Raw genomic sequence first — 131,770 nt, 5'->3', positions numbered from 1 at the left:
ACAAAACGATTATTCCATACCTTTGACATCCTTATACTTAAAATGTACCAAATGGGGAAAATAGTAGAAATAGTTCATAGGAGAGCCCCGTGAGATTTGAAATCCTTGTCTCACAGAAGACTTTGATGCTTCAACATCTGTTCTACCCAAGTTGCCATGAAAAGGAAATTTCAACTAATTTTAGGTTTATGAATTAAAAAAATCTAAGTGTTGATACCAGATTTCTTACTGGTATTTGCCACAGAAACAAAATATTCTGACACCCCCAAAACCCAATGTTTCTTTTGTTTTGCTAAACTCACCCCAGAAATTTTGTTTTGAGGCTGTTTTATTCTGATGATGCATTTTTTGTGGTGATTGTGGTTCTGAACAGTTGCCTCCGCCTACTGCGGTCCAGGCATCCTGCACTGACTGCATCTCCCCTCATGCAGCATTTCAACTAAAACACTATTGTATTGAGAGATGCACAAGAAGATTTTTGGGGAGCCTGAAGTACCGTTTCCACTATGCAGGGTGCAATAGGAAAGCAGTTTATACACCCACATATTTTGTTACAATATGACTTTTGGGTCCATTCAACAAAACACTTTCAATCAAGCAGTTTGAAAACCAAGTTATTTCCTTTAAATTTTCTGGATGGAAAACTGTTTCTTTTCCTACAGGCCAGTTTCAGTTCTCTGGAGACCATCATATCAGTCAGAAAAATGTTCTAATACAAAATCCAAAACAGGTCCAGTTAATATCTTCAGAAGGATAGTATAACACACAAGCAAAACCATCTTTATTCTGGAAACAGAACAACTTTTTAGTGTGTCAGTTCTCAGACAGAGGAAATTAGACACAAACAGACTCCAAAGTAGCTGCAAAACCCATCCTTCGTTTGGAACCAGGGTCAAGGTCCCACATTTTCAGTATGTTGGTGATTCTGGGGACTTTCTCCTTTCCCAGGCTGCAAGTGTTCTTCAAGTGATGAGGTCTTTAGTTTGAAACTTTTTAGCCACTGATTTGCTGTTTGGCTCTGGGAAAATTACATAACCTCTTTAACAACTTTTAAAGGCTAAGCCCAGAAAACTTCTTACCTACCTCCTAGGTGTATTGTGAGAAAAAAATAATTTAATACTTTAAGAACACTTTGAAAATATTCCCAATGATGACTCTATGCAAGACATCTACAATGGCAGATAATACCTTTTATTTACCTTTTATTTATACGTGGAACAACTGGCAAGTTTTTGGACAAACAAGCTTTGAACTCTACCAATTAGTCTAACAAAAAAGTTTTTACCTCTCCCGTGAACCTTGCCTGACTTACAGCCTTTGCTGCTGTAGCTGTGGCGGCAGCACTGTGTGACAGTTGCTGGCAATGTGAGACTGTGAGCACCCGACAGGGAATGCAGGAAACACGTCTGTCCTCTCTGCCCTGGGTAAGCAACAGCTGATGTTGAAATATAGGAACCCAGCATACCACACCCTGGATAAACTCATTCTCGGCCACACAATAAAGAACGTAATTTCTGTGCAGTTATGTATCTCCAGCTATGGTTTTCAGCCTTTTTCAGTATCTTTCTTGCCTTCCTATTTACTCAGCTTAAACCTTGCAAGTGTTCACTTTTGTAAGTTAAACCTGTTAGACGTCTTTGTGGACTGCACAGTTGGAATATCAGGCCTAAAGGAACAAAATTACTTTAAATATAGCCATTTATTTTCGGACTGATTAATTCCATTTCATAAAAATATTTACAAATATCCACAGATTCTACTGTTGAGTTAAATTCAGGAGGTTTGTCTTTGGAGCTCCTAATGCCTAGTGAAGGCCACTTTCATTGGCACATTCGAGGCACATTGCTCTTCCTGTGACACGAACCTGTTGCAACAGCTGCCTTATGCCGGCTTTGCGTCATCCCAAAGACAAAGTGAGCAGGTAGGCACTAGCAGATCTGTCCCACCACGCACAAAGGAAGAGCAGATACAACACTGAAGGCAGAGGAGACGCTGTCCACCTATTTGCTGTCAGACTGACTTACCTTAAAACTGTTCATTTGGTGGCCCAAATGATTGGGCTGCTCAGCTGTACCAGCAACAGAAACATATTTGCCTAAGGCACGTACACATCCCGCTCTGATAAGACCTGGGTGCTACAAGAGGATCCAGGAGCAGCCAGCGACTGCTCCCATCTCCTTTTCTGTGCCTCCAGCACAGCTAAGCCCAGTCAGTCACCAAGCTTTACGTAACTAAGGAAGTTGGGTACCTAATTTCTGTTAGACTATGGACAATTAATTCTCCTGTGGCTCTTCTGGAAAGAAAATCAGATCTAAACAAAGGATAAGTATAGGCATTTAATTATTGTATGTTTTAAAAGTGATTTAGTTGATTATACCTCATAATGAGAGAAGGATGATGATATACTGGCATTTCAGCCTGGCCATGAGATCATTGGGGAATGACATGAACAACAGACCTCATCTTGCTTTCCCCACAGTAAATCAGAACTTAATTGCAGTGAGGTCTTTTTAACACGTTAGAATAAAATTTGTGTGCAAAGTCAAACTTTTCCTAGTTGTTTAGGAAGTGAGGCTAATAACTGCCATACACAACAACATTTTGCTCGGCTGCTGAAATATATCTGAGTGAAATTGTTCAACAGAATAGCAAAAAAAAAAAAAAAAGTAAAATAAGGTTGTTTTGACTTCAAGACAAAAAACAGACAATCCTAAACCTTTTCCCTTTGAAACTACTTTTACCTTTCATTTTAAGTTATATGCTGACACCAAATCTTGCTAAATTTTGTTTTAAACACTAACATTAAGTCCCTCCCTGCCCTTCTCTCAAACCAAACCAAACCAATTTCATAAAGCACACCTGCAAGTCTTAGGTTGGTCCTAGCAGCTGGTTCCACAGGAAGAAGTCCTGGAGGGCTGTGGCCGTGGCAAAAGCTGGTAGTTTCTTCCAACGAGACAACAAAAAATGAACTGATCCGCGCCAGCTCAGTTTGAAACCATTCCTATTGCAATGCCACCAGTGAGATAGTTCCGCTATTTGTCTGCTTGCCTTCCTGTTGTCAAGTATAGTTGAAATGTGACAGAGAAGTAGCAAAACTCAAAGACTTTTCACTCTTTATGGCATCCTTGAACACGGGCAGGTGGAGAGACCCAGCGAGTGTGTATCACTGCAGGGAGGGCAGGTCCCCAGGCTCAGTGTGACCCACGGGGGTGACCAGGGAGTGGGCGCAGCCCGTCCACCCCTTGCTGCAGTACCGGCGCTTCCTTCCTCTCCCAGCTCTCATAGCAAGCCCGGACACGGTGGCTGCGCTGCTGCCAGCCCTACACCCGCAATCCTGGGATGGTTTGCTGACTGTTTTCCAGCCGTGCTGGTGAAATAATGGCAGCACTCCCATACATATTTACATACACCATTTGAAATTACCTGGTTTGTATTTCTCCTTATGCGCCGTGTGCTCCTCCGTGTGGTCGTTGGAAAGCTCTGAAGGGAAGAAAATGAGCTCATCAGAAGCCAGAAGAGCTCATGTTTGTAGTTTCATTAAAGTTAAGGCAAACAAATCTTCCTCTGCACGTAAAATGGGGGGTTGCCACAAGGATTTTATACGAGAAAAAAACTAAACTTAAAAGATGTGGAAGTCCAGTCAGGAAGACATAGGGTTGTAGGGAAGTCCTGTGCCTCACCCCCACAGCGCCACAACCCCTCATACAGCGTTGTGATGTCTTGGAGCGTAATCAACAACCCAGCCGTGTACCAAGAGCCTGGACACAACCCCGGAACACCCTCGGTCTCAGTCACAAGAAGCTCCTGAACCCCTCCCCGGCACTCACCTGTAGTGCTGTGCGAAGGGTTGGGATCCCGGGGCAGGGCGGGCAGGCGTCAGGGCCGGCGCTGGGGCCTCACGTGGCCTGCCCTGACTCACAGCGAGAGCGGCGGCAGCTCCCCGTCACCCTCCGGCCGCCGGCAGTTGCACTCCAGGCATGGCGGGAGGAGCTGTGTGTTTTCCATGTCCCCGAGCTCTGGGGAAAATGGCCAAGGCCCAACCCCTCCGGCATGGGGGAGAGGAGCTGGGCGGCCTCCCGGCCTGTCTCAGGCACCGATGGGCCTCAGCGGCCCTGACCAGCTGGGACCCCGCACGCCTGCCCGCGGCTGCTCCAGCGCAGCCCCTGCTCGGGGTGGAGGCCCGGGCCCACTTGTTGGGCCTGTCTGGGAGATGAGGGGGAGTCCAGGGGCGCAGGGATCCCTCTCTGAGGGGGAAGGCCCTGGGCTCCCGTAAAGCCGAGTGGGGATGCCATGATGGCAGTTTGGCGGCCCAGGCACGCTGCCCTCCTGGCCAGAGCGTCCCCAGGCCCAGGGAGGCAGGGGATGCCCGCGCAGGGAGCAAGGAGACGGGTGGTTTTTGTACCACGCTCTCATCGGGAACGGGACATTGCCAGCACGGGGGTCAGGTCCAGCCTTCTGGGCTGGGGGCCCAGGAAGGGGCCCCCCCATCGTCCCTGAGGCAGGTGCGTTGCCCACCTCCCTGTGCCCCAGGGCTGCAGCGTCCTGGGATGGAGCAGCTGGGCAGCTGACAGGGAAGGGAAGGGAAGGGAAGGGGAGGGGAGGGGAGGGGAGGGGAGGGGAGGGGAGGGGAGGGGAGGGGAGGGGAGGGAAGGGAAGGGAAGGGAAACCTCCCATCACGCCTGTCTCCAGCATCCAGAGAGGGTGCTGAAAACACAAAGCCAAAGCCTCCTCTGGGTTACGGATGTGCTCACCAAGACAGGACAGACAGAGCCATGTTCAAAACCTTCTTCTGCTGTTTGCTCTGCACATGAAGTCGCTGAGGGCTCCTGGGTAGGTAAGAGGGACAGGTTCCCCTCTGGGGAAAAGGACTTTACACCACCCTGACCAGGTGATAAGATTGAAAAGAGCACTATCTGCTGCCTGCAGGTGTTTGGGGTAGGGATGGGGTGGAGCAGCCGGTACTGATTGCCAGGGGCCAGCCGGGTTGTGAGGGACAGTGCTGCCATTTACTCCCAGGTAGTCCACGCTGCTTGGGCCAGACCTCAGCCCCCCGGCCATGCTCAAGTCTAAGCTTATCTGCTTAGTATCAGATAGGAATCCAAATGCTTAAGTCGGTTTTGGCAAAGAAAATATCTCTTAAGCAAACCTCCCCAGCCTAGCATTCGTTTTCACTGTGACCAGGGCTCTCTCAGGTCTCATCGTGCACCCTGTGGTAGATTTCCACCCGAACCTTTGCCAGGTACTAAAGTTCTCTGGATTTCATAGCTGGAAGTTAGATTTTTATCAAATTAGGTGTGCTTTTCCAGCAAGGCATATAATAAGTGAGTGGGTGCAAATCCTCCATTTTGTTACACAGTTAAGTGTCCTTCCCGGTGCATTGTCTGCTTGCTCTTAAAAAGCAACGGAGAGCAGCCCAGGCTGGATCCAGCCTCCGTCTCTGATTAGCCTGAGGGAATGGTGGTAAACGGGGTGGGGGGTGTCTCTTTTCCCCTTTTGCAGCAATCTGTTTTGCTATTAGTAACTCTATTAATGGCCTCTTGAGTGCTGATAATAGGAAATATCAGAGATCAGGATGGACAGTCCTGAAAAACAAAGGTCTTTCAGACCCTTGAGTTGTCCACAGGCAATTTCCCGCATGCTAGCGACCACTTTCCTGTGCTCACTGCCTGGCTGGGCAGCACCCCTGTGGTCTGGCTCTCTTGCGCTGTGTAGGCCAAGAGTTACCCGCTCTCGGCCACTCAGAGTACCAATTTACTTTGATTGTTATTATAAGGAAACCATTTGTATATCTTCCCCAGGGTTTAATGCTCAGAAAACAGAGCATTAAACCCTGAGGAAGATATACAAATGGTTTCCTTATAATCCTCACTGCTTCTCTTAGAATAACCTGAAACAAAACGTTCCTCTTTGCTGTCCGGCACCTGCAGTGCGCCCATCGGTGCTCTCCTCCGAGCCCGTCTCATCCACCTCTGATGCATACAACTTCTTCAGCACATTAAACTGAAGCCACCCCAGAACTTTCTTCTGTTTGGGGGAGCTGCCCCTTCACTAGCAGGTGATGGTTTCTGACCCAGTCAGCCTTCGGCAGAAGGCGACAGGAGAGTGGGGAAGAAGGGGGGGACCTCTCCTGTGCACGACAGCAGAAAAAGGAAGCCCAGCCCAGAGGCTCAGCACCTCACATACACCAGCTGCACTGAAACAGGCATTTTCACCTTGGTGTTTCTCACTACAGCTGCCCCTGGGTAGATAATTAACTAATTAAGCCTTTCTTAGGCCAGTCTCTTACCTTTGGCCCCTAGCATTCTCACCTAAGGAAGCACCCCAGCTCCCGTGGCCTCCTGAGCTCCTCCTACGCCTGCCCAGAGGTAACCCAACCTTTCAGTTGCTGGAGTAAAATACAGTTCTGGGGTTGGCTTCATTTCAGTAGGGTTTGTGTTACGTCCTGGTGTAAGAGTTCCTTTTTCTCAGCAAGCATTGCCTCTAAGCATGATGTTTGGTCACTTGAAAGTGTGTGTCGAGCAATTCCTGGGATCATAGGAGACTACTAGGGACATTCCAATAGCACAGTGTGTCTATCGATTATACAAGGTGTGGTCATGTTAAGTCACTTGTCAAATTAAGCTAATGGTTTCACCTTGGTGCAGTTGGTGCCCAAGGAGGGGGTGTGCAGAGGAGGTTGTGTACCCTCCCTCCGCTCTCCTCTTTTCTTCGTGTACTGATGCTTCTGGAGAGACTGGGACACAGACAGAGAAAGTAATTTATACTTCCTGTAGTAGGTGTGCATTGATTTTTTTCTTTTCCGGTTGCTAAGGGTTTTTTGTTTGGTTGTTTGGGGTTGTTTGAGGGTCTTTTTTAAGCAGGCTGTTTCACTAGTTTTCCGCAAGTGCCTATTCAAGTGCCTCGTCTTCTAACTGACATATTTAATTACATGTAAAGTTCAACACTTCTTAAAGCAGCTAATACTCTGCATCTACTTCTGCTGGGAGAATATTATCTAATTAATTAGCATGCTTTATCATGTATTACATGTGTTTATTTTGACCTTATTTGGGAACTGTCCTCTGAGTTAGGAGAATGTGATTTACTCTTTGTATGCTGGGAAAATTGCTTCCAGGAGGAGTTTAGAGTCACGAGACACATGCTGAGCAGCCCTTATACTTGATGGTATTTGGGTACAGTGTGTGAGCGCAATTAGTCACACAGGCAGGTTGCATGAGAAATGTAGAAATACTTCTAAGTGAGTGCAGGAGGGGCCCAGTGATGGTACATATGCAGAGTAGTAATTACTCATTTAGTCATCACATTTCTGACAGATTAAAACACTGCTATGACACCTCTTGCCCTACCCTGACCTTTATCCAAAGAGTTGGTTGAATTAGTCCCTTCTGTGCATTTACTTAATTGTTACTTTTTTTCTTTAAATAAAGTCTGCTTAAACAATTGTGAGACTGCGCAGTACGAGTAACTGAGGGAGGATTATGCTTTGATGTCAGCTGCATTTCGCAGCCTATAGCTAGTTTACAGATACCTTTCTGTTTTTAAACTCTGAACACCTTTGAGAGAAGAGCAAAGCAACAAGTAATAAGTACAACCCATTCCTCTAACCCTTCAGACTGTCACTGAACTAATAACACCCTTCTATGCTGGGAGATCATGAGAAAGCAACCGTTTGCCTTTTTGGCTGAGCTGAGACGAATTCTGAGTTTAGCCATTTTCCAGAATCGTGTGGGAGAGTGGATCACATTGTACCTTACTGAGACCTTTTGGAGATTTTTTTTTTTCCCCTCATTCTTGTACCCTTCTGTGGAATTACTTGCCACAATAACTAATTCATTATATTAATATTTCAAACTAACACAGTAAAATTTTTGCTAAACCCTGTTAAATTTAAGAACTAGGCCTATTTTTATTTATTTTTTATCGATAAACAGGAGTTTCTTGTTCTATACAGATCTTTTAGCATCTCTCCTAAACCCCATCAAGAACCAAGCAGGACACTATGCTCACCTCTATGCCTGTTTTTTCTTATTGTTCCTTCAACTTTTACTGCTAGTCAAAATTATATTTTCTTCAAATTTATTAGAAGCTTTCTAATATGATGTGTTGTAGAAAGTGGATCAAGGTGCTATAGTTATATTCTTATAGTAAAAAGCCTCCGGTTTCTAATCACTACTAAGACAGTGGTGATTGATAGAGGCTGAAGATGCACAAGATTAAATCAGTGCTTGTTGCAGACCCTGTGGACAGACTCCAGAGAAATGTTCTTCTTTGTTTCTCCTTATTACCAATGGTAACATTGCTAACAGTGGGCTACTGTGCAGATTCTTGAGTCCCACAACTTTTCACTTTTTTGGCTGGGTGTTAAGCAGCTGTCCTGTGCCTTCACTGGCAAGCTGAGTGCATATAGACCTTGAAATAAATGAGCACCAGATTATGCTACAGCTGGTCTGGAACGGTGTGGAGCAGCTGTTGAGCCACCAGCAGCTTTGTTACGCCACAGTGCGCATTGTTTAGGTGTGTCACAGACATACGGACGTGACTCTTAATATTTTGTGCTGCTCAGAAGATGGCTGTGGCTGCTCTTGCAAATGAAGCTCCCAGTTTGGCAAAGGCCAAATGCTCCAAGTTTCTGCAACTCCCCAGCAGGTATTCCTTTCTTCCCCTCTACAAGTGATCACCATTTCAATATCCACCCTCTTGTGGGGTCAGAAGTTAGGGGAAAAAGCCACCAGCCCATCAGCACTGCTGAACTCCCTGAAGGTCCTTCTGTGTGTGCTGAAGCATTTGTGCAGAAAGGCTGCCATCGCGTGGCCTCGTCCCTGGCCATGGGGACAGGCTGCAGGAGGCCCTTCCCAGCAACCTTGCTCCCACCCTGCCCTCCATATCTCTCTCCAGGGGTGTTTTTTACTTTTACTCAGCTCTGCTGATGCTCAGCTCAGCAGGGCTTTGCAGGCACAGGGTGTCCCAGCCCACCGCGGGGGCTGTGGCTGCAGCCTGCCGGAGCAAGCCCTTCCCAGCCATGATGGGCTCTTTTGCTTCTGTGCTATAAAATGAGAAGCTCTGTTTTTTTCTGGCTTTCTGGACACAGCAGGAATAAAGCAGAACTGAAGGCCAGTTCAGACTACTGACCTGCAAAACAAAAATGTCATTTCACAGCTCAGACTTGTGGAAACGTACTGAGTTTCTTAGCACAGAAACACAGCAGCTTAAATGGAAGTCTCTCAAAGGCTGGTGACGGGAAGGCAGCAGCACTAACCTGAATGTCACAGCACCTCCAGATGCCCAGCCCTCCAGGTCACAAACCCCGGCTGACTAAGGCAGTTACCATTAGATTTGAGTTTCTGCTTCTCTTATACTGAAGGCTTTGTCTGAAATGCAAACCCAGTCTGATTTAGAAAGGAGGGAAAGTGGACCTGGGTCTGGCACTTGCCGTATGAGCTATTTCTTTCCCTGACCAGTCTCTAAAAGAAAAATGTCCTGTGTTTTTGGAGCTTGGGATTTGGTTGGGGTTTTGGATCAGGAGACATGGTAGTATTTGTGTGCGATCATACAGGAAAGGAGTAACTGCTGTAGCAAAGCAGATTCATGGACTGTTTAATCTCTGTTTAATTCCCTGACAGTGGACTGATGAAATGCTGTTCAAAGGCATGCATAGCACTCAAAGACAGTCAGTGTGTAATCCTCATTCCTGCAGAGAATGTCCCGGGCACTGAGACACAGTGAGCCATACCTTAAGAGTTTCCCCTGGCTGAGGGATGGGTGGTACCAATGTAGGTTGGGTAGAGGAGGAGAACTGAGCTCTTCCAATCCAGTTCCTACAGTCATCACTAAATACAGAGCTGGTACTGATGCAGCACTTCTGAGTTGGCTGTGAAATGTCTGGCATGCGCTGGCTCGAATATTTAAAAAAAATCTTTTCATATTTATAGTAGTAGCTTTTGTAGCTGAGCTTTAGCAAACAAAAGATGGGAGCTAAAAAAACCTGAACCGGGCTCTAGTGCACTACCGGGCAGCAAGGCACCAGCCAGCTGCCTTGCCATGCATCGGATGAGCCTGGATCTTGAGGCTTGCCATGGACAAGCCACCGGTTTTTGTAACACTCTCCTTCTACTTTCAAGTGGGGAAACACTTCAGAGGTCTGACTTGGCAGCTGTAGTCTTGGGGACATCCCATAAGTAGAGAAGTGCAGTTCCACATGCCTAATGGAGCAATGGAGGCTGTTGGGGTGTTTGCACCTTGAAAAGAGCTTGCACTGTGTGCATGCATTTATTTCCTTTCATTTGCATTTCCTTTTTAATTGCTAGAGAAACAGAAGCCAGGAGATGATTATACAGTGCCCAGGATTCATGTAATTTGACATTGGACACCTACAAGGCAGATGATAGATATACCTACATTCAGCACGGTTGTTTCATCCCTCCTTTGTGCTCACTGAGGCCCTCCTAGGGTGCAAACCTTATGATTGTTTTATGTATCTGTCTTAGGGGGAGACCACTGCCTCACAGTAAAAGCCTACCAATATTTGTGCAGGCACGCCAGCTAAGTAGCTCAAGTGTCTAAAGCCTGGTCACCTGAATGCTATCAATGAGTCTGTGACAAATGGGGGGGAAAGACTCCAGTCTGGCTGTTCTCTCAACAGCTGGATTGCACCAAACCAAAGGTTGGTCTGGCCGAGGGTGCCCTGCCTGTGGGTGAAGGCCAGGGTGGCAGGGAAGAGCAAGGCAAGCATGGGATAAAATTCCCCTGTGTGCTGTCCCCTGCCCCTGCAATCTACAGCACCTAATTTGTGAGAGGGGAGGGCCCGGTGACCTCTTAGCTGGCTCCTGGCAGCTCTCCAAACACTCTTCCCAGGCCATGTGCAACCCTCCTTGAGGAACATATGGCCCCTTGGGGCTTTCTTACCAGGAGAGCTCTCATGCACACAGAGGAAGCCCTCGCTAAAGCACTGGGGGGAAAAAACCATCATCCACGCTTCTCGGGGAGAAGCGTTAAAATGCTCTCCCCCTCAACACTTTTCCACCTTGTTGGCAATAGTAACTGCGATCTAAGCCAAAGCCTCAGAACAAAGAACAGGCCCAGCCTCCCTTTACTCTAAAAAGGGGTTGTGCTTCCTGTTGTACCCCCCCAAAACTGCCTTATCTGTACTAACGAACAGCCTCGGTTGTAAGTGTGTGTTTTGCTTCGCTGTCCTGTGAACAGCAGCCACAACCTCAGCAGCACAGCTGAACTCTTAGAAAGCTTCAGCCAGCCTTTCACCACGCTGTTCCAGCAGTAGGGCGGCCACCACTTTGTTACTCCCCAGGCAGTGAAAGCCTCGTTCAAGGAGCGTCTTAACAGGAGGCTCAGCACCCAGATGTGGAGATACTTGGCAGCACCCCCAGTTGGTGATGGCCCATCAGTTGGGGCCTATTGGGGCCCCTTAATTAGTGAGGACCTTTGTTTTGCCTCCAGTACATTTGCTTGTCAGGCTTGTGTCTCTGCAGATGCCCAGGGGACTGGCCAGGTGGGGCTCCGGCCACTGCCTCCTGCACTGTGCGTTGGTCAGGTTGGTGTCGCTGTGTCGCTGGCCGTGGCCATGGCCTCCCCCCGCCCCTTGGGGCCCCGCCACTGGTCGGAGGAGCCCCATGCCTGGCTCCTGCCTGCCAACACCATGGGCAGCCATGGCTGTGCCTGGGCGTGGAGCTCAGCCAGTGCTGGTGCCTTGTGGGGTTTGCTGTTGGTACCACCTGGACACTTGTGTGACAGCTCTGTCCCTCTTTTTATTTGGAGAGAAACAGCCGATCCCCGAAGCAGCACACCCCCAAGCCCTACCCTGGCGGGGCTGCTTTTAGCTCCTGCTGGAGGGCTGGACGAGTGGGCTCATGGGGCAGGGGGGCTGATTCGGTTGGGGCTGGAGGGCATGGGGCTAGTTTCGGAGCTGCAGGGTGGCCAGGGATGGACGGAGAGGGTGCAGGGGCTGTTGGGAGGGTGGGTGTGCCAGTTTTCCAGGCAGGAGCTGTGGCTGCTGGTGTTGGGTCCAGCTCTCAGGGGTGCCAGGGCGGCTGGTCCAGCTGTCCGGGCATGAGGGGCATTTCCAGCTGGGCTCCAGAAGCTGCAGAGAGGCACCTGTGGAGAGAGGAGGTTGCTGAGGCCCTCAGCTGCAAATGGGACACAGGGACTCTCCTCCCCAGCAAGGCCCAGAGCTGGCAGGGCTCACCACCATGGGCGGAGCTGCTGGCAGACCATGGCCAAGGTGGACACCTGCACCTCATGGCACCACCAAGCAGGGGCATTCCTCGGGGCAGGTTCACGGGTCAGGAATGGGGGCTAGCATACGTCTCGCTTTCTAGGGCAATCTCATCCCCTGCTCTTTCCCTTCCTGACCTTGCTTTGCCTATGCCTGTCGCTCCTGGGGGCTGCTCTTGTCCAGGCACAGTCAGTTTGAGCTAGCACTGGCTCCAGTCAGAGCGGGCTCCCGAGAAGGTGGCCCAGGAATTAAGACGACAATTAAAGCATCTCACAGCAGCAGAAACCTCAGCAGAGTTTTTTGGCTAACCACTAACTCGCCACTCCACAGCAGCCTGGCTAGAAATGCTTTGTGGCTATGAGCAGCCACCTAAGGAGGCAGTGGTGGGGAAAAATTAATGACTCACTGGTTTCTCTTCCTGTGCCAACAGATCACGACACAGCACAACAGTATTGCAAGCAGCAGGGAAACCACGGCTGCTGCTGTGACTATGATACAGCGCCTTCGCACATCTTGGGGGCAGAAAACACTCACCGACTGCATCTGGAAGAGCAATTCAGGACGTTAGTCCATCCTGTGCACCACCGGTAAGCTTGCAGCACCTTTGATACGGCCAAGACGTTCTGTTTCCCCCCACTACTGGTGCCTTGAGGCACGCTCCTGCCCTTTGAGATAGGTTGTCCCACTGAACAAAACTCAGAAGGCCCGAAGGAGAGCATGGGGGGAAAGCAGGCGCTTGACCAGTCGCTCCTTCGAGGGACATGGACAAAAACCACCCCTGCAGCAGGCAGTGCCAGCCCCAACCCTCCCTTCCCCCAGGCCAGCTCCCACACCCTGAGGGGACGGAGTCAGGCCTTCTCAAGAGGCACTTGAGCCTTGCTCTCCCCTTCTGCCTTTTCTCCAGTATGGGCACCACTTGCAGCCACTCCCAGGTTTCGGGACATGTCTCCCACTTAGAGACCCCAGCAAGACTGCTCAGTACCCAAGTCCATTCGAAAAAATTCATATATGCTGCTGTGGTGGTCTTCTCCGGGCTTTGACAGCACTGCCAAAAAGCAGAGATGACAAGTAAAGCCTCAGCACTACTCGGGCACGGAGGATGCCGGAGGACGGGGAGGTTCTCTCTAAGACCCTGCCTGATCTGGGAGTCAGGGCATCGCTCTGGACCTCAGCTCACGGGAGGGATCCAAGGCTAGGACACACTCCCATCCAGGGCTGAGCCCACAGCCCTGCCCTATTTTCCGGGCACTATCACAGGGGCAGCAAGGAACTCGCAGTCCCCCAGAACAAGAGGAATCCACAGCCAAGGGATTTTGGGGCCAGTGAGAAGCAAGCAGCCCAACCACCTGAGACCAAAGGAGCTCTCCCTTGTTGCAGCTGCCTTCGTGCAATGTGTCCAGCTGATGCTCCGTCTTGATACAGCCCCTTTCCTCAGCATTTTTGAGTACACAGACATCACAAAGGATGCCAATATTCAATCCTCACCTTTTGTGGAGGACTCTTGTGGAGCTAGGACAGCCAAAGCAGGTACTGCCGTCACAGTTTTGTCAGGGGAAATGGTGAGGGTTAGTAGAGACACCAGCAGCAGAGATGGGGAGAATGGGCTCCAAGAGGTTATGTAAATCCACTTCTCACACTCATTTCTCTCACATGCAAGCAGTATTTTACTGCAAGAGAGCCCTCCTGCAGCTCCTTTCCCTTGCATTAAAAGCAGTGTTTAACCCAGCCTCAGCTCCAATGGCATTTCTGCCCTCCTCTGCCACAAGGGCCAGAGGCAGAAACCACAATGCAGATCTAGCTTTTTAAGTCAGGCTAAATATCAGATACAGTCTCCCCTGGAGATTTCCTGGGGGTGCTCTTTCTGTACCTACAGAGGTACAGGCACATGGGTCGCCTGTGAACACAAGTCAGTCAAGGTGAGCTGTCGGCAGGACTCCGAGTTTGATCTATCCAGTGTTTCCCCAGGATACTATTCTCAAACTTTTGTTCCAGGATGCATCCCATGAGAATCCTCCTCGCCCCAAGGCGGCGGCTCTGTCAACTACTGGCTTCACATTTCTGTGATATGAAGTGAGAATGCACAAGGATGTGTCAGACTGCAGGGTGAGAGAGGGACAGTGAGGGGAAAGGCAAGCTGACAGTGCATATGTCTGCCCTAAAGCTTTTTTAAAAGATGTGTAGATGTGGTACCCAGGGACATGGTTTAATGGTGGACTCTGCAGCATTTGGTTTATAGCTGGACTTGATGATCTTAAAGGTCTTTTCCAACCTAAATGATTCTACGTGCACTAGGACCAAGTCCCAGCTCTTGATGCTTTGCAGAGTTCAGAGCAATGCTGCTAGCAGCTTTTTGGAAATTGGACACAAAAATCTCAGTGGATCTGGAGACCTTCCATACCCCCATGACTTTCCCAGCGCCCTGACCTGGCGTAATCAGCAGGCCATCACAGGCAGGCAGGGCCAATCTTCTCTTTGAGAGACAACTACTCGAGATGACTTCCACTGCTGCCAGTGCCTTGGCACCAAAATGCAAACAGACACCGTCTTCTGGGATCTTTAAAGAAAAGCCCAGCTTTGGAAAGCTATTAGGGGCAATGCACAGCTCTCCCTCAACAACTCAGCTGTGTCCTAACACATTGCTCTCTTGAGATCACCTCAAGTCACTGAACTATTATCAGGTTCAATCACCTGCAACATAGAGGGGATGAAGGTACATTTGACTTTTTATAAAGCTGTTCCCTAAAATCAAGGCTCTGCTAGCAGCAGGTACCTAGAGAGCCCAAAGGTTATTTCTAGAAGCTAGATTTATTTGAGAAGTCTGGTCCAATCCATTCATCTTAAAATATGTGCTTTGGATCAGACACTACAACCTTTAAGGGGTATGCAAAGCTTGAATTCAAGCTCTATCTCCCTCTTCTGCTGACATCAGAAAAATGGCGATGCCTGCCTGAGATCAAAATTCAGTACTACTGCTCATTCCCAAACCTTGGAACTGTTAAATGAGGACCGCAGGATTGCTCCGATCACCCCATGAGGTCTGGCTGCCTGTCCAGCAGGCAGCAAGCACTAAAAGCCCACTGTTTACCATTCGAGAGGGCAAACCTTTCCCAAGCTACAGCTGTGGCTCAGGCTCTAATAAAACTGCTCCATTCTGGCACCTTCGTAAGAGGCTTCAGAACAGCTTGCTCTTCAGTTCAGGCTCTGGGAAAAGGTCTTAGACCGCCAAAAGGTCTCAGCTACCAATAATCAGAGCTGCAAGGGTGCCTGAGCACCCACCTCTCTCAGGACAGGAAGAAAGCAGGCTTTGAGGACACAGAGTACATTGTCATCTCCTGCATCGTTAAATGTGCAGTGGGGAGAACAGCACCACTAACATGGCACGTCAATCAATCTCCTGATTTAGAATACACGAATCCACTCCAGAAAAGTTTAATGTGGGTTCCTGGGGCATCATATTCTGAGAAAGACACAGTACAAGAAAAAAAGGCAAGCAGAATTCCCCAGTCTTTAAAACAATCAGCTATATCAAAGCTCCATCACATGGAGCGATGTGATGGAGCACATCAGCACAAGGCTGCACACCACAGGAGCTGCTGGAAGAAGCAGTATCAGCCCGAGGACCAGGAGGCTTTTCCGCCTCCCAGAGACGGCCTGGAATAAGCAGCACCCAAACCAGAAAGCCTGGTGTTGCAGAGCCCTAGGGAACTACTGAGACTCCCTAAAAGGGAAAGAAAAAGGGCAGAACTCCATTCCGCACTGAGCTGCCCAGCATCCCTGCTGGGAGATGAACCAGACAGGCTGATCCCACAGTGCTCAAGCCCTGTGAGAGTACATGTCCTGGGAGGAGCGGTACCCTCCAGAAGACAGATCCCTACACTGAAACTGCTTTGGCCACACTGCTGTGTGGCAATACCTACTCCCCTGAGAAACCCTGGGGTCAGAGAAAAAAGGGAGAATCATTACAACAGCCTGTCAGGAGACCAGGAAGGGATCCGAGAGAGACATAGCACACTACTAGCTGGGAACAGGAACAAGCAATGGATCTCAAAGAGGTCAGCCTGGTACAGTCCCCATCCCAGGGATGTCTGTGGTACCCTCTGTCTCCCATTCAGTCTTTGGGTGAAGAATCCTAGGCTAATTTAGACAGGGATCTCTGGTGGTCTCTAGCTCACCCCACCCACCCACCCACATTCAAAGTAGGGCTAACTTCAAAGTCAGATCAAACTGCTCAGGGCCTTCTCCAGACAAATATCGAGTTATCTCCAAGGAGAGAGATCTCAGGACTCCACTCCAGCAGACCCAGAATAAGCAGTGCATGGGCCACATGCATACTTCTGATGTATTTGGGCCACCAGGCAACTGCCTCTGAGGAAAGAGACAGGTGCCTTCCCTCTACCTACCAATCCTGTATGACAGCACCATCTCTCATCACTTGACGTTGCCCCCGAGCAAAAGTGCAATGATCCATGGCTGCTCCCTTCCACTGTAAGCTCTGCAGGGTTGGTACGAAGCACTTATTTCCCCTGGGACTACGCACGAGCAGCAGCCAAGCCTCCCAGATGTGCAGCCCAACCTGACAGTAAAGCGTAACCGGCTAGGTGAGCTGAGGGAAACGCTGGAGGAGCACTTACTTATTCAAACAATGGAAAACACAGAACTTCCTATGGAGAAGAAAACCGAGCTTGGAGGAAGACTTACGTTGAGGAGCAACCAGCTGACATCGGACCTCCCAGTCTCAAAAATGTGAAGAACATTAAGTTACCCAGGTGCCCAGTAAACACTGCAGACATCACATAGCTTCCAGTGGGAGAATAATATACCGAGACAATTAAAGTGTGATGGGAAGCAAGAAGACCTTTACTGACACCAGCTCCACAGACTCCCCAACAAATGCTAAATATGAGCAGTGAGCGTGCAGCTCTACATACCCACCAAAAAACTAAGATAACTAGAAGAGTGGTGGGAAGGGAAGAGAGATTTCTTCCTCCTTGCCACTTGCCTCCCTAGAGGAAGAGAAGCACCTCTTCCTAGCTGCCAGCAAAGAGCCCTCTCCTGTGGCATGTGCAGCAGGCCAGGTGAGCCTGCTGTCCCCACCTAGCCCTGCCAGTGTGCACACATACGGTTGAGACACCCTCCAAACCATCGGGATCACCAGATTTTCCACTGTGACCCCAGCAGGAGCACAAAGCACCTCAAAGGCTGGTCAGGTACCTCCCAGAGCTGACAGCTGCCAGGTCTGCGGCCCCTGGAGCGTGTCCCCTCCCGTCACAGCCCCCATGTGTGGGGAGGAAGGTGGGCCTGAGCCCCGTGGGTTAGGCGGACGGAAAGGCAGGCTCTGAACGTCCAAGACGGTGGCGGGGATCCGGGCATCCCGTGGCCCGGCCCCAGGCAGGCAGGCAGAGAGCAGGCAGGGCAGGAGCACAGCGGTTTATTGGCAACACAAGCAGAGGCGGCGGTGGCGGCAGGCCCCGAGCAGGGTGCGGGGCGGCGGTGCTCCGGCGGGGTGGGGGGGCCCGGGGCCGCCCCAGGCCTACGTCAGCGTCTCGCCCTTGGTGACCTGCCGGGAAGAGGAAACGCCTCAGCCATGGCCGGCCCCGGCCCCGGCCCCGGCCCCGGGCCGAGCCCCCCCGCCCTCGCCCCGCTGCTCACCCGGGCCTCGATGTACTCGATCCTGCGCTCGAGCGCCGTCAGCTTCTCGTTCAGGGTGGCCAGCCGGGACCGGCACGACATGTCTGCGGGGAAGCGGCAGTGAGAGACCGCGGGCGCCCGCCCCGGCCCGCCACCACCCCCCCGCCGCCGCCGCGGCTCCCTCACCGAAGGAGTTGAGGAAGTCCGCGATCTTCTTGATGGAGCTGGTGATCACCTCGATGTACTCGCGGTTGGCCCAGTCCTGATGGATCTCCCGCTGCACCGGGTCCTCCTGCACCGACATGGCCGCCCCCGCCGCCCTGGCGCGCACCGCGCCTGCGCGGAGCTGCGCAGCGTCTCTCCCCCCACCGCGCCTGCGCGTCGCCGGGCGGGGCCGCCCCCAGTGCCGCCTCAGGCCCCACCCGCCGCCGCCGCCGCCGCCACCCGGTGTCTCAGGGTCCCGTGCGAGAGGGGCCCGGCCCGGCCGCGCCCTCCTCGTCGCTGGCGTCCGCGCCGCTCCCGCTCGGCTCCTGCGGGGGACGACGCCGTCAGAGCCGAAGCTGCCCCCTCCGCCCCGCCCCGCCCCGCTCCACCCGCCCTCTTCGCGCGGTAAGAGTTTCACCCAGAGCGCCCGGAGCAGCGGCGCCGGCGAAGAAGTACCTCAGCAGGGCTTTCTGCGGAGCCCTCCTCCTCCGAGCCCTCCTCCTCCGAGCCCCTCTCTTCAGAGGCTTGAGACAAAATTTCTTCTCCCTAAATTGAACGCAAAAGACCTGTACTGAGTGTATGCGAAGCAGCCAAAGCGTGCGAGGAGGGAATGGAAGAAAGCAGCGTTCTGTTACTGTCTTAAATAAAAAGCTTTTAAAGTAAAAAGTAAAAAGCAGGTTTTGTTTCAACTGGCCTGCTTCTACAGTGAAAGATGAAGACGACGACCAGAATTGGCTTCTGTTAAAGCCACACACAAGAGAGTGTGTGAAGAGGTGTTCGAGGAACCTCTACCTCTTCCCTTCCTACACCTCTTCACGTGTAGTTCCTGCCACTGAGCAGTGGAAGGATCTCCCGTACCCATTCACCACAAACAATAAAAAACGACCGCTTCAGCGTGAGAGCCTCGCTGCCAGGAAGCCCCCAGAGATGCAGGCCCTTAATCTCGAAATAAAACACTGCTGCTGCTGCTGCACTAGACATGACTATAATACGGTCACGTTGAACTTGGCCTTCTAGCTCTACCCACACACAAGGGCAGAGTTACAATTGTCTGGGCAAGATGAGCATTATCATTTCCCAGGTTTTAATCGCCCCAGGCAGGACAGTGATTCTCACCTGAAGATCCCGATTTTTAAGGATGCCCACCCAGAACGCCTCCTGGCAGTGGTTGAAGGCTAGCATTGCCTTCACTCGGTATACAAATTGTTCCAGGGACTTCTTCAGCAAAGGCACGTGGTTGGTCAGTCCAATGTCTTGGCGAATCTAAATATGAAAAGGTAAAATGTGACTACAATTGAGTCTTGCCTAAGTATTCTGGCTATTTAAAAAACCATTGGTTATACAGGTGGGAGGGATGGGACACGACCCCCACAAAGCTCGCCCAAATTATGTCATTTCTGGGCCAAATTCTTTTATATCATTTGTTAAAAAATGAAACTCAGATAAGCATTTTGTCTAAGGCAGCAAAATGATCCTTTGCAACAATCCAAAACAGCCATATCCACTCTGGATAAAAATAGAAGGAGCCTCAGTTTTTCTCATGAACCTTAGAGAGAAGCTCCTCTACGCAAGTCAGATGAATTTTGCTGATGCGTGGGAAATTATTTTGAGAATGTGCTTTTCATTTGCTCCATCATCTCAGCAACAGACTGCTGTCACTTGCTCTGTTCTCCAAGAGCAACGCACAGCTCCTCGCACAGATCTCGCACTGCTGCCATCTTGCTCATTGGCAGCCACAGCTTGCTTGCACACGAGTGTCTGGAAGCTGCATTGCTGCTGGTGGTGTGTGCAATTGATGTTTGGGTAAGTCTGACTCACCTACAAGTTATTGTTGGTGAAATAGCAGAGCTAACTATGGAGGTCAGCAATGGACAGTCACACTGTTCCAGTCCAAAGCAAAAAGCAATGCTACAAGTGGCCAGACTGCAAAACTACCTACCTAGGAAGGGAGATAGCTACTTGCTGATAGCCACAAGCTACAAACTAGTGCTGCAGGGAGTTTCATGTTAGGAAATTGCTGAATTCCCAAGCACAGAGAAGAAAGAATGAGAAAGGTGTTGAATAAGCCACTGCAATGGCAATTTTTTCTTGCTCAGTGTCTGATGCAATTCCTTTACACTAGCTACATGGAAATGCGTATGCACTGTGAACTCCAAAGCCAACTGTCCAGACCAAAGGAGCACTGGCTTTTGGAGAACTAGGACAGGAGGGAACAGATGGAGTTGCTGTAAGCAAAAACCACCTGAGGAAGGGCAGCTACGCCAGGTACTTTGCGAGATTTAGCTCCGGGTGAGCATCTCTTCCTGCTATGCTTGGATCTGCAGTACAGAATAGAGTCACTGACAGACTACTTCCCAACAGCCACAATTATTTTGTGCTTAAGTATTTTCCTCTTTCATGAGAATATTTTGTAACCTTCTTGCATTAAGATGCTCTCATTAGCTATACTCTGAAATCAGATCAGCTCCATTTCTTGGAAGAGTTCAACATGCCTGGGAAGAGGGACACTGCTTTGCTTCATGTTCTGCCAACAGGGGATGGGTAACTGAGTACCAACTGCAATCTGCTCTCTAGCCTGTGTAACAGGCAGGACCTAGCAATCATCAGCACTAATCAGAAGCAAATCAGGGAAAACCTCACTAATGACACAATCAACAATCACAGTGCTCCCTAGGTCTTGGAACCTGCCCAGCTGTCTGCAGGCAGTTTGGAGACTGAACAAACTACCATGGCATGCATTTGCAAAAATCTGTCTCCAGAAACTGTCCTTATGTCCAGCATTAGATATGTAAACAGAAGAGAGGCTTGGTGTGGAAAAGTAAATGACAAATACTTAGGAGGTTATAGCTGAAGCTGATTGCTGCTGTCTGCTGTGTGTGATGCTCTCTAAAAGACACTCATATTGAAGGAGAGTAGCAAATCTTAGGTAACACTGCATGGTACATCAGTGAGCATCTACTAGTTTTGTATGAAAGTGAAATCAAGACTGGTTTAACAAATGGTATCAACTCCTCTTCAAACAGGTATGGAGCATTCATTGCATACATTTATTTGCCTAGATTCAGCTGCTACCTTCTCATTCTTGCAAAAATGATTTGGCACAGAGACCTAATCAGATTGCAACAGATAGAAGAGCAGTGGTAAAACACAGGTGTTTACTAATTGCAGTTATGTGCTAACAGGGGCCATGGGACACAGCACTTGAAGACGCTAGTCAAGTGCAAAGACAAAAAAGACATCGCAAGCTGCAACGATGTTATCCTGTTTACAAGGTGAATTGTGACTTTAAAGCGGGCACGAGGATTTCACTTTCAAACATGAGAAGAACTTTTTAGCATCTCCAGGGTTTGTGCTAACTTCCAATTCTCCCCTATGCTGATAGCTGCAATGGGATGTTCTGATGTCCAGCTAGACTTTTATTCTCCTGATGCCAGCTCTGGACTAAATTGGTAGCAAAGCTAGCTTGGGGAGCCATGCCAATAGCTGGCTTTCTCCCTTCAACTACTTTGGCAAAGCTCCCTTCTCGGATGTGTTCTTGAACCTCTTAGGAGTCTAACAGGAACAAAGCAGCACACATGAAGTTCTTTCTAACTGACTTTCCCCATGTGATTCTCTCTTGTGACAAGCACTGGCTCTCCACACTGCAAGCACAGTGCTAATCCTCTCTTTTCCTTCCTGTCCCAAGTCTCCTACAGAGAGACTGGCAGACTGGTTGCGTGTTACCAGCTTCCTCCCTTACCTTTGCCTTCTTCCCTAGTATCAACATAACAATGCCAAAAAGGCACCTCAAGAGGATTTTGAGTAAGGTTTTCCCCTTGTCTGCCTCCTGCTGCTGATTCTTCTGACTCGCAAGGCTGCTGATCTTTGCCAAAGCTTCTCTCCCATATTATCCATCTGGCATCTATACTTTATGAAAGGTCTCTAAGGTCTTAGCTTGTGTCCTCAGAAACACCCTCTTACAGATGCCAACAACCGAAGATGTCAAGAACCTCTGTCCTAAAAAAGAGTACATTAACCTGATCTGACATCTAAGTCAGCCACTTCCAGATCAAATACTTCAACTTTTGGGCCATTAATCAAGGCTATTTCTCCTCCTCTCGGAGTTTTTGCTTGTACAGACACTGCTGGAAGCCTGCAAGAAGAACCTGCCCATGTCCTGGAAAAGCAGTGGAAGGAAAATAAATCATTCTTAGGACAGGAGTTTGTGCTGCATTTAGAACTTATCTTACTTTGGAATGGCCACACATGTGATGAAGTTGTCTGGTACTCAGCTGCAAGGTTTTCAGCAAACTCTGCACATCATCCTGCAATAAATAAGTAGATGAGCAAATCATTCTCAAAGGATTTTAAGGATTTTTTCCGTAAAGGAAACAAGAATAATGAAACAGTATTAGCCCTAGCAATCCTTTCAAAGGGTTATGGGATAGGGATATGACGCAGGTATACAGAAAACATCAGATAAATGTGATGAAGCCACAGGAGACTTGCACTGTGCATATAAGTCAAGTAACTGGTAATAAAAGTACGACCACATGGCATAAGGCCAAGCACTTGGAACTGAAACTTATTTTGAATCAATGCCTATCAGCGAAAGTGGGGCAATTAAAATCAAGACAACCTTGTCACATCTTGCCTTGAGTACAATCTTCTGAAATAGGGGAACCAGAGGAAAAGTGTAAAACATACTGCTAGATTGTGGTATTTGAAATGCATCCAACACAAACTCTGGATAGCGATCCTCTCTATTGAGCAAATTACATGGCATTTTCTATTGTCCAGTGGCAATGACTAGATATCTGTTTGATAACCTCATTCCCTCAAACATCCATGAGAACAGATCTGACATTTGCAATAGAAAGGAATTATCTATTAGAGAGACAAGTTGTGAAGACTAAGCTAAAGAATGAGTCTCACTGACAAAGCTGGATTGCCTTGCAACAAAGCAGGGGGAATAAGTGAACTGTTCTTGTTTGTCAGGTAGTGCGGCAAGGTTGGCCTGTCCATCTGCACTCATGCATGTTGTCCTGCTCAAAGCTCCAAGAATTATTGCAAAGACACCAATGTCACTGTCCATCTGGACCGCAAGCCCTCACCAATCTGACTGCTCACGTGAGCTTCCTACTCTGTGAGTGACACCTTTGTGGTAATAACTTTTGAAGGAGGTGGAGGTTGAAAGGGCTTCCTTTGAAGGCCTAACAGTGAAGCCATCCAACCAGGAGTGTGATGGCAAGTTGGGAAACAGTGATCTGTTTGCTGAGAGAGCACTGGACGGGCAAGTAAACAGGGTAGAGCACAGCTGGAGACATTAGACATGCTTGTCATGAAGTGTCATAAGTGTCATGCCAACATGCGACCAGAGACAAGAATCTCCTTCTAGCAAGTGTCAGTCATGCTTCACAACTGGTTCCAGACAGGTCTGTCTCCAAAAGGCTTACCCTGTGCTTTTTAAAGCTGTAGTCCAGGAGAGGCATGGCAAGCTTCAGAAACGCTTCTACAAAGAGACGGCCGTACTATAAAAGAATGATAAATATATCAGAAGGCAAATATAAATTCCTTTTCAAGGAACCATCACAAAGTCAGATAAGATAATGATACATTCTTTCAAGCTACCCTGGAGACTGTTCTCGCTTAGTAAAAGACTATATTCATATTAAGGCTGTACTGGAATATACAGGATCAGTAAAAGGTCCCGCTTTAATCACTGCAAAGAGAGGCTAGAAGGACACAGTCTCATCATTGTACACAACCCTGGTTTTATTCACTAGCAAATTGGAAATAAAACTGAACTAAACACAAAATGTTAGAATCACTATACATATATATGAGTCCTAGACAGAAAAGGGAGAGTTGCAGAGGGACACATGATTTTTCTGGGCTCCAAGGGAGACCTGTCTGCTGTGATGTGTCCTCTTTATTTGGAGTACCATGGGGAAAGGAGAGAGGGGAAAGGGTCTCAAGTCAGTAATGCAAATTTCAGTAAGTTCATTGTGATCAAGCCATATGATGAGGATTGGTGGAAGACAGTTAAAGGTATAAGAAACAGTATCTGCTTCTTCCAGAGAATTCAATAACCACTCTACTCCACTGGAGGCAATGATTCAAGAAAGCTGGTACTTAAACTGCTCTCTTCAGTTATTTTAAATTCTTGCTTACCTTCAGGCAGATGCTGAGAACAGGCCTACTGTCAAATACCTATTTGGGCGAGAGGAAAAAAAACAGATCCAGATCAGTCCACAAGTCTAAAGGAAACAATGTAAGCACAGCAGCCAATTAAAAATAGCCCTTCATTCCATACCCTTCATTAAAGTGTGAGACCTGTTCTAAGGCAACATCCATTCTCAAGTTTCAACAGGGAACACCACATAAGCACATGAAATGTAGTGGCTGTCAGGCAGAAGTACGTGGCAGGATCTGTTTGGTGATCTAAGGTGCACCTTTTTCAGATGGCACAAAATTATCTCAGCAAGTCTGAAGTTCTTAATAGTTTGGGACCCAGGAGACCCAAGTCTAGCTGATGGGCAAATAACCACATAACAGACAAAGCAAAACTGAGATGTGCAAAATAATGTATTTTGCAGGAAATTAAGTTATTACATTAATGGTGCCAGCTGGCAAAGACATTAGGTGTCACTGCTCAGGTCACACACAGCTGTGGACAAACAGCAGACAAAGAAATGGAACAGATGGTCTCAGCAATCTTGAAGGCTTTCTTCTGGTACACATTTGCATATATATTTTTGCCAGTGACCAATTCTATAACTAATTAGTGAACATTTTAACTGGTGTAGCACACAGATGTGAGAGAGAGCTGTGAAGATACCCTGGTGCTGCTACGGATAACAAAACAGAACCAGCTGGTCCAGCTCTACCCTTTATGGTCTCAAAAAGCATCTGGAGCACAGGTGGGGCTCCAGTGAATACTGCTGCGTAGAAGAATCCAGCTCAAGTCACCAGAGCTCATAAGCTGAACTTGAAAAAACTGGACTTGCCAATCATCACTTCAGATATTATAGAAACAAACAGTAACGATCAAACTAAGCAAGGAGAAAAGTGCAGCCATACCTATCGCCTTCTGCCCAAAACATCATCACACTCGGTGACACTGCACGTACCAACTCCAAAACTGATGGAAGGGAATATTTCATCCTGTGGGGCTGGCCTCTAGAGTTCATCACCACAGGATGACATGAATTGCCAGCAGGATTCAAAGGAAGATCATATGTTACCATAAGAGCAAGTGAAGCTGAGAGCTATCAGATAAGCACTGAGTGCAGGTTACAGACAGGAATCCAAGCTTCCTCTTCAGAGTAGTCAGCTGAAAGCAGGCTAATACATCAGGAGAATGTTTCCTTCTGTCAGATATTATTCCAGATCTACCTGAAGGGTTTCTCCCATCTGCCTCTTCCACAGCTGGCAGTGGACTGTCAGACACAACACACTGTACTAGGGAATTGGGGTGTTCACTCAGTCCTTTTTCTGCACTGTCTTTGTGCAGACTTATTATTTGTGTGAGAACTATGTTAGTAAGATGTGCAGGCTGTAAGAATTAAGTAATACTGGAGTGAAAGCTAAATAGAAACCTTTGCACACAGATTATAACTGGCTTTATTTACCACCTCCAGGTTGTTCCACTAGTCAGCCATACTTCACATTTTTGCCTTGTGCTCATGAACCTGGGTACACTGGGGTTTGCTGGGAATCTGAAGGTAAGGCCAGAAAAACAACCAGAACCTCACCTTGACCAAGTTAATGAGGATATGGAAATTCCGCACAGTAATGTTCCAACGCAGCAGCTTCTCCAGTTGCACCTAACAGGATGCAAGGGGACAATAAGCCAAGATGGTGTAATTCCTCTCACCTTGCTGGACGCTCTCTCAGCATTTGCTGTACCCTAAGCATTGTTGTTGAAGACAGGAACAAAGCTTCACCACAGGCAGATTTATCACAGCAAAACCACTTAATGGGAATTCCAGCCTGATCAGTGCCGCCATGGCTTAAAATGCTAAGAGTTAACACACTTCCTTGCTCTTAGAGCAGCTCTTGGTTGCAAAATAGTTTTGTGCTCCCACACAGGTGTGCAGACCAACTGTGCAGCTTAGTATTTTGACAATTACTACCTGTTTTCTGGTTATAGCTTCTGCTGGATTTACTGGATTTTTGACATGGTACGAACCAGAAGAAAAAAAAAAAAAGGATGCTACTTATATGTTACCCTGTATATCAGTTTTGGCTGATGAATGAAGCTGTCTGATTGCATTTCCTAGACAAAGTTCAGAATTAGATTCCTTTCCAATTTATACATCTTTATTGTACTGTACAGTTTAACTTACATCTTCCCCTCAAAGAGTCCAGTGCATTTCTTTTCCTACCTCACTTGAGTCTGATGGTTTCCCAGCTGGGATGCTTTTCACTGAGCTCTCTAGCTGAGCCATCATTACTCTGAAGTAAACCGGGAATGTCTGCCTGTGGAGAAAGTGAGAGCAAAGCTAAAAGCCAGCTCTGAGCATCTAGACAGGACTCTTGTCCCCAGAACAACATGGAAAACTTGAAGGTTACCCTGCTGGGCATCCTTCTCAATAGGAAATCACAGGAGATTGACCCTAGGACTCATAAGCATGTCTAGTCCAGCCTCATTGCCCAAACAGATAGACAATCCTGGGAAGTCACTACCACTTCCCCAGTATGAACCACACGTAGACAAACACCCACTTCTTTGTAGCTCTGAGGGATGCACAGCAAAAGGTTTGCGGCTGTCAGCACAAGATGATTTTGGTAGTTCTAAAGTGGAGGAACTTTGGCCATCCCTGCGTAAGCCATGCTTCCAAATTCCTATGGTAGGAGCAGGAACACCCCGAGTGTGCTTTTGCACACTGCATACCAGCCCAGGATTGCCTACAGTCACCCAGGCCTCTCAGGCTGACTTTTAGAGTGCTTTATACCACCACAGTAGCACAGAAGGAGGCAACATACCTGATGACAGACAGCAGTTCATTCTCCAATTAAAATGGCTCACAAATAATAAACTCAACTTTGTATTAATGCACAAGGCTATTCCACCTTGACATAAAGCTAACCACGTACTAACCTGTTGCGTACTGCCAAAAGAATGTTTAAAAATGCCCAGAGTACTCCATAGCAGTACTAACACGAAACCATAATAGACCACAAAATAAGAAAATTAAATATTAAAAAGCAGAAATTGCCATTGTGCATCTCATGAAATTCAAAGACTTTATTGATATAATTACCTGCTTAGCGTAGGATAAGTAGAAGAACATCCATCTTTGGCAGAGTTGATCAGTTCAGGGACACCAACACTGGAGATTTCTTCTATAGCTTTCAAGATGTTATCTGTGTGCTCCAGGTAGACACTAAATCCAAAATCAGCTTAGTTCATCAGTAAATATGTGGAATAACAGAGCAAGTTCTTGAACACTGCCCTACCTGCAACATGTGGCCTAAAATCATCAAGCTCATTCTTATGCCAAAGGCAATCAGATACAGGAAATCCAAAGCAATACTTAGAACTGTCACAGTAATGTCATTAGAAGCTACCATGATCTGAAACAAACCTGGACTTAAGATTTCCTCATTCTTGTATTTCAGAAGAACAGGCTGGGAAGAAGAGTAGATGGAGTTGCCCTTTATGTGAGAGAATGGCTGGAATGCATGGAGCTCTGCCTGAGGATGGGTGATGAACCAACTGAGAGCTTATGGTAAGGATGAAAGAGCCAACCAATATGGGTGACATTGTAGGGGGTGTCTACTATAGGCCACCTTGACCAGGAACAACAAGTCAATGAAGCCTTCTACAGACAGCTAGAAGTAGCCTCAATGTTTGCACGCTCTGTTCCTCATGGGGACTAACCACCATGACACCTGCTGGAAGGAAAACACAGCAGGGCATAAGCAATCCAGGAGGTTCCTGGAGGGCATGGATGACAACTTCCTGACACAAGTGACGGAGGAGCTGGTGGGGAGAGGTGCTCTGCTGCACCTCACACTTACAGACAAGGAAGGGGGGGTCTTTGGGGATGGGAAGGTCGAAGGCAGCCTCAGCGGCAGTGACTATGAGATGGTGGACTTCAGGATCCTGAGAAGAGGGAGCAGGACAAACAGCAAGATCATAACCCTGGACTTAAGGAGGGCAGACTTTGGCCTCTTCATGGATCTTCTTGCTAAGGGGCAGGGGCCTAGAGGGAAGAAGGGTCCAAGAAAGCTGTTTGATATTCAAGGATCACTTCCTCCAAGCTCAAGAACAGTCCATCCCAAAGAGCCAGAAAGTCAAACAAAAATGCCAGGAGGGGTGCATGGATGAACAAGGAGCTCCTGGCAAAACTCAAACACAAAAAGGGAGTATACAGAAGGTGGCAGCAGAGACAGGTAACCTAGGAGAAATATAGAGACCCTGTTCAGGCATGCAGAGATGTGGTTAGGAAAGCCAAAGCCCACCTGGAGTTGAATCTGTTGAATGTGGCAAGGGGTGTCAAGGGCAATAAGAAGGGCTTCTTTAAGTGCATAAGTAGCAAATGGAAGACTAGGGAAAATATGGGTCCACTGCTGAATGGGGCAGGGGCCTGGTGACACAGGACATGGAAAAGGCTGAGGTACATATGAAGGGACTGAATGCCTTCATCACTTCAGTCTTTACTAGCAAAACTGGCCTCCAGAAATCCCATGCCTCAGGGCAGGGTTAAGTCTGGAGCAAGGAAGACTTTGTGGAAGAGAATCAGGTTAAGAAATAGCTAAGCAAACTGGACGTACGTAAGTCCACAGGACCTGAGTGCTGAGGGAGGTGGCTGATGTCATTGTGAGGCTACTCTCAATCATCTTTGAATGATCATGGTGATTGGGAGAGGTGCCTGAGGGCTGAAGGAAAGCAAATGTCACTCCTATCTTCAAGGAGGGCAGGAGGAAGGCCCCAGAGAACTACAGGCCAGTCAGCCACACCTTGATCCCTGGGAAGGTGGTGGAACAACTATCCTGGAAATCATTTCCAGGCATATGAAGGACAAGAAGGTGATTTGGAGTAGTCAAGTGTGGATTCACCAAGGGGAAGTCATGTCTGACCAGCCTGGTAACCTTTGGTGAAATGACTGGCTTGTAGATGAGGGGAGAGTAGTGGATATTGTCTACCTTGACTTGTAAGGCTTTCAACACTGTCTCCTGTAAGATCCTCACAGAGTAGCTGTTGAAGTATGGGCTGGATGAGCAGACAGTGAGACAGACTGAAAACTGGCTGAACAGCCAAGCTCAGAGGGTTGTACCCAGCATGGTCCCAGGCAGCCTGCTCTAGGTCACCCTGCTGGAGCAGGGGGGTTGGAACAAGGAGAACTCCAGAGGTCCCTTCTAACCTCAACCATCCTGTGATTCTGTGATTGTATTTCACCTTATACTCAGTCCTGCTCTCCTTGACTTTAGTGAGAGCCGATTTGCTTTCAATTCAGTGAAAACAAAACCAGATACTTTGGTCCAGATCCACACTTAGATGTGTATGTATGCACACATACATATATAGATGTGTCGATGTATAGACAAGCTATAGTCTAGCAAACATGAGGTCCAAACATGCTTCTATGGCCAATGGCTAACAGAATTCTTCCTATCACTCACTGCCTTTCAATGCTGTAGAAACAGTGCTTTAGGCCAAACTATGTAAGTATGAGGGTTATGATTGAGAGGGGTCATCCCTCTGCAGCAACAGTAGTTATTAGAAAAAGAGTGTCTCTGCATGCTTGAGACAATGGCTTGAGCCTTACCAGAGCAGAGTATGCAGTGCACTGTTGAACTGGCTGCCCTTCTCTCGGTCTCCACTGGGCTTCACCCATGACTGGCAGAGGAACTGCTTTGCTAGCGAAGCTGTAAAAGGTAAGGGATAACTTACTGAAGGAAGAATCCAAGACAATTTCCTTCTTCCCTATAAAGGTAGTGTGTCCAAATGGCTTTTTGAAAGATCGTAATATCACTACCCACAATATGCCTGAACTTTGGTAAGTCAGAATGCATTTCCCTTAAAAAGCAGTAAGGCCACAAGGACATATATCATGATAACAAAATATATGCACATCCAGTGTGCTCCTGGTCTAGAATACCTGTTCACATCAGAACAGTGATCCATCTCTGGCCATTTCTCCCTGACAAACTTATGTTAAGTCTTATTTGTTTGGTAGCTCCTACAGTGTGCCAACTGCTTGTTTTTAATTAGGCAATACACAACCCTTAGGGCATCCGTTTCTAGAAGTGGAATTCCAGTAACAAGTGACTTGACTTTTTGGCCACAGCACTATAATAATAAATGTGAACAAGCAAGTTTAAGGTTTACAGATTTCTTAAATCAAAACTGCTAACAAACCTGCTTGTCTCTTGCAGAAATGTTTTAAACCAGGAAATTATTAGTTAAAATTGGTTGTTCCCTGCCATACTCAGTGGGCAGTTCTCTGGATGTGGGACTGTTTAAAATAGTAAAATAATCTCAAAGTAGGGAACTTACAATTGTGAGTGGTTATGGGGATCTGAGAAGGACAAATTCTAGAGGTGTCTTAGTATGACAAGGTATGGCCGAGAACAGTGACCGTCTGGAGCCTTTATTTCAGCATGTGACAAAGTGGAGACCGACTAGTTTTCTTGTACATTCCCTGCAAGCATGTCTATGCCTTATCTGCTTGAATGCTGTTCCTCTTACAGAACAGGTCTTAATCCATGAGAAGAGCTCTCTTAATTGAAAACGTTTGTTGCATGGGGTTAAGAACATATAGGTTTTCTTCTCTCTACCCTGAAGTAACAGCTGTATTTGCAGTTCATTTCCACAATTTTTGGAAATGAGCTGTCACAGACATCTGTACTTATACCAGGGAGCTAAGTCGGATTAAGTCTACGATCATCTCCATAATCAGTGATTAAACTGGTACCAAAATTGAACGGCAGGCTTGTTCTTAGAACTCTTAAAAGCTGTGAGGCGCTGATTTTTAAAAACACCAGCTAAGAGAGCTGGAGTCTGCCTTCCTGCATGTGACTGAGGCACAGCAAAACAAATACCAAAGAGGTTCCAATATATTTACTGCTGTTCCTTTTGTTAACGGCTAGCAATGTTCACCCAGTGAGATTACTAGGATACAAAAGGGAAATCTCTCCCTCAAAAGATGCACTCCAGAGACAGAACCCAAGATTTACAGGTAAAGGACAGCATGAAAACTAATCTGAGATTAGAGGTTCTTCACACATTACCCATTTTCTCTTTCTTCCAGCCAACCATTGGTTTCTCAGCAACGGCAATCAGGAGCTGAGTGAGGATGAATGCACAGTGGAAGCTGGGAACGCTCTGCTGGAAATTCAGTAGGTAGTGAAAACTCTCACTGGGGACGACAGGAAAGGGAAAAGGTGAAAACAGTGTAGATAGGGTAATCTCCCAGAAACACATAAATAAAAAGGAAGTATTAGATCATCTCAGATCCAAGGTGTCCCTAGCCCAGTATTTTGTCTCTGGCAGTGCCTTTCTGAAGAAGGGGTAGTCAATCACTAGTAGATAAAAATTCAGTCACTGAGAAACTTCTCTCAAGCCCCTGTCACTCTAAGTCTAGCAACATCTTTATATACTGCTTTTGCCATAGTGTTCCTGTAGGCTTTTTAACTATCCAGAACATACTCAGTTCCTTCTGTGAATCCTACTCATCTCCTCGTCTCAAATAGCATACAAACGAATGAGATCCATAGATTAATGCATATTTTATAATCCAGTAGCTCCTTTTCATTAGGTTTGACTGCACTGTCATTCAATTAAATACAAAGCTCTGTTTGAAGCTAGTGTGGTCTCTATGAGAGCTCCCAAACACACATTTACCCACAATGCCCACACAAAACAGGGAAAACTGCTTGAAATTCATCACTTCCGAAATACTAATTTTACCTTATCAGCTCCTCAAGAAGAAGAAGCTCTGTTTCTCCTGGCTTTAGCCTGTCTGCAAGCACCTGGAGAGCTGACCTTAGCAAGTCAGTATTTTCATGCTGAGAAAAACCATTCCTGAAGGGGGGAAAGGGGGAAGGAAAAAATCCAGTTCATAATCAGACTAGAATGAAGAGAGGTATCAGATGTGAAAGCATATCTGGGCATATTTTTGCAACACAAAAAATAAAGAAGCTGGATACACAAGAAGAGCCCTGCAATATGAAAGTTATAAGGGGACACAAAAACCTGGAAACTGAATGGGAATGGAAAGCCTCATGCACACACAATATTAACTTTTCAGTTAGATTGCAGACCTGGCTTGGTGGGGACAGGCCATTTCACATAAGTGGAGATCTATATATACTAAAACAATGCTATGCAGACCTGAAAAAAACAGGATGTGTAATGACAGTTGCTGTGCAAGTGCAGTGATAGTGGCTGGTTACCTCTTGAACAACAGGTAGGAGCCTAACAGGGAAGAAAACTGTAGAGATCTTCATTAATTCTTTGAACTACCAGTGTCTGTGAAATCATTCAGTGAGGATATGCATTCTGGAAATGCTCAAATGCATCCACATTCTAGATCTACAGACTGAACCCATGGACTCGATAACGATAATGCTGAAGCGCACCTTTAACACACAAGTTAATTAACAATCGGTAATATAAGAGGGTTTGACTAAATATATGTAAAAGGACTTGTAATTTCGTTGTTGGACTTAAGTGGCTGGACAGCTCACCCCAATATATGGCTGCCTGACCTACAGCAAAACAATTAATGTTACTCTCTATTCAAACTGAACAGCAAAACTGATCTTGAGCTCCATGTGGTTACAAAGTGGACCAGGTTCTCTGGTTTACAAGATAGGTAGTCTCGGGAACAACCAAAATTCAAACTGGCTGATGAGAAAAATGACAAATCCGGGAATAGTCAGGAGTGGATCAGGGTCCCTGAGGCTCCAGTAGTGGCCAACAGGAGAGGCAGACCTCAGACACTTTTTACAGTTACTACTGTTTTTGAAGTACAACAAAGGTAAGACACTTTTCACTCACAGATCTAAATTATTAGGGTTCAGAAAAAAATTCTATGATGCTATCCTGGATTATATTAGCAGGTGCAGAGGTCAAATCCAGGCTGCACAAGCATTGTTGAGTTTGGCATTTATGAATCTAGTTCGAGTGCATCAGCAGCACAGGCTTTTCATCAATGAAGTACACATTCATCCTTTCCCACTGGCAAAAGAAATTCTTTCATTGCTCAGGATTCAGGCAGTGACAATTTGGCAAAGAATGAGGGGACTTACTGGGTAAGAAATTCCAAGATCCCTAGACAGAATGGGAGTTGCACAACTAGGTGTGCCAGTATGCCACTTAGGCTGGCCTTGATCCAAAACCACATTGAATTCTACCCAGTTCAGTGCTTCATCACCTACAGTTTTAGTTCAGCTCAGGATCAGGCAATGAAGCTTGACATAACTATAAAGTGCTTAAAAGTCTCCAACCACTGCAGTGTGTTGTTCTGCATGGCTGATGGGCCATTTGCTGGGTACAAATACTTTAAAGAAAAGAAACAAGAAGAGGAAGCAATAAATGGACTTTGCTCATTTACGTGACTATATACTTTTTTGTTTAAACTCACCAAGCAAATAGGGAGCGAAAAGTTAGTAACAGCTGTTGGTAACAAGAGGACATCAGCTGGTGCTCCTGGATGTTCACTCCTGGTTCATCTTCCACACCCCGATTTTGTGTAACAACTGCCTTTAATACAGAACAAATAATTCATTAAACAGTATTCCAAGGAAAGATAATAGCACAAGAATCCATTTCTATAAATTCCATATTTAAAAAATATGAAGAACACAAAGCGACTCTCTTCCCCCCCCCGCCCCAAACAAAACTAAAAATACCTTTAGAGGTGACAAAACTTGCAGGTTTTTTGAGTCAAAATTGCTGCCCACTGACCTGGAAGTAGTTGTGCATGTTCTCCATGTGATTACACAGTGGCTTCAGTAGCTTGACTACACACATAGCAACTTCCTTGGGGGATCTCTGACACAGATGCGAAAAGCCAATATCCTTGTAGCCTCTTTCCTGCAGCAAACCCGAAAGATTAAAGTCACTTTATCAGCCTTACTTGAGAATAACCACATCAAGCGCTACCTCTTAGACTGCTTCTGAGCAGTGCAATTCCTGATGTCATACCCTCTGTCAGAAAGGGTCACAGAGTAAGAAAGTTGACTTCTGCTGAACAACCAGCACCAACTCAGACAAGTGGGTAACACTCAATGAAAAGAATAAAACTGATGTGACACATAGCCCTTTTATAGAATCATAGAATCATTTAGGTTGGAAAAAACCTTTAAGATCATAGAGTCCAACATTTTTCTCAAACACTAAAAGAAGGCAGTCTCTGCACATGGGAATTAAGATAGGTAGAAAGACAAGGAGAAAGAACACTGAATATGATGGAGTCTATCAGGTTGTAGTAAATTTCTCATAGTTTAATGCAGTGGGCCACACATGTTTACTTTCCTCCTGAAGGCATCAGCCACGAATGTAAGGAGTCACTGCACTCAAGGTGTTCTTCTAAAGACTGCAGAAAAAGCAGAAACACAGATCCGGCAGCTTCTGTTGGATGCGGCAGCTATCTGGCCTGCCTAACCCGAGCTGCTTCTTGAACAGCAGAGCCAGCCTCCCCAAGCACGGCTAGGAAAAGGGTCACTTGAGTTTTGAGGCTACAAGGTTTTCCCTCATTTACACACCCTTTCCTGAGACATGCAGAGAACCAGATGCTGCAAACACTTCAGCGAGGAAGTAGTACAGAAGTCTCTTTTGAGGAGCAAGCGCTGCTCTGACACGCAGCTGGGCATTAGGCTTCCATTTAACTGCTAGGTGAAAATAACTATGAAAAACAGTTCTCTCAGGAAAGGCCTGGAGGCCATGGATGTGCTCTGCCTCAGCACAGGTCTAGACCCATTGGCTGCTGCTGTACTTGCCTTTGGAAACGGCACTCTCCTTGTGGAACTTGGGGTCAGCACATGTTCCAGCTTCCAGCACAGGTCATCCAGAAGGAAGCAAAGTTCAGCTGGCCCCAGCTGCACAACTTCACGAGCCTGCAATTACAAGAACAGTCAATCCCAGGACCCAGACGTAATTGTAGTGCCTTGAAGCTCAGGTTCACCCCCTCCATTTCCAGTTATGATTCCTGGCTTGGTTAACCTCAGCCAGGGACCTGTTTGGTAGATACTGCGGCTTTATGTCTCCCCCACTGCAAGGTATGAGGCATTTGTTCTGGTTATTCAAAGCGTGAAGTAAACCCGGTGCTCTGAACATAGCTGAGGCAATGTCAGTAACACTTCTTAACTACTGAGAGAGAGCTGATTTGTATACATTGACATTGAAAATAAGCTCCTAAGGATAAAAAGAGGATTAAGCCCAAAGAGTCACAAAATTCACCAACTGAGTAGTAGTCAAGAAGTAATTTGAAATAATGCCACATAGCCCAAGAAACTTGTCAAACAGTCTTCAAGCTGGCCTGTGACCTGCATGCACAGAGACAGCTGTCCTTGGAGCAGGCCAGGCTGCGCTCCAGCCTTCCATAGCCTTTTCACATTTTACAAATCTTACTGTAGCCTAACAAAATTAGACTCCAGATGGACTCAGCCTGCCTACAAAGAGGGTAACAGAATTAAGCACTTCTGCTTTCCACTTCCATAGCAATGCAGTTTTATATAAGCACCCAGATGATAAACAGGACTCTGCCCACTGAAGGCACATCCACAACACTAGTCCCACATTTGTGCCGAGCTTCCGATCTGCTGATGCCTTGAGACACTTGCCTTTTTGCAACATGGGCTTTACTTAAATGTCATAGGTTCTTTTTAATAGGCAAGCCACCTCTTAGCATATTTAACATCCTACAGCTTAGCAGTGTTCAATATTAAATACCCTTTCTTTCCATTAGGTCTCTACATGTTATACTGTATCTTTTTTCCTTTTATGTAACATTTATATTACTTTGTTTTTAACATTGCTACACTACATGTCTGCTGTTCTCAGGAAAGTCCTCTTTATCTCAGTGCCTTGAAGTACTTTGATTTCTTTGGGAGCAAATTCTCTCTTGGCACCTAGCTCACAGCCCTGGGCCAACACATCTTAACATCAATCTGCTGTCCATTTTTGGTGGAGCAGAAGGGGCCAAGGCCTCTGACAGTTACACAAAGTCTTATCAGTAGGGTTTTACGCTGTTCCATTCACCTCTGTATGCATCTCTGTGTCCAAGACAGACTTTGTCAGCAGCCCACAGTGGAGTACAGTGAACACGTCGAGGTCTAACTCTCGGAAGTATGGGCGATAGCTCTGCAGCTGTGCCAGAGGATTTCCTGCCTCTCTCTCAGCAGCAGTCTGAAAAGTAAATGGCAGAATTAAGGTTGCAACCTGCAAGACCATAAGACTTTCTAGCTCAAATTAAGCTATTTCTTTCACGCAGATTTCTGTGTTTTTGTGCCAGGTTGAAAAAAAAAACCAAACTAAGAATTCAGGAGAGATAAGCATATAGAATCAGAAGCATTTTCATTTTGGAGTGTACAAGTCACTAAAATTTTCTAGGAAAAAAAATACTTAGGAAACTGGAATAATCTTTGCTATCTCCTTTCTGTGAATCAGTGGCCATTGTGAAACCCATTCTGGATTTGCACCATAAGCACCCATAAGTACCATGAGAGATGAAAGGCAAATAGTTTTATCTTTGATAAATACCAGGATGGTAAACTATGGGATACTCTGTTGCCTCTGTTTGACAATCTGTAAGTTCTTAAGAGATTCACTTCACACAACCCTGTCACGGGAGCCAGTGTATGTTACATGTGGCTCACAACAGGATTTCTGTATTCTGTTGTCCTGCACAGGGCACGGCCTCTAAGGACTAGTCTGGGACCAGTACTCTAGTTAAGTAAGAAAGATTAGATACCTTCCTTCCCAAAACTATTTGACACTTTGCTTATTCCCCGTAACTTAGGTGACTTTGTTATCATATCTGACTCAGTTATCATATCTGTACAATAACAGGGAAGTAGAAGCATTATTTGCCTGGCTGAAATGGATAAAATGGACTCTGAATAACATTTATTAGTAACAGTGGTAGAATGGTGCCTTGTGGGATGCTTATAAGATCCCAGCCCCCAGGATGCTGAGCCCCAAGTTGGGCACACTTCCCAGGCTTCTCTCTTTCAGCCAGCACAGATCTTGCATTCCAGATGTGATGACAATACTGTAAGAGCTTATTCAAAAGAACAAGAAATAAAATCCAATAATTCATCAGTTGATAGGTTTGGGAAATAGTTCTTAGTGTGTGATGAAAATGGGTAATTTTAAAGATGCCTTATCATGAATACATTCATTAAATACCTCAAGGAAAATTTGCAAAATGAGCACCCGTGACTGAAGCAGACTAGAATCAGCGGGAGATACGGTCCTTACGAGAGTTTATATTTTCCAGATTCATCTCACTATTTCTGACCTGATTCTAGGAATGACAGGTTATTGCAGTAATTTGATAGGTGGGACACTGGCTTAAAGTAGAAACCTTCCATAGTCTTAACCAGAGAGTATTTAATAGTAGTATTGATAATCCTGCACATTTGCACTGTCCTGAACCACACTGCCTGCTGGAGAGTGGCTGGCCTCTGCAGCAGACAATTTTCAAAATTCATATGGGAGGCAGATGTCAGAAAGCAGAATTGAACCACTTGACTGCGATTAACTTTCGAAATGAACAACCCCACTGTCAAAGCTTTTGTTTATGCTTCTACGTCATGTTCCCTAGTCTGTCTTTCTTGCCCGTCCCCAGGGGTATACACCTACCTTCTCCAGCTCGGAGAGCTCAGTATCAGGCTGGTTTCCCTCAGAACTGTCATCTGCTTGAGAACGATCTGCAGAGCTGGCTTTGCTGCCATCAGTCTTTTTTTTCTTTCCTTAAAGAGAAAAGCAACTTCAGAAACAAAGGCTACACTGTGCTCAACAGTAGACAGCACTTGCAGCCAGGGAAATGGCAGAGGCTGTACTTAATCAGCCCTAAGAAAGCATGGAGCATGCACAGGTTGTTTGTCAACCGCAGCCAGAATCACAGTCCAAAAGAGAGTTAAATGCATCTGGGGCTCCCCCACGAGCAGCTTCTCTTTTATAAAATAACAGTAAGAAATGAAAGCAAGTCTCACTGTTCTTACTGTAGTTTAAACATTATGAAGTGGTTGCAAGAATGAGTAGGACGTCATCTTAAAAAATGCTTGAAACAAAATTTAATGTTTCTTCCTCAGACACAGTATTGAGAAAGGAAGAGGATCTGGAAAAGGAAGATAAGACACAACTACAGAAAGGACTTGCAGGGATGCCAAGCCAACAGCAGAGTAACTCAGTGAATTCCTTGCAATGGTCTTCACTGCTGACAACAGTAAGGAGATTCTCATACTTGACACACTATGTAGCACAGAGAACAAAGAAACTACATTGATTTCAAGTAATTGCACAGGATGTATTAGACCAAACAGACAGCCAATAAGTCACCAGGGCCAGGTGATTTTCACACAAGGTCCCCAAAGGAAATCAAATGTGACATTTCAGAACTGCTAGCCACAGTGCCAGAGGACTGATAGCTTGCAAACGTAATTCCTCTTAATAAAAAGAGATCTAATGAGAATCCAGAGAATTAAAGACCAGTGAGTCTATCCTCCATCACTGGGAAAATGGCAGAGCTGTCTACAATAAAAAATAAGATCACTGAGCACACAGACATACAGTCTGTTGGGGAAAAGTTCAGCAGGGCTTCTATAAAGGAAAATCTTGCCTCACTAGCCTGCCAGGGTGTTGGTATCATGTGGATAAAAGGGATGCATCAGCCAGAAGAGATTAGATTTCCATGACAAGGTTTTACACCAGAAACTATTAAGGAACTGAACTAGAATAGTGCTTTCTTGGACTGAAAGCTTGTTAGAGGAGAAGCAGCAAAGGGTAGTACTTAATGTGCACTTTTCAGATGGAATCAGCCATTGAGTCCTTCAGGAATCAGCTTTATTCAACTTCATAAGCAACCTGGAGAAGGGAGTGCTCACAGAAATCCCCAACAAATGCAAACTTTGGCATACACTTTCATCTGCCATTTTATAACTGCTGTGCTGATGAGCATCAGAGACTTCTGCTTTTGTGTATCTGTGATCCTTTCTGGGGGGCAGGCCATAGATGAAGTAAAACAGTATCAATAAAGCTGCATCTTTTATTGCATTATCTTTGGAAGAGCAGAGCCAGACAGAAGGTCTTCCATGTCATAATAAATAAACCCTCTGAATCAAACTGGAAAGTGAATTTGGTATGTTTTCTCTCCTAAGGAGCTCCTTGTTCCCTTTCCTCTGAGGAATAGTCTTAGGCTAGAATTTATGACAGTGCTTGTGCTGATCTAAAGGCTCAGGAGCATAGTCCTGCTCCTCCTCCTACTGCTTTCTCCTGTTCCTAGCCATACACACACCTGACACTTGCCTTGCACTGACTCAGGAAGCCTGATCACTGGTTAAGCAGTCAACTTGTTAAAATAGCAAAAAACTAACCTAGCAAAAAGCAAATAGCCAAAATAGCTACCATGTAATAACATGGGAAATCAGGCAGTTGAGAGTGCAGGTGTGAGGGGAGAGTGAAGCCTTCCCCTATTTCTTGGCAGTAAACTATTTAATTTAGCTCTGCTACAATGAGATGCTGCACACCTAAAAGAGAAGCAAGGTTGGTGTCAAAACTGTATGTTCTCAAGGCTGTGACCCACGGTCACAGCACTCACTGATTTTTCTGTAGTCAAGGCAAGCTAAGCTCAGTAATCTCTTGGTCTGGTGGGGGCTTACTAGTCTGAGCACTTCTGCTCCTTCAAAATAAAGTATCTAAAGTGATGGATCCTCCTCTTGTCTGCAGAACATAGTCACCAACTTTCCTTCTGCCTTAATCACTCTTAATGTGACAGGTCCAGTCCCTGCAGCATGGATTTAGCACAGGAGAAAAGGGTTCTCTAATCTGTGGCTTCCTCCAGTTGTTTTCATTTGAATGGAATGTGAATTTTTGTCTAGTTTGGCTCAAAGGCAGACATATTCCCAGGAAACGTTAATCTAAACTAGAAATAGAACTAGAGACAGAAAGAACAAAGCAAATCTACTTCAACTTGAAAAACTGAAAGACAAGTTCTGTTTCTTCTCTGGGGGAGCTAGCAAGCAATAGGAAAGGATGAAGAACGCATTTCCTTGTGCAGTAGAGTCATGACAAGGTTCCTAAGAGATCAGTTAGGTACAACCTAAAGGTCAGGGATTTGCAAGGCAGCTCAAGCCACAGGTTCAGTACCAGACAATTGCACAAACCCAAAGGCAGAACAACTTACTGCTGCAGAAAATAGTGAAAGGTGAAAACAGTCAATGAAAGCCCTGGATTTTCACTGTTAAATGCTAAACATCAGCTTTCCCAAGGAGACAGACTATCCAACACCTGTTTGGAGTAGGATATTTTTACATCCCCACTTCAGCTGCAACAGGAGTGGATCAGGTAAGATGTCAAGCTAGACAGATCTTGCCAGGAATTCTGTGCTTTATGTACACACAAGTGCAATGGCTGCAGTGCAATATGCCAGTTAAACCCCACATCACATCCGTTTGCTTAAATGTTTTTAACTTTCTTTACCATTCCTTTTTCTCACTGGACCAACAGCATTAATGGATGGTAAGGCTTCTAGGGCTTCAGAATCAAAAGTCGCTGGTGGTGGGACATAGCCAGGAGTTGCTGAAAGAGCCAAAATGTAGAAATTGAGTTAGTTCAGCTCCTGACTGACAAAATACAGGCAAGATATGTATCTAGAGGAAGTACCATACATTTCACCGTCCTGGTGAATGTCCCTCTGCTCTTATGCTTAGGTGCATTTAGCTTCAATTAGCCTTATCGTATGTCTGCACTGCACTGGAATTACAGCTCTTTGCATTCCTCCAGCAAGGGAGTATAACAAACAAGTGTTCAGCTGTCCTTGGACATCTGTCCATGTTGGTGAAGCTTAAAGGGCTGTTCTAGCATGTCTGAGCCCTTTCTGTGATGGCCTTGTAGTGCTCTTGCAGCAGCAGAAAGGTGTTGAGGCTGCACTTTATTTCATATGAAGTTGGTCTCTTGGTTTACAAACACAGCCCTTAATGGATAGCTTGTGTAAGGGTATGTGGAAGGTGACAGTGTATTCTTCATTATGTTCACCTTAAAGACCTTTTCAATGTAAAAGGAGATAATAAGTAAAGGGGGAAGCCATAAACAAGAACAGACAGACACAAACCCAGTAGACAAGGGATAATGGAGACAATGCCAAAGACTAAAAGTCTCCAGTTTGTAATTGATGGGCCATTAAGAAACTCCAGGCACGGCTTTGGGAATGGACACCTGGACTTTGTAACTGATAAGATGGGAGGAAAAAGAGGAATTTGAGGATTTGGGATATTCTGATGGGGGGGAAGGGTAGAACTATGCAAATGAATGAAGGACTGTGCAGGGAAGTGGGGCAGGGAGGAACAAAGAGGGGAATGGGCAGAAACAGTGTAAAAGGGATTGGCCATGAGTAAAGCATTGCTGGTCAGTATAACTGATCAGTACACTTGTCTGACTAAACCCTGTGCCTGATCACTGCAGTCTGTCCTATCTTCTTATTAAATACTTTCCTAACTATATTTTGTGTAATCTCGCTATCCTCTATGTGTGTGCATGCGCCACAAGGACTAAACGCCAACTAGCGAGACCTGCGTGAGTAAATACTAGGCCAGCAGCTAGAGTTGGACGACCCTGGGCCTGCGGTGTCAGCAACTGGATTGAGCGAGGGTCTCGGCGTCAGTAGTTAAAAGTGCCATAGTTCTTGGGAGCTGTCTACAGGTCCCATAGACTTTGCGTGTGGAGCCTGTGGCTGTGAGATGAGTGTGTGTGTCTGTCTGCTAGCGAGCAGCAAGCTGGAATAGCTGGTGAGTAGGGGACCCATGGAGCAGATCAGAGGGCCTGGGATCTGCACATGCTATTGGGCCGATGGAGAGGCTGTGCCAATACTTGCGGGATCTGCGAAAGTTCGTGTGCTTGTGACTCTAGAGTGTATCGTGTGTGTGCCTTCACTAGTGAACTTCAGTGTTAACCAGCTGAAGAGCAGGATGGGGACTTGGCTGCCTGTACTTATGTTTTATGCAAGTCTTATACATAGCTGCTGTTGAAGGCAGCACCTTGTCTGTGGCAGTCCATGTAGCTGTGTCCAGTGGCCTGTGGTCTCCACACTGGGCTCCAGTGGCTAGGCAGGAGGAATTCATGGGCCTAGAGCAGCTGGAGACAGCAAATTCTTATAACATCCCTTAAAAGCTTGTTACAACCTGAATACTGGAGAAACACACTGTTTCTTTAGAATAGAGGCTAGTTTACTCCAGTATCCCCCATACTCAGGCAGATTCTGCCAAGTCTGCCTGGGAACAGTCAAAGAAATGTCACCGAGGAGGTGACTGAGAAGGGCAGTTGGGACTCGGACAAATGGAAAACAATACCTGTCCGTGCATGAACTCTTAGGCCACTGTAAAAATGCAGTATGTCTTACCATATGCTTCCTCCATTGATGTTTAAGCCTATCCCTTTCACTTCACAGCTGGCGCAGGCCCAGAATGTACAAATGTTTCATACTCACCTGCCAAGCATTTTCCCAGCACATTCTGCAGCTCTGTGATGTTCTGTAGTCGAGTCAAAACTTTCCCCTTCATCTCAGCATCCTGTTGCTGGCAGAAGGCATTTACAACCTAGAGATACAAACCAAACACACTGACTTAGGGAGATTTGCACCCACTTTTACTACTTTTTCTTTTCTCAGTGACATCCTCAAGTCCTCAATAAGCACACCACACAGCACAAATGGCCTGCGTGACCAGATCCAGACTGCATGAACAAAGCTCTTCAGAAGCCCGTGACAACATGGACATAATCGGTGCAATCTACGAAAAGCAACAGAGCAACACCTACAGATCGAATATTAACTGAAGAGGAATTAGCAAACAGCACATTGTCAGATTCTGTGCTGCTTGTGGCTCTGGAGACCCCTTGGCACTTCCCAGGTCTGCCAAGAAAAAGGCAGTCCTGGGAGAAGAGCAGGAACAGGGAGGACTGGGGATGCGGAATTGCACCAACTCTGACATAGCTGATGTTATCAGAATAAACCCAGCGGGGAACATTTCCACTGATCATCGATGTTAGCAAATACATGGTCCAAATCTGCTTGAAGGCACTGCATTTCACCCTTCTGTAAGCTCACAGAGGTATAGAACAAAGCACACAATCACAACTGAATTTGCAAGGGACCTATGGAAGCCCCTAGTCCAACACCCTGCTCAAAGCAGCGACAACTAAACAGGTTGCTTAGAGCCTTTTCTAGTAGAGCACTGAGCATCTCCAAGAAAGGCGATCCCACAGCTTCTGTGGAAGTGGAACACAACCTTTCCGTTAGGTAACAGAAGACCATAGTAAAGGACCGCAATATGCCCTCCACTCTGGCTTCCCCGCTCCATATTGAACAACCTCTGCTCTCCCAGCCTCCCCTCACATGCCATATGCTCCACCCCCTCATCAGCCTGGTGGCCTACACTGGACTTGCTCTAGAATGACCGTAAGAGCCCCGTAGGAGGACCGTAAGAGCCCCAAACCAGAGGCAGGGCCTCACACATGCCAAGTGGGGAAGGCAACATTCAATGCCCTTGACCAGCTGGTGACTACTCTGCTCTCCATCATGGTGAGACTGACCTTTTCTTTCTGATGCCCCTTCATAGTTTAGACATATATTTGGGGTTTACAGCATCCTCCCTGCAACAGCAAAAATGATTTTCATACACTGAAATGCGCCAGAGTGTACAGACCAAGCTGCATAGCAGGTGGAAAATTCACATCAGCGAGGCAGTCCTTAGACCCTCTGACCAAGAAAGCAGAGTTGCTGCTAGCAGCAGGATAAAGGATAAATGATAATGAAGAGAAGAACATGGAGAAATCACCAGGACCTTGCTAAAGAAGATTTCCAAGAGGCAAGACTCTTCAACAATTGCACCCCTGAAGCCTAGGGTTAGTGTTTGTAAGTACTACTCCTCAGTGACACTCCAGAATCTGCAGACAAGGCTCTACTCACCTCACGAAACCAGTTGAGAGCATAGAACAGGAGTGAGCACAGAAATTCCCGTTCCTGCTTGGATAGAGAGTCCAGCTTCCCTTCAACCTCCAGGTCAGTCAAGTACAGGGGGCAACCTGGGACAAAGCAGGAAGAGAACATGTTGGACTGTGTCTGCTACCCATCCTTTACACGGACAAAGTCTCCTACCAAAGCCTGTATCAATTCCAATGGCTATTTGGAGTAAGCCTCGTCAGCCACTCCATCCCCAGACAAAGCAATTGTCTCCTGTGCCTCCCTTCCACATTGTGGGCAACAGAGCATCTCAGCCTCCTTCACAAACTGCACAATTCTTCCTACAACTGCAGGAAGTCTTTGCAGATCTGGGACAGGAACAAGGCAGCCAGACTCACTGTATAAAAGGTCCATTTCCCATACCTAATAAGGCATCAATCTCCTCCAGGCTTCCACTGTTTTGCTCTCCAGTGTAGAACCTCAGCAATCGGAAACAGGGTGACAGACATATCGGTGACACTACCCTGGGGGGAAAAAAAAAAGAAACAGAGTGGCTCCTATGCTTTATGTACCTCCAGAATGCCCATCACTTTTCCATTATGTCCTGCATCCTTCCCCATGCCACCTTGCCTATGCCTTCTATTTTGCTTCTTGCAAGTCCCAGCAACACAGAGCAGAAATGCACCATATGGTTAAAAAAAAAAATTAAAAATTGGTGATCACCAGATTTCTGGAAAAGCACATAAGGGCAGAAAAACAGCTGTAATGAAGAAAAAGGGGGTCAGACTTATTTCTGGTAGAAATCAAAGTTGAATAATTCAGAAGGAACGCTAAGAAATTGTGCTGTAAGCAGTGGAGAAACCTCCTTGAATATTTTGTAGCATGCCACTGCTCACATTCTGAGTGAGGAAAATTAACAGTTTTTTCCCATAGATGCAGGTGAAGTAGCTATATTTTATTTTAGTATTATTTTTATTTTAAAGTAATCATGTCTTTTTTTAAGCACAACTAAAATCTCAACAAAATCTTATGACAATAAATTACACAGGATATGAAGGTGCCAGTTAAAAAACCCCTTTTATTATTTTTAACTTTGACGCCCTGTTGTTTAATTAGACTTTTTTCTTTCTTACATGCTTCCTGATCCATTCTTTAAAGACAAAGCCCTTATTTCTCAGTCGAATTTCACTTGTGGCTGCATGTTTGTGGTTTTGCTCTGGAGCACAGTCTATGTTGTTCAAGTACAACTGAAGGTGAGAAAAATTGTGTACTGTTGATGCACACTGAGTCCTTAGTGACTTTGTATTTGAGAATCATGGCTCAAAATATGAATTTTGCTACCTCAAAGTCGCCTATCCATCTCAATATGGCATTCAATATCACCATAACACTGGAAGAAAGAGCTACTATTCTCATATGACAGATGGGAAACAAGGCAGATGCAGCATGACTTACCCAAGATTACCTAAACAGCCTGAGCCGGAACAGACTGCCAGTTCTCAACCAGCTTATGCCTCTAGACCTATCTGAATATGTCTAACAGCAAGAGAAGGAAAAGAACACCAGAAACTGGTAAATTTTCTGACCAGCTCATCAGGCACTTTGTCAGGCAGGGCTGATAGCAGTGAAGTGCACCAAATGAAAACAATTCCTTTACCTTTGCAGTCATCCCACAGTTAAATGTCAAAGTACCTTTTACTTTGGTTATTCATTCCATCAGCGACCCTGCCAAGCTCACTCTGCGACACCAATGGTAAGAGGTTAATAGCAATTGCTCCCTGACTTTCATCTTCATCCAGATTATACAAGGACTTCACTGGGAACAAGAACGAACTGCAAGGAAAGACAGACAAGCTGTTGTTGACAAACTCAGTTCTCAGTGACAGAAACATTACAAATACTTAGCTTGTGATTAGCATACCCATCCACTGTGGGGTTGAGATCCACCACAAAGTCACTGGGAAAGTCCTCCACTAAACTCTTCCCAAACTCGTCCTACAAAGAAAGGAAAAAAATCTGCTCAGCAAAGGGGCTCAGCGAAGAAAACTTCAACAGCGGCAGTGGAAAATGCAGAAGATAAGGCCAAGCAAAAGTATCCTAGAACAGTCACAGCAAGGAAAGGTTTCCTGCAAGGAAAGCCAAGGTCTGCCTTTAGAGACAAAGCCAGGAAACATTGCTAAGCATGCACAACCAATTTCTTCCCTGCTCTTTGGACGTGGGCTTGTCTACAAGTTCCGCAGTACTGCAGACAGGCAGAGCAGCAGGCTGGAAGAGGAAAGCAGCTATGGGAAGTTCTCTGTCCTAAGAGACGATCTTCAGAATGAAATGGCTGTAAAGTGCTGGCAAAGTTTTATTTCACACAATGTGTCCCACATACTTCACATGCTTACATTGTGAGAAACAATTAAGGGAGAAGTAAAGTAATAGATATGACAGGGTCTAGACAAACACAATGAAAAGACCCAAAAAAATCCACACAAAAGTTGTGAGAAGAACCGTAGCTTGCTTTTATATTTCAGTCTTGCAAGGAAAAAGGAGAAACCCTCCTTTTGCTTTACCTCCCTGGAGCACTCAGCTGGACCTCAGGAGACTGGCATTTCTAGCCCTAGGCACAGAGCTGTATAGAGTGACTACCAGCACTTCACAGCTCACTGGACACCTTCCCTCATTCTAATATGCACTTCCTCCTCTTTGTAACCAGCAGGTGCAAAGAGCACTTGTGCCACAAAGAGTGATCAATTCCACAGCAGCTTTCAATGCTTTCCTGAGCCCCAAGATGGCTTGCTACCCTCCTGGCAGGCACACCACACACGCAAGAAGAGTACCCAGCAAGAAGAAAAAGCTGTCCAGTGGCCTTCACAAACTTCTTCCTATTACCATAAATACTGTTTACTTATTTATTACCATAAACGACTGTGGCTCTTCCAAGTCCTTAGGCATCAGTTAGTTTTAATAGTCTAACCAGAAGCCAATTTCAATACTAAGTTTAAAGTTCTTTGAGATTCTACTTTTACCCATGAATCTTAAAAGCATGCTCTGAAATGTAATTTAGTTTCCTTTAAAAGGAGTCCCTGTTGTCATGTAAAAGTTCACATTAAGGGAGCTGTTAAAGCACAATGAGGAATCTGCCACAATCAAAAAAGCTGAGAGAGCTGAAAGAGGATTTTGTATCTGATCAACCTCTTACGGGACCTGAAGCATGCCTAGAACAAAAAAAAAGAGTTCTCAGACTGGAGTGAAATCCTCAGATAGACTCTGTCCTGCCAATGCCTGAAAAACATCATGTTTCTGAAGAATTCATTTAAGTGATTAAGTGCAAACTACTCTGCAACATACCAGAAGCTGCAAGTCCAAATTCCCCTTCTGCTTCTCAATCAAACTGGCGAGTTCATCATAGTACAGAGCCAAGACCTCTGGTGTTTGCTCACAGCAGAAGCCCACAAGGTCCAGCAAGGTAGAAAGCTGAAAGAAGAGAGAGCCATCTGCAGAAATGGGTAACGTAAATAGATCCAACTCAAGCTTTCACCTTGGGTCTCTTTTACACTAATTCACTCTGAGGCATATCCAAAGTTTCATCTCTAGGGTAACAGCCCATGGTGACTGGTCTTGCAAAGACCCAGTTTTAAGAAGGAACATGCATCTTTTAAGGTCCTGGCCGAGCTCGAGCATGAAATAACACAAAAGAGTCTGCCCAGGACTACCCTTAAATAGAGTGCCAGCTTAGAAGAAGGTTCTTCAAAACTAATTAAGAAAAAAGGCCAAGGCCAGGCCAACCCTGTACAGCAGAATTGCTTTCTCTAGACGGCCTGAAAGGCACCGCTGCCGAGCTGAGAGGAAAACAAAGGTTGCAAATTGTCCTGTTTCTTTGCTTTGTGTTTGAAATAACATCTGGATAGAAGACTTTCACTAGATGGCTGCAGTACTGCTTGTCCTGGACTAGCCATAGGCAAGACCAGCAGACACCATCTTAATATAGATCTTTGTTTCTCCAAAACCATTTTTAATAGATTCTTGCCTCTGCAGTCAGTATACAAGAATCCCAGGCCCAGTAAAGCTACACACATACTAAGACTATGTTTCCAGTCACATCTCCTTGCTGACCATATCCTCCCTTTCTCCCTCACTGTCCCAGTATGTACCCATTCTTGGCACTCACCTGCCCATCACGCTCACTGTTCAGCTCTGGTCTCTCCAATGAACTACCATCTCCTTCATTTCTGAAAGCAATTGAAAAATCTTGCTTTTGTTGCGCAACACTTAAGAGATGGCAAAACCCATCACACACACAAGGTTCTCTCTCCAGAAACTGGATCACTATGCATGAAAAAGATGCTCTTTGGAACATTATTAGGAAAAGACCTGCTGCTGTTTGGGACCTTCAGTGTCTTCCTCAAGGATATGCTTTTTCTAACCTGTTGAAATCTAAAGCCCTCTAGTCATCCCCATAATGAAGCCCACTGACTCAGTGCCTGGAGCTAAGATGGGCTTTTCTTTTCACATAATAAACAGCAAAAGCATTTTATTAAGAAGTGCAAAATCAATGAGCTACGTATTGCTTCACAACACCAGTCAAGTTCTTATTTTCCAGGTGCTTAATCTTTGTCACAGCTGTTATCAGGAGTTTGCCTGGTTTACGAATGCTGTTCATAAATTCTTTATACAGTACATTGGAAATTGTCATGCCAATGCCCAGCACAGCAGTAACAATCATTCTCCTTGCTTCTCCTTTAGATTTCGCTGTATTCAAACATGAAGCACACTAGGTTATTCATCCTTAGTGTCAGAAGCTGGTCTGCAGTCAGTCCACCACAGTGTTCAAATTTTTTTCCAAGCAATAGGTCCTGCTGGTGCTAGTCAGAATAGGCATTAACAAGAAATGCAGGACGCCTTTGAGATTAGCAGCAGGAGAGCTGTATTGAACAGGTTGTAACACCAAATACCGCAGCCTGCAGAAAAAAAGATTCCTGTATTTGACCAAGATGTGCATGAGCTAGAAGGCAACGCCCTCCTTTCTTTGTCCCACTCCAGGTTTTGTCTGAACTGAAAGCGTGTTTAATTAATCTTTGCCACATTCTCTCTCACCTTTTTAATGCCACGCTGCCTATCATGGTAACAGCACCAATAATCCCCATTTGTTTGTGGTTGGGAACTGTGCTGGAGAGCCATTTCCTGATCACCATGTGCATATCATCCTAAAAAGAAAGACACAGGCCATGTCACCACCCGGTACTCGTGTGCATCACTCACAATTCTATTGGCATCTTCACTTAATGTCATCTCCAAAGGCTGCAGCGGGGTGGTTTACTGGGATTACAGCTTTGCAAAAGGAATGCACATTCTGCTATTTTCTTTATTATGAAAATACTGGTCACAACTCTAGGTAAGGCTGCAAACAGCATTAAAAGTGACTCACTTCGACTTTGCTCTAATCACTACACAGAACATGTAGTTGCTCCAGGTTTCATCTATAATTAATAGAAGAATATATTTTAAAAAATAGCAGATAGTCTTGGAGCGCTTCACACACAAACAGCAGCTGCAGAGCTGCCCTCTGAAACACTGTCAACTTCAAGAGGCTAAGGGATGGAGCAAGTTTTTGGTGAAGGTCCAAAAAGAGCTGTAGGTAACAGCATATGAGACACCTGGGATTAAGACATTCCTCATGCTGCATCCCTTGCCCCCTGGGTGTGGGCAAACATGCCCTCCACAATTGTAAAGGCTTCTCTGCAGCAGCTCCATAAGCTCACAGCAAGTCTCAATGCAGCATGCTCTATTTCAACAGCTGTGTCAAGCAGCTGATCAGCTGCACTTTCCCAAAATGCGCACAGCTTTGAAGACCTCTGGAAGTCTGGACCACTAATGATAGACTAAGAGGTCCCCTAACACTGAGAGCATGAAGCATGCTCAGTCATAGAAGTGTGATGCTTCAGGAAAGTTGGGAGACCAGTCTTCTGGATGAGAAGTCTAATACTCACTGAAGAGATCGAAGGCAAAGCACAGAAGAGCATGTAGGAAATCAGCCACAGGAATCCAAGCTTCACCTGCGCTGCTGGCAGAGGAATGCTAACCGAGAAAGCCATCATCTTGAAAGATGATGATGAAACAGCTGACCAGAGGCTAAAACAGGGTAGCCATCAAGAGGACCAGAATAGTGTCTCTGACAAAGGGATATGTTCTGCCTGATCCCTTAAAATGACAAACTGTAGGTGAAAAAAGACAGAAACCTTAGCTAAGCAGCCAGTCATGGCAAAGGACTGCCAAGTGGGTCCTGACCAAAGCTAAGGGACACTTCAACTTCCTGATATCTAAAAGCAGGTATCAGGAAGTAATTGATTTCAAAGCAGGGATGGAACAATGAATGCACTAAGCAGAAAACCTGCTTATTTTAGCCAGTCCTATTTGCTAACTTAAGCAGTGACCACTGCAGAAGAGCAGCATCCCTGTTAGGAGAAGCAGCGTTCTCAGACTGTGACAGAGCATGTGTGAGAACTCAGAAGCAGATTCATAAAAGCAGCAGAGATCTTATAGGCCACTGAAAAACGTTATGGAATCTAAACAGCCCTGGTTGCATTGATGCTTATTAATTCTTCCTACAGGTCCTGCAAAGGAGGAGGTTGGCCCATACAGAGATCCTCAGGGATTGAGAGCTGCATGAAGGCACAAGCTCTGACCAGAGAGGGGTCTTGAGACAGAGCAGATGAAAGCTTGAGTTATGCTACGAAAACTACCGGTGCCAACAAGATCAATCTGGTAGCAGAGAAAAGGACAGTACATGGTTATGCCGTCTTTTCTTGATCTTCACTAGGCAAGATGCCTCTGGAATGACTTGTGCAGTGCAAGGACAAATGCCTAATCTGTCTGTAGTGATTCTCGTGTCCAAGAGGCATTGGTTTCAGAAGTACAGTTAACAGAAGACAAAGAGGAATTTGGTTCCCAGGATACTGATTTCTTTGACGATCTACCCCTGGAGTCTTTGGTATCACTGAGGACAGAGTCAAACTGCCAACCTTGGATCCCCACAATCACAAATTCTCAGCTCAGAATAAATTCTAGAGCTTACACTATTACCCTTCTTTTTGTAATTTATGACGGTGACAGGCAGAACACTTCTTCCTAACAGCTAGTCCTTCTGGGCTGCAAAGTCACCCTGTGTGTTGCCAAGGCAATTTTCACAAGTCACACATAAGAAAGACTTGGGGCAGGGAAATCACTGAGGAAAGTAGTTCAGAAAGGAGCTAAACCTGCCATACAAGTGGAAGTTTTGCCAGTGAAGAGTTCCATCTTAACATGGTGAGTGGGAAGAAATGACTACAGACATGCTGTTTTACATGCCACAGACCAATCAGGAAGAGAAGAAGAGCAGGTTTTCCTTCATAGTCTCAAGCTAGCATGTACAAACATACCCACAACTAGAAACTATGCATGGACTTAAAGAAAGACAAATAGTCCTAATTTCTAGGAATTGAGTTTTATGAATGGGAAGATTTTAAACTCAGACATCTCCACTGTGAAATAAATGTCTCTGAGATATGTCTTTATCTGATCACTGCCATGCTGAAGGAGTCAGAAATCCAGACAAAGGTATCTAATACCACCACTATTATGCTGCAACTGAGTCATACAAGGTATCCTATGTAAAATGAATACAAATTTAGACAGACCAGGTTTGATAGCTTCTCATATTTAAACTAGAGGCACAAAAAGGTGTGAAATCTACCACTTCACAGCAGAGTCCTCTGTGCTGTGTAGCTTAGTTCTTCTAACATGAGAGTCTTTGTTGCCTCTGGAGTACAAACATTAAGCAGCTGAATCAAGATGAACATCTCAGGGAAGAAGCTGAACTATGCTTTTTGAATGCTTCCAAATGATGGAGAAACAAAGCTTGAGAAAAAGGATGCTGAATTTACACTTTTTCAAGTCTTCAAGGCTCAACTAGACAAAGCCACAGCCAACCTGATATCATGTTGGTGACAGTCCCACTTTGACTGGGAGGTTAGATTAGAGACTGCCGTCAGTCCCCTTCCACCAACATGTCTATCAACTCTACCTTTCTTGGATGTGCAAGAGAAGAGGACCTTTCTGGGAAAGATGTGAGGTATGCAATCACTGTGATGTCCTTGCTATACAGGGTAGGAAAGTCTGGAGCCGCAAGCTGGCTTGCGGCCAGTTGGGGAGAAGAGAATTTTAAGCTGAAGGACATCCTGACATAAATCACTGTTCATAGATGAGACCACTAATTGCACAACAAAACCTCTGGAAGTTAACCTAGCAGAAAGGACCAAGGCACAGCCTGAACTCCTTTCTGTTGTGTCTCTGCTTACCTGAATATAGCTTCCTTCTTGCCTCTGGCTGAATGCTAGTGTGCTGAGAATGTAGAAAAGCTTACGGATCTGGCATGGATTCAGTTTCTGTGTAGAGTCTAAAATGGTCTGTAAGAGAGAAGCCACAAACTAGCTCAGATATATCAAGAATCCCTTTCCCATGTTCCAAATAATACACCAATTGTCAACCACAGGGAAGCCAATTACATTTACCTTTTTTGTACAGGCAGGGAAAAGCTACATTCAAATTAAATAAGCATAAATGCAGAACTATTGCTCTGGCCTCAATTACTGCAGTTAATTTTATCAGAGGCTGAATGGGAAGAACAATCTGGCTGCCATAAGCATTTTGGGAGGGCTCCAATCCCATTAGTGACAGCTATTTATCTTCTATGACAAGTTTGGTCACAGCATTCAAAGTATTTGAGGAAATTAACATTACGGGGTTTTTGCCAATATTTCCATTACGAGCCCTGTAACAGTCAAGTTGTTAACAACTGAGAAGTGGAATTTTCTGTGCTGGCTGGCATTCTCAGGATATTTCTTCTTCCAGTGCTTCAGTGAAAAACAGTCCAACTGTTTCCCAGAGCCACGCTAGCTTTCCTACCACTGACATGACATTTTGCTGGCATTATTTTTCTCCTACTACTGGCCAACTTCAAGCAGGATTGAAACGAGGTGTCATGTTTGACAGGATTAGATAAGCACTTTTGCATCCCTCAAGACAATTACTCAGTTTTAAGATTAAAAAATAACTGTTCGGGGAGATGATTTGTGCTAAGATCTGCATGCTCTCTCTGTGCTGGAGAGGCTCCAGCTCAGTGTCAAATATGCCAGGCATCTGGAGCTCTACAGATCTTTCTACAGGTAACTGGCTAATGTCTCAACCACCTCTGAGATGCATGCCAAACATGGTACACTGCCAGACCTCGAGGTCTGGCCAGAGCATTGATTAATGTGTCACACATACAAGCTTTGGTAATGTATCAAAGAACAGCCCATAGAATCCATAATCTGTAAATGATCTGCCAGCACAAGAACAAGCAAAAAAGGTCAGGAGAAAGGTCGACAGGTCTCAGCAGACTGCTGTGGGCAAGTCCTCCTCATGGCACTTCTGACAACGCATTCAATTATGAGCAGGTGTTTTAGGTTGTCTCTTTCAAGGACTACTTTCAACCCTGAGTCCTTATCACATCCTCCCACTGCCAGGAGGCAAGTGAGTCCTATTTCTTCCTGTTATACCCATCGTACGTGTGACAGATTGCATTGCAAATTCTTATGGAAGATCTTAATGCCTTTTTAGCATATTTTAAGCCAGTAATTTAAATTTAACACTCAACCAGCTAAACAGTAAAAAGTATATAGCTTTCCCCCAGCGTGTACTTGAACTACAGGATCCACCGACACCAACTGGGCATCAAAAAAGTCAGAGGGGTGGGGGGAATACACATACCCATACTCTTCAAGGGCTCTTAAACACAGGATGTCCTTAAGCTACAAATCACCACAGGCTGAGGAGTGTTCAAGAAAAGTATTGCTACATGCTTGCCTTGCTGTTTTTCTCATCCCTCAATCTCCACTTTTACTACTTTTGGAAACAGGCAGCTGGGCAGGCCTGACCCTGCTTGTCACTCTTAGGAGTTAAGAACCCATTTTATTCTCCCCATTGAGTACTTTCTTCTTTTAAATTTTAGAACATAAGTCTTTTCCCCATCCCTGCCAGGAGTTTTGTTTTAGGATTCAAATACTGGTTAAAGCACTGTCAGTCTTTCAATGTGGTAGAACAGCCAGTCCACAAAGGGGGAAGGTTTTTGCCAAGTATTTGGAACAGCTGATGTTAATAAAGAGAGCATTTTCCTACCGTCATAGGTGTCATTCCACGCCTGCAATTTAAGCATTCTCCAGTTACAGGGAAGGGTAACTTTTTTCTTTGTCTATCTCAAATTCCCCTGTCAAAAAAATCATACAGTCCTATCTTACAGCTCACCCCTTCATAGTAGATACCTTTCACTTCTGACCACTGCATTTCTCAAGACAGACAGCTTTACAGGTATGAGTTGTTCCATTACCTCTATTTCTGAAAAGTACTGACCTATTCTGGATCTGGGGCAAATCAGTGTGAGGGTACTGAAATGTAGTATGCTCCCAAAAATATTCATACCTTCACAAAGGTGACACAGCGCATCATAAGGGATGTGTGCAGTGTCACCAAATCAGTGAGCACATCCAGAGAAATGTCCAGTTCTGTCTCATTTCCACTGCAGATGTGAGTCACCAAAGCAGTCACAACCTCCTGAGAAAAAAGCCCCCAGAGAAACCATAGTGAACGTCAACAGAAAAATGTCTGCCCTGTTCTGCTCCTATAGAATATGTTGATCAAGTACAGACAATCATCCTGAAACTCAACCATATTATTCTAAGTCCCTTCTCACTTTGCTCCTTAATTCTTGATATCCACAATATTCTTTCTCCTTTTAGAACTGAATAAGATTCAGGCACAAGATCCCACAATTCCATAAAGGAGCTCTTCACCAAATTTTTACTGGCTGCTTGCTAACACTGCTGCAGGTTCTGCTCTTTGCCACCAACACGTATGATGATAAAAATCTACTCTATTTTCTTAGATGCTCAAAACACTGCACCTTACCCAGGAATACCTTGCCTCTAACTTCCGCAGTTCCAGTGTCTTAATAATCTCTATCACCAGCAGCTCAAAATGGACATTTTTATTTCAAAAATCTTTATATGGCCTTACTTCAGCTGACTTTTGGACAGGGATCTCTCTCCACTCCCATCCACTGTCTGTGGCTTTGGGTCTTTTCTATGTCACTAACTGCTAATACAGCCATCTTCTTCTGAAATTCTTAACATCTCAAAATATTACTAGACTCATTAGCTTGTTGCAGATGACATTATATGCCTACACATCTCAGGTTTTTCCCAGTTGCTTCTTTGTCTATTTGTTAAGTTTGCTGTAATAAGCAATGCAGATACGATGCTGGAAACAGTCTTAATTATAAACACACTGTGCCCAAAAAAGTGCAAATATATTCAAAAGCTTGTGCAGAGCTGTCTTCAATCCGCAAATTTTCTGATATCAGCATGTCTCAGAGCTGAAAGTCTAGTCTGTGACTATTTCAGAGCATGCAGAAGGAGTCCAAGTTGGTCAGAGCTCTGAGGGAAATCTGTGTAAACTTTTTCATCACAGTAAGTTATGCAAGGAAAGGGAAAAAAAGTTTCAATACAATCTATAACAATAGCTTTTTAAATAGAGGATGCTCAAAGTGACTAGGTAAAACAGAACAGGAATATGGATTGATGAACAAATCTCGTCCGTGATCCTGGGGGCCAGTCCTGACTTCCTGGCTAGATCTCAGTCAACTTGTTTGCTTTCTGAATTGCAGCAAACCCAGCACAGTCCCCTCTACTCCAAACCTATTTTTTGTTCTGTCACTTCTGAGGCCTGTTTACCCCCTGCTCCTCCCAGCTGTCTCTCTGCTTGAGTCACTTGCTACCAGAGTCTTGCTGTGACTGTTACCCATCTTCTGCTTGGCCTACTCTACAGCATAGACCTCTCTCCAAAGGCTTCCAACTGTCTCAAATCCTTTCCCCTTAAAGGATCATGACATACATTCTAGAACAAAGTGCAAACACAAATAAAACAGGTGTCATCCATCACACTATACCTGCTGGCAGTAAGAGTCAAAGGCTGCAAAAGCTTGTTTGTACATGCAGCTGCCAAAGGAGACAATGGCTGGGTGTGCAGAGTGCAGAAACGTCTGAGCAAGTGCTAGGATTGAAGGGAAGAAGTCTTTGATAACCTGAAATACAGACATCATGAAAGAGGAGATTATTGCTGCTTGTTTTCAACACGCTTAGTTCTCTAAATAAAGAATGTGCTACAGCTTATTCTGAAAGCTTTGTCTAGTTTAGTAGGTGCTTTCCTGCCTTCTCCGACAGCCCCCTCTCGCACAAACGGGCAACAAGAGCAGATAAGGCACACCGACCTTCTCCACACACAGGATTTACAGACTGGTTAAGAAGCCAACCTGCAAAGCTGCAAAGCTCACAGCAGCATATCCCTTATGGGTGACACCAGGGAACTCACATCACAGCAACGTACCACTAAATAAAAGCCCCAGGACAGACACACTCTTGGACTTACTTTAACAGAAGGACTCCGCTACATCAAAATACTCAGAAAAATCTAAGTTAACCTTTAAAGTTAGCTTAATCACACAGAGCTCCTTTAAACAACAAGCTCTTTTTCGGATGTAAAGTGGCCTAATTTACTTTATCTTAACTTATTCTGGAAGGGAGTTAAACTAAAACTGAATTAAACCCACTTATATTCAGAATAAAAAGTGCCTACTTAAGGCATTATCATAGTTCAATTAATTAATTTTAAATTCGTAACTCGGTGTTTCTTACCTGCCCTCTACCTCCGACAGCAGCACTGTGTCATTTTTCGTTGATCTTTTCAGTTTTCTCATAGTAAATGGTAATTTACCTTACATTACAAACATATGCCCAATATATACACATGTATTTAGACCTAGAAACCATTACACTTGAAAAACGGTGCACGTAACATGTGAACTTCTAAAAATACTGTGGGAGACAACAGCATGTCTGGAACACACAGTAGAGATCTTGGGCTAGACCACATCTCTTAGGCTAAGAGGTTTTGCAGCAAAATAAAGAGCCCATACAATTCTGAGGAAAGCTCATCTCTCAAAAATACCCATGTGACAGTTACAACAGAGGACATGTGCCTTGGGAGATTGATCTGGGACCAAAAATTAAAAAACAGAAGTAAGTGTACATTACAGGAATGGTATAAATAATGCAGCACAGGGTTAAATCATCATCTGACAACATCTTTGAGAGAGGTAGAAGAGTGAGTCCCAAAGCAGAATCAGCACTGACCATTGAATGATTTTGGAAGGCATTCTGCATCAGCTGTTCTGGCATGCAGCCCATTCGAATTTTGCTCCTCAATACTTTCTCAGTTTGCTTCCTGTTCTTGGTGTTTGTAGAATGGATTAGCAGCAAAACTATCAGATCCAGAACCTTTTTGAGGAAATAACCACCAATCATTATGCTGAAAAGATATTAAACAGTCCAGACAACTACACCCTTTGAAATCAAAACTGAGAAGAAAATCAAGACCTCAAAAAGCCCTGACAGCCACAACTACAGAAAAACCTCATCAGTCCAACAGGACAGAATTAAATCAGGATAACTCTGTCCCTTGACATTTGGAAGGGATGAACTAAGAGTTACAAAGAAAATGGAGAGCTGTTATACTAGGAACAAACCAAATACCAAAAGAACCACCCATGCAACGTCACTGGCAGTTTCTGCTTCAACTAGAAAAATCTTTTAATCTACAACCATGAAGAAAGCCCTTGAAAACACCAACAGAAGAGGACACTCCCAGAGACAAGTGCAGAGTCAGAAGTATTACCTTATGGTCAGATACAGACATGCTGTTCTCAATAGCCTAAGAGCAAAAAACCAAGAAAGCTGTTATGTTAGAGAACGATACTATATTCCAAAACCAAATCAAAAAAGGCAGACACCAAAAGAAATACTGCTTACAGATTTGTCTCCTCTACAACAGGACAACTATCAAAGCCAGCAAACTGGATCTTGCCAAGAGCCAAGAATCCAGACAGCGCTCAAAAAAACAGCACAAAAATTCAGCTTGAATGAGGATGTTCTCAAATAACATCAGGCTTGAAAAAGGAACTAAGGTATGAGCAATGAAAGGCTGAGAACAAGACACAGTCTCATCATTTACACTAAAATGTAATTTAAAATTAAATTTAGCCCAATACCAGCCAATATTGAATTCTTGCTAGACATTTTCAAGCACCTTAAGGCTTCACACAGCTCAGTCCCAACATAAAGGTATACAATTTTGCTCTCTTGCAGACAGAAAAAAACTAAGATTATTTTTTCCAAAACGCTCTCATAAACGTGCAGAACCAGGCTTATCCTGCGTTTCAAGATTTGGAGTCTATGCAGTGGAGCCCAGTGACCATCCTGCAAGCACTGTGAAATCGGTAACTGAGGAAGAAAGCAGACTCCTGACAAAGCACTGCTGATTTGGAACACAGAATGAAATCTGCATTAGCAAAGTGAAGGGCTAACATTTGTCTTTTGATATCACATTTGATTACAAGAAAAGCTCAGGCTCAACCTAGGAGTCCAATTAAATAAGGAAACAAGGACTGAAGCATCTTACCTTAATCCAAGCTTCAGAGACATCTTTCTGAAATCTCACAGCCAACTTGATCACATCAAAAAGTAGCTTCACACAGTTTTGGCTGGTGGTTACTTGGCTCATGGAAGAACTGTAAGCGATCAGAAAGGAGGAGACTCAGTCATAGTAAATACTGTAGTAAAAGGACAAGGCAGCCTAGCAGTCACAGCAGTTACTTAAAGCAGCCATTCTCTAGAGGGAATGCTCTGGCAAGGATAGAGAGTTTCAGAAAAGGGTGGAAGCAGAGGCTGCAGAATCAACCAAAGACATACTGGAGGGAACTTAAAACAGATGAACTAGCAGCAACATTATTATAAATGGAGCTGCATACCCCCATGCAGACATGCATGCAGATGGCTTAAAAGGAACTACATGCATGGCAGGGGAAGCCAGCTCCACAAGGATTGACAAATGTGTTATATTAAAACCAAGCAGGAAGGAATAAAGATGTCAGCACCTTTACTTGGGATAAATTAGGCTCATGTATGTAACCATGTGTGCCAGAGAGACCAGATAAAGAAGAGCCGAAGTTCTCTTGTCCCATCTTACTCTTGGAGAATCATGTAAAATCAGCTCAAGTACCTTGCCTGGACTTGGCTTTTAAGCTTCTTCTGGGAACTTAGGATCTGCAGGGGCAGAACACACGATGACAGGTCCAGGTTCTTACGAAGATCAGAAATCACCTGTAAAACACAAATCCTGGCACAAATCACTATGATGTATGAGGAAAGAAAAGGCTGAGGAAAAGAAAACACAATCTCACAGAATAACCTTAAAATTACAGATCAAAACCTCATGTATTTGTAAAGACTTATAAGCATTGAACCAAGCTCAAACTTTTTTTTTAATACTTAGAAAGTGAACCAGCCACACTTCGCTCTTCACTGTCATGCACACACATGCAGAAAGCAGAAGAGGATTTCTTAAGAGTTACTCCATGAAATTCCCACCTATAACTGCTGTATGTTGCTGTGAACTAGTTTTATCCTGTTCAGCAGCAGTGCAAGATATATGACAGCCACAGGAATTCTGGGACATGTGAATTTACCGATTTAACTGCTGTCGAATTGTAGTGGATCAGCACAGACTGGTTGCATGTTATGCACATGCTGTTTTCACAGTGGTCTCCCTGAAAGATTTAGGCAGATCACAATCCACATCTGGCTTAGGCTGAGGCTTTCTCCAAGTATGAAAAAACAGCATGTTCAATAGTTCAGCAAGGCTGGCTTGACAAAGCACGTCTGGTTCATTTTAAAAATATTCTATTTCCTTAAACAAAGCAACTTGAAAAACTGAGGAAGCTTACATCTTAGAATGAAAACAGCCCTCCAACAGGAGAACCACTCTTGTAGGGATGTTTCCAAAACATGATTTAGAACAGAACTCAGTGGCGATAACAAGAAGAGAATTACCAAGTTGCAGTCCCAGGTCTGTTGAATACTGCTGGAATTTAAAACCCTTAGAAGGTCTGTACAGTGCAAAATTCTTAGATAAAATTCAAAGGCTTAAAGTTGCCACCTAACCACAGTTTTTCAGTCTAAGAGTTTAACTCCAGACAATTTGACTGCTTTCAGTTCTTTAAGATGTTTACACCAAAAAAAAAAATATCTAAGAACAAATGAGAAAAATCTGCAATAGCCAGCAGAAAGGAGGAGGTTTCAATTCTCATGCCTGAAAGCAGAACCAAATCCATGTCAAAGGACAGATATAGTTTCTACGTGTGCTTTGATCCTTGACAATATTAAAAAATTTTACTTGAAAACATTAAAGCATACATCTCTGTGTGTGAAGCAACTGCTCTCTGTTAAAACACGCACTGGATTAGACGACTTACTGGTCTTTAGTATAGAGAAAACACTGTACCTCTACTGCGTCTGCTGCCTTGACATTATGGAGGATGAATTTTACTACTACAGGCAAATCCTCCAGTTTTACAGAAGGCACAATGGTCATGGCAGACTGCCGCACCTGAGGAGAAAGCAATACTGGATCAGCTGTAAGACTATGGTTCGCAGAAACATAGTTATGTTAATGGGAATGAATCTTTGGAGGCTTATAGTCCAGCCTTCTGCTTAGAGCAGGAATATTGTCAGTACTAGATCAGGCTGGCCTTGGCTTTGCTAACTGAGTCTTGAAGATACCCAAGGATGGAGGAAACACCCCAAGCCCTGCCACCTCTTTGCTAATTTACGTCAGTGCCGTAGACCCTAACTCATTTTTCCAAATGCCCAGTCTGAACCTCCTAGGCTGTAATTTGTGGCCATTGCCCCTTATCATATCACCTGGCACTGCCAAGAGCTTTGCTCCATCATTTTTTAACTGGCTTTCAAAAAGGAAAAGCGTGGAAGAGATGTAGCCTGTTATGCACCACAGGCCTTTGGGGACTATGTAAAATAGTATCTAATGCACTGAAATGAACCAATTTCATTCTATTCATAAGAAGCCTAACTGCAAGAAGTGCAACAATTCAGCACATCCAGAAGACCCAAGGCACAACATCTTGTCTCCTTTATCATTATTCTGCAGAGAAAAACTATGACCATGCAATGATTCAATCACCATTCTGCCTCTACTTAGAATATAGCAGTCTAGTTTGGTCACTGTACCTCAAAAAAAGAAAGAGTGACGATAAGCAGTTTTAAGATGGGCAGTAAACATTTACTGCAGCAGGACAAAGTGCTTTTACATTTGCTAAGAAAGCTGTGTTTGAAATTTCTGAATGCATACTTAACAGTCAGAAAACTTCCCTCTGCTCTGCACTGAACCCCTCACGCATATTTCCAAAACAGTTTTAGTTTCTCTGACTCCTTTCCAATTTCAGCTATCTCAGGACTTTTTAAGGCCTATAGGAGTCAGATTTGGCAAAATACTTTGAATGACCAAACATTTCTAGCTCTCATATTGCCAAGCAGGGGCTGGGTTCTGCTCAACTGCTCAGTAGAAGCTCTTACCTCAGCCAGAAGGCCTGCATCAAGATCCAGACGAGAAAGGGCATCCAGGATTGGAACTGTTAGCCGTCTGCCCTGTTTTAGTAAGCAGCTGATACACAAGGAAAAGACAACAAATGATCCTCTTTAATAGAACCATGAACGGATCTTTAGTGAATTGTATGATTCCAGTAGTTTTTGTGGTCACTGCAAAAAAATCTCTGAAACTGACCACAAAATACGCCACTGGCTTTATGGAAAACTTGTTCCCTAAATCATCACTCCTCTCTGAACACACTGAATTGTGATTCTGTGGCTGCTGCTTAGAAGCAGATATGAACAATCTATCTTCTTCAAATCTTGTAAAAACAGGGAACATGGACAAAGAGCTGGTACAACATGGACAAAGGGCTGGTAAAACATGGACAAAGGGCTGGTAAAACATGGACAAAGGGCTGGTACAACCCTCAAGCAAGAACTTGAAAATTGGAAGGTCCTGGGATCACCATAAATAGAAAAAAATAGTGAGATTGCTGGATATGATTTAACCACACACATCACTTGAGCCTGATACCTTCTCTAGCCATGCTTCTGTCCCGTGGATGTACCATCAGCAAAGCGTAATTGAGATTGGCACCAAAGCCAGGGATTGAATCTGTCTCATGTGTGACCTCTCCCCTAGTCACAGTATTTGCTCTAATAATTGCAAACATGTAATGAAAGGCACAACGGGCCCAACCAGATATCTGTTTAATTCGGCATCCTTTTACCAGCACTGGTCAATAGGGAACAAGCAGACTAAGAATTGGACAAGCATTTACAAATGCTTCCTATATAAACTGGTCTGGCTTCCAGCAAGCCGTGGTTTGGCACCTTCTTGACTAAGGGACTGCAGCTGTGTTTAACAGCCTCACGGACTTTCCCAAAATTCATCTAATCATTCTTGGCTGCCATCTAAGTTTCTATGAACTTTCTCTAGCAAGAAGTTCTACTTGAATTGCATTAGTTGAAAAACACATCATTTTCAGCTTCCTGGTAATTCTATTTATGCTCCCTAATTCATTACAACAAGCAACAGGTACTTTTCCACATCAGAAACGGGTAGAGACTATTAAGAATATGGAAATAAATATGCCTTGCTGATACTGTTTAGATTCTCAGCTTTGAAAAAAATACAGGTAGAGAAAACAGAAGTCTGAGGAGTTTGATTAGCATAAAAAATTTAATTGTGTGGGGCTTTTTTTATCTAGGAGCTGAGACAGCAAACGGAGAAGGGAAACAAAAAGCTACAATTACTTTTGAGAGGGCAGAAGAACAGGATGCACCACTTGCAGGTGTAGGCTGAAATAACAACCACAGGTGTGAAAAGGTAATTAGCAAGGGCATAAACGTAAGTGATCTGTGTAATGATAAAAATTAGAAACACTGATGTGGATAATTAAATATAGGCTAAGACTGCTGAAAATTATTGTGTAAAATGAATACACTATAAAAAAAGACAGATGTAAGGGCTAGCTTAAGGTAGTGCTCTCTGGGAGGATAGCTATTGGTATTAGTCCCCATGTTCTTTGGGTCAGTAAACATGCTTGAGAAACGTATACAAAATAGCCAAAAAGTTCTGCTTCATGCACACATTTATTGGGTTTTTATTAATAAAAACAGTGTTGACCTTTACTGTAGCAGAATCCAAGCCAAATCAAAAGCTGTCTATAGTGATATCCAAGTGACTGATCACAGACTGATCCAGCAAAAGTAATGAGTACTTAACTGGATTCTACCTGTGCTGTATCCAGGTAGTCAACAGTTTAATAATTTTTTAGATAAAAGCACTTTTAGAGCATTTAGACCTCCCTTTAAGAGCACAACAGCACAAATGAAATGTGCTAAGCCAGTGCTAGCTGTCCCTCAAAGTTACTGTCAACAGAAATCACTGTTGTCCTACTACTTCAGTTAGTTCTGGTGCAACCTGCATTAATTGCTAAGTGCAAGGGAAAAAAAAAAAACCAACACAACAACAAAAAACCCCGAACCCCACAACAGAATCATCTGTACCTGAGCTCTCTGGCAACTTCACTTTGCTGGGAATCCTCCAGGATCTCAGGTAAACTGGTGATAATATCATGCTGGATTGGTACCGGAGAGACACTAACCATCTGCATTAACTTCTTGACGAGATCCTGCAGACAGGAGGAACACTTGTAAAATGCATGAGCCTTACCGTAAGCAAGCAGTTCATTAGCATGGCAACAATATTATGCATGTAAGATCACCCAGTAAGTCATTTGTCTGGACTTACGCCAACTGCCCCTTAACTCATTGTCCTGTTGAAGTCGTGAATCATAGCATAGACTTTTACGGAAGAATGGTATTTTACAGGTAGGCTATAACTATCTTGGTGAGCAACAGAAAGTGGGAAACACAACAGAAGTGTCTCAGTGTTTAGAATGACTTCCTGATTCAGTTAATTCTGGGACTCTAGTACAAAGTAACCCACAGAGACTGACGGACTTAGGGAAAGAAGGAAAAGAACCACCAAAGCAGGAACAGGGAATTCATCCCCAGATGCTTGCAAGTATTCAATATCTCTTGTCAAAATTAAACAAGAGGGGATTGTAACTTCCTGCCAGCAACAGCTTTAAAATGGGGTCACCCAAGTGGATACATACATACAGATATGAATTTATGAAAAAGGAGACTTAGAGAAAGGAAAGAAGAAAAACAGTAAAAGGGGATGTTCAAAAGTCACTGAAGGCAATCATAATAAACCAGAAAGAATTAAATCTCTCATTCAGCATGTGAATATGAAAACAACATCAGTTCTCATTAACACAATAAATGATCTCATCCCACCTGAGAGGCATTCCAAAGTTGACTGAAAAAAACACACATGTGATTGTACCATCAGTACGCACCTGGCTGTCAAGAAGCCTGTCAAGCCATTTAAATTGATTGACAATGAGCCGGGGAAAATTTGTTCCAAAGGTACCCACACTAGAACAGCAGAAAAAGTGAAACACAGGTTAGTCAGACCTACAGACAGACTCAAAAGCTTTGCTGCTGGTCAGCAAGAGCATGAGATGCAATTCAAATTAACCCACCAGCTAAATCATATTATGAAATATCATTAATACCCCGACAGATTTGAACACCGTCTAGGAAGAACCCTACTTCTTACTTGCTATACACACAAAGCAGGGATAGTGCCAGCCTGTTTCAATACACCACCGCCAACATCCTAAGGTATGGCACAAAAATCAAAGTGTACAACATGACCTTACTTCAGATCTCCTGAGCTACTGTAGGAGTGACTACACTAGCTTAGGCTAAGTCTCCTTTGAGCCCAGTATCCCCCTCCCCAGCTGTAGTATTAGATGCTTTTGGATAAGTTTTGGGTAACAGGCATTCACAGAGCAATCTTTTCACAGAGTTTCCACTCAGACTCCAACAATAAGCAGTTTAGCAAAACCTCCAAGGCAGAAGCAGGTACCCAGTCCATCATGCCTGCTATCCAGCAGTACATTTATCCTCCATTAATTTCCCTAAGCCTTATAAAAAAGAAAAAAGCCACAACTGTGTATAATTTCTGACCTCTGCGTTCTGCAGTACTGAATTTGACAGAGTACTTATACATAATCTGAAGAAGTACTTCTGCTTTTTTTGTTTGCTGCCTTCCGTAGTTATAAACAGTAGTTAAACCTTCCTCAATTACCTTTTCTAAATCTTTCTTGCTTTTACAGATATCTGTCATCTCTCTGCCAGTCATCTCCTTTGAAGGCAGGCAGAATTCCATTTTATTTAGAATACGTTTCCCTACTTACACAGAAACTGTTCTACTATATTTTTGTGACAGCCTGACCAGAAGTGCATGCAACATTCAAAATGTGATTGTACCATGCATTTACAGTGACATGATGTTTTCCATTTTGTTCCCAATTCCTTCCCTAATATTCTGTTTGCTGCTTTGACTACTGCTAAGCATGGAACTGATACTAAAAATAAGAAACAAAAAGAAGCACCCATACAAGATGCTTTTTCTCAATGAAAACACCAAGTTTGACATTGTATTTATACAATCAGGATTATTTTTAGTGGGATTTTTTAAGAAAACAAGGTTTATGGAGCTCTACTATCTAAGATACCCTCCCTTTTCTGTAACTTCTGGTCACACTGGTCTGTGAGCACATGTTTATTAATAAATCGGCTGTTGCCACATCGCCGGGATAAACCAAGTTCTCCCTACCCTTTCTACAGTAAATCAATATATCTAATGTCCTCTGTCCAGGCATCCACTGGCAATGTAGATGTCTGATAAGTCTATGCTTTTACGTGAGATTTGGGAGAAATTGGCTGTCAGCACAGGTGTGGTTACAGACTAGCTGTAATGAACATTGTTTCTTGTCCCATAATTAAACAAAACAAAAACCAGTAGGAAGTCCACTGAAAAAACTCTATTGTTCTTCACAATCAGTTTTAGATTAGATTATCCTGGAAATTGTTACCATAAATTGTTACCACACTTAATTTCCTTTTTCATTTATGAACACGCTGAACAACCCAGATCTCCGTGGGACCATCCTCCTTCTACTGCAAAATGGACCACTTTTTTTTTTTTTTTCCCATTTTTAACAGGACACTAATACACAGAAAAAACTTCACTGTTCTTACAGTTTGATAGGAGACAAATGTAACAACATCCATTTTTAAGACTTACTAAAGGGTTCACAGCACAATTAACAGCTTATCACTTTTACAGCCAAGATCCTTTAGAATTCTTGGGTGAAAAAATTCAGCCCTTGTGACTGTATTAAACCCTCCTCTAACAAGATTTCAGTCCGAGACAATTCCTCAGACTCAACCTCTGTACAGCATTTGTATCCTGCTTGATGTTCTGCACTGAAACAAATACTGTATCAGGAACAGCCTCAGCTTCTTTCTATCCCTTGACCTGCACCACTAACTCTGTCACAAGCACCCAGGGCACCAGAAAGAGAGCTTAAGTGTTCAAGTCTTGCCTCTGTTGCGCCTCAAGATCTCTCACTCTGCTATGATGTTCTACATTCAAAAACCAACAGATGCTTTTTCTATTTTCCTTGTTTGAACACAATCTATATTTTAAACAGGAGGTCTGTTTGCATCTAGCAGCCTCCTAAAACTCTGCCAGCCACTTTCATCTTTTTTTAAGTAATGAGACACTCCATAGTCCCTCTGCTGAAATACTTCCAAAGCTTGTGCCAGTAGCTACAAAAAGCATAATGAATCATGAGGCATGTCTGTATTTCAGCTTCTATAAATTAGTCTTCTGCTTTATGCACCCACAAGTTTAAAGTCATGGTACCTCACAGATAATTTTACACATGTATGAAGAAAAAAACATCAGTGTAAACACCCATTCAGGTAAATTTGAAGTAACAGTTAATGTCAAACAGCTGGTGATTGTCCAAAAGAAGAAATTTCATTTCAAGGCAGAGAGAAGACAGTCTATACTCACATGTCAAAAAAGAATTCGGGGATCTTTTCCAACAACAGTGTTATGACTGCAGGCTAGAAGAAAGGCAAAAAGACAGTGTTAGGATGATGATTTACGGCTTGTGCCGTGGCATTGCCACCAAAATTGATCTTTCACAAAAGATGAAATATGCACAGAGAATAAAAGATTCATAAGGACAAATGAGAAATCTGTACAAGAAATCTCTTCCCTAATGCCAGAAAGGAGGCATACAGCCTGCAAAATGAAAACCACAAATGCTGAGAGTGGTATAAACTATCAACATAATCTAACAGAAGCAGAGCATACAATGCCGCTGGGCCAAATGAAGCTGTCTTTCTCAGACCCAGCTGAGTTGCTTTTCACCACATAGGAATCTAAAGCATCAACTTTAAATAAGTATGGAAACAGTGCCCACACGCTTTTCCCATTCCCTTTGCAAGTCTTATTCTTCCCCCCTTTAATCCTGGCCCAAATGCAATTCTAAAAATGTATTTAAGACAAGAACATCTTTTAATTAAAAGAGGATTTAAATCCACAGCTGCTCTAAGGTTCCCCATGCCTTGGTGAGGTATCTGTCACCTTCAGCTCCATTTACATCTTGATGCAACTTGTATACAACTTAACAGAACTTGTTCTTGCCAACCGGTTGCTCAGGGTCTTGCCCATTTTTAAACACCTCCAAGATTCAAATTCCTCCAATAATGGAGTTTCCATCACGTCTCTAGCCTACCTGTTTTAGCACTTAAGGAAAACATTCTCCACAGTGGAGGTGGTTATATCCTACCAGAATTTCCCATGGTTGACCTCAGCCATCATCTCTAATCCTGCCCCTGTTCACATTTGAGAAGAGCCTGGCTCTGTTTTCTCTACACCATGCAACTAGATATTGGAAGAGCACAAGATCTCCCTTAATCTTCTCTTCTTGACTGAACAAACCCAGTTCCCCCATCTCTTCTTGTATTCCATGTGCTTCAGGCCCTGAGCATCTTTGTGTCCCTAAAGAAACAAGAAATTGGACACTATTCCAGATGCAGCTTCATCTACCTCACAACCAGTTCTATTAATACTCTACTTACGCAAGCAAAAGGATCCCTAAATAAATCAACACCACTGTAAAGAGCAAACTAAGGTGCCCATACCTGTAAGATCTTAATTCCAAGAAGCAGTTTAATGAGGCTTTCACAATATGAGTGCACCAGAGTCCTGCAAGATGAAAGATTCCACTACAGTTGTAACAAAAACATGTTAGGAGAACAGGCTGTAACTCTTTCCATTACTGTTTTTTTTTTAAGAAAACCACTTACAAAGACTTAGGGTAACGTATGGTAACAACAGACATACAAAGAAAATATTTAAAACTGCATTTTAGCTCTGAACGAGCTTACTCTCAACACAAATAGCGTGAGCTGGAAATGCAAAAGTCTCTGCGGTTAAGCTGTATCTCCTGGAAAAATTGTCAAAAAACAGTTGACCTTCACCAGCCTTGTCAAATTTTTTTCCCCAGTATTTGGTTCTTGCCATAAAATGCCATGGAGCCCAACACATGCCACGCGCAGGTAGGAAATTCTGTGACTTACCACTTTAAACTTACTGCTATTAAATAGCAACCTATTACACTAGCCACTTTTGCATAAGAAACAAGTCCTGTTGTGCATCAGCTGGAGGTATGGCCTTTCCCTCCACTCTGCTCAATGCTACATGACATTTAAATAGAGATGGGCTCTGACTGAAGGGGAAGACAAAATACACTTTCTCTGACCTCGACCCCTCAGTCCGTATGGGAGTGCATGGCAAGAGACAGTTCTTGAACTGGTTTCTGTCCTTGATATGAGATTCCAAGCCGCTGATAAATTGCTTCACAACCTGCAAAGCAGAGAGAAGTTATCCACTTCCTGAAAAAACACCCTGATCAACTGCTGTCTTTTAGGATGCTCTTTGTGAGCAGATGATGAGAACAGGGAAGAGCTAGCCAGGGAACTGCAGACAGACAGAAATTGTGATGGAAGGAAAGCTGGATAATAAATGAACTCTAGTCTAAACCATTTCCAGAAGGAAACATCAGTTGTTCTACAAAATAACTCTAAAGCAACAGTCTCACATTTCACTTTGATTTAAAAGGGCTTTGCCTTTCTTCCTGTTCAGCTGAGACAGCAACATTCAATGTGACAAGAGCTGCACCCAAAAAAATATTTGCAGGATTCAAATCACTAGCCTCAGGACTTTGACACTGGGCTGTTGACTGGAGAGGAGCACCACATTGTGGCAGTTTTAACGCTGCCAGCTCCCAGCCAACACAAAACCAAACACATCTTCCACTAGAAAGTTAAGCAAATTGTTTTTCTCCCTTAAGAGTCTTTGTCTATTGAATAACATTCCCAATTAATTACTTCGACAGGGCAAGATGGTGGAAGTGCAGCACTTTTGCTTGGAATTATGCAAAAACAAACCTGGAGCATGCACAACAAGGCTGGTTTGACAGAGGCACATGGTGGTCATCTCTGTCTGACCGTTCAGACATAACAGCTGAGAAGAGACAGATACAGCAGAAGGACAATGGGACCAAAAGGCTGGGAGAGCAACATTGAGAGAATTAAGAGAGTCTGGACCACAGAAATCCAAGATAAGCTACCGTGTTGCATACTTTTGTACGGGACTAGCAGGGACAGGCAGCTGCATTTGCATCTTTTGCTACGCAGCCAGCAGTTTTACAGCTGGCTCCTGCCAAAGCACAGTCCGTTACTTACGCCTGGGTAAGTCGGGTGCTTCTCCAGGGCCAGGCAGAGCTTCTTCTGGAAAGCCATTTGATCTACAGCTAAGGAGAAAGTTTAAAAAGAAAATAAAGAACCAGACACATTTTATCGATACGACATCATAACAACAGGTACACTAAGTACAAGCTCTCAGGCCCATCCACTGATACTTCTGCGCTTGCTCTTTTGAGAATTCCCGTTAGCAAAAGCCTGAGTGGTATCACCGCTTGTGCTTTCTCCAGTCTGGGCTGAGAGTAGCTAATAGCATTAAAAGGCTTAATACACAAATTCCTGAAAGCTTGTCTGAGCTGAAAGGCAACATGACATGTTCATTCTCCTGTTTCAGAGCTCCTGCCTCTGTAACTCAATACTGTAATCACAGATGCAGTCTAATCTTACTCCATACACCTCCAATAATCTTTCAGATTGCTTTTGACTTAGCATATATGCACCCAAAAAGCTGTTATAATGAGTTTAGGTGATGCACTGAATTCAGCAGGAACTGTGCAATTCAAGAGGTATATAACAAACAAGAGGTCAGATGAAGGTTTGCTTGAACTTTGGAACAAGCTGTCTCAAGCATTTTAGCTGTGCAAGTAAAACGCATCTTTACTTTGTACCAGTCATCTTTGCAGGTTTTCAGATACAAGCAGAGAGAGCAAGCGTTAAACCCATACCTATTTCATTCTGTCCCTCCCCAGCTTTCAGTATAATTCCTGACGTTCTAAGGAGCTCTTCAAACACTCCCTCATTCTCTACTCCACCATGGGCAGCGGCCTTTTCCTTATCAGAAATCCGCGACTTCTTTGTTTCTGAGAAAACAAGACAAGCTACACCAAATATACTCTGCAATAAAAATAGAAAGGATCCTTCATATAAACAACTAATTCAAAATTTACCTTCTAGTAAGAAGTTAGAGGAACACAGGAATACACTTATGAGACCAGACCAACAAACTGTACTGCTATTTGACAGCAGTCATTAGCCGACTCAGATGCCAATGCACAGATCCTGTAAAGCAGTTACCCCTACAGCATGACACCAGAAGGAAACATTTCTTACTCACCCCTTTTAGTGATCCATAACCAAAGACAGTTAAGATATACCTTCAGTGGCTTACTCCCATGGCAGACATACCCACTGACAGATTATGAGTAACAATAGAGCACATACTTTCCTCTGGCCTGAAAAGCACAAATTTAATATACATCCTCCCACCGGACGTGTCTCTTAGGTATCCACCCATCTGCTAAAGCAAAAAGTAACTCTCTTCCCTCCAGCTACGCAGAGGGATTTATATAGATTTATATAGATTGATTTATAGATATCAGTTTTGATCAAATGTGATTAATCTGTAGGCTCTGAAGGCAGTGAAGCTCAAGATGATAAACACTGATCAAAGGTATGAGAACAGAAGGACTGAGAAAAGATATGGCACTGCTTTTAGCATTGTTGTTTTATTGTGATTTTAAAAAGTGTTTAAAGATCAACAGGGTCATTAACAATTAGCATTATCAAAATTGTCATTTTGGCCTTCTCCCTGCCTGGGAGCCGCTGCCTCTACCAATAGGTCTCCATTCTCCGTAAGATTATACCTGAGCACCTACTCGGCAAGTCTGTCTTGCAGCTCTCTCCAGAAGCATCAGGTTTTGACAATTTCCTTTTTGAAACCATGGTAACAAAACCTTTGTTGTGGCCTATAAAAACGCAGGAAAAAGACAAGTGAGCAAAGGAGACATGACTTTAATTCAGGGTTTTTTTTAAGCAAATCTAGAATGTATTAGTGATTAGTGAAGGGAAACGCTCCAGAGATTGAAATTGCTCAAAGGAAGGCAGATTGCCTGGTTAACCAGTATCACACGTTTTTCTGCTGTACAGGTTGAGATTTTAGAGTTTGTCATATTTAAATAGCATAATACATCACTTTTTCTAAAATTCAATTCCTCATAAAACAAGGCTTAGCTTTGCTTTCAGACAAAGTAAATGGCAAGTTAAACTGAGTAACTAAGAGGTCTCGGATGGTATCCACTGATCTAAACTTGTGATCCTCTCCCCATGCCCAGACAAAGCCACAAAGGATTAGCAACTTAGTATTCATGAGCCCAGCCCCGTTGGCCGACCCCGTCAATTAAAAACAAAAGGTGTGATGAGCCTTTAGCAGCTCTCCCGGGCCCGAGGGGCAGGCTGGCAGGCCAGAGAAGAGTGCTCACTCCCGGGGAGTCCTCTCTTTATTACAGCCATTCCCAAGTGCTTGGGAATTTCTGTGGCAGCCAACTTACCTCACCTGACCCTTTATAGGGCAGTATGGGGTACAAAAAAGTCTCATCACCTTTAGCTCGGTTGTCTCCGTTTCCTCAGCCAGGAGAGCCAGCTGGATCCCGAGACCAGGCCAGCGTTTCAGCAGGCGGTCAAGTTTTATAAGCCGGTTTTACGCTCTTAATAACAAACCGCCAGATTTAGCCCAAACGCGGCTCAGAGACGCCGTCCCAAGGCAGACCGGCCCCGGAAAGCATCGCCAGGGCGGGCTGGCCCGCCTGCGGGGCACGCTCCTCCGCCGAGGGCCCCTCACCTGGGCTGCGAGCAGCACGGCGGCCTCCGCCTTCAGGGCCCCGCCGGAGCCGGGGCGCGGCGGGCGCGCTGACCCAGGGGCGGGCGCGCTGCGGGACCCGCCGCCCCCCGCGCCGGTCCCCGCCGCCCCTCAGGACGCGACGGAGCCGCCGCTGGCGCTCGAGCTTCCCGCCACCGGCGCGCGGTGACGTCCTTCCGGCGGCGGCGGAAGGGCCGGGCCCGGAAGCGGAAGCGAAGCCGGGGCCTGGGGCGGCCCGGGGGCGGCCGGAGCCGGGTCCGGGTCCGGTAGCGGTACCGCCACGATGAGCGAGCCCGAGCTGCTGCTGGACTCCAACATCCGGCTGTGGGTGGTGCTGCCCATTGTCTTCATCACCTTCTTCGTGGGCATGATCCGGCACTACGTCTCCATCCTCCTCCAGAGCGACAAGAGGCTCACGCAGGAGCAGGTGTCCGACAGGTCAGGGCCGCCGCCGGGGCCCCCCTCGGCCCGGGCCCCGCCTCGGCCGCGGAGGACGTGGCGCCGCCGCCTCGCATCTGCCTTTCCCTGGGTTCCCCCGTCCCGGCTCGGCTCGTCCCCGCCCGCCGGCCGGGGAGGGCAGCGGCAGGCCCGCTCCCGCCTGCGGCCGTGCCGCTGACGCGACATGTCTCTTTTCCAGCCAAGTCCTGATTCGGAGCAGAGTCCTTCGGGAAAATGGAAAATACATTCCAAAACAGGTACGGAGCTGCGTGAATGGCTTTAGGCTTTACAAAGAGGAAAACTCGGAAACGAGCACAAAGCGAGAAGTTCTCTTAGTGGAGCGCCATGGTCGGATATCGGACAGCTTCTGCACAAGTGCCCGTGGGGTCAGACAGTCTGTCTGGGTCTCCCCAAGCCCAGGCACTTCTAGAAGTGCGGTCGGTGGCAGATGCTTAGGAAACCTGGACACAAGACCACTGTACGTGTCTTTTCCCTGACATTAATGTTAGCTTCCACTACTTGGTGTTCCAGCGGCATGCTAAAATGAAGTCTGCGTCCAAACCATTGTGTTTAATATCTGCCAGCAAATAGACAGGGATTTAATAAGAGCTTGGGATAGCGAGGGAGTCATACAATGTCAGCTGTAATGTTTGCTGAACTAAAAATCAGTTGCTCGTATTGGCTCAGTTGCTGCCAAATACGTATATTGTAAGGAAGTCAGCTGGGGGGAATGAAAATGTCCGATGTACCAGTATCAGTACTGAACCAGCAAGAACTTTGCACAAAGCACTTAAAAGTGCTTTAATTAATGTGGATTCTTCTTCAGAGAATTCTTAGAATTATTTTAAGAGTTTCAGAAAGACAGAGAGCTGGTACTCTGGGTGCAAGGAAACAGAAAACTGAGGAGCTTTGGAGCACACAGGCAGTGAAGTACCTCTCCGAGAAAGAAGGATGTGTTACGAAAGAGCTTATAAGAAGTCTGCATGTCTGAGCAAGAGATAATGCTTCTGTCCTTTCATTTTTTATGGTGTTGGCATTGGTTCTTTTTGTTTTCAGTCTTTCCTGACCCGGAAATATTTTTTTAATAACCCAGAGGATGGATTTTTTAAGAAAACGAAAAGAAAGGTAGTGCCTCCTTCACCAATGACAGGTATGTTAAGGTACCATAAATATAGCCAGGCAGAAAAACTGTAATTTTCTGCCAAGGTAGGAAGGTGAATCAACTTCACAAAGAGCTCAGTGAATGTGAGGGAGGGGGTGGGACTGTGCAGCTGGGTACTGGGGAGGAGCGGGGGGCAAGATCCCTCCCTTTGGTAGCAACATGTTTTGTCACTTCATTTTGCTTAACTTCAACGCCCAGCTACCTGCAGCGTCTCACGAGATCACAGCCACCTCAGTGTTGCCAGAAATGGGAAGTCCTGCTCTCACTCATGTCCTTTTGTCATTTTTTTGCACCAGCTCCTGCAGGACCTTCTCTAAACTGATTTAACTTATTTATGTGGCCAAAGACCTCAGCAGCAAATTAGCTGGATAGCTCATTGTCCCTTTTCTAGCTAAATCAGCTTGCAGAGGGGTCAAGCAAATTCAGCGATCTGGAGCAAGGGATGGGGTCAAAGACAGACAAAGCAGCTGGGGTCAGACACAGCAGAGAACACAACACCCTTTCGGCAGTCACCACCACTCTGGCTGCTCATCTCATTTTTCAAAGTATTTTACAACAGTGGAAAATTATAGATATGGGATAGATCGTAGGATAAGACTGTTCTCTCTCATACAGTTTCTTAATTAAAATAGCTGACCTTGGTGAAGTAAAATAATGTCGTTTCCCTTTATTGCAATACACTGCTACTTTACAACAAATCTATAATTTGCAGATCCTACCATGTTGACAGATATGATGAAAGGGAATGTAACCAATGTTCTGCCTATGATCCTCATCGGTGGTTGGATCAACATGACGTTTTCGGGATTTGTCACAAGTAAGTGTCTGGAATAACAGCGCATGGGTCTGGCCATGTTTCTGATATTAACCTTGAGGTTCTGGGCTGCGTCAAAGATTTGCCTCTCTACCTGAACGCAGTTGATTGGAAGCAGTGTGAATTTGGCTTGTGGCACTGATTTGCTTGCCCCATACCAAAGGAGGGAAAATTATTTTCAGAGTACCGGTCATGGTCACAAAGAAAATAGCTCATGTATTCAGGAACAATTGTAGTGGCAAAACCAATATTTAAATTTATTAAAACTGCCTAAACTTCAAGTTGATACAGTGGATTTTTCCTCTGAGCCTGTCCAGAGAGTTGGTTACTGCATAATGCAGGGTGTATGCATCAAAAATACTTCCTTAAATGCACAGTTCTGGGTTTTTTTTTCTTACTGTTTTATGTGATAACTGTTTCCTGAACAGAAGACATTCCCCATCACAGTCACTGAAACAATACCTGTGATGGTTTGGCCATGTGATTTCCAGAAAGTCTTTTCATAGTAAAATAAATACAGAACTACAGCTTTTTCAAAAGTGCATGTTAACTTGTTATTGTACACATTGCATTCAGACTACATTAGATTTCATAGAAGAAGCTTTGCCATTTGCTTTGCAAAGACGTAGTGTCACTTTGTGAAACTGGGCTTTTTTTTTTTATTCTGCAGCAAAGGTCCCATTTCCTCTGACGCTGCGTTTTAAACCAATGTTGCAGCAGGGAATTGAACTGCTCACTTTAGATGCATCCTGGTAAGCCTGTGTCCTCAGCAAGCAAGGTCAAATATTCACTTGGAAAATTTTGAATGTGTTAATAACCCTTGAACGGTCTGTGCGTGCTTCTGAAATGAGCTCACAAGCCAGCTTCGAACTGAAATCAACCATGCTTGTTCTGATTTATCAGGGTGAGCTCTGCTTCCTGGTACTTCTTGAATGTGTTTGGACTCAGAAGCATTTATACACTCATCCTGGGCCAAGATAATGGTAAGACACTGTCATTTCTGTGCAAGAGCTGGCTTCACCTTCCATGGGATGACTTCTGAGGGAGGCTGGGGAAGGATTTCTAAATTTCCAGCCAAAAAGCTCTTGAAAGCCTCTCTCACTTCTGTGGTTACTATCCACTGGCCAGGTTTGACATCACCTGTAGCAAGTACCCAAATCTTCTGCACCAGCCATTGGCTAGCTGCTCATACACTTCCATGGAAATTAACCCAGGCTTTCTTTCCCATCAAACTGGTGTGCAGAAGTTTTGCTCTCAGACTTGCTTTTATTTCTAGCAATTATGAGTCTTTAAGGAAAGCTGCAAAGATTTCTCAATGTTAGATGTACAGCAGGACAGATTCCTCTTCTGGGGGTATTGGGAATGTAGAAGACCCTATTTTCCTCAATTTGTCTGCATATTTTATGTAAATTTAGCTAAGATGTAGGGGGTGGGAACAAGACATCTTGTGAGAACTCTTTCTGGCACATTAGTATTGCATTCTGTGTGTTTCTGCAACTTTCTAGTCTACAGCTAGAAAGCAGCCTGGTGGCACTGTGCTCCAAGAAATGCTATTTAAATTACACAAATAAAAATCAACCTCTCATTTCTCTTTTGCAGCTGCAGATCAGTCTAGGGTGATGCAAGAACAAATGACAGGGGCAGCAATGGCCATGCCAGCAGATACTAACAAAGCCTTTAAGGTACAGTATTCCCACCTGCATTCCTGTTTGCTGTGAACTTACAGGATTGTAAGCTATATGTAACTTGGCCTCTCCCTGCGTCAAGTAAGGGAATTGCTCTGGATTCCTGTTCCTAAAATTAGAGCTGACAACTGATGAAGGGTATGGAAGTTGCCCTGGGTCTGGCAGAGCCCTAATACCCTAAAGTAAACCTGATTAGTTAGTCATTCCTGGTACAAGAGCTGAATTCATGTGCCATCTGCTGCTTTTACAGAGGAAGACTTTTTCTTTCCCTTGAGATCTAGTTCCAAAGCAGAAGCTGGCTCCCAAAAAGTTGTGTTAATAGTGCAGCTGAGCACAAGTCCAGCAGGCACATGATGGAACTTGGGTGAGAAAGTAAGCGAGTTAGCTCAAGAAAATCTGTCAGGATTTGACTGTGTCTTGGAAGTTCTCCTAAGCAGTCTACATAGGCACTTGCTTACTAGATCGCCTCCACCTTTCACAACCTTAGTTTATGCATGAAGGGAAAGTCCTGGTTTCTGGGTTTATGCACTATAGTAGAGATTTACCCACACAGAGCCTGCTACCTGGGAAGTCAGGATGGTCTGCTCCTGCAGTTTCTTGTATTCGGTATCCTTCCTGGTTAAAAAAACCCCACATCGCCCCGCCAGAGGCTCAGCCAGGGACGCGGATGGCTGCAGTTTGCAGCTCTGCTGGAACAGTGACTGTTCTGGAGCAACACTTACAGACTAAAAGGAGAAGGGATTTGTGTTCAGAGGTGGTGGAAAATGAGTAGATCATTCTCATATTTAGGATGAAATTCTATTCTTACATCTTATGTCTTGGGCTGCTATGAACACGTGGCTTAATGAATTAATAAACTCTGCAGCTCCAGGGGACTTGTTGGTTGGAGAACAGTCTAGGGAGGCATATCAAGTGTGTGATCAGTTGCAAAACTCTTGGCCTGTAAATGTGTTTTTATCAGATGTCTCTGAAGTAAAGAATTAACTAACCACAAAGCACTTGACCCCCCAGAACAGAATTGGCTGTGTTTCTAGAGAGAGCTGTTTTAGAAATGGACTATTCCAGAAGGTTAGAGGGTTTTCAAAAAGTAGATACTATAAGTTTTCTAATTTTTGTGAGGTACTTATATTGACCAACTATCTAATACCCAATTAACGTAAAACCCTGATTTCAGAGAGTTGACTGGATTGCGAGGTTTTTAATAGAACTTAGGTTTTGTTGCAGTTTTTAAAGTAAGCACTGCTTTGCATAGTTCTTGTCTAACTAATACTGTGTTGCTTTCCTTTCTCTACCTCTGTTTATTATCAATGCAGACGGAATGGGAAGCTTTAGAATTGACTGATCATCAATGGGCCTTAGAAGATGTAGAAGAAGAGCTCATGGCAAAAGACCTCCATTTTGAAGGCATGTTTAAGGAAGAACTTCAGACCTCCATCTTCTGAATTTGAAAATATGCTTTTGTCTCTTCTTGTAAAAGTAATTTGAAAAGAAATCTGTTACTTAAAACTCTATAATGTATTTTAGCAAAGCTGAGAATAAAAGAAAAACACCATGTTCAGAACTGCGGTTACCTAACTTTGATTTGAGCCCTAGGATGGAGCATTTTGTATTTGAGCCAAAGGCTCTCGGTGTGGGTTTCTAGCTGGAGTTCTTTCTCTTCCTGGGAAATGTGCGCTGGAGAAAAGACCTAACATTTCTAGTACTAGTACACAAAGAGCAAGCTGGCTGGAGTTAAGGAACATAAAACTTCATGAGACTGAAAAAGTACAAGTAGTGCCCATGTTTCTGGTTTTATCCTTTTAAACAAATGCATAGCTAGTTATCCTTTGCTTTTGAACAATTAAGACATCATCACCACGTTAGCAATTCAAACCTGAATTAGTGACAAAGTATCAAATGCATCTTCAGAAGCAGTGTGAGGATTCAGTTTCTGAAAGCGGTGGTTGTCCTTCCTCTTTATACTCTTTTTCCTGTTACAGTAATTGGGGTTTGAAGCTTTCTCAGAAGAAAACAAAAGCGAGAGTGAGATACTCGCCACTTGCCCACAGCAAAGCATGGGACAGCTCACCTTCCTCTTGTATCCAAGCCTGCACCATGGCTCCCCAGCGCTGCAAGATCCCATCTACTTTCTTCTGCCCTGGTCAACCTGCTGGTGGACACACCGGTGGTCACAGGGGCAACTTCTGGCCCCCCTCTGCTGCTTTTGTTCCTGGGCAGAGCAGCTCCTTGGAGGTCTTTGGGCAGCGGAGAGCCAGAGATGGCATTTCTTTGCAGAGGTAGCAAACACACAGACTATCCACCCATTAATTTAATCCTTCCCAAGTCCATTTACAAGCACTTCAGACTCCCTACAGAGCCCCTCCCGCCTGCCACACTCACAGCAGGATGTCCACCTAGCAAGGGTGCCTGGCTGTTCCCTATAGACCCTGTTCAGTTATTTACTGTGCCAGGTGAGGAAAATAAATACCTTGTTTTCAGCCTCCTGCCTGACCGTCTTCTTGCACTGTGGAGAACAGGGAGCAACTGTTTCTGGTTTCCCCTTCTGCAGGAGCTCCTCAGATCTCTCTTGCCCCGGGAGAAGAGTCCTAACCTGAGGAAATGCTTCTTAAACAGAAGCTCTTCCATACTCTGTGGCTGTTATTTTTTCTCCCCCTCTTCATTCTGAGCCCTTTTTTTCAGGGTGAAATTGCACACCCTCTTCAAAGCAGGAGCTGAGCCAGGACTGAGGCACAGCCTCTTTTCTGTTCTTAACAAAATCATCTCCCCTCTGAACAGGAGCCTTAGCTCAGAGATATTCTTTTCCGCCTCAGAGACCTTTTTCCTGAATGCTAATAACAGTGCTTCACTGACAACACAACTTGTGTCTCAGGTTATTTTTTCCTTCCCTTTTGCAATGGGGAATTTAATTCCAGTGTTCTTGTATAAGCTGTTCCTGCGAGCCTGCACACTGAGACAGAATACCCAAACACCTCCGCATCCAAAATCTGCCACTTTACTTTCCCATCTTCCCATGATGGGTTTCATGCCGTGCTTTGGAGGCCAGCATTTCATAGCGAAACTCACCACCTGCTGTTCTTTATCAAGGCTCGTCTAACCCTCCCTGAGGCTCCAGCTAAGATCAAGCTCCTCCACTATTACACTGTAATTGCGACATGAAGACTTCAAACCTTCTTACTGGGGCTTCACAGCCCACCTTGATCTGCAAGATTTTGACAAACCCCCAGATTCCCTGCACGCGCACCAATGCTAAATGCACACAACCTGTTGCATTTAACTTCCTCAGTCTTTTCCAGCCTGCTCTCGTGTATGTGTTCAGGTTGCCTTGAGGAGGAAATGGCAGCAACTGCAGGACAACTATTTCAGTGGTATAGCCACAAGCAGCCCTGATACCCCTGAAGAAAATGGACAGAAGGAAGGCCAGGACCCCCCCAAGATCTGCAGAGGAACGATGAGAAAGCTGTAGCTGAGGCTGCTCAGTGCCACAGAAAGGCAAGGATGGGCTTTGCTACCACACCAATTAGCAGCAACCCAGTGCCGCAGCCGAGAAAAGGCAACCCTGGAGTGAGCACGAATACTCAGACCTACAGAGCAGTGCAGGCAAGGGCTGCTTTTCTCCCAGATCCCCACTGGCAGAGCAGGGAGGGTTTGGCTCCGCAGGACTCGCCCTCTCCCAGCTGAAAGAGCTCCTGGAGCACCAGGCATCCCCACAACCAGCAGTTTCAGGTCACATAATGAAAGCTGAAAATACAACAAAACCCAGTTTCAGTGCAAACCACTCTTTAATTTTCCTCTTTGTACAATAGAGCCAGCCACTTACAAAGTGCTAGTCTAAAAAACAGGTCTGGTATTACAGCACACACACACCAGCCAAAGCCCATCAGCTCAGAGGCAGAGAAAGTAAGAGCTGGGCCACTTTTTCTGCAGTACAACAGAGTCTGTTCGGCATCTGAGCATCAGAGATTTAGCCCCACTGATGTGTTTCTCAGTGTCAGCACAGGCAGGGAAGCAAGGAGGAGAACAAATATTATTTCAGATTGATTTTTCTTTTAAAAATGTCTTTTACTCCCCTCCCTTTCCTCTATTCCCCATTTTGGAATGCCCACATGATTTTCTTTCAGGGTAGAACAAACAAAAAAATGCTGATCAGAGTAATTCAGTGCAGTGCTACAGCTTAAAAGTTGCTTTTTGGGTGCTCCCCTCAGTAATGAGGAAAAAAACAGAAATACAATATTAAGAGTTGTAAAAATACCAAACAACCCCAAAACCAGAACAGCAGAAGCAACTAAGCAATTCTGATCTCAAAATTCAAATTTCAATGCTTTAAAAGCAAAATTCTGCAGCAGAGGATCTCAACACTAGTATGCCAGCTAGGGGCAGCCCTCCCTCCTCTCTATCGCCTTTCAGTGCCCTGGCTAAGGGGCTGCATGGTGCTGCCTTCCCCTCGCATTGCTCGGAGCAGAAGACAGCGAGTAGCTGGATGGGTTTTTGCTTGGCTGCAGCATAGCAGAAGTGCAGGGATGAGCACACAACAATTTCCTACAGGGCTTGTCACCGAGAGCTGCAGAAAGGGAGCTGAGCTGGCATATTCGGAGTTAAATGGATGACCGCTGTTACGCTGACCATCAGAGGAGGTTATGGTCAGCAATGAAGCCACAACAACTGTGCACTGAGGACTGAGTGGCTGCAAGCACACATTTCGGAGGGAAAAAAAAGGCAGGGCAGTAGCCTGTCTTAGCCTTTTGTTCTGCCAACGCACTTGGCTCAAAGAAGGAAAACCCCTCTTCTTTTATTCACCACCTTGAGCTAGATCTTTCCCTAAAAAACACAGACTAAGGCTCTAGATTTTTCTTATTTTTCACATGGAAGACCAGTTCTCCACTGAGGACTGGCCTAATCTAGTGCTCACAGGAGTCCTCATTCAAGAAGAAAGCTGACTTGAGTCATAGAAGTAACACAGACAGTAAAGGCGGACAGAGGGAAAAGCATTTGCCAGTTGTGCTGGAAGAATGGAGTAGAACTATTGAGCATCTAAGGCAAAGAGAGACCTCAGACAGGACCATCACACTTGCAGCCTCGCAGAAGATGATGGGGTGGGGGATCTAAAGAGCAGTGCTCAAGGGAGGAGGAGAAAGACTGAAAGAGCAGTCCAAAAAACCAAAAGCCGCAAGAGAAAAGGCTGAAAACTCGCATAATCCATTGCATTGGGCTGTCATCCTTACAGGTGACAGCTCTGGGGACACAGTGCTGAGCTTTGCTGGAGAAAAAGCTCCAAGAAGCCACATAAATGAGAAAAAAAGGATAAAAATGCTGCCACTGCACAAACTATAGGAGAAATGGTGGTGGCAGAAAAGTGCTTACAGAGCAGCTTGGAAGTGAGGGGTGTAGTAGGAGATGAATGGAGAAGACAAGAAATCGCCAACCTTATCGATCATATTTTCTCTGGAGAAGAACGGGAGCCAGAACAGCTGTATCCTGCATCACCGTGCAGATCAGCCTGCACATATGCCATACCATAGGCAGGTATGATTTGCTTCTGGTGAAGTTTCCTACGTTACAGGATTCAGTGTTCACATGAAAAAGGCTGAGTCAAAACTGCCCAGAAGACCCTCAACTGCATCAGTGAAAGGATACAAGAAAGAGAAACCTTTGCTGCTTAGCAAGGGGACCAAGGTACGATGGCAGAGACTGCAACAGACAGGCTAGATATACAAAGATTTGAACTGAGCTTCCAGAAAGGGTGCAGCAAGCCTCCCTGACACAGGCAGGGCCCAACAGCAACACCAGAGAGTTGGCAGGAAACCCCCATGCCGATTCACAGAATCATACCCACCGTACTCCCCTAAGGGCCCCACAAGGCTCAGCTGTGATCTGACCTCCAGCTCAGGCTGTAGTCCCCCAACCCCTGCTACAACCCTCAGGCCAAGACCCACAGCCCCAGCCCAGCTCAGCCCCAACCCCTGCCTCTAGCCACACAGCTCAGCCAGATTTTAAAAAGGATTTTATTGAAGCTCCAATATATATTATTTTTGGCCTCTAAATACCCAAGTGTCAGCACCTATTCCTGGCTCTCCAGTGCTATTCTGCAACCCCCAGCACTGAATCTTTCAGTGCTAGATTTTCTGCTTGACTCCTACAGAAGGAAGAAAAATTTTCAGATGCCTCAGGCATGGCTTTAGAAGAGCAATCGCTACCATGGTGGCTGAGTGCTGGAGGTGATGTTTAGTTGGTATCCATGCCATCACACTCTTCTTGGGGAGGAGATGGGGCAGTATGTTCCTCACTGTTTCGGCGCTGATAAAACAGCACATACGCAGCTTTTGTCTACCAAACAAAGAAGAAAACCATATGAAACAATCCACACAGCTTGGCTGGAATTACAACGCCCAAAGCAGGGAACCAACACTTTCAGCACAAACTCAGATTAGCCTCAGGCCAAATACTCACCACTATTTGGTCTTCTGAAGCCACTGATACACTGCTGTCATCAAAGTAGTACCACTTGTCATTCACTTTGTTCTTTGCGTAGGCAGTGTCTGCCAGGAGAAGAAACTGCAGCTCAGTACTCTGGGGAAGACCAGTAGGTAACACCACACCAGCTGCACTGCTCTAGCAGTGCTCACGACTCAAATTGAGTGTGCACAGGAGACCAGGAGCTAGCTTTGACATTAACTGCCCCAAAGCTAGTTCAGCAACATACGCATCTTCTAGAACACACTGGCTGCTCCAGCTAGTCTAGAACCATGTCCCACATATCAGACTTAACCCTGATAGCTGAGATACAGGGCAAAGAAACTTAGGAAAAAATCTACAGTGTTTTGTTCACCCCTGCCTTGTGCCAGAGCTTTACCAAACACACAGTTTAAGACTCTGCATTTTCACATTTTTCACTTGAAAGAGAAGTTTTCTGTTGATCTTGGATCTAGCGCTTGCAAGAGTGACTGCTACTCATCAGACCTTGTCTCACCACCACTGAGGGAACCTGGCAAGCTCCTGCTTGGCTGGCTCAACGCTGGTAATCTCTGCTCTGCAGCTGTGATGCTGCACCTACACTGGGCAAGCAGCTGCCCTCTGGCATACTGCAGGGCAGGAAGCTGAATCTTGGAGCTGAACTGACAGCTTACACTGAAGACCCTCCCTAGCACTCTCCACTCATAAACTGGGGATAATGACTACTAACCAAGGTCCCACAAGCATCAGAGTCAGAACTCAGGCAGCTGTAAACTACACAAACTGGCCAGCTTCAAATCCAAACAGGAAGGATGTCACCTTCCAATATGATATTCACCTGCATACAGAACACAGGTAAGTTCTGGACTAGACACTAGGCAGGTCTCCCAACGCACAGAGCCCTCCCATGATCCCTCTGCCTATATTTCCTTGCGTACAAAGGACAGAGAAGCAGTAACTCACAGTGGCCTACTCCCATGGCTCCATAGTGATTGGAAACTGCAATGAGGTCATACACGTATGAGCCTGCTCTTGGGTCGCAGACAAACTCGGACATGTTTAAACCCCTGGAATGAAATTCAAAAGTATCAGTACACCAGTAATCAGCACTTTGTAAGAAGTTATGCATGACACCAGCAAAGCTCTGCAGGAAGGCAGCACTGGTGGAGAAGTGCTGCACTCTGCTACTCAACAGCTAGATGTTATTAATGCAAAGACCAGACATGTTACCCCTCCCACACAGGGCAGGTCCTGGTAAACACATCAAGCATTGCCAAAAGATTTAGAGGGAGGTGCTGAACAAAAGACAGATCAGAATGTCCCTGTGTAGGCATGAAAAGTGAGATAGTAGCAGTAAGGAATACACTTCATTCTGCAGCAGGATGCTGACAAGCAGCAGCAGAGATGAGGCAGGTTTTCATCTTGTACTTTTGCAATCTTCAGTACTACAAGTGCAGCTCTCCCCAACAAATTTGCTAAATTCTTTGTAGAAGTTCTCTTGGTTCAGCAAGAATCCCATGGTTTTAACCTGATTTCAGAAGAAACAGTACCCACTAGTAGCTAGTATTCTTCAGAGCTGATTCACATTCCCTTTTCCCTAGGAGCACGTCTACCATGTAACATTACCATCCTGGCCCACCCCACTTGCCCAGGAGTAGCAGGTAAATTGGTGATGTGTCCTGTGCCTACAGACGATTACCAGAGTTTCACTCACGCCTGCTGTCTTGCAGTTCAAACCCAGAAGACAGAGCTGTTCCAGTTGCAGTTTTAATAACAAGCCCACCCAACAGTAACATCAGAAGTAGATTGCTCTTGACGAGCTTCTTCAAGCTCTTCCTAGCTTGAGGGAAGAATCCTACCTGATAGGGAATTCCACAACAGTGTCAAGTTTATCCCTCCAGTATCTGCTGTATGAGAAGCGTTTCAAATGCACTACCAAAATCCGGGGCAAAGACCACAAGTCAAACTTCTTCGTGGCCTGTTGATGTTTCTTACAGTTAGGGCAGTACCTGAGGAAGAAGTAAAAACCAAGAAAATTAATGAGAACTTCTGTCCTTCCATTAAAGGATGCCTCAATATCGCAGTCTTACAGAAGGTATTTAGGCTTGTGCAATATGCAGGTGAACACACTTTCCCAGAGGTTTCCAAACTACAACTTGCTTTCACTCTATAGGCAAAACGTCCTATGGCAAGTGCGTTAACTGAACATTGTACAAAGATTAGTTTTTCTTTTGCAAAAGAAAACAGAAAGTTTAAAGGTCCCATTACTTCTTTATTATCTCCTGATGCAGCTTAGACAGGTAGCAGTTGCAAACACATCTGTAACATGTAATTGGAAATTACTAACAAACAATAAACACTATAAGTTATTTTCTTATACAGCTAGCAAAAAAATTCCAGAAGATCTTCTGCACACACAGTAATCACATTTTGGCTATTCAGGATCTGCTGTACCTAGCCCCTCTGGCCTAGGATTTTTGGTAGAGTTAGGAGCAATTCAGGACTGGTTCAAGCTACAAATAATACATGATTAAACTCTAAGGTAGCCACATACTTTCATTCTTTATTACCACAACTGCTTCTTCTGACACTGTCTGGAAGACGGATGTACACTGGGGAATTAAAAATAGTCTGATCTTAGGAAGCTACATGCCCACTGCCACTTTTTTTATTTTTTTAAATAAAGGCAGGAAACAAATACCTTTTATTAACCCACATCTGCAGCCTATTGTATCACTGACTTAACACAGAACTGAAAGACTTCTCACAGATGAAGACAAGGACAGAGCTGGGAAATTATCAGAATCCCATGACAAATAATGTGAATTCAAATAGTTACGGCATTTTACAATAAACATGGCAGGCAGAAAGAGGGTCTTACCAAGGGTCATGTTCACCAAGCGTTTCCATAGTAGTGAAGAGCTCTATGCAGTCTCTGAGCGCTACCACAGCCTTCTTCTTCTGTGGTTGTAACATACTTCCATGTTTTTCAAATGCCTAGTGAAAGAGACACATGCTTTGTTCAATTCCATGTAGACTTTAATCCTTGGCATCATGTAAAGGAATATGCTCACCGTCACCATGCTGCCTATTTCTGGCCTCCCCTTCCCCATCCACACAATCACCTCAAGCTTCCAGCCACTCCTTTCTTGCATTACAACACTCGGTAAGAGAAAATATGTTCTTACTTTAAAGTTGGTGAGGTTTGGGGTTTTTTTGCAAAAGAGTAACAACAGGTTATTCTGTTACAAAACATGAACCAGCAGAACTCTCACAGAAAGAATACTGAGCTTTCTACCAGCCTCTATGAATTTTGTTTCAGGTTTCTTTGGGGTTTTGGCTGGGGCAGGGGGGTGGGGTGGCGGTGTGTGGTTTTTTGGTTGTTTTGGTATTGCTGAGTGGATTATGAACTGGACTAATTACCTTTGAAATTAAAATGTCTACTTTTTGGAACACACTGGAAAAACATATCAGCAATTACAGATCTATAGGCCTTATCTATAAAAGATTTTAAAGTAAACATATCCCATACTGGTGACTCCTGTTTTTATGAAGGAATCGACACCTGCATTTCATCATTTACTATAATCTTTTAAATACCATGCAAGTTTACATTTAGATTATTTATGAAAAGAGCATACTACAACCTGTGCCTCCTGTTCATCAAAAAGTAGCCTCCGGGTATCAGAATCCCAGTCAATAGCAAGTGCAGAAAAAGCTACAAGAAAGAAGAAACATTTATTGCAAAGGTGTAAGGAGAAGGAAAAAAAGAAAAAAGACAGTAAGACAATAATTACCATTCAATTTTAAGATTTTTCCTTCTACAATGGAGTTTATTTCAGAGGTCCCAGATGAATTCACGAGGCTAAAAGTGAAATGCTGCTTCTTGCAAGGCTGCAGGTCTCTTGCCGACTCGATCTGCATACAACCCTCAGAGTGGCAGGGATCAACTTCCACCAGCTTTTCCTTGCCTTCCTGTCCACCATCCTGATGCTCCATCTCTTCAATGTCACCTGGCAAAATTTAAAACAAGCATGACATTAAAGTGCTTCAGTGAAAATTTAGACTGACACCTCACATGGACAGCTGTTTACATGAGCCTGTTATGACACACATTGATTAGTTAGAAAGTAATTAAAGATACTCAGCAAAAGAAGTCTGTGCTTGCTAACCACTACATCTGAAGCTGTCTTTCCCTTAGAAGATGCCAGGTGATGTGCTGGGTTTTATATCCTAGTATCAGACGTGATGGAGAACGCTCAGTTCCCAGTAGGTTAACAATCACACCTTCTGATAGGACACCCTAATAAACTTCTCAAGAGAGAATCAGCAGGGTTGCAGTTGGGTGTCTTTACAGAAGGGAATGTGTAAGTCTCTGGGAAAGTTACTTCCATTCTTCGGGAAAAACAGGCAGATTTTTTACCTACTTTAAATTTCCCATTTAACTTGTTCCAGGTGTTAATCTCACAGCAGCACATGCGAATCACTTCACAGAGGAAAGAGAAACATTCATTTGCCATCACTGTTAAAAGCTTCATTGTAAGCATCTAACCTAGGCATGAGACCTCAGGATTCTATGTCCATGAATACAACATACTGTTTCCACTTTATTTCTCCAGAACTTGTCTTTGTGACCTAGCAGGCCAGTTTTCATCACTAAATAGCATATTAAGAAAGGAGTTTCTTTTGGAGGGAGGCACCTCAACACATGATAGAGAAACAAGGACTTCCCTAACACTGGGCAGGATGAAGGCACACCACCTTGTTCTCCTGCTTATGTAGATCTGATCTCCCTTGGAAGGAAAATGGTCTACAAGAATTCTCACCATACAATGCAGAAGTCCTATGCAACAGGGTGGTTTCATCACTGTGAAAAAACAATCTACTGGAGGTCAAGCCAATTACACACGGCACAAACCAAATGCTAATAAAAAACTTGAAGTGCTGAAAAGCTTCCAGCCAATTTTGAAAGGACTTTACCTTCAACCACACCATTGGAGCCATTGCAGGTTCCTTTGTCTGGGCAGGGTGTAGAATATTCTTCCGCCAAAGGGAGTTTCACATAACGGCTAAACAGAGGGAATATTTTTAGTCACGTAATCACACCAAAGCTGTACATCAGAACAGCAGCACACCTCCCCAGCGACAGTAATAGCAGTCCTTGCTGTCCAGTCCCCCTCAACAAACCAGGATCCATCCTGTACAGCACTATTTACAGGCCAAGATCTCTCAGAATGAGTCAAACAACAACAACAATTCAGTAAAAGTCTGTCTTCTCACTGCTTGTACCAAGTTTTACCAGCAGTAGATAGAAAGGGCAAAAATAAGTTACGTTGGCCCTGAAAACATGGCCTGATTTCTGCTCCTGACCTGTTTTGCAACACCAAGCAGATACCTTCCCTTGTCACCACCACCAGCATTATCTTACAGCTTGCTTTTACAGACCCCAAAAACACAGGACCTTGAAATGTCCCTGGGGCCTCCAGACACTAATGCAATGCAAATCCTGGCTGATACGCCACACACAAATCAAGGAAAATTCTTCCCATTAACAAGGATGCAGTAATCCTATTACAGTGTAATTGAATAAGCGACCACTACAACTTTGCACAGGATTCAAAGGTACAGACGTGACTTACCTGATCTGCTCCAAAACCACACTGTACAAGTGATCCACAGTGAGCTTGTGTTTCGGTACAGATATTAATAGTGGCTGACCAAAGAGTATAGTCCCTGAAGTATTGCTGGATTGCCTCATTGTCTTTTCCCGAAAGTAAACAGAGAGAGTAACATACTCCGAGCCATCCTCACTTGGCTTGCAAACTTCGTATCTGTTTGAAAGACAGGTATTTCCATGGGTTATTTCCACTGCCAAGAAGCACAGCAGGTAGAACCAATACGGACCCAGTCCAACAAGCCCCTCCACCGGGTCCTCCTGAGAAGGACAAAAGCAGTTGTACTCTGTCTTCATGCTACAGACAGCAGTTTCCTGAACACTTCTTATAGCACACAATGGCACAGGATACATACCTACCACCAACTGACTGCCACCTTCCTTCTGTCTTTATTCCTAATTCACATCCCTGTTGCCACTCACCTCTCAAGACACTACCCTGACAACTACATGTTGCTTCAGCCAAATCATGGGGTCAGTGAAAAATGCTAAATGCACTTTGAAATCCCTCAGACTGTGTTTGTTCCCTCTGGGGAAATAAACTCTCTTAATACCTTGGGTCTCGCATTCTCCCAGCCTCTCGTACAGTTAATGGCTTGAGCTCACATCACTGAGCAACCAACCTTTCAGAAAACCAACAGTTTGGAAACATCTGCTTCACAGAAAAATCCAAGGACAGTAAACACACAAGAAAAACATTCTGGAAGAAAACAAACAGCTCTGGAGAACAGTGAGAAGACAGACACAGCTTGTGCTACTGGGTGAAACAGCAAATGAGATATTTGCAGATATCAGAGTCAAAAGAAACCACGTAGTCCAACACTATTAGAAGTGTTCGCTCACGATATGGATTTCAGGACTATTCATTACAAAAGATTCATTTTCAGGAATGCCAAGTCACACTGCTCTTTAATTTGGTGAGCCACCTCTCCCAGACCTATCTTAAAACTGAAAGAGAAAGAAAGATTTCATGAAAGATGTCACTACACATAATGACCAAGACCACAATCACGTATCTGAATGTACCAACTCTTAACAGCTTTAGACAAACTAGTCCCCTTCTCTCAAGAGCCAAGAAACACATTTTTTTACTCCTGTGCTCAAAACGCCCTTGTAGAGCAGGGAAGAGAACAAGTTTCAGAGTTGTAGTTCTGCTCCATCCTACTTAAACAAAAAGGGATCCCAGCTTGGGGTCTGCACTGAGTCAGTAGAGTACATGAAGAAAAATATCCTTCCGGACAGTCTCATCCCAGCCCATCAAGAGCATTAAAGATCAGAGTCAGCATTAGACAGTCCAACGCAAATGGCTGTTGAGGTTTTCTATACTGTCAATGCTATTCAGCTGGACACCAGCACTGGATACAGTTCACACCTTCTAAAGTTTCCTGAGAAACAGCACCACAAAGAGGTGAATTATTTTACTTAGCACTGTTTAAATAACAAAAGACCATACTCAGTCCTAGAACATCACCTACAATTAACTCCAGGTCCTATGAGACCCTTAGGCTGGACTCAGAGAAAACAGATCAGTACACAACATGCACATGTTTCTTGACATTCTTGCAACTGCCTCTCACACCACCTACACTGCTCTGCAAACAGCAATAAATGCAGCCCCCATTATACTCCACCCTCATGCACGTCCTGAACGAAGCCCTGCCTACACGACGGAACAGACGGGACAGAAAGTAAAAGCTAAGTATTACCGATACGCAGGTGTCATCCATCACAAACAGCCAGCATGCTGTACCCCATAACACTCTGCAAAAAAGCATCTCGCACACTTCTCACTGAAACATAACAAATTTGGTTACTCAGGTGCCCCTCTACCCACTCCACCACAGAACAGCTTTTACATACTAGTATTAGAGGCAGACATATCAGAAATTAGGAGCTGTCATTTTCCAAATCTCTACAGCAACAGCCATCCCTTCTAAAAAAAAAAAATCTAAGATGAAATACTTTATCTATAGTTTAAGAAAGGCTATAGAGCTGATACTGGGAATTACTGGACAATAAACTGTACTTACGTATCTTATAAATTAATTGAAATAATAGAAGATAAGATGATGCTACACCGGACTACACAACACAGTTTCAGAAGTCAGAGTCATTAGCTTAGCTGCTACCACACTATCAGATATTGGCTGGTTGCCTTTATAATTCATGACAACTCTGAAAAGTGTCTGAAAACAGCTAAGCATTAGGGTAGGACTTGACCAGTCTTCCATCAGCATCATGAAGGCTTCAGTTCTGTAGTTATAATTCAGAAAGGAGACAGCAAGCAATGAAGTAGGTAACTTCTGTTCCCTTGCAAACTAAAGTTAAGCAAGTGCACAGGAGCATGAAAAGCTACAGAAAGACAAGGCAGAGCTACGTGAGAGGGCACTGAAAGCAAAAAATACTCTGAACTAAACACCAGGCTAATACGTATATTGTATGTTATTCAAACATTCCCTCCCAAGTGCTGGGATCTATGACATTAATTCCAGCTGGAAAACACTATGTGGATCACAAGTCAGTCTATAGTAACAGCTAAGAAAAGAAGTATATTTTGTAAGAGAACAGAGAAGGGTAGAAAAAAATGCCATTGCAGAAGCTGACAAACATCTATCTAAACAGGATTACTACTGCACACCGACCCAGAGATGCTGTTGTGAAATTAAAACAGGTTCAAAAATTGACAATAAGAATGAACAGAGGACTGGAAAAAACCTGGGTGAAAATGCTGCACATATTCTGATCTTTTCTAGGAAGTAGAAATACTCCTAATCTGTTTACTTTCTTTCATAATACCAGAACATACGCAAACAAGTAAACTGAGAGGTCAGAAACTGCACACGTAACTTTTCCAGACAATGGGTAGTTTGCCTTGTAGAAGCTGGTCACAGGATTTTGCCAGTCTTACAGAGGAGCTAGATTAAAAAGGATGAGGGAATTCAACCAGCAAGAAGAAGAAATACAAGCTCATTTTGCAAAGGACACAAACCCTCATTTCAAACAATGAAACACCGATTTCAGCAAGTGAGAACAAACTTCCCACATTACTCTGCTACAACATCTCAAACATTTCATATAAAATTTCCGGACTAGCTGGTTTGCTGACTGAACTGAGTCAGTTCAGTAATTGTCGTAGCCTCAGTCACGTTAACAAACCTGGCATTTCTGCAGCCAATCATGGTTTATGACCATGAACTTATCTAAACTTAAGACACAGCATGTTGTAAGAGAAGGCAGAAAACATTGTATGTATGGCAAACTAAATACATCTTATTCAAATACGCACACTTTTATAGGGTAAAGGTGACCTGCAAATCAATTTGTGGAACTTTTAACAATGTCAACAATACATATTATATTATATGCCCCATTAGCCAGGCTAAGAAAACAGGGATATCTAGTTTATCCATCAAAACATTTTTCTTCTTAGGCCTTAAGAACTAAGAAGAAATACTAAGAGTGATACCCTTGAAATGGGCTGTGGAGTCTGTTTTCAGGTGGTACTTACCTGACCCCTTGTAGGCCGGCTCCAAGCTCCAGCAGGATCCCTGAGTGATGTGATACCACCAGCATGGTGCATGTGTGGGTGTTACATTGGAGCGGGAGCCGGAGGTCCTAGCGGGGCTGGACTTCACAGAACCTAAGAAAAAGAAATAGTAAGCATTTCGGTTATGTGCTGAATGCTGTTCTCTGCTTAGCCTGGAGAATGAGAGCATTCAGCACAAACACTGAACTAACATTGTCAAATTGATTTGCAGACCACCTTTACATAAGTGACTTTCTGATCATTTGCCACAGATCTCCCTGTCCTTTCAGAGGAACAACATGCCTTGAGAGAAACATTTACAACGCTGTGAGATGCGGGCTAGTCCCACCGTTCTTTGGCTGCACTGCCCCTACACATTGTGCCAGCAATCTTGCTTGAAGTCTTATATCAAACCCCTTTATTTCTGTAAACATCTTACCTCTTCTCTGACGCTAAACATTAACACATCTTGTATCAGGACTACACTACGTTTCCAAGCCTGTCATGGTAAGAAAGAGATGAGTACAAAGCCTCGGAAAAGAACGGGCTTGGAGAATTTTAGCCCCAAATTCTCCTCCCCTTTCCAGGGGTGACCTGGAGAAGAAAACGTATAGTTTTGTCCTTTTGTGTAAAAGGAGACGGGTTCATTTTGCGATGCATATGAGAGTTACTTGTAGTCACTTAAATACCAAGAAGCCCAACCAAGAGAGGACAACGGGTAAGGTAATACACCACAAGAATCGATAAGCCAGAAACTGAGCAGCTGAAAGGGAAAAATATATCTTAGCCATCCAGGGCAGATATTCCACCACCACCACCCCCCCCCCAATTACTGTCCATCCAGCTTAAATTCCAAATAGAGTCCATTTTTATTTTTCCCAGCTGATAGCTGACATACCTCTCACTTAGCTTTGCTGCACTGTGAGCACAATACCCTGAAATGATGCAGATTTCCTATTTGATTTGTAACATAAGTAATGCCATTAAAAACCTCATCTTTTCTGTTACTTCTGTTCTCCTAGAATAGAAGCTAATATGTTTTAGACTTACTACACAAGGCAATTAAGTGATTCAAACAAATCTGAGGAAAAATTATGTTTTCAAAACATGGTAGACAAGCAGCTTCCAGAGGGTTTCTTCCTTGCTTATAAATCAATTGCTATCTTGTCAGCCCAACTTAACGCCCTAGAAAGTCTGCTTAGAAGTTTATTTTGTGGCAATATCCAGTATAAATGTGGTACAAATAAACTTTTGATGGGTTAGCATGGATTATTGAATCTTTTTTAGTTTGTTATTTATTTCAGTTACGAATTTTGCGTGAAAACACTGTCACTTTAAAACATTACACAGTAATACTTTCTAATAAAAGGCAGCTGCTCCCCTTTATTAATTGATACAATGATAGCTTTCTCTCAGGAACAGAAGAGATATACATTACTCACTGTAACTATTGGTACACCCCACAACTACATCACTAGTCAGTACAAAAAGGATCTTTTCCAAGCTAAACACTTTGTGGACTATGCAGACATACAAAGCCATCCTTCAAGTCATAAGAAGCAAGTCTTCTGTCACTTCTCTAAAGAATTGGCCTTAATTTAAAACCAAAAGAACAAAATGCTTTTTAGTGGGCACTCAAGTCTTCTTCATTGACTTTGAGGAAAAAAATACTTCTCAACTATACATTATTTCAATTACATATTTTTAGTTTCAAGTGGAAGCAAGTCGGTTCTTTAAAGGTGGAAGATTCTGAAAGACTTAAGGTTTCTTTTAAATATTTTTTTATTCCTCCATTTAATAAACAGCGAGCTATTTGCCTGTAATCTAGGAAGGTAATTAATTTGCTGGGATATCAGAAACTCCTGAAGTTACCAGCAGCAGCAGCAATCTGAACATACAACCACCAAGTTGCCCCATTCACTAGCTATGCAACACAGCACCTTCAGGAAGGCAGCAAGCCCTGATCTGACATGTTACTGTTGATAAATTCTGCCAGAAACATAACACTGGGACAGACAGCTTGAGGAACACTTGAGAAGTTTCTGTTTAATCTGCCCCTGCCCCACTCTTGAGCTGCTTCCACACGTACATCAGGACAGCTGTGTGCAGAGCAACACGGCACTCCACGCTGGACAAGAGAACAGTTATTTTAACACTGCCCTGCATCCTGACACAGGTTATTGTCCAGTTCCACAGTTATATCAACCCAGCAAAGGTGCAAGAATGAATACTGAATGTTACTCAGCCAGCACTTAGGGTAAGCATAACCTATGTTTTCATGTCAAAAACATAAAAAGCAGGAAGTTTTAGGAATGCTAAACCAGTTAGGCTACAAGGAACAAGTTAACCAGAGAACACAGAGGGAATGAACGGGGCTGCTCCTGCTCTGGTTTTGGAGAAGAGGCCCACAAAGAAAGTGTCCATTGCAGTGCCTGGGTCCAGCCCCAAGGTGGGTAGCAGTGGTAGGTGCAAGTCAGAGCAGCATTTGCTTCTCATCAAAAAGAGCAAGCAGGCAACCCAAGAGAAGTCCCAGCACTGAAAGAAAACATTTAAGGGCTAGTGAGACAGCTAAAAGTGCTGGGGTGGGCTTCTGTGCAGGAGTCTTCTCTAGCAGGTGTAAAATCATCCTTTCTGCAAGAAGCAGAAGGCAGAGATATACCTCCATGGCTACAAGTACATTCCCCAATGGAAAACAAGTTTTGAAGCCAGCAGAACAAAAATATTCACATTAATTTGGAAGTTATGCACCTCTTTAGCAATGATGTTCCAAGTCTGAACAGACAATATTACCCCTCCAAAAGCAACTCAGATAATTCTCAGTCTTACACGTTAAGATTTACAAAGCCTGAAAAAACTTATACAAGACAGTTTCAACTTACTGAAGAGTTTTAATTCACAGAGATCTCAAGGATTCCTCAGACCATGGGCTAAATACAAACAAAAATTAAAAACACTTCCTGCAAGGAAAAAATAAAGAAAATCATAATTTCTTAGAAAGATACTAGAAACACACAACACACGGAGTAACAACAACAAAAAAAAGCCTTCAGCATATCCTTAATGTCATCAGTTTGCAAGAGCCCAATGAACCAAAAACCTAACACAGCTAGTCTTAAATCCAACCAAGCCCTTTCAGTGACAATTTTCAAAGTCTCTCCCAGTGCCACTATACTCTCACAGCCTGCTCACCTCAGGCTCTACAAGCAAGAAACAGCAAAAGGATAAGAATTCCTGAAGAATCACTCAAACCTGCAGTTCAGAAATCCCGAGTTGAAGGTCCACCCTGATCGCTCCCCCCTTGTACCGATCTTAAAAGAAAACTGATCTACTGTCAATCCCTCCTTTCACACGTGCTTCAGCAGATACAAGACCTTAATAGATGGAAATAGAGTGGAATTTAAGAACGTTCACACTACTGTTACCACTTCTTAAATGATTTAATTAAATCTTAGAACACCTAAGAGCAGACTTTTTATAACCAGACAAGGTAAGCAGATTGTCCATGACAAAAGTAATTATGTATTTGCCTTTAAATAAAAAGGTTTGTTCCTTATGAACAAGTGTTTCTCTGTTGCGTTTTTGAAACAAGACTCCTTTTCAATAAAAGAATGCTGGTTTTTAGCTGTAGGTTAGAATATTACCTTACCTATCTTTCTTCCTGGCAGCATCACCCCTTAAAGAGAGTTCCTATGAGCAGCTTTGTCCTAATTCTTGCCCTGGTGCCTGGCTGCTTGCTCTTGCCCCACAGTGCTGAAAACATCTTAGAGGGTGTACATGGAAAAACAGGATTAGCAAAACTTCCTACTGCTACCTCTCCTCTTCCTTGGAGGGTTATTTTTAACCCAGGTCAGTTTACTCACTATGACTATGACTCACCGCATCACCTCATTTACAGTTGCGCCTGCACATAAAAGAAGTGGTGACTGCAAAGAAAAATACACGTGGAGCTGCAGTTCAGCTAATGCTTCCCCCCCCACCCCGGAGCAGAGCTGATTCAGACACATTTGTTTTCTGTGGAAGGATATGGAACATGTTATGCCTGTAGGAAGTGGGGTATTTTTGTAGTTATTGTTGTAATATCACACTTCTTGGTTTTTCGATGTTTTACTACCTTCGGAGACAGACAGACTTACAATCTAACACTTTACAATACCCTCACAAAACGGATTTCACAGAAGCCAACCATCTTTCCTAGGCATCCTAACTGACCACACCTTTAGCTGCAATTGAAGAAAGCAGCAATATGACAAGAACTTTCAGAAAACCTCTGACATTACATCTCAGCAATGATGTCATGGCATGACAGAATAGCACCAAGCAGCACGTCACAGCATCCCACTCAGTGAAAGGTACATGCTGCATCAAAGTGTATTAGTGCAGGACTTCACACTGGCACAACAATTTTACAGGAGCAACATCCTTGCACTGGAATATTCTCACATGAGGAAGACTGGACTTGTGATGAAGGGCTGGATTTGACCTCACAAGCCCCAGCTTCAGTTGTGAGCATCAAAGTCCATTTTGCACCTCATGTGCAATATTCTTCATTTTCCAGCTGCAATAGAGGAACATGACTTTTACTCTCCTCACCAGATTTCACAGATGACTAGAGAGATCTCATCCACCACACGTACGTAGAACATGAAGCACAACCAAATCCTCAGCTTTGCTGAAGTCCCTCACAACCACAGTTAAGACACAAATAGTGTAAGCGCCAGTCAAGAGTCTATCAAGAACCCCCAGCCATGGTTAGCTGGGTGCTATAACAACTATGATGGTTTTTGGAAAAGCAGAGTACAACAGCTTAGACTTCAATGTTATTAGGATAACAGCTCCAAGGTTTTTGGCTGATTTGGAGCATAAGAACAGTAAGCTTGAGCTTGCCTAAAAATGCCAGTGAAAGCATAACTATAATCCAGACATAGGTTATCACCTCTGAAATAGGCTTGAAAGTTCCAAACTGCAGAACACAGACCAAACAATAAGTTCATTATTACCCAGGGCCACAACTTCTTTTGCGTTAGGAAAACTCCTACTAGATACTGCACATGCTGATCTGCTGCTAGGAGAAGTACTGCATTACTGCTAAGTCATGCAAAAGGTCTACAGGAAGGCTTAGGTTTTGAGAGGAAAAAGAAAAATAATCGGGTTTTATATCCTGAAACCAAAGCAAATGTTTTGCAGCAGTCTTCGCATCATGGCATCTTCCCGCTTTACTCACACAAAGATGTCGTCTTTTGGCATGATATGATTTAAACCTTCATCCATTTGGAAGATTTTGTGGAATCGATGATTATACACGTCTGTCACCACCATCTAGAACAGCAAGTGATATTTGCTAAGAGATTATAATAAAAGCTTACATAAATTTAGGCAAACCAACTTTAAATTCAAGCAACAGTTTATTCCTATTCTTTCATTATCAGAATTTTCAGCACACCAACATCAGCACTGTTTTCTGTAACAGCATCCAGCAGCTTATCAGCTGTATTTGTTAAGATGAACAAACAGAAAAACAAAGCAAGTAACAGACTGATTTTACAGAGGTACTGAGGAGATGCAATTCAACAGCTGCAAGTCACCCTAGTAGAAACAACAGCATAGATCCCAACAAAGTGGCAACAGGCTAGGATTTCAGGCATCAGTCACATACATAATTAACTGAAATAAATTTAAGTGCTACACTGGCATCCTGAAAATACCCCACCAACTACAAAACCATTCCCTCTGGAAAAGCTCACCTGATCCCTTTGTTATTAAAACGATGTCCAAGAAGAGGCAGACCCAAAACAGACATTTGAACATCTCTCAGTACTAAGAAACTACGCTATCAGAACTGTTGGAGGTGGAGGCTAGCTTTCTGTCCCTTCTCTTAAGCCTCTCTACTGCAACGGAAGTATCAGAATAAACACAGATTGTTTCATGCATCTCTTTATTTTACAATCAAAGAGCAGCATTCAAACTTGTTAGGGTTTTATCACTATTCCATTAAGTTCATCTTATCACCCATCTAAAAACTAAGCCACCAAAATGCTTCAAGAAGGACCAACATTTATCAAAACTACCATGCTGCATTTATCCTTACATTTTCTGCAGGAACACCAGAGAGTTTGGAGAGTGATTCACACAGATCCAAGATGGCCCCCATCATCGGCACCACAACCCGGTACTAGAAACAAAGATAACATCATGCTTACACCAGGCAAAATAAACCCATGCAAAGCAGAGAGCAAGAAAATGGAAATAAAACCTTTAATTTATAGGAGTTCTGCTGAAGTTAAGGTCACAGCCACACACCTGAAGGTCTTCTAGATCTCAGCTCTACCTTACAAAGCAGGGATTTGGAGGGAACGAAAGAGCCTTAAACAGTTGGCCTTCTGCCTTCATCAGGCTCAGCAGTAGTAAAACCCACCAAAAAATAAAAATAAAACAAATCACCAGACACAGCAGCTTGCTTGGAACATAAAATTGCTGTTTCTTTATGTGATAAAAAACATCCTAGAGCCATTCTCCCCAGTGCCTCTGTAGGTCAAGTCAGAAGTCTTGACAGACAGGAAGGCAAACATGTGTGCGGACTTCATACCAGGATGGACCCTCCTGAGCAGATCAGACCACTTAAACCTTCATTTGATGGGCAATGTCATCAATACAGGCTGTAGTTTACTTCTTTTAAGAGTTCTATTCTGGACATGTCCTCAGACTGAAACAAATCCCCAGAGCTCACCCAGAATAGGATACACCACATATCATACTGCACTGGGGCTGGCTGGGAGGGAGTTACTTTCCTTATAGCACCCTGCATGGTGCCACATTTTGGGTTTGTAGTTAAAACAGTGTTGATATCACATTGATGTTTTAGTCATTGCTGAGCAGTGCTTGTGCAGCGTGAAGGCTTTCTCTTTGTCCCCACTATGCCCCATCAGCAGGTAGGCTGGAGTTGGGCAAGAAGTTGGAAGGGGACGCAGCCAGGGCAGCTGTCCTGAACTGCCCAAAGGGCTATTTCATACTATATAATGTGATGCTCAGCAATAAAAATTGTGGTAGAGGAAGAAATGGTGGTTTTGGTTTCCAAGGTTATTGCTTAGACACTGGCTGGCCACTGGTCTGCTCATGGGAAGTGGCAAGTGATTTCCTTTGTGTCATTGTCTCCACCTTCCCACTTTTCCTACACCTATTAAACCGTATTTATCTCAACCCACAGGTTTTCTTGCTTTTGTTCTTTCTAGCCTCTCCTCATTCCTGCTGGGAAGAGGGCAGGGGGAATGAGCAAGAGACTGTGTGGGTGCTTGGCTGCTGGCCTGGGTCAGTGCACCACTTACAAAAAGCTTACAGCTACAAAAAGTATGAGGGGCACAGTCAAGAAACCTTTCATACTTCTAGGCAGAAATATCTTCTAAGTCAGTGGGAGCACTGTACCTCGAATGCTAAACGTTATGATTATCCATTGGTTCCACTTCCAGTGCTCTGAATACCTCCCTGAAGACAGATCTGTGAGATTTAACACGGCTAAGTGACCTCCTGCAACCAGGAATGTGCATGGGTGCAAGAATACAGCTGCACCAGAACACAAGCACCTACAGTTTGGTTTTACCTCGCATCCTTCCTCCATCAAGTAATCAGTACTATATGTTTTAGAGAAGGATTCAAAGGCACTGTAGGTCATAGATAGGCACACACTCAGAGAGAATTATGTGGAACATACTTGCCTTGACTAAAAGGAGTTATGTATCAATATTCACCAGCATCTTCTCAGTTATACTATCCATCTGCATATTCCACTGTGGGCATCAGAGGCTTTCAGTTCACCTTCTCTTAGCACAACCCACATGGCAGAGACACAATTCCTCCTTGTGTCACACACCAGAGAGGAGTAGTGGTGCACACCTCTGGCTTCCCAACTGGGAGATCACAAAATGCAAAGAATTGCTCACAGGGAGACTGAAGGTGGGATGCAGAACATGCACGTGGCCAACTCATCTAAAAGAGCTCCAGGTAGTGGAAGTTCTGTTAATCTTGATTCTTTAAAGTAGAAGAATTTATCCTTCCAGTCTCTATGCTATTGGTAATCTTGCTTGTTTTCTCAATGAATCCCTTCTCTGTTCTTGCCCTTTATAAAGTCTTGGTGACAATAACAAATGCAGCTGTCCTTGATTTCACAGTTGTACAAAAAGCAGGATGAAAATTTATTGTGAATTCAGCATACATCCTTCTCCACTGTACCTACCACCCCCCTCAAACTAACAGTGTACATACAAAGCACAAGTTTTACCATCTGCAGTTATAATCCACAGCACATGCAAACATTGCCAATCAGTGCCTCCAAAACTGCATCAGGGCATCTAGTTACTCTGCTTGGGCCTCCCAGATCTTGTGCTTCTCTTGACGTGTGTGGCAAACACAAGGTTACTTTAGGTATGCGCGTGCCCACCCACAGGCCCATTTGAAAATAAAATGGGGGGGGGGAGAAATTAAAAATCAGTTTACCTTAGAATTTATCAGGCTTTAAAAGCAATCAAGTCATTTTTCAGTTTTTACAAGAGGGATTGTTTTTCATTTGTTTGAAATTCAGAGGCCTTACCCATTTAGGTAAGTTTCACCTTTACATTTTCTGAGGTAACACGAGGTAAACATGACAATGTAAACACATTACTGCTTTCAGGGAGCAGTACATCACACAGGTAATCTCATCACAAGATCAGGTAAGCCGCTTCCAGCTGACTCACGACGCGAGTCTCACAAACCAAGATTTTACAAAGCCACTTGATTTCACATGTTCAATTCCCTGTTCTTACATTAAAAAAACCCATCCTACCTCACTCAAAGGTGGACATTAACGTCCTTTAGATTACTTGAAAAGTATCAACTTTAAAACCTAAGAGAAAGACTCAGATGACTTAAAGAAATTTGTGTCTTCAACATGCCTCACCTGGACAGGTCTATGCTGTGGGTCTGCATATACCAGGGTAACTTCCATCAGTCGATCTCTCCTCAAGGGCAGTGGAAGGGTTAAGTAACAGAAGGGATCAAAGGTCACAGAAACTTTGGAGCATTTGGGACAAACAAGGGTAGATTTGAAAAGACCATGAAAAATATCCACAATGATAGAATCATTCCTCAGCCTATGATTCTCCCAGGCCTCTTTGGCCACCTCCTATAAAAAGAAAAAAAAATTAAAAGTTATTTCTTGCAAACACTTCCATAGCATGGCAAGCATAGGGATCAAAGAAAACTGAGAAAATTAATACCGACAGGTAAATTTCACAGAAAGGGTGGTCTACTAGTGCATCCAGCATAACACACTGGGTTTTCTTCTCAGTGAAACTAAGGCCCTGTATCAAGTCAAATTTAATACATCTATTTTAGCTGAGTTACTTGGTCGGGTATTCCTTGGTGCACACAATGCTAAAAGCATGAATAGAGCTGAGGGGACAGTGACAGGGTTACAGGCTGCTCTTCAGGACAGAAAGCTGCTAACAAGATATGCTCCACTCTCCTCCACGAGGAATGGACTGCTGCCCCTGCTTTTGAAAGACAACTGCAGTTACAGCTTCTGAGAAGAAAGTACTTTTTTCTTCTTGGAAAATGATGGTCCATGTCTCGGGAAAAAAAGTATAGAAGGAAACAAATTACAATCCCTTGAAGACTTTCACAATACAACTTATAAACTCCTTACCTAAGGGCATCTGATAACTGGCATTTATCTATTCAATGCAACCAGAGGCTCTTCGTAGCCTTTCCGTTTATGGTACAATACCATATAATTTTTATATATATATATATATATATCTCTCTCAAGAGAAATAAGCGCCATAGATACACACACACTGCAATGCTACTGTCACTAACAAGGATGCCAAGATGGGAACAGAGTAACTAGCTCCAACAACTGCAGTGATATGGAGCTCCAACAACTGCAGTGATATGGATACAATGCAGAAACATGTGTGCATCTCCTATACTGGGGGAAGGGAAGTACCTAAATAAAATGAAGGCATGCTGGGCATCCTTTCCATCCCACAATTATCAGCATTTCTTGGAGAATAAAAAGATTAAATATACTACTTCTTGTGGTGTTGTCACATACACTATATTATGCAAGAAAAGGCAAAAGACATTAAGTTATTGCCAGTCAAGCGGAATAACAAACAGAATTATTTTATCTGTCTTAGAGAGGCTCCTAAAACATTTTTCCACCCAATATATTTACTCTGGACTCTGCATTTGCCAGTACGTGGCAGCTGTGTGTACTGCGACAAGAGTTAAAAGCCTGATCAGGAGAACATGAGTTCACTTAGGGAAAGACATTTCACTATTATGTGTCTCATTTTAATGTGAGCACGGTGTTTGTCAGCTTCAGAGGACAAAGTGTTTGCAAGGTGCTCACATACCAGTGTTGACTGAGAAACAGAGGACAGAGAAAAGGCAGGAAGAAAAAATGAACAGAAGAGACTTTTCTGGCCTCTGTCAGGAAAACAGCATAAGGGAATTAGTTTTCTCTATTTACATGGAGTGGGTAGTTGGAGCCCAAGGGTGTTTAAATTTAAATTAAATAAAATGTAAAGTTCCTTTAATATCAGTGTACCAATTTCCACAGCACCAGAAAGGAGGAAAATCAAGTCAAGCTTCTTAAGGAGATGCAGGTAGATCACCAAACACTGGGAATTCATGAAGATCCATGGTTGTACCAGATCACTTATACCTTGATCCTCTCCTTGTCTTGACCAGTGCTTTCATGCACCCTATTCAGCCTGGTTTTAAATCTAGCTCATGGATTACACTTGTCTAGAGGCCACGAGGGCGCACATGAGAAGTCTAAAAGCTCATTTCATTTGACACTCTGCTGTCCACCAGAATGGCTGCTTACAACCATGTGCCCAGGGCACATGTTCAGACCCTTACTTGAGGGGCACCCCTGGCACCTCCACGTGAGAATGCTCCCAGTCCCACCCAAGTCCACGTGCAAGTATGATGGCCTGCACAATAAGCACTCCCCTCAAACTGATGCTAAAAGCTGCTGTTCAATCTACCTAGAGGAAGAAGGTGGGCCTGAGTAGTCAGGAGGAAAGGTTATGGTAGTAACTACAGCCTACTTTTAGGTAGCTGTTATGTTACAAGATCAACTTCCTTCCTTTCCAATGCAGAACGACGTCAGTATTGTACCATAAGCACACCCTCCTGCACACCAGTACAAGAACAGACATTCTGCTGTAAGGCAGAACAACAACTAAGTGCCACAAAGTGTCATGAAGAGTCAGCCAGGCCATAAAGCACGATAGGGTTCTCCCCTCCCAGGTACACTGCTTTGTAGGAAGGATGTTTGTGTGGCCTTTGAGCAGGAAGGCCAGGAAGTGTCACAAAACCCAATTAAACTCCCACAGAAGCACTGCCTGCCCTACCCCTCAAGTAAAGGGCACCATACCGAATCAGGTCTACCATTGGCATCCTTCAGCTCCAAGTAGGGCTTCTTCTTCACTCTGTTCAAATCCTCATGCAAGCCATCTAGAAGAAAAGCCAAGAGCTCCTGCGAATCTTGCTGCTGGTATCCTGAAAACTGAGGAGCAAATCGGCCAACCTGTGTCTGAAACATGAAGGCAAGAGACAGAAAGAGGTGAGCATGACCTGTGCATAAAAGACGGGAATAAAAACACTCACTCTGGCTTTTGCAGAGATCAACTCCATGCTACCTTATGTTTCCAGAAGACCACAGCAAACTGGATGCTAATTCAGTAAGGGTGCCAAAATAATTTTCCCAACTGTTTTTATTTTTCCCCACCGGCGTTGAAAGGGAAGAAGGCATTTAGTGCTGTGACACTAGAAATCTAAGTTATCATTATTAGTTTAGGATCCTGCAAACAACCAGCACACAAAACCTATCTGCCCCATGCATTCTGTACTTCAATTTCTCTTTCAGAAACCTACAGTTCCTACAAGGCAGACTTGCTATAAAGTAGCATCTTGAAGCAGATGGACTGCAAGACTGAAAATGCTTGCAGAAGATACTTATGAACTAACAAAACTGGCTTAAAACTAAGACTGAAATCCTTGCCACAGTAATCTCTAGCTACTCTAAAAACTGTGATATGAAGCTAAGAAACATAATAGCCTGAGTTAGCGAAAGCCAGAAACCACACACCCAAATACAGCCCCTTATTTCACAAGTGCGATCTCGCAACACTGCCATTTAGTGTTCCTGTTTCTAACAATACAACAGAAAGGAGACCCACAGGAAAACCAACAATTAGCTGAAGGAGTGCTCAGTCCTATAGTTTTCTCATAAACACAGACAGTCCAACAGACTTGCAGAATTAGGCTTAGTACATTTTAACCACTCAAGATGACAACTGCAAGGGAGCTCAAACCAAAGAGCTGTTTATATTACAGAGATAGTTAACACTGTCACTAAATCAGCAACAATTGTTAGAAAAATCACAAGTGAATACTGTACTAGGAAATAAAAGAGTAATTCCTATTCCAGTCTTAAACAAGAACAGCCCACATTAAGACACTTTTATTGATGTCCACTACAGATTCACATATTTCCTCTGAACAGAAGTTTACAGAACAACTTTAATAGTGGTGGATGATGTGCCAGCAACTCCAAGTCATAGAAATTAAACAACACCTTGTTGTTTCAGAACTACCTATGACTCTACAGAGGACAGATTTCTGTAGTCCATAAGACTTTTGCTCCAGGTCTCAAAAGCATATACCCTCAACTTCAAGACTGTACTATGCAAAACCTGACCAGCAACAGGATGCACATTTACATTAATATCAGGTCATTGCTTATTTCATGCATTTGGGATGTTATTCTTCCTCAGCATACTGAGATTACACTACAGAAGCAAACTCTTAGTGTTCCTTTGATGCTTTAATTATGTTGTTCTGCACTGTAGCATCTTTGCATTATATCTAAAACAAAAGACACAGTTACAATTTTTCTAGGGTTCATATACAACTACTACACTGCAGTACTTCAGCTGAAAGTAGCTCTTTACACTGAAGCATTGGGAACATTAAACCAATAAATAATGTCATAGACAAGGGGATGCAGTTTGCTCATCACTTTGCAATTTCATTTTTTGAATTTATAACTTGCACACCTTTTCTCACTGATTAAAGTTCACAGTTGGCAATTCACATGACCTTGCCTAGTTTTGCAGCAAAGACCATTTTGATGCATCTGTAAACAGCTCTCAGGCTGGAAGGTCATTTACTAAGTATGGCCTTTAACATTAAAGAGCAGTAATCAATTCTGGGGTATGACACTACTCGCTGGCAAGTGCCTCCCTGCACCCTGAAAAGCATTTACATAAAACATAAAACAACACTGAAACAATTCTGTCATTACTGCTTTTGTAACACCAAAACATATGGAAGGCATATTAGCTTTCACTGTTTCTTCTGTCAAAGAGCTATGCTACAAGAACATGGAGCACTTACTTTAAACATACGTGGGGCCACGTGAGACTGTCTCCCAGACCAAATCTGTTTAATGAGCTCTGCATAGGCTTCTGCAATTTCTCCTCTCATCCCCAATGGATTGTTCTGATTTATTTCAGCTTCATATTTATCTTCCAGGAAATAGTCAGTCAGAGGAGGAGTATTGCTTAGACACTGAAAAAGCATTAAGAAAATTAATTTACTGCACAGGACAATAAATCTGTGTGACAATGAAATAACAAACCCAGCTTTCACATCAGAACACATTAAGCTATTAACAAAACTGGTGAGACTGAATTTGAGTACATATTTAGTAACAACAACAAAAAAATCTATTGGGAGGGTGGGATACTGTAACCATTGCAACTCAAGAGCATGGTTGAAATAAACAAGAAACACCACCAAATAAGCACTCAAAAGACTAACAGCTCATTCCTGAAACGTGGTTTCTCTTTGCAGACGCCACACTGACTTCTCTCCTATACAATGTATTTGCCCTCCACATTTTGTTAATTTATTCTGTAACGTCCACTGACACTTCGAGTAGAGTCTCTCGGTGTAATGCTGAAGTCTGACACAAAACCAAGCCTGCAAGTGCCAGAAGAGTAAAGTTTACAATCACAGTCCTGCCAATACTCACCAAATCCTATAGTTAATGTATGTTTACCTGGTTTTCTACACATTACTGAGGTGGTAGGGTAGGCTACATTACTGATGTATTACACAGAAATCTGCACAGAACAGGTCAGGAAGGTCTTTAGAGATGTCACCTTAATGTTCGCAAGTCTACATCCCATATATACGCTCTAATCCTAATATAACCAACAGTGAGAGTAAGAGAGGTCCTTGTTCCTCCTTGAGATGAAACACATGCTATACTTTGTCCTACAAAGAACCACATGCCATTAAAAAAATCCCCATCAAAAAGTTAGCAAAGTTTAAAGGCAGGAAAGATACTACTCCATATCCACTCCCCTATTTACATACTTACTATCAGTGTATCATGGTCATGATTTAATACCTCCTGGAGAATCACTGTAAACCTCAGGACACAAGTAAAAGTAGCACAGGGAGTAGTTCCCCTAATTCAATAAAAGACTCAAAGCTTATAGCAAGAAATGACACTCAGATAAGTAAGGCAAGACTTGGACACGTGAACAAAAAGAGAGCCAAGTCTGAGATTATGATCAAAACTACTAGGGCATCAAGGCACTGTAATATCAATAAAATATTAAACTGGGCTCTTTCTGAATGCCTGAAATTTCAGGATCCATAGCAGATGCCCATACAGTGCTTCACCAACTAGGTGTAGGTACACATATCGCCCAGCGCATTTATACATGGCAACCTGGGAATAGTCAGCAAAGTGTAGTCCTGGCCCTTTAGCCAACCCCACTTTCACTGCCTTGATGTGTACCTTGTGGAATTTATTTCCTATCAAATTTTTCCAGTTCCAATGTCCAGGTGTAGTGTCTTTCTCCGGGCAAATAACATTAAAGTGCTTACAGACTGCTATCATTTGACACCAGTCTCTCACTGGAAGACTGTTGCTGACAAAATTCCAAGAATTTCCAAATGCAGAAATCTGCATTTGAAAGACTGACGTCTAGAAAATTAAAGCCTAATGGAAAATACAAGAAAGTAATTGGTCCTTAACATGACTAGTTTGCATGCAAAATTAAGACTGAAATGTGTTTGGATTAAGTTACTTTGATAATCAAAATCAATTTAAAAAGTTGTGTCTTAAGCTATGAAGTTCAAGAAAACATAATGTGGTTTAACATTACCATGATACAACTGACAATAAAGTCCTGTCGAACAAAAAAGCGAGGCAGTCCAAGTTTACTGTTGTATCCTGAATACCACATGCATAATGCATTATAGTTATTTTAAGATCTGTTCTAGCTTTCAAAGCTACCACAGAGTGACAGAAGTCATTACATAGCATTTGTGCCACACTAGAAGTTTGCCCATTGCTTAAATCAAAGTTGATATAAGTTGGCTCATATTTTCTTTTAATTCCTTAGCAAACAACTATCCCTAACAAGTTCCTGCATTTTTTTTAAATGAACCAAATAAACCCAAAAGATTAAGTTAAATAAGCATACTAATAATTATTAGCTTTGCATAACTGTTACAACCTTACCATCCCACACAATCACCCTGAACCCTTGCTATGGCTTTTCACACTCTTAATTTTTCAAGAGTCTTTAAACACGGACCCCAAAACTGCGTGCAGTGGCCTGCTCACGTTGCTTATGCTGCACACACAAGTTAAAACGTCCTCCATGCCAGCCCATTTCTGCCAGAGGACAGCATTGCAACCTTACGTTAGAGTTAGGCATCTGCTTAGTATGACTTCCCCCACAGCCTTTTCAGAAGCCATGTATTTCAGACCCAGTCCTTCATACTGTACTATGTTTTACAGTACTAATGTGTCACGCATAAGTCAAACGAAATATGAACTGATTTTTTTGGTTTGGTTGGGGTTTGTTTGGTTTTGGTCTTGTTTGTTGGGGTTGTTTTTTCATTCCAGGTGCAGTGTCCTCATTGAATCCCATTAAAACATGCTTTTCTTTCCACATATTTTAATCCACAAACTCCGTGAGACTGCTCTTTCATTTAATTCTAAAGAGGGCTCTTTCCAATTCTTACCTGTAATGCAGAATTCATGAAACAGGTATTTCCAAGGTTACTGAGTCCACAGAGTCCAGGTTGTGACAGGGAAGCACTGTCCCTGCAGTTGTAAGAGTTACAGACAAATCCAGAACCTCTGGAAGACAGACAACATAGTGAACTCCACAATGAGTCTACCAAGTCTCAATACTGTTTAAGAGTCACATCAAATATGAGTCAGAAAACTGTTCAATGAAATTGTTTAACCAGCCTACATGTTTCTGCTGCTTCACAGTGGCTAATATTGAATACCAGGAATGTGAAGTATATGTGCTAACTTTGGAAACATTAATCATTGCACAGTCTATTATTAATTTATGGCTCACAACACATTAATTTCCTCTGTCTGCAAGTACACAGCACACTATCCTAATGCAGCAAGAGTCTATATGAGTCTATGTGATATATTGTAAGAGCTAATAAGAAAATTATGACCTCTACCTGGAAAGGCTTCTACCACACTGGTAGATGGAGAAAAGAATTTAATCCCTTCCCTCATAGCCCCATCCCCTCAAAATCAGGTAATGCCCTAGTAGTTAGTAAGCTCTGGAACATGCGCTACTTTTGCAAGTGAGCAAGGAATAGCAGAATGTAGTGGTTTCAAAAGCAAAGTTTGATAAACAGGTACACAAGAGTAGCAGAACTCCTCATAGGGCACCATCACACTCCTTTTCTATACAGGCAAGGATGCACAGGGTTATTCACATGAAGGATGAAGAAACAAAAAGAACATTCCTGCTCTTACCCCCTGCCCAGGTGGGAGCTGTTCAGTCCATAGGAGTTACTGCTATCACCGTTAGTAATGACAGAAGTAGCAGACACTGAGGAATAAGAACTTGCTGATGATTTTGAAGAGGTAGTAAAGTTTCTGCTAGTTGCAGTGCTTGATCTGGGAGAAAGGAAACAGAAGTAGAAACAGTGCTACTACTTTTTTCACCCCCAGCCCCACCTCCCACAAAACTCCAAGGACTTGTCACATTACAGTTAGTTCCCACACACAGAATTTACTGTTTTGATCTGTGTGATCACACTTCCAAACACTTGTCTGGAACAGAAACCTCAGACAAAAGTATCAGAAGCAGGAGTAACAATTCTTGCTTAAAGCAAAATCTGGGTCCCAGACTGAAGTAAGTAGGCAATTCAATGACATGAGTGACAGGGAAGCAAGCTTTAAGTTTATGAGTAAACCACCTTGAAACAAGTAAGCAAAAAAATACCAATCTTAAGATCACAAAACACTTGCCCCACATTAAAAGTGACAAAGTTAGTCCTTCCCTACTCGAAACCCAAATAACCCACTCAAACAGAACATTAATTAGTAAGAAGATAAGCAAGGTGGGCACAAAACAGTTTGTTACTGAGCCTAGTTGATACAACCACATTGCTTGGAGGCAAGATACACGCGGTGCACATAGCAATCCTCAGCATTTTGAGACTGGAGATACTGAAATGGATGAAAAAAGCCTCAAGTCTACCCAGTTGTGAATCCCGTGTTATTCCACACTACTACTGTCCTGGTCTGGAAAAGAACCAGAACACAATGTTACAAAAGGTCAACAAGGGACTAAAATTCAACAATGTTCTGTCATAGACAGCTTTGGCTCCATAAAAAAAAAAAAAAAAAATCAAAACCACAAGATAGTACTACATAAATAAGTATAAAGAAACTATTTTGATACTAATTAATTTCTCTATAGCAAGAGCTAACTGGGAAATGGTCTATTCTCTCCATCTTTGCCCAAATAAACATGCAAAACTGAATGCAAAAAGGTGCAGGACATCAACAGCCACGCATCAGTGGCTAATACACCCAAAGCACAGCAGAGTGCCAGCAGAGGACAGTACCCTCAAGCTTCAGCTTGCTCTTCTATCTCTTTTAATGTGGCCCCGATTCTCAGATGATACAAACTAAAAACACATATTCATAGCTCAGATGCTACTAAGAAAACAGTCTTGGCAAACCTCTGTGGAGCAAAAATTAAAAGACAAAGAACAAGCCATAATGGCCAAGAAGAGGCAGAACAACTGGACAGCCTTACCAGTTTGGAAATACAACAGCACTAAAATAAATATAGAAGGAAACAGGTTACGACAGGAGCTTCCAGATGAAAATGCAAACCCCAAACGCAGTCTAAACCTGAAGCATACTAAAAAAACCACCAGCCAGCATAAACAAAAAGTATACTAGCAAGAATGAGCAGATCTACCGAAATAACTAAGACAACCGTTTCTGGGACAATACACAACCTTCTCGTCATTACATGTTGGAGGTGGAACTTCAAGACTTCCTGGACACAAAGATAACATCAATGAGAGAACAAGAGGGTCTAGACTAAAACAATAATTATCAGACTCATGCTCCACATGTGGGATTTCAAGGGTAAAGAACAAAATAATTAAGCTAACAATAGCCTGTAAGTCCATTAAGAACACATGAATTCCTATTAGAAAATTTGAAAGGATCATGTAAGAAGTAAAACCATGAAAGAGAGGCCAACAGCTTTACAAGTGCAGAGAAAAAAAGACAGAAATAAAACACACTTGGGAAGATAAAAATTCTAAGCACTCTTACATTTTACATGTTACTCATCTATCTGTACCAACTGAAGAAAGATTGAGGATTTACTAAGCACAGCTGCTCCCCGTCATTTCATAAGATGGTCACAAAGGTAGCTATGATTCCAGGTGAAAGCCACAGATAGCAGCTAAGAAAAATGTTTTTCTCCAAAAGCTTCCCATTTTAAGCCCAGGAAGCTATTGTTCATGACCCCACAATACTGTAGGCTCTCAAGGAGACTGCCTCATTTGCACACAGAGGTGACAACAGAAGTCCTGGATGCCAAGCATTTATGCCTAATGCCCCAAAAAGGGTTTCTGTGGAACACACAGACTTTGACCGGCCACAGCCACCTGCCCCCTCCACTGCCGTCTCTTACAGCATGCGACTTCTGCTCCCTTGGAAATGGAGGCCCCAACACCTTGCTCTGAAGTAAGAGATAAACATTATTTCTTCTCTGAATTTTGTGACTTAGAACCTTCCAAAATGTTCGGGGCTACTCAGTGGGTTACCACCGAAACTACTCTCAGTTTGCTTAGTTTGCTCTTTGCAGGCACAAGAGACAGTGGACTGGAAGGTGCCAAGCTCCTGCAGCTTCCCTTTGATCACGACTACAATGTTTCTGACAGAGATAAACACATTCAGTTACATTTCATCAAGAAAATCTGTACAGGAGTAAACGATAGCACAGAAAGAATTAATCTAACCATGCAACAGTTTAGGGATTTGAGAAAATAATTCCACAGGTCTGAGGATGAGACTGCATGGTATGACTGCTGAATCAGTCCTGCTGCTTAAGCACAATTTAAGTCTCTCAAGATAACTCCTGTCTGAGCTAAAATACCTCTTCTAGAAAAATCTACCATCATGGTTTCACAGTGGCCAGCAACATCCAATCCAGACGACCACAGATAAACTGTTCCAATGATCAATAACCCTTACAGTCAGAAGCAGCTTCCATTTTACTTGCAGCATGAGCACTTGGCTTCATCATCTGGTCACTGGCTTTTACTCATCGCCATCTGCTGCCTGTAGAGTTCCTTCTTCAATTTCCATTTCTCATAACCCACAGAAGCTTTTAAGTGTTAAAATTAACTTTTAAATTTCTCACTGATATGATACTCTAACTTTTAAGTCTTCTAGCACAAAAATTATTTGCTAATTCTTCTCCAATTCACTGGGATCCTTCTGAAACCTCTCATTAGTCTACTTTTCAAATTTGTTGACAACCTCACAGGACATGATCATTCCATGTGCAGTTTTATCAGTATGCCAGTTATCAAAAAAGTCTTCTGATGCACACCCAGCATTTCCCTACTGAACCACTGAGGTTATTTATTTGTTTGGTTGGTTTTGCCTCAAGGCTGCTACAGGAGCTCACATTCAGGAGCCTGAATGAGGACTGGAATCACATTCCCACAGAGTCCAGCATGTATTTCAGGCTCATGTTCTTCATCCCCACAGACACAACTTCAGGCTTCACAATACTGATGCACATTGCCGCCCCGTCTGCCAATTAAAGATGGCCGTTTCACGTCTTGCCATGCAACGTTTCAAAAACCCACACAAATGGCAAGTGAGGAGAAATCTGGAGACTAGCAGCATAAAGAGGACAAAGTTAGATTAATCTAGTACAGAAACCATGAAGCCATATGGTTGATAAGTAGAAAAAGTGCTAAGCTGAACAACTTGAAAAAAATCTTGTAAAAGGCTTTCAAGTGATTGGGAGACACAGATAAGAAAAGTATTTCACAGAATCACAGAATCACAGAATCAGTACGGTTGGAAAAGACCTGTAAGATCATCGAGTCCAACCTGGGGGGGGGGGGGGGGGGGGGGGGAAACCCACAACACACAACATCAAAAAACCCACAAAAAAAAAAAACAAAAACCACAACACAACCACAAAACCCACGCCACACAACAACAATAACAAGCCACAACCCACCCAACACCACACAGCACCATGTCCATCAAGCTACATCCCACAATGCCACATCCACACGCTCCTTGAATACCTCCAGGGAGGGTGACTCTACCACCTCCCTGGGCAGCCTATTCCAGTGTCTCACCACTCTCTCAGTGAAGAAGTTTTTCCTAATGTCTAGCCTGAACCTCCCCTGTCGCAACTTGAGGCCATTTCCTCTAGTCCTGTCACTATTCACTTGGGAGAAGAGACCAACACCCACCTCTCTGCAACCCCCTTTCAGGTAGTTGTAGAGAGCGATGAGGTCTCCCCTCAGCCTCCTCTTCTCCAGGCTAAACAACCCCAGCTCGCTCAGCCGCTCCTCATAAGACTTGTGTTCCAGACCCCTCACCAGCTTTGTCGCCCTTCTCTGGACACGCTCCAGCACCTCAATGTCCTTCTTGTAGTGAGGGGCCCAAAACTGAACACAGTATTCGAGGTGCGGCCTCACCAGAGCCGAGTACAGAGGCATGATCACCTCCCTGCTCCTGCTGGCCACACCATTTCTGATGCAAGCCAGGATGCCGTTGGCCTTCTTGGCCACCTGGGCACACTGCTGGCTCATATTCAGCCGGGTGTCGATCAACACCCCCAGGTCCTTTTCTGCAGGGGAACTTTCCAGCCACTCATCCCCAAGCCTGTAGCGTTGCCTGGGGTTGTTGTGGCCGAAGTGTAGAACCCGGCACTTGGCCTTATTGAACTTCATCCGGTTGGCCTCAGCCCATCGATCCAGCCTGTCCAGATCCCTCTGCAGAGCCTTCCTACCCTCAAGCAGATCAACACTCCCTCCCAACTTGGTGTCATCTGCAAACTTGCTGAGGGAGCACTCTATCCCCTCATCCAGATCATCAATGAAGATATTAAACAAGACCGGTCCCAAAACCGAGCCCTGGGGGACTCCGCTTGTGACCGGCCGCCAGCTGGATTTCACCCCATTCACCACAACCCTCTGGGCTCGGCCATCCAGCCAGTTTTTTACCCAGCGAAGAGTGTACCTGTCTAAACCACAGGCCGCCAGCTTCTCCAGGAGAATACTGTGGGGAACAGTGTCAAAGGCTTTGCTGAAGTCCAGGTAGACAACATCAACAGCCTTCCCCTCATCCACTAGGCGGGTCACCTGGTCATAGAAGGAGATCAGGTTGGTCAAGCAGGACCTGCCTTTCATGAACCCGTGCTGGCTTGGCCTGATCCCTTGGGTAACCTGCACGTGTCCCGTGAGCGCCCTCAAGATGAGCCTCTCCATAACCTTCCCCGGCACCGAGGTCAGGCTGACAGGCCTGTAGTTCCCCGGATCCTCCTTCCGACCCTTCTTGTAGATGGGCGTCACGTTGGCAAGCCTCCAGTCATCCGGGACCTCCCCCGTTGACCAGGACTGTTGATAAATGATGGAGAGCGGCTTGGCAAGCTCTTCCGCCAGTTCCCTCAGCACCCTTGGGTGGATGCCATCAGGCCCCATAGACTTATGAGTGTCCAGGTGGCATAGCAGGTCGTTAACTGCTTCCTCCTGGATCATGGGGAGCCTATTTTGCCCTCCATCCCTGTCATCCAGCTCAGGGGGACGGATACCCTGAGGATACCCGGTGTGGCTGTTAAAGACTGAGGCAAAGAAGGCATTAAGTACCTCAGCCTTTTCCTCATCCTTCGTGACAAGGTTCCCCGCCGCATCCAGTAGAGGATGGAGATCCTCCTTGGCCCTCTTTTTGCTGTTAATGTATTTATAGAAGCTTTTTTTGTTGTCCCTCACGACCGTGGCCAGGTTGAGCTCTAGCTGGGCTTTCGCCTTCCTAATTCCCTCCCTGCATGACCTAACGAGGTCCTTGTACTCTTCTTCACTTGCCTGCCCCTTTTTCCAGAGGTGGTAAGTTCTCTTTTTTTCCCCAAGCCTCAGCATAAGCTCCTTGTTGAGCCAGGCCGGCCGTCTTCCCCGCCGGCTCTTCTTACGGCACACGGGCACTGCCTGCTCCTGCGCCTTCAAGATTTCCTTCTTGAAGAACATCCATCCTTCCTGGGCCCCTTTGCCCTTCAGGACCGTCTCCCTTTTTCAATTCAGTTGAGGCTACCCTCAGAGCATGCAGTAGAATTAGTCCTCCTCCTTTAAACGACCAATATTAAAAAACCTCAACATTAAAAATATTGTGATAAAAAGTTCTTGTCAAAGCAGGAAAAGCTAACACTTATATTTAATTGTCAAAGCAGACGCCATAATGGATTTTCATTTAGAAAGTTCTGACCTGCAAAAGCCTCCTTAACTTATCTCACATACTCAACGCTACTCTGAAAGCATGGCATCTGCTGCAAACTCAAGCACTTGAAAGTCACGTAATAAAGATCTGACCACAAAATACTTAGCCCAGTTGCTGAAGGGGTCCGCTGAAATCATCAGCACACAAGGAACTGGAAGAAGGAGATCAGTTTTAAATATCAGAAGACATTTAATTTTGGTATTACATACCTATGAAATACGTATCAACCACCAAGGTCTTAAAATTGTACAGTAATTTCTGGCATGTAATATCACTGAATGTTTTATCAGGTTGAACAGATGCCTAAATCACAACAGAGTAGTTGAGAAAAGCCATACAAGATGGGTGAACTAAGCAACAACTCCTCAACATTTTTACTGAGGAGAGTACCGGGGGGCGGAGAGGGGTGAAGTCCACCAAGTATACAGTGCCATCAGTAAATAGAAGAGTGGGAAGAGGAAACAGTAAGAAAATTCTAGCAGCAACTAAAGAACCAAAAGGTATTTTCCTGCTGCACATTGCAAAGGGAGGCAGACAGCTACCAGGCACATGCAAAATACAACTTCACTTCTGTTTTCAAATGCAATACCTGATGAAAAGGTGCTATTTTTACAGATCTAACATAAGTTCTTGTTCATTTGTGCTAAGGAAATGATATCCAGGATAAAAAAAGTGTGTGCTACAACTGAGCTGGAACTCTGCTAGCTCAGGATTTTATTTTGGGAGTCTTGTAAGTAGCAATTAAAGAGGACTAAGTTCCACAGAGTCATTGATATAATCTGCCTTCAGAAACAAAGTATGCCTCCAATTCTGAAATTCCTAGAACAAGTATAATCCATTCCCTCTTCTGAAACCTTGTCTAGTAGTAAGAGCATTTTGTTCCTTAGGGAGCAGCAAACTAATAAACAGCAGTGGCCAGGTATACTCCGAATATACCACCCAAGGACTGCTGTGGAGTTCAACAGCATTTTTTCTGTAAAATGTCATCCAGCTTGATGGCTGGGGAAACATAGGGAAGGCTGCCAAATGTGGAAAATTGGTTTCCCCTGGTAGGAGCCAGTGCCTCTGACAAGCAGCAAATGGTGGGGAAAAAATCCTTACGACATGAAACACACCCACCTCACAGTCACCTTGCACACACATATTCTGCAAGTAGCGAATGACATGAACTCCCAGCTTTCCAAGGTCTCTTTTGGCAGCGATGCAGATGCTCGCCATTCCTCTACCGACAGCAGAGAGGTCTACATCCCATTTGTTTATGCCATCAAAACTCTAAATAAGGAAAAACTTTCTTGTAAGCTTTTAGTATTGAAGTGATGCGGCCCAAAGAAAGATCTCCAAGTATAAAGTTCCCCATGGTCTGGGCTAAACAGTATTTTCTCCAGCTGAGAAACAGGATATTGGAGCAAAATGTTTGCCTGAGATAGGATTAAAATTTGGAGTTATTCAACTCTCTTCCAAACCACACCTCCGCACAGAGCATTCACAGTTCCTGCTGACACTAGATGCAGCTAGAAGGACTCCAATTCTTCAGAACTTTAAAATGTAAGTTTGTTTAGAAAGCATAACAGCTTATCAACATTACAGACTTGCTTAGCCTCACAAAAGAGCAGAACAGGTTTTCAGGGTGATAGTCTCGCTTATCCTTCTTAGCCATGCTGTTAATGCAACTTCCAACTCACTTCTGGTATCAGCTTTGACTTCCAAAAAGCATCACCTGTTTCCTACAGACAAGAACCTCCTTTACTACAGAATTACTTTCTGTAATACTAATACAGTGTAACCTACCCTGAACACCTCATCAGTGAACAGGGTAAGACACTCATACTCTTCTGGGCTAGGAACTCTATCTTCTCTCCGGCTACTCTTCTCCACTCCTTCCTCTCTCACCAGTTCTGTCTGGTTCAGTTGCCCACAATCACCCACAGATTTTGTATGTATAAACAGTCCCTATGACTTTGTACTAAACTCATTAATCTGGAGTCTTAAACATATAATATTGATTTAACATAACATGTATATATATGCGCACACACATGCCCATGGAAAAAAAAAACCACGTCCCAAGCCACGTGATTTGACCCTACACTCCAGGTTAGTGAGTCTTTCACCAGCTCACAGAAACAGTTAAAATGCTGGTAACATTTCACTGCAGTACAGACATCTAATATTTCCAGAACAAAAGAAAAAAAAAATTAAAATATCAACTCAGAACACACTCTAAGTTACAGAGTACACTTTCACTTGAGGTTTGTCTGCTGAGGTATCTGGCAAATGAAAGAACATGGTTAAACAAGCAGCTAAATTTTTTAATTATATAGAAAAGCTTTATTAATGAGTTTATTAAATTACTGCTCTCCATGGGAAAAAAAATCCATGCTGGTCCAAGATTAACTTATGTAAAAGACTCAACCTGAGATTAATAAGAAATCCTTGCACTGTGCTTTCCTAGATTTCAGCTTCATAGGGAGGTGGAATTTACACAGTGTATTCAAAGCTAAATGAAATACGAAACTACCCTTAATAAAAGAATGTCCTGAAAAAATTAAGGATTCTCAATAAAACATGAGAACTAGCTGGAGAAAATTCAAACATCAAATAAATTACAGAGTATTAAGTATTTATGTGTTTATATGAAGATACACTAAAAAAAGGGAAGGAAACCAAATAAACTTCAGAACTGATTATGACTGATGTGAAAGGAAAGCACAGAACAATTATAAATGCATTAGTATGGAGCAACGCCAATGATTCAAGAAAGAGAAGTTGAATTTAGCTTACTCACTATGAAAATATTATGTAACAAAGAAACAGAGCTTCACTATTTCTTTTTTTAAATATAAATCCCTTAAAAATAGGTAAAAAGCCTTGTGAAATAACCCTTCAAAGAACAGCAGAAAGAAAACTTAAGATCTACACATGATCTAGTCTAGACTGCCACCAGCCTACTCACGTTTGGCTTGGAACGACAACGTGCAACAGAGGAAGCACCAAAATGCAGAAGAAAAGTCCCTCCAGACTGTCAACATATATTCCAACATAAATACCTAGACTCAATCATCTCAGCAGCAGTCTGAGCTGCAGGCTACCAAGAGACAGCAGTATACCATGGCAGATGCATTGCTAATTATGCCCTCTTCTTAAAAGGAACTTCTTATACTCCTCCTACATGCATCTGCTACTGCCCACACTACGAGGCAGGCTACTGGACACACCTGGTCCAGATCCAGTACAGCCTTCCTTATTATTTTCAACAGTACGAGTACGATTCATACATGTTTTTGGGGTTATCAAGGCAACTGCTGTACAATATTAGCAGCTTAAAGACATGAAACAGCATAGAAAACATCACTGAACCTAATAGGAAAATACTTACTGCTTGTTATCATCTTCTGTTATCATGTCTACGAAAGAGTAAGTTCTCAACTTTTTCCTCCTTCCATTTCAAACACAAAGAATTTTAAAGTCCAATCTTTCTGCCTGACTTACCTTACATGACACAGCCACCTTTGGCGCAGGCAGGCGTAATGTTAGTCCAGCAGGGCTCGTTATAACCCAAAGACATTAAAGCATATTGCTTTCTGGAGAGACAGCCTTTGCCCTGGCCACATAAAAAGGTCCTTCTCATTTGATCAGCAGTTTGTGTGCTTATCAGCACACACCAATGTCAATCGTAAAGAGCAGGGGCAGTCCAGCTGCTTCTTCCCCTCTTTGGCTTCCCAAACAGTGTTTTTGAACAAACAGTTATTATGCATTTAACCTACCAGGCTAAATAAGGTCACAAGAGCCAGAGAGCAGAACTTGCTAAACCAATGCACCCAACTGTGTAAGGAAGACATTACGTGAAATACACATGCTTAGTTTCTTAACTAACAGGGATAAGGGTAAAGGAAATAGGTAGCCAAGGCAAAGTACAAAGGAACAGATAATCCTAGATGTATGACTACAATTCTTTCAGCCACCATTATCAGCATCAAGTCAAGCAATTTCATGAGTTCTACATTATAATAGGCAAATCTTTATTTCTACATCATTAGAAGATGTCCCTCTGCATACTGATAACCATTTTCATTCAAATATCACTAGATGTTAATTAAAGTCTTTACCTATCAGACAAGCTGCTAAAAAAAAAAAAAGACTGAGGCCTGGGAATGCTACAGGACTCCTTTTTAGCTTTGCTTCACATGGAAACAAAAGGTTATGACCTGGTCTTGCACGGCTGCCTAATACTGACTGTCAACTAGTACTCTATTACATGCATAATATGAATGTTTAGATGCTTTTCACATTGTACTCTTACAGGAAGTTCATTATAATCCTACAAACATTCTCCTGATCCATTTACCCAGTATAATATCGCAGAAGCACAGAATTGTTTCAAAACAGGTTTCACTGACCTATTTGATCCATTCAAGCTTAACGCTAGTAAGATCTTGATCTCAAATGAGATCACTTGGCAGCAAGCTCTACAAGTTTACTGTATTGCACAGAAAAACATTTTCATTATCAATATCGAGTCTGATGGCCTACTCATGGGAAAGCGAGTAGGCCATCAGACCAGTAAAATCACAGAATTTTACTTTGTTTAGTATGACTGCGAAGAGCAGTTCTTTATCATTGCAAGCAATGCAACCCCCATCTTACTCATCTCTTCTCTAAATTAGATATTAGAGAGATAATATCTGTGTAATATTTACAGGATTTAATTGTCTTGGGTGGCATGGGAGGTTGTTAAGCTATTTCTATATCCTGTTTAAGGAGTAACCACCAGAGATCTGAGTATTCATTACTGGCAGCTTTGGAAATAATACTCCAAGATCCTTTTTGTTCCACAACAGTAGAAGACAGATTCCCCACCCACCCCCCCCCAAATGTGCAGTCTGTGGAGGTAGCTTTTTAAGTAGACTAGCTCAACATAAATAGCACTTTCGTCTCCTATGCACTGTAGAAACCTAAGCTATTTAACCCTGACACAATCTATTTGAAATGGGCTTTAAAATAGAAGACTTGCTAAGACAAGAAATCAGCAGCAGAACCACTGAAGAATATTTATATTCAAGATTTTATCTCCTCCTTCAAAGTACCTAAACCAAAGAAATCCACAATAGCCAGTAATAATTAGGCTTTCACAGAGAACACATGGTCACTAAAAACAAGTGAACAAGCTTGACAAAAATCGCAGAACCCATTAGAACATGCTTGCTTGCTTACTTTGCCAGGAAATACTGTCCAGGCCACGTGCCATCTTCATTTTTCACTTCTATTAGGACAACCTGAAAGAAAGTTCAGGTAATAAAGAAAGGTAACTGCAAATCTGCTACACATTTTGCAAAATCATTAACAAATCACATTTTCAGTGTTTGTTCAAAGTACATAAAAGCAAGTGAAAAAAAATTACATATCAGACAAAGCAATATATAAGAATCTAAAAAAAAAGTTATGCCCCTTACCTGACCCTGATAGAGCCCTGCATCTTGCACAGTGCTATCCAGCTTGCTGAGCTGCTCGTAAGTGTTACTCATATACCTGTTCCATAACCTAGTTTCCTTCTCAGCTGGGATATTAAATAGTTTTCTCATTTCCTTCTCGATAGTAGCTGTTCAGGAGGGAAAAAAAAACACCAAAATGCTTAAAACATGAGTGCTTTTGAAAAAAAAAAAAAAAAAAAAAAGACAAGCAAGACATTCAACAAAGAGGTACATCATTGATCCTTCACGATCCTTTGAGTAGAAAAGGTACCATGGAAGTTACAATTGCCCGGAAAAACAGAAGTGTAGGAAGAGCCATTAAGAAGATGTCTAAAATATTCACACACTAGGAAGAAGGAATCGTAGGAGAACCAGAGACAGAACTGCTTTACGCGAGCAACATCGATGTTTCTTAAGGACACGAGTTAGTAAGCAATGTGCTCCTCAAAGCTCTTAATCACAACTCTCTGTGTTGCACACAGAACCACTGTGGCTGGAAGGAACTCAGGAGGTTCCTGGTCCAACCACTCAAAGCGGGGTCAACACTGAATTCAGACCAGGCTGCTTGGGGTTTATGCAAACAGGTGTTCAAAACTTGCAAGGAAGGAGATTCCCCTGCCCCTCTGGGGGCAATGTTCAAATGTCTAGCTGTCCTGACAGGGAAAATATTTTCATTACACTCAACTGGAATCTGTCCTGTTTCAATTTATGACTATTGTCTGTTGTTTTCTTGCTTTGTGACTCAGTAAATAGCCTGACTTCATGTTCTCCGTAACCTCCTCATAGGTGCTACAAGGTCCCCTCCAAAGCCTTCTCTTCTCCAGGTTAAACACAGCTCCCTCAGCCTCTTCTCACACATCACATGCTCCGACCCCAACTGTCCTACTGGTACCCACTAGACATGCTCCAGTTTATCAACATCGTTCTTGTTCCAGGGGGGCACAAAACATCTCTTGAGGTAGCATCAGAGCACAGCTTCACATATCAGAGCACTACTTACCAACAGTATCTGCTTTGCTAAAGTGGCAGCTAATCACATTGTCAGGATCGCTGCTCTCACACAGCTTCAGCTCAAGAAGATAAACTTCAACCTTATAGTGCTTCACAAACAGACCATATTCCACGACCTGCAAACAGAAGGCAGATGCGATAAACAAAATAACACTAAGTTAAAATACTGATCAGTCCTCTGTAAGGTACATTTGTCTAAACATTTTAAGTCTTTAGGAGTCTTGAAAGTCAAGCCATCTGAACACTGACTTGCTCTCAAGTCCAGATTCAGTCACAAACTCTGTCAGCTTGTTTGGGGGTTTTGTTTTGTTTTTAAAACATAAGAGATCCCCGTGCTTTCCTTCCACAGTACAAAGTTCCAAAGGTCCACCATCCCAGCTGAACTGATAGTGCCAGCTAGTTATCCATGAAAAATATTTGCTCACACAGTCAAAGCATTCTAGAAAAAAAAAAAATGCCTTTTGCCTCTAGTCTTTGGCTAAGGTTTACATAAAAAAAGAAACAAACCTGGAACACTGGAGCAAAATCCTTTCTATTAGAAGAGAGTAAGACAAAGCACTAATTATTTTTCTGCATGGTATACAGAATCTGCCTCATTACTCTCTCCTTGAGAAAACAGACAAATATGTCAGAACTCGTTTTGATGACATTGCTTATTTCAGAGGCATTTTCAAATCAATATTGCATTTGAGACAATACTCCAATAGGTACGTCTACCCATCCCACTAGCTTTCAGCATATTTTTAGAAAGGTACTCTGTAAGACTAGACACCACTCTTCACCTACAGATCATAAAACACATTATGCAAGAAAGAAAAGCACATTTCAGAAGCCAGTTTGAGACAACTGTGATGTAACTGGAGAAAAAAAAACGAAAAAACAACACACCCCACACCTCAATTCTCTCCACAGTTCTTTGCAGCTATGAAGTCTATGAAATTGAGATCGTATTTCATTGAACCAGCATGTATAATTTTTAAAAGTAACAGTGTTTAAGAGGCCTTTGGACAATGCCCTTAATAATTTGCTTTAATTTTCGGTCAGCCCTGAAGTGGTCAGGCAGTTGGACTAGATGATTGTTGTCAGTCCCTTCCAACTGAAACATTCTACTCCATTCTATTTGCATGACACCAGACTTGCTATGATCTACACCTGTATCATTTTACAGAAAAAATTTTAGCCAGCTTTGGAAAGAAACGAAGAAATAACACTAAGACTTATTGTGAGAGCTTGGCTAAATCATGCTTCCCTCTTCTGAGCTTTTATAGGGTTGTATTAGATATGCAAGGTGCTTTAAGGGTAAATAATTAACAAACACATTTGGAAAGATCTTCAGTATTGTGCTGTCACAACAGAAAGAGAAAGTAAAACACCCTGTTTAAACAGCTTCTTGACAGGCAAATTAGACTTTTTTTTTAAAGCATGCAAAGGAACAAATTCACAAGTTCTCCATTTCTTTTTCAGAATGAATTTCATTAAATGGGACTTCCTGTTCTCCAGGATTCTATAGTTAGAAACAAATAAATAAGAACTGTATTCAGAAATGGAAGAACTCTTTCCAAGAAGAAGTTTCTGATCAGATCACTGCGTCCGTTAGGACGCATGAATGGCAAGAAGAGTCTCTAATCGCCTGCAGATGTCTTTTAAACAGCATCTGATCAGCTAGCTTGTTCTCTGTCAAAGTAAAACTTGGGTCATACCGTTGGACAGCAATCTGAGCACAACACGCATTCAACTGCTGAGGAAGCACACTGTTCTATATTTTGCACAGTAATACACTTTGCAGTGGGACTCTATAGAAGACTGCCCAAAAATATGATTTGAGATTATCAAAAGAAACCTGAACCACAAATAAATCTAACCTAATGCTCCTGTACTTGTCTCTGATCATCAGGCACATAAGGATGGAAGAAATACCAGCTTGTAAAATTACAAAGACGCCTGACAATTACTTCCCAAATCCTACTTTTATGGATATTTTGATGCATGAATTACAGTTGATCCAGCTCTAAGAAAAGGATTAAAGCATTCAAGGTTCACAAGTTTAAGTGCTTTACTTCTAATGCTATCTGGAGAATACTGTAACCAGATACTGCCCATGTTCTATTCGGGTGCAGTGTATAGATTTTCTATTCCTTAAGAAATTATCTGTTTCTACTAAAACTACATCTCCTTTATATGTTATAATTCTTTTCTACTTCCCCTAATCTGGTTTACACAGCAGTTCTGCCTACTCAGCAGAGTGAACCTGGGGTCACTTACGCTTTCTGAAGATGTCAGATTTTCTCGTTACATACAATTTCCAGCCCACACTAAATGACAACGTTCCAGTACCACTGATCTGCATGAGTGGATCTGCAAGAGAGGGCTCTTACTTCCTTTTACCATTCTGATGCCACACTTTCCTGGGTCTTGCACACCTTAAAGCAGCCCTTACTGTAACACAACGCTACTTAAACTTAAGCAATATTAATTCTGTGCATTATATCAACATTATTTGCTTGGTGCAGTAATTAGTCTTTATGAACCAGATAGACAGGCACTCTCAAGTTAGTAGGTGCAAAAACTTAAGACTAAAATAAAAACAAAAACCCTTTTACCCATAAACAAGTGTCTGATAGATTTCCAAAAAAGCAACTTGCGAATTTCACCTTCCAGAACAGGTTATATATTCAGAATGCATTCATGACTGCATTTACCAAACAAAAGTAAGACTTACAGAACAGAACCATAAATATGTCTCTTCTCATGATTTCAGAATCACAGAATTTTGGAAAAGAAAACAAGAACCACCTGAAACTCCAGAGGAAGTCCGTAAGCCATCTGTACTAAAAACCAATTTATTCCAATGCCTCATTCTGTCCCAGAAGATCGATAAGCTTGACTAACAACTTGCATTTTTCAGCAAAGCACAAACTCTTCCATGCCACATAAAAGCACTGCACTAATCCAAACAATCATAATGTAAAAAGTTAATGAAAACAAGGTTCATGGTTGTCACCCCCTATAACCCATCAGCTGAGAATCACTGAAGATTCAGGCATTTTAACTGTAATATTGGAAGGTCATTCTTTCAAACAAGGCAAAAAGACCTCATGTTACTATCTCCAAAAAGCTGCTGAGGATCCTGTCTTAACTCACATCTAGCAAAATAAACATCGTCTAAGTTTGGTAGATATTAGATAATGAAACCATGCTGAAGAGAACTTGGTTCACCCATACTTACTTTTCTCACAATAGGCTGCTGTCCATCTATGCAGCCATACCACGTTACCAGTTTGTTCCAGGCTTCGGTTGGAACCAGTATGTAATCTAGCTCATCAATGAGGTGTTCTTTTAAATTCTGAGTTTCTGGATCTAAAAGGGAAACAGATGTAAGAAAGCACGGCATCAAACAAAATCTTTTCTTCTCAAGGCCTACACACATACTACCATGATCCTAAGAAATACCAACACTCCCACGGGTAGGTAGAAACCGCACCAGTCTCCTCGCTTACAAAGCCAGGACGGCCACTTGTATCCTCCCAGGACACACAGCCTCAAAAGCTAAAGCCGCACGACGAGACGACCGCACACGGGAGCTACTTACCCGAGCCGCGACCCGCGCACCAGGCCCCCACCGCCCAGGGCCCCGCTCCCCCGCGGCCCAGCGCCGCCGGGCAGCACTCACCGCTGAAGAGACCCGAGTTGTCGATAGGCCCAGGGAAGAGGCCGGGATCGCCCACGCCGAACATGTCCCAGCTGTCGAAGCCCACATACTTCTTCCACTGCTTGAACCAGCGGCTGTCCACCAGGTACCTGCAACACACGGCACCGGGCGGCGCGGCCCCCTCAGCGGCGGCGCGGCCCGACCCGGCCCGGCCCGGCCCGGCCCGCTCCCATAGGCCCCACCGCCCGGAGGGGAAGGGGACGGAGGGGAGGGGAGGGGAGGGCCGGCCGGCCGCGCTCACCAGGACTCTCCCGGCCTCAGGGCGGTAGCCAGCAGCGGCCCCAGCTCGGTCCGCTGCACCGTCGTGTCCGGCCGCACCCCGCCGCCGCCGCCCTCGGCCGCCGCCATGTCGGTGCGCGAGCCCCGTCGCGAGCGGATGTCGGCCCGCGTACGCATGCGCGCTAGGTGGGCCTGCTGCGCTCGCCCCGCCCTGTCCGCGCGCCCTCTGACGAGATGGGCGGGGCCGCGCGCAGGGGCGGGGCTGGCGGCGCGGGCGCTATGGTGGCGGCCGCCATCTTGCAGTCGGATCTTGCGGGCCTGCGCTGGCCCGCCCGGCTCCGCCCCAGTGGTTGTGGTAGAGGCCGCCCTGCAGCGGCCCGGGGCAGCCCAGAGGCCCTCCCGGGCGGCAGAGGAGTGCGGGCCCTTGCCAGGGGCAGCCCCTGCCGCTGCCGGGGCAGGTGGTGTCTGCCGTGCTGAGAGGTGGGCAGGGTGGGCACCTCCCTCCCTGGGCCGATGGGGCCGATGGGGTGGAGAGTAGTCAGGACTGGAGGCTTCTGAGGGCGTAGGGAGGCCTAGGAGCACGGTTGGACGCATCGGGGCACAGGAGGCCTCGTCGGCATGGGGGAGAGCGCCTCGTCCCTGAGGCAGCTCCATGGCCGAGGGCAGCCTGGGCTGGGGGCAGCCTCCTCCGAAGCAGGTGGCAGAAACGTTTGGTGTGCACTGTGTGGTTTCAGTGTTACCTGCTCCATTTTTTCCCGTAACTGACTTAAGGGAGCTCTCTGGTCAGGCTGTTGGCTAGGGAAGGAGACATTAAGTTGTTAATAGGAATAAATGGGAGAACAGGTCTGAGTAACCAGCTGGGGAGTGCTTGGGAGTTTCAAAGTGTCTCTGGAAAGAACCTCCCAAGAAGAGATTTAGGCGTTTGTCTCTCAAGTAACAAATCCTGTGCTGTTCAGGAAGCCTGTCCTTGAGGAGTGGGAAAATTGGGAAGGATTCAGATGATGATTCAGGGACTTAAAAAACCTGCTTTAACCTGATACACCAAATAAATCCATTTACACCACCGAAAAAAAGAAGGCAGGGGGTGGTGTGCTGGGGCTGTGACTCTGTGCAGGGGAGCACCCTCCTGACAGCTGGTGCCCGGCAGCGTGGTGGGCAGATGGGCTCTACCTCCTGCCAGCCAGGCCTGGCAATTCTGCAGCATTCCTGGGTGAAATGCTAAAGGCCTTTTATTTTTTTGACAGCAGGGCAAGTCCATCCAGATAACACTGAAAAAGAAGACCATTTCTCCTTCCCAGCAAGCATTGAGTCCTGTTACTTAGTTCTGTTTTTCTCAAAGTACAGGGCCCCTTTGGACTTCAAGAAACCAATACACCCTGTTACGGCAAGACTGGGTGTGTTTTTAAAATGACTCAGCTATTCTGAGATAACGCTTACATGGCTGAGCTCACTCTGCTAATGAATTACTTACTCCTGATAGAAAGTGTGGTAAACAATTAAAACGGTCTCATTCAAAGCTTTCTGATTCAGTACTAGGAAATTACATTATTACAGTTTCACTGTAGATAGGGGTGTCTGTGTTCTCGTGTCTCTTCAAGCGCTTTCCTTTCAGCCAGTCGGCTTCCTGCCCTTGTCTCCAGCTGAACCTGATGGCTGATCGCTGCGAGACTGTCACCAACTGAAACAAAGGCCTTTCAAGTGCCACCGGGTTGGAGGCAGGTGTTTCCTACCTGCCTTACGATGGCAATGATCAAAAACGGTGACTGAAAGCTATCTTAAAAGTTAGCGGGTGAAACAAAGGTCAGCAGGAGGAGAAAGGGCTTTTAAGTAGCTGAAAGAATGTTTAGCAGGCTGAGTAAGGAAGGTTTTAGGCTCCACTTGATGGCATTTCTGTTGAGTAGACACTTCTGAGCACCACATCTCATCAGCCATGATTTCAGGAGATGTGCTAGGGTTCGGTGGGCAGAACACCATGGAACCTGGAAGAGGGAGATGGGGGCGGCAAGGATAATTTTCCTTGCAGCTAGTTAACATTCCTGACAGCTTCAAATATCTGAACTTGTTTAAAGATTTAAGAAGTTGATGGCAACTATCAGCAGCTAAGCGGGGGGAGGGAGGGATCATTGGAAGGGGGAGAAAGAGGGGCCAAACATTCTCTAGAAAGGGGATATCTATGGGGCTCTAATACGTAGAAGAATGGAAAAGCAGGGTGAACACTAACAGAGGGATTAGCAGTAAAAATGTTTGCAGTAAAAATGTAGAAGTAGAAAAAAATAGAGTGTAGGCATGTAGATGTGACAGACATGAGATGTTGAAAGGACAACGTCCTCAAGCCACGGAAGCATCCAAGTGTGCTAAAGTAGTAGTATTTATTTTAAAGTTTCCTACTGAGTCAGTCTGTTTCTCTCTGAAATTACAGAAATAGAGTAGTGCCATTTTGTAATCCCTGAGGAATCACCTGGGATTCTTCAGGTCTACCCTCAGCGTAGAGCTGCTACCTGGAGTGAAACATCGTCTTCCCTTCCAGTCACACCACCAAATAACGTTTGGGCGCAAGAGCCTGCGTGGGGGCTGTGCTCCTCTGGGGGTGTCGCTGCCAAAGGTTTCCAGCCTGCAGGCTGCCCTCTCCACTGCAGCCCGCTTTATCCCAGAAGCCCGCTTCTCTGGGGAATGCTGAAACCAGATGGGGAATAACAAGGCTGGGAGGCTTTTATCTACGCTTCAGGGTTCTTGCTGGTGTGCTTAGACTGGGATCATTTGTTTTCCTGCTGGCATGGCTAATTTTCATCCTGGAATCACATCACTGTACTTCCGCTGGTGTGGTTGTATCTGTTCTGGAGCCGCTGCTTTGTTTTTCTGCTAGCACAGCCCTGGCAGCAGAACAGTAAATAAATCCCTTGGCCATTAGCACTGAATAAGCACGGTGTAAGATGCCTTCCTGACCGGCAGGCTCAGCGAGAGACCCTTTTTGGCAGGGCTGCCGTTGCAGCAGCAGCAACCAGGTGTTGCAGTCTGCTCCTCCGCGGTGGTGGGGCTCAGCAGGGGCCGCAGGCTGATAAGGAACAGGCAAAGCAAAAGAGGTCCGGCTCAAATGGCTGAGTTTGGTGAGTCAGGATTGAGGAAGTGCCACAGCTCATGTTGAGAAAGATTTTTCAATGCAATGAGTTCCTGTTGCCCATGATTCTCTGTACTCTCCACCTATTTCAACATCCTGCATTAATGAGGGAAGTAGATTTAACTGAAAAAATAATCCCCCAAATCAAGCAGCTTCTGCTCCAAAGCTGAAATACCTACTGAAAACATCCTGTTTTTTCCACGAAGCTGTACTGGAAGTTAAGAAATAGCCCGGTGAGGATTGTGCAATCTGAATTCAAAGCTCGATGACTCAGGGGTAGCAGCAAGCAGGGTGGAGCCAGCTGTAGGTTTTGCCCCACTGCTTCTGCTCAGCCCGGAGAGGGCCTTGAATGTAGGTACAGTAACAAAGCAACCAGCAAATTGGTGAGGTGAGAAGCTATTAACAGGGAAAAAAACCCCAAAGACCTCAGATTCCAAGCATTTTTCATTACGAAAACAGTGCACTAATGCTTGAAAGTGTTATGCCTTCCCTTTGAAAGCCCGGCCTTCTAGACTGTGTACTCCTCAGTCCAGCACCGAGTTTACACTCAGTGCTACGAGGCCTCATGAGGAGTGGCTCGTAATGAAAATGTGCTCACAGAGCCATTTAAGGATTGAAAATTTACCTGCAGAACGACCTGAGCCACTGGGCAGAAGGATGGCGGGTGAAATTTGGCACAGGCTCACAGTTTCCCAGCAGAAACGAATCCTAATTCCAGCTGTTTAGCAGCAAGCTATAAAGCCAGGATCGCTCGCAGGAACGTCAGGTTTATCGTTAACAGCTCCACGAAATACCCGTCAGCTCCATGGCTGGCAGGAGTCAAAAAAGTGTCAGGGAAGGAGTAAAAAGAAGAAAATATTGCCTGAACCCTGGCACACCTGTACTTTGTTAGATGCAGTTCCTGTGCCCAGAGGGCAATAAGGACACTGAGGCAAGGCAGAGTTTCTGTGGGAGAAGTGGTTGAACAGGCCGGTATTCTGCACTGGGAACACAAAAGAACTGGTTCTTTGTGTGATTCCCTGCGTTGCAGATGCACGAAGGCGATACGGGCTTCATCTAGGACTGGGCGAGTATGTAGAGATCCATGTTGGGCTACCACTGATGCAAAATGGGATAGAGCCAGGAGACAGCTAAGCTAGCGAGGGTGCAGCAGCCCTGGGACAAGGGGAAGGACGGTGTATGCTGCTTCTGTTCTAGGTCTCCCCTGGGCATCCGCTGATGGAGGCCAGGTAATGAGATGGACCTTGGCCGAGGGGCTCTACTTCCCCAAGCCCTCCCTCTGCCAGCATAGCCGCAGCAGCCCAGGCTGCAGAGTCGCTCATCTACCTGCCTGAACGGTTATTAACCTGTTGCGGCCTGTTGTTGGTAGCCAAGCTGGGAGTTCGTCACCCAGTGTAAAATCAAGCCCTGGCCATGTGCCACCGTATCTTTCCTCTGCAGGCAAGCCTCGAGTGAGGTCCAGTAAGCAGTTTGGCAAGGTATTTCTGTTCTGTGTCGCCCTCCCACTCTGCCAAGCTCGTTAGGCGCGGGGTAGGACGCACCACTTACTCAGTTTGCAGAGCTCGCAAACGGTGTTTGCCCATCACGCTGCCCTAGGTTTGCATTCAGACTTCAGCCTGACTGTGCTATCATGCACGAGCGGTTTGAGTCAGCCCCAGTGAGCACCCACACGAGCTGATGAACAGGCAACGTGGCCACCATGTTTCACCCAACTCGCCCAGATTTATCAAGCCACAGCCTTAAAGAAAGTACACATTTATTTTTATTCAGAGAATCACAGTAGGCTACTGAGACTCACGGCTGCTTTCCCCAGCATAGTTTCCCAAACATTCACATGCAACTTTTGAAAACATCGAGTACACTTCAAGAATTTGGAAGATGCACCATCATAAGCAAAACCTGCACGAGACATTGGGATTTCTGCCAGAGCAGCAGCCCCCTGCGAGAAAAAACAGGCAGGAGCGCAGCGAGCTGAGCGGTAAGCGAGGGGGCCGGGCAGCAAACGCTGCGACACTCTGCTTTATTCGAGAACATTCTTGGGAACCTTCTGCAGAAGCAATTCAATATCCTCCTGGATCTTGATGGTTTCAAAATGCCGGCTGTAGCGTTTGAAGGGCACGCCGTCGGGGCCGATGAGGAACTTCTCGAAGTTCCAGGAGATGTCGTTGCGGCAGACGGGGGACCAGATGATGTACTGCGGGTTGGTCATCAGCGAGGAGGGGTCGTCGTGCGGGAAGGGCAGCGCCTCTTTCAGGAAGGTGAAGAGGGGGTGCGCGTTCTTCCCGTTCACCTCGCACTTCTCGAACATGATGAAATTGGGCTTGTACCCGTTGCCAGGACGAACGTGCTCCAGCGAGAGCAGGATCTCCTCGTTCGAGGTATTTTCCTAGGTAAACCGAAACAAAAGCGCCCCGAGCAAAGCCCGTGAGAGCCCGCCCGGCACCGCCGGCTCCTCCCCGCGCCCCGGCCCCCCGGCGCGGCCCGGGTCCGCCGCCCGCCCTACCTGGTGCCCGAACTGGTTGCAGGGGAAGCCGAGGACCTGCAGCCCGCGGGGGCCGTACCGCTGCTGCAGCTCGTTGAGCTGCAGGAAGTCGCGGGTGGTGGTGCCTCAGAGCGACGCCACGTTGGCCACCAGCAGCACCTTCCCCCGCAGCGAGCCCAGCGGCAGCGGCTCCGCCGCGCCCAGCGGCCGCGCCGACACCGCCGCCAGCCTGGCCGCTGCCGCTGCCGCTCCCGCCGCCGCCATGACCAGCACTGCCGGGGGGGCGGGCGCTGCTCCCCGCCGCCGCGCCGCCCCGCCCCGCCGAGCCGCCGCTCCCCGCCAGGACCCACCTCCGCCGCTTTCACCTCGCCGCCCCCCGCGCCTCCGCCTCGCTGCTGCCGAGGCCTGCCCCGCCGGCGGCATCGCCCCCCCGGCACCCCCGCCCCTCCCGCGCGGAGCGCGGGGCTCGGCGGGGCGCGGAGCCCCCCCCGGGGGCACGGAGGGCCTGTGCGGCGCACCAGCCCGCCGGGGGTACCGGCGCTGCCCCGCTCAGCTTCTGCCCACCTGGGCGGAAAGGCCTGGCGCTTTCTGCTCGGCGGAAGGCCCGGAATGGGGT

General features: G+C 44.4%; 5 protein-coding genes across 5 annotated transcripts; 1 reads left to right on the top strand and 4 right to left on the bottom strand.

Annotated features, from left to right (window-relative positions):
- Positions 1-16,434: 16,434 nt before the first annotated feature.
- BRK1 (BRICK1 subunit of SCAR/WAVE actin nucleating complex) lies at positions 16,435-18,166 on the bottom strand. The gene is made up of 3 exons (XM_059823284.1): positions 18,041-18,166; positions 17,876-17,958; positions 16,435-17,783 (listed from the first exon to the last, which is right to left on the bottom strand). The coding sequence occupies exons 1-3, from the start codon at positions 18,156-18,158 to the stop codon at positions 17,757-17,759; spliced, it is 228 nt and encodes a 75-aa protein (XP_059679267.1). The 5' UTR covers positions 18,159-18,166; the 3' UTR covers positions 16,435-17,756.
- A 140-nt stretch (positions 18,167-18,306) lies between these two features.
- FANCD2 (FA complementation group D2) lies at positions 18,307-71,606 on the bottom strand. Its single transcript, XM_059823470.1, has 43 exons — positions 71,540-71,606; positions 70,610-70,744; positions 69,927-69,994; positions 68,942-69,045; positions 68,322-68,385; positions 67,183-67,235; positions 64,607-64,685; positions 63,747-63,871; positions 61,719-61,806; positions 60,631-60,735; positions 59,350-59,450; positions 58,750-58,858; positions 57,967-58,002; positions 57,426-57,569; positions 56,183-56,317; positions 54,658-54,789; positions 52,497-52,604; positions 49,258-49,367; positions 48,332-48,392; positions 47,512-47,637; positions 46,097-46,170; positions 45,868-46,008; positions 44,599-44,699; positions 44,182-44,297; positions 42,703-42,811; positions 40,701-40,799; positions 37,863-37,972; positions 36,258-36,404; positions 34,997-35,113; positions 33,963-34,091; positions 33,640-33,758; positions 31,962-32,075; positions 31,283-31,410; positions 29,818-29,917; positions 27,307-27,429; positions 26,428-26,521; positions 25,795-25,866; positions 24,212-24,250; positions 23,494-23,568; positions 22,288-22,362; positions 19,175-19,321; positions 18,515-18,604; positions 18,307-18,384 (listed from the first exon to the last, which is right to left on the bottom strand). Exons 1-43 carry the CDS (start codon positions 71,604-71,606, stop codon positions 18,307-18,309), a joined length of 4,347 nt encoding a protein of 1,448 aa, XP_059679453.1.
- Positions 71,607-72,775: 1,169 nt separating this feature from the next.
- On the top strand, positions 72,776-78,173 carry EMC3 (ER membrane protein complex subunit 3). Its single transcript, XM_059823295.1, has 8 exons — positions 72,776-72,957; positions 73,157-73,214; positions 74,014-74,107; positions 74,832-74,936; positions 75,604-75,685; positions 75,837-75,916; positions 76,533-76,615; positions 77,932-78,173. Exons 1-8 carry the CDS (start codon positions 72,803-72,805, stop codon positions 78,058-78,060), a joined length of 786 nt encoding a protein of 261 aa, XP_059679278.1. The 5' UTR covers positions 72,776-72,802; the 3' UTR covers positions 78,061-78,173.
- Positions 78,174-82,601: 4,428 nt separating this feature from the next.
- Positions 82,602-125,686, bottom strand: USP4 (ubiquitin specific peptidase 4). The gene is made up of 22 exons (XM_059823076.1): positions 125,580-125,686; positions 125,300-125,427; positions 124,856-124,986; positions 121,619-121,745; positions 120,601-120,746; positions 120,362-120,423; positions 109,130-109,273; positions 108,364-108,481; positions 105,709-105,882; positions 103,685-103,843; positions 101,192-101,416; positions 98,351-98,434; positions 97,487-97,581; positions 88,705-88,896; positions 88,046-88,134; positions 86,863-87,078; positions 86,713-86,783; positions 85,947-86,062; positions 84,925-85,074; positions 84,029-84,132; positions 83,063-83,151; positions 82,602-82,939 (listed from the first exon to the last, which is right to left on the bottom strand). Exons 1-22 carry the CDS (start codon positions 125,684-125,686, stop codon positions 82,838-82,840), a joined length of 2,829 nt encoding a protein of 942 aa, XP_059679059.1. The 3' UTR covers positions 82,602-82,837.
- A 4,730-nt stretch (positions 125,687-130,416) lies between these two features.
- GPX1 (glutathione peroxidase 1) lies at positions 130,417-131,418 on the bottom strand. Its single transcript, XM_059823277.1, has 2 exons — positions 131,176-131,418; positions 130,417-131,058 (listed from the first exon to the last, which is right to left on the bottom strand). Exons 1-2 carry the CDS (start codon positions 131,416-131,418, stop codon positions 130,693-130,695), a joined length of 609 nt encoding a protein of 202 aa, XP_059679260.1. The 3' UTR covers positions 130,417-130,692.
- Positions 131,419-131,770: the final 352 nt, after the last annotated feature.

The sequence above is a fragment of the Gavia stellata genome, chromosome 12, assembly GCF_030936135.1.
Source record: "Gavia stellata isolate bGavSte3 chromosome 12, bGavSte3.hap2, whole genome shotgun sequence".
Classification (NCBI taxonomy): Eukaryota; Metazoa; Chordata; class Aves; order Gaviiformes; family Gaviidae; genus Gavia; species Gavia stellata.
This window is presented reverse-complemented; position numbering and strand designations above follow the sequence as displayed.

What these genes read in the sequence shown, in the direction of transcription:
- BRK1 (XM_059823284.1), bottom strand. Translation starts at nt 18,158, where the DNA reads ATGTCGGTGCAGGAGGACCCGGTGCAGCGGGAGATCCATCAGGACTGG. An exon ending in GGACTTCCTCAACTCCTTCG is followed by an intron (nt 17,959 to 18,040) that starts GTGAGGGAGCCG and finishes GCTTCCCCGCAG; the next exon opens with ACATGTCGTGCCGGTCCCGG. An exon ending in TCGAGTACATCGAGGCCCGG is followed by an intron (nt 17,784 to 17,875) that starts GTGAGCAGCGGG and finishes TCTTCCCGGCAG; the next exon opens with GTCACCAAGGGCGAGACGCT.
- FANCD2 (XM_059823470.1), bottom strand. Translation starts at nt 71,606, where the DNA reads ATGGTTTCAAAAAGGAAATTGTCAAAACCTGATGCTTCTGGAGAGAGC. An exon ending in AGCACCCGACTTACCCAGGC is followed by an intron (nt 69,046 to 69,926) that starts GTAAGTAACGGA and finishes TCTGCTTTGCAG; the next exon opens with GTTGTGAAGCAATTTATCAG. An exon ending in CTCAACCCCACAGTGGATGG is followed by an intron (nt 46,009 to 46,096) that starts GTATGCTAATCA and finishes CTTTCCTTGCAG; the next exon opens with TTCGTTCTTGTTCCCAGTGA.
- EMC3 (XM_059823295.1), top strand. Translation starts at nt 72,803, where the DNA reads ATGAGCGAGCCCGAGCTGCTGCTGGACTCCAACATCCGGCTGTGGGTG. An exon ending in GAAAATACATTCCAAAACAG is followed by an intron (nt 73,215 to 74,013) that starts GTACGGAGCTGC and finishes TTTTGTTTTCAG; the next exon opens with TCTTTCCTGACCCGGAAATA. An exon ending in GTTTTCGGGATTTGTCACAA is followed by an intron (nt 74,937 to 75,603) that starts GTAAGTGTCTGG and finishes TTTATTCTGCAG; the next exon opens with CAAAGGTCCCATTTCCTCTG.
- USP4 (XM_059823076.1), bottom strand. Translation starts at nt 125,686, where the DNA reads ATGGCGGCGGCCGAGGGCGGCGGCGGCGGGGTGCGGCCGGACACGACG. An exon ending in TAGCAAAGCAGATACTGTTG is followed by an intron (nt 120,747 to 121,618) that starts GTAAGTAGTGCT and finishes CCTCCTGAACAG; the next exon opens with CTACTATCGAGAAGGAAATG. An exon ending in TCATGAATTCTGCATTACAG is followed by an intron (nt 105,883 to 108,363) that starts GTAAGAATTGGA and finishes ATGCTTTTTCAG; the next exon opens with TGTCTAAGCAATACTCCTCC.